Consider the following 144,179-nt stretch of genomic DNA (forward strand, 5'->3'; position numbering starts at 1 on the left):
GGCCTTATGCAGCTGGATGTTTATGGCAGAGCTTGGCTATCAGATCTCCAAGTGTGTTAGTTACTATGGCCTGGTCAATGTCACCTATGGCTACTACAGGAGTGGGGAAGTGGTGGCCCTCCTAAAAGGGTCAGACTCCAGCTCCCACCAGCCCCAGCCAGTTGTCAGAAATAAGGTTCATCCTGCCCAGGTTGGGGTTGGTTCGTCAGCACTGCCTGCTACAGAGGGATGACTAGGCCACCTCTGAAAAATGACCATGTATACTTAGTGCATACATTTCTTGTACACGTCCAAAGTTGGCACTGTGCTAGGTCAAATGTGATAGGCAGTATTCACAGTGGTGTAGTCTATTTATCTATTTTAAATGTATTTTAAAATGCATATAAAATGTATTTTAAGCATTTTAAGTATGTATTTTTAATAGAACTGATGTTCTATTTTATAAAAAAAAACCCTTTTGTAATAGTAAATTTGAGAGCCACTGTGGTGTAGTGGTTGAGTGTTATGACTCTGGAAACCAAGGTTCAAATCATCACTCACCCATGGACAAACACTGGGTGATCTTGGGCAAATCACACTCTCTCGGCCACAGAGGTAGGCACGAACAAACCACCTCTAAACAAATTTTGCCAGGAAAACCCCATGATACAGTCGCCATAAGTTGGAAATTACTTGAAGGCACACCGCAATAGTACTTTTTAGCTACACTTTTATTATAAATGTTGTAAACTGGCTTTGGGTCACTCTGCAGGGGAGTGTCAGGTTAGAAATTGAATGAATTAACAAATAAATAAATAATACAATGGAAACATCACAGGATGTGCCAAGATTATTTTCCCACATGATTGTATTCATGGGATGCCTCCAAAAAGTCATCTCAGGATATGAATAAAATTGCCAAGTCGGGGCTGTCCCAGATGCTGAGATTTCAGGGCCAAAACTGATCCCTAGTGACTGTCTCTTGCAATGTCACAGAGAATGGTCCCTTGTGATGTCATTAAACATAATGCCTTGCATCACCCACCCTTGCCTAGGGTCTTCCATTCATGACAGCACTCTTGGTATGAGATTCCTCCTCTTTGCCCTGAAGACCAGAGAAGAGGAGCTAGCCGTGAGATCTGGGAGCCCTAGGTGTGGAACGTCATAACCAGCCTTGGGCAGGTTATAAACCTCCGCTTTGCGGCGATCTGCCGCCGCCGCTGTTTGCTTCGTGAGGGAGCTGCTGCAGCCAAACCGCGCGGCTCTGTTATGGAGCAAAAAAGAAGCTCCAAAATGGAGCTTCTTTCCGTGGTGCAGCTATGATGCTGAGAGGCACCGCTGGCGCACTCGCGACGTCATAGGCGCCGCGACACGTCTGGACGCTATGCGTCCAAGACGTAAACATGGCGGTGGCCTTCTGGAATGGCCGCCGCCAAAAAATACGTAGTGACTACGTATTAGGGTTAGGGGGGTGCAGAAGCACCGCACCTTTCTAACCCTAATACGTAGTCACTACGTATTTTTTGGCGGTCTGTAACCCGCCTTAGACTGTTTATAGAAGATGTACAAAGGAACTGAAATAGGAGGCTAACAGAAGGCCGAAATTATACATGAACACAGTATGAGCTAAATTAGATCACACAGAGAATCCCTGTGGATCATAGTGGAGACAGCAATAAACTACAATACAGGTGGATAGAAGGCAGCATATGAGCTTATCCCTTGCTCATAGTTCCTCTCAACCCAACCACTTTCCAATGCCATTTTAGCCCTGGGATCTTCCATTATTGCCAAATGGTGGCTGCAAGGACAGGACAAGCTGACACCTCCATGATGATTTACTGATGGGAGAAGAACACAGGGGTGTGAACTCCAATCACACTTTTTTCATGATTTCAGATTATTTCATGGCAACTTACTCATGGTAAGCCTCCCGTGTGATATTCTCCTATGTCAGGTCACAGAATGCCACTGCAATTATTTTTTCCTCTCACAGTTCTGCCCCACACTACTTCCAAGAAACCCAGTTTGCTGTACAAGGAGGCCACTTAGGCATTGCCAAGAAACAGAGCAAAGAATCTGCTGATTTATATTGTATTTGTATGTGCTAATTTACATACATGGGTGCACATTTAGAGCTTTATTGCATGACAAAAAGAAAGCCCAGAGGCAGGAAGAGATAAGAGGCTTTCTCCTTGCCTCTCTGCATGCCATCAAAGTACTTCTGTTCTCTTCCCAAGGCAGACTGTTGTAAAAGATTTTTTTTTGTCATGCTGGAAAAATCTGTTTGGCAAAACCACCTGCCTCTGGAAGGAGAATCGAAGTGCTATGACAATATCCTCACTTGCCTGCTTGGCTTATTGCTCACTGTTGATAGGTAACTTCAAAGTCCTTATTACTATATACTCATGTATAAGTCTAGAAATTTTAGTCAAAAAATTGACCCAAAAAACCTGAGTCGACTTATCCATGGGTAATAGAGGTACTGTGTGTGTGTGTGTGTGTGTGTGTGTATAATTTTGTAAGTTCTTTGGCATTGTTTTCTTTTGCATCGTTTAGATCCTTTGTTACATTCCCCTAGATTTTACCCTCGACTTAGCCACAGATCATATCAAAATCCATAATTTTGACCCCAAAACTTGCCCCCGACATATACATGAAGTCGACTTATAGTCGAGTATATACAGTAGCTCTCCCTTCTTCTGTTGAAACCATACATGTACTGGGCCTAAATTGAATAATTCTTCAAATCTGAAGGATGAAGTCAAGTACCATTGGTACAGTGATAAATTCTGAATTCCAGATATTAATTAAGACAGTTCTTATTCCCAGGCCACAAAGAAAATTCCCACAGGCAGGGCACCCTTACAAACTGTTAATTAGACATTTTTCTGCCCTCAGGTTTACAGTCTAAAAAAGAAAAGGCACAAAATGAGAAGGGAATGGCAGTGGGGAAGGGGATCAAGTTCAGCAGACACTGCTGGTTCTTCTCTCCCTTTGAGGCCAGGGAATTGAGGGAAGGCTCTTCTTCTGTTTCTGGGCAAGGCATGATGGATCTTTGCCTGCTTATCAGTTAGCAAGGTCTGGCAATCAAGTTATTGATTCTTATCAATAAACCAGTTCTCTTCACCAAGAGAAAGGTTTTTATGAAGTGAGATCTTAATTGCTCATTCAAGACTAATTTACCCCAAAACTCTTTGCATTCCAATAGGGCTAGCTCACAACAATGTAAGGCTGCTGGATAAAACTATTTTGCTTCCAGCTACTTTAAGAATTGCAGCTATGCTTAGAAAACACAGGGACTACTAAGCTCAGGGTGTGATGGGGAGACATTATCTCTGCTAGTCAAAAAGGTACAGGGCTTCAAACCTATTTGCTGTGGCTTCACATCAACATTTATGGGTACCCTAGCAGTACCTAATTTGGGCTACCTGCATTATCTTCACAGCAGCATAGCCTCCAACATTTCATAGATGGAAACCAGGACGTGTGTGGCCAAGCAATGTGGCAAATGTTATTAATGAGGAGGAACATGCAAATTAGGAATGACTGCAGCAGTTTGCTTTTGCCTACGCCACCTGGAAAGAGCAAGACTCCTACTCCTCCCCTCCCCCTTGCCTCCAGTTAACTAAGTGCAAACTATACATTTTGACTTTAGTTTGCAGCAATTGTAGTAAGCGGAGAGTGAGGTGGGGGAGTAGAAGGAGAAGAGAGAAACTGAAACATTTGTAATGTAGCAGAAAAATCTGGGCCAACAGGTGATTAATTGGTACTATCCTTGTCCAATCAGGATCGTTGGAAGGATGCAACAGCCCTGTGCAGTAGGTTTGATCACTGTTCTAAGGTCACCCACTGAACTTCAAAGCATGAACATCAAACCTAGGTCCTCCTAGCCTAAGTCCAGCCTGCTGACCATGATACCACTAGCTGGGGCGGAAAAGGGTGATTGTGGAAAGAAGGCAGCAAAGATTGAAGAAGCATTGGGCCTGGTCTGTGTATGGAAAACAACACTACACAGAGAAGTGTTGAACTAATATTGTTTGGTAGACATTCCCGGAACACAGAATGTAAAGACCCTAAAACTTACCAGGCTTCTGATATGATACAACACTGATTATACAGGACTCACCTACATTACTCATCTTTTCTGCCTCCAAACAATGACATTTCTATAGTTTTTTGTGGGTTTTTGGGGCTATGAGAACATGTTCTAGAAGAGTTTATTCCTGACGTTTCATTATCAGCTGTGGCTTGCATCTTCAGAGAAAATGGCATTTCTTTCTCTTCCTCCCACATGGCCTGTGACCTTCATAGAATGGCATATTAAAGAGGCAGTATACAACAGGTTATGCACAGGATTGCCACCACCTTCGTTTGTTGGACTCTGAGCTTTAAAAAACAAAAACAAAACAAAACCTGGGGAGATCATCCTACAGCTGTTTGTTCTTTATCCTCATGCAACCCACAGACAAATTTGGCTTCTTTCCTGAACACTGCCTTTCATCTTCCCATGACTAAGTAGCCACAGTTTAGACCTTGACTATTTCCTTACTTAAAAAACAGTCTATGGACATTAGCAACCTTCCAGTTTCACTCTTCATGCCAGAAACAAATAGTGTAGAAATTGTAGAGTGAAACCCACCCCCTCATAGTAAAGTAAAGTAAAGCATATGTGGTTAGCCGGCATACACTTTTATGCCAAACAACTTCTGAATTCTAGTCCGTAGACCCAGTTTAGTATAGCAAATGACAGACTGATTATGGGGTACCTGATTCAAATTTCACCTCTTCCTTGAACTGCTGACTCTTGTTGAAAGTTGTTACTATTAAGATAGGTTTCATTTGTAGATCTCTTTTCCATCTGAAAACCTTCAAATATAGTAGTTTATAAAGTAAACAGATAAAACCCAAAAGCCACAGTATTAAAACATGAACTAAAACACACAGAGCACAAGGAGGATTAAACAGTCACTAGTGGGGAGCAAAAGCTTTCAAAAGAGATATATAAAAGAATCCAGTAGCATCTATGAGGCTAAATGAAAAAAAGAAATTTCAAGCTTAAGCTTTTTTGGGCTTCAATCCACTTCATCAGATGCATGAGGCTTCACAGCTGGTAGAGACAAGGCTGCCAACCCGCCAAAGCCCCCCCAGCCACTTGCAGGTGAACTTGCGGCGGTGGAGGTGCTATGCAGCTGGGCTCACTTGGTGGCACTGGCCCCCTCCCAGCCTCATGTAAAGACAGGCCTGCAAAGCTGTGGAATACTTCTGGTGGTCCAGGAGCAATGGGTCCGGGGCTCGCATGTGGAGCCCAGGAACAAAGGAGGACTTTGTAGGGGGACTCTGCTTTTCTGTTGTAAGTCTTTTAAAACCTTTTTTTACTTGTTGTGAGCCTATATTGCTTATTATCCCCATCCCAATTTCTTCAAGCCCTCATATTTGATTTGCATCGGCATTTTAAATTATGAGCTGCTTTGAGCCCGTTGCTCCCAATGGCGGTGCAGCTGCCATATTTTACCCTTGATGTATCCATGGGTCATACCCAATCCCCAATTTTGGCCCCAAAATCTACCCTCGACTGATAATGACGTCGACTTATAGTCGAGTATATACGGTACTTTGAAAAGAGACTCACTCAAGGCTAGAAGCTCAGCAAAATAAAACATGGACAAACTGTCAGAAGTACAAAGGTCATAGAAATTCCAAAGGGAGAGAGTTCCACAGTCAGAGAATGTCCTGTCCAGCAGTATCTTCAGTGATAGTAAGACATTAAGCAAGGTCTCCTCTTATAACTGCAAGAGAGAGATGTACATTTGGAAGTGTTATATCATACTCTCCAACTTTCCCAGTTTGTCAAGGACAGTCCCAATTAATCTTCTGCTGTCACTGCAGTTTCTAACCCACACCTCACCCAGCATCAGCTACCTGAGGCAGCTGCCTCATGTCTTAGAGATAAAACAACCTGCATATACTGAATTCCAAAATTCCTTCTTTTACACCACAGCCCTGAGTTATATCTGGTGGTCACCCAAGGGGATCTTAGGCTTGGTTTACAGTGCCCTTGGGTAACATGGATAGTTGCAAAATGAGACAATAGGGAGCAGTTAAGATAGGTAAAGCTCCTCCTGTTTGCATATTCATTCCTGAGATAATGTAACTAGAAGAGGGTTGGTTGAAAATACAATGTAAAAACAAAGCAAAGTCTCTCATACTCAAATTACTGTCTTCAGGAAAAGAAACTCCAGTGTTTGATATGCATTAGCATATGTAGATTGCTTTGTCAAGAGTGGCATTATTAACCTCAGGCATCTTTCTTCATCTTCCCCTTTCTGTACATACACCAGGAATGTTTTGGATGTTAAATAGCTATGAAATCAGGGGCTGAAGCTAAAATAGCAGTGATTGTGGCCTGATTCCATTAGTTTCAAAGGCTAATGGCAGATTTTATCAGTAATCTCTCCACTACTGTTGATATGACAGGCTAGGAAAACAAAATATTAACATACGTTGCAAAATGGAAAACACTGTGCTGGATATTCCTATCCTAGCTAGCTAAAATTAAACTGTAATAATAATAATAATAATAATAATAATAATAATAATAATAATAATATAATGTATGTACAGCATTTTTTAATATGAGCACAATGTGCTGAATAGATAATTGTTCATGAATCTTTATAACAAACTTTAAGGTGCCCTGACAATCATGATGTACTTAAATTCATGGAATATATTTTGTAACTAAGATTTGAGCCACCAACCTATATCTGATGGTGAACGATCAACTGAAATTGAAATAATAACCGACTGCCTTTGGATCAGCATATGCACTTGAACAGAATGCTGCACCCTGCCATGTGTCTTCGGATCCAGTGATATCACATCTAGGATCTTTTAATCTTTTTACACAGCCATCTGTGTCAATGATATGGGTATGTACAAAGCTGTAGAAAATCACCTTGATACTGGGTCTTATGGGGAAATACACTGCAAAATGCTACAATGAAAATATTCAGAATTAATGAACAGATCAAATGATGGAAAACTGTAATTTCTTGCGTAATTTGTTTTGGATCTTTTAAGGCATAAAGTCTAGGTTCTTCCAATCTGGTTGCTACAGATTGGGAAAATGTATTTAGACAGATCCATTGATTTATTAATAATGGATTTCTTAAATGAGCATCCCCTCCCTCACATTAATCAAGCAACAATTGCAAAAGGAGGCCACCCTCATTCTAGATGCAATAAGGAACTGCTTTGGTATTCCAGACCCCACAGTTTCTGCTAGATATTTTATGAGTGGCATCTTCTGCATCTATGAATTACATCAGAACTATGCAGATGATTATGATCAGTGGCAAGAGAGAGATTTTTGTTGAAAAACAGGGCATTGCACAAGAATTGCACCATCAACTCAGCTTGAAGAACTGTTCCTTGCAACGTTCTTTTACAAAATGTACATAGAAACGCGGCTATATATGACCACTGGTTTTTGTTTATCCAGGTACTTTGACACAATCTCCTTGAACTCCTGCAAGGGGATTTAACTGTGTGTGGCACATGGTTCACAAAAGAGGCTTAGCTGTTCTGGAACATTCATGTCGTACCAAGTTCACAGCATGGCAAACATTAGATTTTTTATTCCCCTGTGAAATGTCTTCCTCTTGGTAGAGTCAGTCCTATCATTAAGCAGAGTGAGGAAACTACTTCAGGCAAAAGATGGTGAAGGTGTCAGTAAAGTGTTGGGGGACAGAACTGTGTGTGCCATGTGGCCTGCCTTCTCCCTGCATATGCATTTGGAAATGCTGTTTCCCATTGCCAGGCTTGAAATATGTGTCACTGCCAGACCATTCTGTACATGGAAATGGTAAGAAGGAGAGAAGGAGGGAAGGGAGGGGAGGGACCAACCTGTTGCTTTTTTCCAGTGGGAATTTTGTAAATTTTGGTAAATTCTGCTAAAAACCAAACTGAATTGAAATTTTCACCCTTTCTGAAGGGATGCGAAATTCAGTCTGTTTTGTTTTCTCTCAGTTTACCAGATTTTTGTAAATTCTAATCAGAACTGCACTGACATTAAATTGGCAACCATCCCTAAGAGGATGGGTACCATCTTCTCCTCCACTTAGGCAGCAAAATATTTTAGGACAGTCCTACCCTTTGGAAGAAACACCTTTCTCTCTATTCTTTCTGGTTAAATCTATTATTTCCCAATCAAACCAATCCTTTACAGGTTAAAGCCTGTTTTTAGTCATTAGGCAAAATCCCACTTTGGGAGAAAGATGGGATATAAATAAATAAATAAATAAATAAATAAATAAATAAATAAATAGATTGTAGATTTCAAACCAGTCTAGCCTGCAAAATCATAGAACCGAAGAATGATAGAGCTGGAAGGGCTCTTGTAGGTCATTCAGGCAAAGTCACCCTGCCCAATGCACGACAAAGAGCAATGATTCCCAAACTCTGGCCTTCCAGGTGTTTTGGATATTAGCTCCCAGAATCTCAAACTATTGGCTAAGATAGCTGAGGCTTCTGGGAGCTGAAGTCCAAAACATCTGGAAGGCCAGAGTTTGGGAATCACTAATCTAGAACATAAGACACAATACTAGAACAAGGAGCATTGGTTGCAGTAATCCACTTCTCAAGCCAATGCGACATGGTATCCTGGCATGAATGCTGGCATTGAAGAGTATCATACAGTAAAAAGCATTAAGGAAGTGTATTGTTACCATCATTCTTGCACAATAGGGGAAAGATTTTCACATGACATCCTCCTAACGTTCTTGTAATGTCCTCGAAAAGTTGTGCCACTGGAATAACCCATTAAGGATAAAAAAGTATGATTCAGTTGTGGTATTGTATTTCAAAACATATGAAAAGCAATTACAATTCAATAGCGATATATAGACAGTTTGTCAATCCATTTGGGTATTTCCACAGAGTGCAATTCAGCAGAAATGCTTGCTGTGTCACACAGGAGGGTTAAGTAAGCAGCGAAATATTACCTGGTTTTACAATTCCCTTACAATTCCTATTCTAATGAGATGTCTTCCGAGTCTCATGAATTCCATCAACCAAAAGATTGGTAAACATCTCTCAAGAACAATAAACAAATGCCAAAGGCTGCCGACGTGTGGAAATCAATTGTGCTATTTGCTGTCTTGAATAGTTAATGAAGCGTTATTGTGACCCATGTGTGAAATAAATGTTTTAATATCGCAATTGTATCGTTCTTGCTCAGTTAACAGTGGAATAACTCTACAAAGCTGGAAAAAGCCCCTTGTGATAATCTTCAGTGTGTGTGTGTGTGTGTGCGCCATCTAAAAAGACTTCCAAGAGATGGAACTAAGTGGGAATCTTCACACTCACTTTTTTATAAGACACTTAGAAAAAGAGCTGCAGCAGAGATAAATTAATGGAACTCCCTTCTCCCAAAATGCCACTACCTCTTTGCTGCTATTTCTAAACTTATCTTCAACCTTGAATGGAAAATTGTTGTGTGTGAGGGGAAGAAAACAGTTTTTAAAAAGCAACTTACAGGGTAAACAGGAGGCTAGCAATGTCAGAGCTGATTCACACATGTGTTTAGTCATCACTGAATGAACTAATTACTTGACAACTCACAGTTGGAATGTATGAACTACCTCCATTAGGAAACTCAGACTTTAAGTCCAATCTAGCTTCATTGAACTTGATTTCCATGGCAGTCAATTGAGCAAGAAGTTCAATGAGAATGTAATTCAGCTACATTAGAATTCATCCAGTTCACTGAAAACACTGCCCAATGTCTTTAAATGATAACGACTGTTTCCCAGAGTTTGGAAACTATATGTTTCAGGTCCACATATCACACAATACCTCAACCAGCATGGGGGATTCTGGAAGTTGTAGTTCAAAAAGTAACTTTTTAAAAGGTCTGCCCTTTCCCACATGTAAGTTATCATCACTTGGTCTTTCTTTACTGTGTGATCACCCTTCCCACCCATAACTTTATTGGGGAGGGGGGGGAATCATGTCATTTTCAATTTTAAGATTCCCATAATTTTTTTGGTCTTATGTCCATGTTTTCTCTTAACACAAAAAAGATCCATGAAGGAGATGGAAAAGGTGTGAAGTCTTATATCATTAGCAGTGTTAGGAGATCAATTCCATTGGAAGCACCCAGAATGCAGTGCTCATAAGCCTAAATTGTATAGTGAGTTCTGACTAGAGTAGAGCCATGGAATCAATTGGATTTACCTGCATGTTGACTCACCAGTCAGCTCTTAATTCCATGGGTCTACTGTAGGTGGGACTAACTAACAGGATTTCAACTATCCAATGGCAGACATGCCTATTGAGGATTTTTTGGGGGGTGGGTGAGGCCTGTAGCTCTTACATCCAGAAAGACCCCACTTCACTCAACAGGGAAAGATCCTGAGATGCTGGAGTGCCATTGCCAGAAAATATACACTACTGTAGAGAATGTCACAGCTTGGGGCTGAACCATGCCTTTCTGGGGTCCCAATCCAATTATCTGGGGTATCCCCATTACACCATCACTTTGTGGTTTCCCAGCTTTTGCATAGGTTTTCTCTGTTCTAAAATGCTGAAATGTTGAAATACTAGGCTCACGTAGTAGTAAAAATGTCAGTCTAACACAGGGAGGTCCTACCCTTTTGCCTTTGGCCCTGTACACCAGTGGAAACTCCCTTCCCTGATTTTTTCTGAAATGGAATTCAGCCCTTAGGCTGAAAGAGATTCCCACTTCTTTCATGTGAACAGTACTGAGTGAGGGTGAGCAATGGTCTGATTCAGAATAAGGCAGCATTATATGCTAATATTTATTGCTTACAGCTAGAGATGGACTGATATAATCAAGGACACTATGGGCCTGGGTTTGCCGTTTCTGAGCTGGGCTGTGGATGGCCTGGGCTCTTGGAAGATTTTCATTCACCATAATTGGAAGATGACTTGATGGCGAATAACAACAGCAATGACTGCTTGCACCAAAGCACTTCTTTCCTTTTTCTATTCCAAAGGTGGCCAGTATGTCCCCGCAGCCATCCAAGTATTTGTCAGCAAAATAATTTCCCAGATGCTGTATGGCTGTCAGGTGTACACGCTTAATAAATTACAACTCATTTGAAGTAGCACAAACCAAATTTTTAAGAGCAATTACAAGGATCCCAACATGCATCCCAAATGTAATACTCAGGTTGGAGACAGGACAAATTTCTATGGACGCCCGAATATTGATGCTTACTGTAAATTTCTGGCTAAAGTTGACTTTTCTTCCTGTGGGACTTACGCCATTAATTTTGGCAGATACCTTTCAATCTAAATGGAAAAACTCTCTGACTACAAAACTCCAAAATCTGGGTCTCACAACTAACGCCCTCCTGTCTATGGGATATTCTAAAGCTAAAACAGCCATTATGCAGTGCATAAAGGACACAGAAGTCCAAAACCATAGAACTCAGTCCGCAAACTATTTTTCTTATTGGGACAGTATAGGACCACTTACTGTGCCAAACTACATCACAAACATATCGATCCCCAGATATAGAATAGCTTTTGCACTGGCTAGATTAAACGTTCTTCCATCAGCATTACTGGAGGGTAAATTTACTAAGACTCCTGTTCATGAGCGAGCATGCCCCTGTAACTCAGGAGATGTAGAAAATGTTGGACATGTATTATTTCATTGCCCTTTTTATGACAATGCTCGCAGAGATTTGATCATTCCTATACTCTTGAATGTACCTGGGAGATCTGAAGCTTTTTATTTAAATTACCTGTTGTCAGACTGGAACTTGCATATAACTTATAAAGTGGCACAATTTTCTGCTCTAGCAATCACTTGTAGGAAAAGAACAACTGATCAAAGTTAAACACATAATATTGTGTCATGCCTGATACTGTATGTCTGGTTAAAACCTGATATTGCTAATCTACCTTTACTATTTCTATCTTAAGGGTGGAAACCCATAAAGGTTTATTTCTATTTTACTTATTTTATTTCATTTTAAATGAAGCTATCTTAAATGTAATGGAAATAAATTATTTACATTTCTAGTTGGCAGATTTTTATCCCAAGCAATCTTTTTATGTGTATTATTTTATTTTTTATGTTATATTTTATATTGATGCTGGTCTTTGACCGTAATGAAGAATGTATACAATAAAGAATGTATGCAGTGACTGCTTGCAGCAAATGGAGAAATAATCCAATGCTGTGTTATTACTGCAGTACAGATGCAGCCAGAGAGCTCTGATACCACAACAAACTATAACTCCCAGAATTCCATAGGATGGAGCTGTGACAGTTAAAGCAGTCTCAAACTGTATTAACTTTACAGTGTGGCAGCAGCCACAGTGGTGCAGGGTAATAGCTACCCAAGCAAAATCCTTGTATACATCCATGGGCAAACTGCACACTTGCATTGGGTTCCCTTACTCATAGAAAGGGGAAACAACATGCCCTTCTGAACTCAGGGGAATTGTATCTGTCTAGACAATGACTAAGGGAGGAACATGTTGAGTTGCAGGACTTTGAAGAGTGTAAAGAGCAACAAGGGATAGGAACTTTCAAGAACAATGCAGCTGTACCTTCAGACAGAAAGGCAAAAGCGACTGTTGGAAAATCTGGGGTGAAATTGGAGGCTGATGAAAGAAAACAAAATAATTTTGGATCAAATCTTCAGTTTGTCTCTGAAAGATTCAAAGTGATTTTATCTGCTTGCAGAAGGATTATCTGACCTGGTGATTTCATTTCACATATGCATATTGTCAGTTTTGAATGAAAAGTTTGGAGAAACATGTTGAATTGTTCTTTTTTGTGGTGCAGAAATCTATCCCTATCTTCTCTGTGTTATTTCTGCCTCTGGTACCAAAACATCTGTTAAAGAAGTAATGTCCACAAATACATTTCTTTTTGTTAACTGAGGTATTCCTATGTAGACATGTAAATCTATAGAGCTTTTCAACCTGTTCTGCAGAAAAGTCTGGTTCCTTGTAAACTTCTCAAGGGTTCTTCAGTGTGATGCCACAAATAAGACTTCTCATCCAGTGAACTCTGCCCATGATGATTTTTATTTAGCTTAGTTGGTTTTAATATGTAGTTTTTAATCTTACATTGTTTAATCTTGGTTTAAGGGGGGCATTAGGTATATATGGATGTATTTTAACCTGTTGTATGCCGCTTTGATTGCCTGGCAAAAAGTGGGATAGAAATAAAAAATTATTTATTTATTTATTTATTTATTTATTTATTTATTTATTTTATGTTTAGTAATGAGACATATTTCCCATGAAAGACAAGTTGCTCATCCACTATTGGTCTTCATCTTTGAAGAGCATCCTTGGATTATCCTTCCAGGATCCTCTGCAATACATGTGCATTCCACAGTGGCAGACGCTTGTCATATAAGACACAGTAGTTCTAGATGAATGATGTTCAAATTCTTCCAGAAACTGTGAACGCTAGGCTCCAGCTTCCTCAGCTGTTGTTGATCAATGGGTTTGTTTGTTTGTTTTGGAAGATGCAATGTTAAAACAGCAACAGCCACTAACAGCAATACACTGTGTCAGTGTGCTTTACTGGATGTCATGTTGCATTGCTATCCTATGATCTGGACATAGGTTGATACAAATCGGGGTAATTTATTATGGAATAATACAAATTATATGTTCATATTCCTAATGTTTTTTAGAGTAAATAAGTCGTCCCTCCATAACCATGGGTTCTTTATCCACAGATTCAACCATCCATGGCTTGAAAATATTCCAAAAAGATATATATTCCAAAAAGCAAACTTTGATGTTGCTATTTTATATAAGGGACACTATTTAACTAAGCTATTATATTTAATTGGGCTTCAGCATCCATGGATTTTAGTATCCACAGGAAGTCCTGGAACCAAAACCCAGTGGATACCAAGGACCCATTGGACTCATATGGGGAAGGTCTACTGGCCCTGGGCACTCTAGAGTGATGCCGGGCAGCTCTCCACAAACACATTCCACTGTGTCACCTACCGCCACCATGGCGCACATTTTTCCAAGGTGGAAAATGAAGAGCCCCGCATTGATCACATGGTTGGCCACCTTGTTGTGAGCTCAGAGGGAGTGGCTTGCACTGTTGGTGGTAGCAGTGGGCAGCAAAGCAAGATGCTGCATGAACAGCTGCCTAGCATCATTCTGCAGTGGTCTGGATTTTCCTGGAAAATCTGGAGCAAATAGTGAGTTTAAAAAAAATTAAGGCAGGGATGGCCCCGATTCAATGCAGAACTTGCCTTCACATGTGAAGACACTTCACATTTGAACTAGGCCTTTGGCCCTGCTTCAAGTGTACAGGGCAACACAAGGGCATGGGGAAACTGATGTAAATGGCCTATGCTCATAATCTATAGTGTTTCATGGTCCTTGTGAATGCTACCCACCCACATCCTACAACTTCTGTTTAATGCATGTGGCTCAGACACAGGCCTCCTTCTGAGTCCATACCATGGGCAGAATTATTTGCCTGTCTACTGATAAGTCTGACACACTGACCTCTGGGCTGTACCAGCTGTAATAAAATGCCAGCCACTAAACAGTCTGCCACTAAACAGTCTGCCATTTCACCCACCACACCACACTGATAGAAGGTGAGCCTTGCTTACAAAACTCTTTAGAGCACAAGCAAATAGTGACTCATGCCAGTTATAAGGGGAGTGACTCATCCCGTCTGAGGCAAACATGTCTACATTTGACTGCACTGAATACCTGTTTTTAGTGGTACAATGCTTGGTTTTTTATGATGCATACCAAAAGTTTGTGCTGTGTCTGCTAAAACTGTGCTTTATATGAGATCACTAATCATATCCATGTCTGAGATCACAAACCATATCTGTTTGGTTAATACAATACTGTCTTATTTTGGCTGTCAAAAGCATAACCTAAACCTGTAAAAGTTATTTTTTTGAGCTACAACCCCCCACCCCCCGAATTCCTAAAGGTGAGAATGTGTTTTCTAGATTGTAGATTTTCTAGGTTATAGGGAGCTGAACATAAATGAAACACAAAACCACTGAGTTTTGTTTTTAGGCTTTTAAAAAAACAACTTTAAATACAGTACTGAGTATAAATTAATTTTATATAAAATGGGCAGGGAAGAGAAAGGATTCTTCTTCCTTACAAATGGGGAAAATGCAGGAAAACATTTTTTAAGACAGAGAGTAAAATTGAACAGTAAGAAGTGTTTTTTTTTTAATCTTAGAAAGCAAGATTAGTAAACAGGAAGTGTATGGCTCCAAACTGTTTCTATTGGACTTTTTTTGTCTTGTTATTAGTCTACATTAGAGAATGATATTCTGAGGCCATAGCTGTTGCTGTACGGTTTATTCATTTATTTGCCAGTAAAAAGCCTGACCATGCTGTTAAACACAAATTGTTTGACACTAAGGCCACTAAGCAGAATTTTGCCAAATATCTATAGGAAAATTCGACCAACCCAGTACAATAGGTAGTACAAAAAGCTGCTTGAACTCCAGGAGAACCACAGAAATTCAGCCCAAGAGAGGAAATCAATCCTCCATCCTTTATTGGACTGTATGATTCAAGGTCTAGACCACTATGTACCTTCCTGCCTCCTTATTGTGTACAAGTGAATGAAATATAAGTACAATATATTTGCAAGATGCAAGGGAAAATACCTGCAACTGGAATTTGCTTCAGGCATAGGAGCGCCATTCTTTTCATGCCCCCCCCTCCCCATTGCAACTCTTCCATCAAGAGATGGCAGGCTCCTGACTGCCGGCTCTTCCATTCATTCCATATAAGTAAATGGAGCCAGAAGTATAAGTGTGCCATGCAAAGGGTTGAAAGCCTGGGTTTCATAGCTAAGTTGGTTGCTGTTAGCTGCCTTCAAGTCAACTTCGACATATGATGGCCCTATGAATGAGAGAACTCAAAGTTCCCATTATCAACATCCCTGCTCAGATCTTGCAAGCTCAGGGCTGTGGTTTCCCTAACAGATTCTACCCACCTATATCCATGCTGGACAATGGATAATTTTAAACCTCTGGCTGATTTAGCATGCTTTCTGTATTTTAGATGGTTGAAGGAAGGTTCTTCATTCTCCTCCAGACTTCTTCTAGCAAGTTTGAAGAGCTTCATTTCCTCAGGCAAAATTACACGATACTTCTGTCATTTTCTAACAAATACATCTGTATTGTTACTGGGCCCCAGCCCCACATCCAGTCAGCTGTCCATCTGAGATGCAGCTGAAAGTTTCCAGATAATACAGTCTGTTCAAATTGCAATCTCGATATTTTTATATCCCTTCAAGTCAACTGCAATATATGCATATATGCTTTCAAGTCACCTGCTGACCCAATAAACTGCATAGGGTTTTCTTAAACAAGGAATACTTAAAGGCCATTTTGCCAGTTCCTTCCTCTGTCCTAGGGTTTTCTTGACAAGATTTATTGGGGGATGGGGTGGGTGTTGCATTGCCTTCCTGTAAGGCTGAGAGTGTGTGTCTTGCCCAAGATCATCCAGTGGCTTTCCATAGATGAGGAAGGTTTTGAATGCTGGCTTGTTGGAATCTTAATCCAACACTCAAACCACTACAACATGCTGCTTTTGCTGCTATTATGTGCCTTCAAGTCATTTCCAATTTATGGCAACCTGAAGACAAACATATTGCTTGGTTTTCTTTGCAAGATTTGTTCAGAGGGGGGGTTTGTCACTGTCTCCCTCTATACCCAACATCAACCAGAGGCTGATAGGGGATCTCTACGTTGCTTAAAGTTCCAGAATAGGGATCAGATAAATATCTAAAGCAACCAGCAGAGAGTAAATTACACACAAAGAAGGGCTTCATCTCCAGAAATGTAGCCTTGCCTCCCAATACACAGCAACCCAGCACCCTCCATACAAGTTAACAAGTTCTATAACCTCATTCACCATGGTTGTGGTGTATTTGTGGTCCAATACATTTGGATAGCACCAGACTGGGGAAAGCTACCTTAAGCAAATTCTGTCTGTTCATTCCCACCCAACTTCAATATTCCTACTTACTTTTTCTCCCTTGCAAAAAGAGACTGTAATGACCCACAAGGGATGAAAATGTCTATAATCCCTAAAGAGGTAGATGGGAAGTAAAAGTTATGATGCCTTCTCTACTCCCTGTTCTCTAAGGATATGTAGGCAATCAATTCCCTTTCCTTGTTATTTAATTTTTTCCCAGTAGTTCCTGAAAATAGGCCACTATCCTAGTCTGTCCAGTTACACAAAACCTTCAGTGAATTCCATTTTTTGGTAATTTGGAAACATTTCTGAACCCTTTAAATAGGCCTTCAGTTCAAGGTAAAGGCAAAACCTAGGCATGCAATGGAAACAGAATATTATCATAGCAAACAGTTGATCAGAGGCTGTTCATTCTGTTTGTTCTCTTGGCCCTCAGCAGTTGTGTTAGATACTACCCACTGGATCCTTGTCCAGGAACTGTGGTTAGATAGCAGAATAAGGTTTTGGCATTTGGGGATGCATCTTTATGACCTCTTGTACACAAATGTTTGCAGCTTTGATTAGGCTTTTCATAACTCCAATTACTTTAGATCAGTGGATGTTATCCTGAGGTTACTAATATGAGATAGAAACTGGATATTAATGACTGTACCAGAGAAGGAGTAATTACAGTGTTTGGAAATAAGGTCAAGAGATGAAAGTGGGGAATGCTGATACTGTAGAAGTAAATTCACTAATTGCAACAATCCACTGAATCCACAATTGTTTACAAAAATTAGCCTTGCCTTTCCATAGTTTCAAGCACCAATCTCTCTCCACGCTGCCATTGGAGGTGACATTTGCTAAAGGCCAGAGCCTGGAATGCTTTCGTGTTTCCCAGAATGCCCTGGGTAGGATGGCTAAGCACCATGTTGGCTAGAGGACTGTAGGAGCATTGAAGCCAGACTATTGACTTTTCTAGATCCTAGGAATCCTTCCCAGCCTTACTTTGGAGATCACTGGCATTCCCTGGTCACATCTGTCTCAAGTATTAACCAAACCTGGCCCTACATCCAAAGTCTGACAAATTTGAGTGTGGTCAGAGTGATACTGTGGGTATTGTCATGCAAAGTAGTAACTTTTCCAAGCTCTCTATGGCCCTCATCTTCAATTAACAATAGTGTTATAGCCTGATGTTAGAAGTAATGGAGACAGTGACCATATAGCAGACTAGCAAGCTAGGAGCCCAGTTCACTCAGGGTGGTAATCTTGACTTTACTTTATGTAAATCCATGAACAAAACCTCACAGTGATCCATACCACTAAAAAAAATGGAAAAGAAATTACAAAGTTCAACTGAAAGAGGAGATAGGAAACCAGATAAGCCATGCCTGCCTTATAATCATGTGCCAAGAAGGCCTCTTAGACCTGAGGGTATTCTGGGATAGGTGGGGCAGTGATTCCCCTAGAGGACAGCTGCTCTCTTCCTCTTCATACACCAGCTTGTAAACAGCAAAAATTGTTGGTACATGTACTTTGCTTTCATTGTTTCTGTTCCCCGAGGCATGACATGGTTTAGTGGTTTTACAAATAAAAATATACATACACACAATTAAAAATATTCTATTCAGACATGACAATAGAAGTCCTTAGTGCATTTGATGTCACTGGTTGTCACTCTGACTGCCTTGACTTGTGCCCAGTGTCACTGTAAACAGTCTGAGTCCAACTAACTGCTGGATGGAAAAGGAAAAGGAAGAAGGGGGGGAAACCTTCTTATCCTCCTGATCCACCCCACCCCAAGTGGAGACTGGAATCACAAGTCTTTGCCACATTTCCCCTGCATCTCTTGCAGAAGGAAGCATATTGTCCATCCAAGTGGCTGCATTTTCTTCTGTTCATTCCCCACCTCAGTTTTATTCCTTTGGGAGAATGCAATTAAGAAGGGAGAACTCCAATGGTAAACTTTGGTGGGTGAAAGTCCAGTGAGCGAGGGATCAGGAAGCACCATTTGCCGTCCAAAATAGCATTGAGGCGGATGGACGAAAAGAAACTCTGAGAACCCCATGGGGGTAATACAGCAAATATATTAAATAATAAACCTGGAAAGTAAACAAATAGAAAAAGTATATTGAGATTCCATCTTGCCATGCTAGATCAGTTTCAGTCTAACTATTCTTTCTAATGGCCTTCCCCAACCTGGGGCCTCCCGAATGTTTTGGAATGTGACTCTTATCAGCTCCAGATAACATAGCTGATGGTGAGAGAGCTTTCTACAAAGGTACTCATTAGTTCACAAACTAATCCAGTTTCTATTTTACAAAATCCAGGGGTGGGGAAAATAGTGTGCAGTTGTGGAGTGTTTTGGTAAGGGAATGGGCAAAAGTGGGCATGCTCTTTTTATGTTCTCTTCTAGCAAATCTGTTTGGCTGTATGCAAAGCCATTCCTGTGTTCATCTCAGCCAAGGAATGTTTCCCATCTTAGCCAAGAAATGTTTGCTGTCAGCCGGATGGACTAGTAACTTATTCCTTTCCTTTGATTGGGTCTTGCCAATCAACAGAAATATGTATTCACACCTATTATGTCTTCCTTCCTGGACAGGTGATGGGCTGTTAAGTCTAATCAAAGAGCCATGTAATTCAGTGTTCCTTGACAGACAAATCCCAATGGAGGAAATATTTACTTCTTGTCTCTTCCTCTCATTCTTTGGCTTTCTAATATAAATAGTAAATTAAATTTGATTTCCATGTGATTCACACGGGAAAAGTACTCTTAAATTGAATAATTCTGAATTAAATGGTCTGGAGGAGATGATCTTTTTCAAATCACCAGATGTGATTTTATAAAAGAGGCAGGTGGTAGAGCTACTTGGGCATCTGCAGTCAGGAAGAATTTTACATACAGGACGATCATGTGTATTTTGACTAAGACATTGTGCACCTGACTGAAACCAGTGAAGCAAAGGGGGCCCAAAGCAGAACCAGACTATATGTGTGATGTTCACATGATCCTGGTATAAGCATGTAGGGTCCATCCTAATGTCACCTGGGATGGACTCTACTCTGGTGTTTAGCCCAAACTGCAGAAGAGCTATACAAGGTGCTGAGACTATTGGTGTACAGGTTTCAATACCCTGGAGTGGATTCACTATCCCTCTGACATGGAAGCCACCAGCCTTCCTATGCTACGCCCCATCTTCTATGCTGTCACTTTGGTGGTAAATTTCAAATAATGTTTCCATATAATATTTCTCTTCTCTAAACTGCAATCTATTGTTCACATTTTAGGAAGTACTATAAGGGCATAAAAGTTTAAGATTTGTCCAAATGCCTATCTAGTCCAGTGTCCTGTTTTGTCCTATAAGCAAACTGGTCCTGCTGGAAACCAGAACATGAGCACCACAGCTTTTCCCCACCGTTGTTCCCCAACAACTGGTATTGAAAAACATACTGGCTCCATTACTGGCTGTCATGACTAATGACCACTGAAAGCCTTCATTTGTTGTTGTATGCCTCCAAGTCATTTTTGACTTATGAAGATGGGCATTTCTGAACAATAGAACATTATAATGGAGGCAGCTCTCTACATCCACAGATTTTTATATTCATGGATTCTACCATCCAAAGCTTGAAAATATTAAGAAATAATATAAATTCAAAAAAAGCAAGCCTTAATTTTGCCATTTTATATAAGGGACACCATTTTACTGTTCTGTTGTATTTAATGGAATGTGAGCATACACAGATTTTGGTATCCATGGTGAGCCTTGGAATCAAACCCCAGTGGATTCCAAGGGCTCACTATACTTGCTGTATGAAATTATCATAATTCCATTTCATACTGATTGCAGAAAAACAATGCTTCAGCAGCACTAAAAGATCATGCAGAAACAAATCACATTTTCTCCTGTGCTGTCTATTCACAATGCCACTATATTTGTTGCAGTTACCTGTCATTTGCACTTTTGCCTGCCAGCACCTCTATGCTGGGTAGATTTCTTTCAATGCCTTCTTATCATGTAACTGCTTGAACTTCCGATGCTTCCTCTTTCGTGGCAGCAACCGGTGCACTTGTGCCCTTGTCGGAATAGAAGCTACAGTGCTTGGTGGTGGAACACCTGCCAGAAAAGGAATAAACATAACATATACTGGTATTCAACAGCTGACTTCAGTGGACATTCTTCTGTTCTCAGGAGCCTTTCCATATCTTCCTTTTAACATTTCCAGTTTTCTCTGCATCCACATGCAGAGCTTTTGGATTATAATTCCCAGATTCTCCCAGCCAGCATGGCCACATTTTAATGGAGTAACTTTTCCAAGTTCTGTCCAACAACATTTCTATAATACTCACCTCTGTGCTCATGTGAACTCGGTCGACTGAGAAATCGGGGTGAAACTGCCTCACATCGACATTCCAGGTGGTCCTCCAAGGCCACAATTGCTTTATTGAAGACTGGCTTCTTTCGGACAATTTCAATCTTATTTACCTGTTATAAAAGATGAAAAACAGCACAAATCCATTATGAGTCAACATACCAAATTAGCCTTCCCTCAATTAGCATCACTGGCGTTCTACATTTCTATATAGTTGTAAAGTCCTTTGCAGTTTCAACAGCTCACTCCTGATCATAATTATCACATTCATTCACTTGACCATCTGGATCATTTTACTAAATTAATCCAAGAGTGTAGAAATCAAAAACACTAGAATTTCTGGTTCTAGGCATTGTTCATCATCTTTACTGATCATACCTGCCAACTGTCTAGATTCAGCAGGGACAGTCCCAATTGATCTTTTGCCATTCCACTTATCCAGCTACTGTTAAATGGTTCCATGTATTTTCTCCTCCTCCCACTTTCTCCCTTTATCCTCAATTTACTTCAATTGCTGCAAACTGAGTTCAAAATACAAAAGTAGTTTGCACTTAGTAAGCAGGGGGTAGAGAAAAGGAGGGGGCAGAGTCTTGCCTTTTCCAGCAGGCTCAGGCAAAAGCAGACAGTTCCAGCCCTTCCTGGCTTGTGTGTTCTTCTTCACTAATAACTTTGCCAACTTAATCACATTCTGATGTTGTGTGGCCATGTATGTCCAGGTTGACATCTGTGAAATGTTGGAGTCTATGTGATCCTCTACTAAATGTGTTGTGGTTCCATAGAGTTGAAAAAGACCCAAGAAGCAATTAAGTCCAATCTTTTTGCAAGAGATTAATATCTGTCTATCCATACCCACCCTACTGTCATATCCACCACCCCAAATCAACCTGCCATGACGTGAAAGAATCCAACAGCACATTTGAGACCAACTGACAAGAACACATTTCTAGACAAAGGCCACTTCATCAGATACAATCAGATCAGCTGCAGCTGATGAAATAGACTGACTCCCTGAAAGCTTATGCTAGACATTTCTTCTCTCACTTAGTCTCAAAGGTGCTGTAAGATTCGGTTATGCCTTTGTATGCTAAACCAGATTAACTAAACAGTCTTCTTTTTGAATACAGCCCCATACATTACACTGCAGTAAGCTAACTCCAGATCAGATTGTTCCAGACTGCTGTTGTGTATGTGTCTTCAAGTTGCTTGTTGACTTATGAGAGCCCCATGACTTTTTCAAAGGGTTTTCTTAGACAACAAATACTTAGAGGTGATAAAAAGGTGAAATGTATGTCTTATGACAATGAGCTGGAGAATTACTGTGACTTCCACCTAGGACAGATAGTAACCCTATGGAAGGCAAATGAACACATAACTAGCAATTAGTGTATGGGGTTGTATTCTGCTCAGTAACCAAACAAAAACCAAACATTTTTCTGTTTGTTTATCTTTCTTTGAAAGCATGCTCCCACTCTGCACAGTTCAGGACATATGCTGCCTGCTAGACAAGCGTTTCTAGCCATACAATACACACATCTCTATTTTCAGAAAAAAGCATTTCCAGGTCACATTTTCTGATTAACCTTTGACTCCTTGTTTGCTCTTTTCCCAGAAAAACAATCCACTCTCCTGCCACCGCTAACCCCCAGTCTCTGCTATTCAGTGTGGCTTTCTAATGAAAGGAATTTCCCGCACATGCATGGTGTAATGTCTTCCCCTCCCTTGTGTCTCCTTGCTGTGAACATAGGTCAGGCAAGGGACTTCATTATAGTTTTTAATTATTTGTCTGGGAGGAAGCATAGAGATCACTATTGGCTAGATATTTAGCAGGATCAGAATGAGAGGTCAGATGGCAGGTATCCGCTTACAACACATCCAGACAGGATAATGTGAATGAGCTGTTGGCTTAGGCTAGGTGCATTAGCATGGTAAACAAGTAGCTGTCAAGATATTTGAATGTGCCATTAGGCTGCTGATTTATCTCCATGCACTGTGACATAAAAAAGCAGAATTCTAAAGACTTGTGAATGAACTGGCATGCTGGTGCCTCATTGCTTCTGCGGCAATTCACTGCATTGCAATTCAGTCATTACTTACTTGTTCATTATAATTTCTGAATCTGCCAGGACTCTGCACTCTGCCTTTTGCTTTCCCCTGACAAGCCAGAGTGCTGGCTCTTGTCAGGTTCAGATGTCACAATAAATAAATAAAAAATCTGTGGTCTGTTTAAAGGTAAAGGTAGATGAGCCAGCACTGCCTGAAGACTATTCCAGTGGTCATGTGGCCAGCATGGCTGCACCGAATGCTGTTACCTTCCCAATGAAGTGGAACCTATTTATTTACTTGCATTTGCATGCTTTCGAACTGCTAGGTTGGCAGAAGCTGGGACTAGTGACAGTTCACCCCATCATGCAACACTCGGGCCTTGTACTGCCAACCTTCCAGTCATCAGAATTCGCACCTCAGCCACTAAGCCACCGCATCCCCGTTTAGGTGTTTCTATTTTCACAGGGAGTGACCAATAACCCAGGGGTCCCCTAGACCTCTGTCTTATTGTGACTGCCTAAATGGCTGAAAGACTAATCCTACACACTACTTTTGCATCATGTTCTACAGCACAGAGTGTTCATTCCTTCACAAGATCATCAAAAATAACTAGTAACTGTGGTTACTATCCTATGCACATGTATCTGGCAGTAAGTCTTAGTGAAATCAGTAGAGCTTATTTCTGAGTAGATCTTGTAAGATTCTAAGCAAAATATACTTTGCAGGATTTCATGAAAAGATTAATGCAAGAACCCAGGTCTTCCAAGTTAAGATACCTAAAACAAAGCTAAACAGCTAAAGCTGATTTCCTGACTAAATATCAGCTCTTTAAAACAGTCTTGAAAATCAGATATTCAATCAAAATACATCAAGTGTTTAGATGCAAGCAGCTGATCCAGACAAGAATTTATATAACAACATACAATGCAATCCTACATATGTATAATCAGAAATAATTCTCATTATGTTGAATCACATTTATAGCCTAACATCAACATGGCAGGACTGGGGAGCCTGTAGATCTCCAGATCTGATTGAACTAAAGTTTCTATCATCCTTTGCCAGCCTGACCAAAGGTAATGTATGATGGCAGCAACACTATATAAACATCTGTAAAATCTAAGTTTTCCCATCCTGGTGTATGGACCATTATAAAATATTGTAGGGCAATGGAATTAAGGAATATGATTCTGTATATATCCATGTAATGTTATGCATTTATCCTTTTCCAAGCAATGGAAGGTTTTAGTTTCTTTTAACATTGGTCACATGCCCTGTCTCTGTGGTATTTGTTCTCCTTACAAATACACACAGGACCAAATGGAAGCATAAAGACAATGCTTTCAGCAGACTGCAGATCCCCAAAGAGATTGTACAGATCCTTTCCCAAGACTGCACTCCCAATTCCAACTACCTGAAACTAGACACTTTCTGCTATGTTTTCCTGCTTCTCTGTCATTGTCCCTTGAAAAAAAAATTAAGATTCTTTTCTCAAACCCTTGACTCCTATCATGAGATAATTTGTTCAAAATCACAGCAATAAACCAATTCACAGTAATCAGATCACCAGTGTCAGTGCTATAGCTTTCTGGACTTTACTTCAAACATAGGTCCAGGAATGGTGACAGAGGGTAGAGACTACAATGACCAGTTGGAGGCGCCTAGATTTATCTTGTTTAGATTTCCAGAGACTGTTACATCTATACATTGCACTCTGCTAACTCTTGTAGCCTGATCCTTTAAAAAACTAAAATGAAGGGAATAAGGACTGGTGGAGACAGAAACAGATCTTTGCTTACCTGGATGTGTCGCACACGAACCAGCATGGGGCGACATTGCATGCTTCGGGTATTACAGCAGCCTGTGCACCGCTGCACTTCCACACATGGCGGCCACACAAGGAAGTTGGCATTAGTGGGATCCACCAAGTTCCGGGAGATTTCAAACACCTCAGTCCGTGTCTTGCATTCAGCAAGTACTGCTGCTTCAACTGGTTCTTCTCCACCTATAATGATTCAAGAGAAACACATCTTGGTCAATTCAACCTTGCAACCTATCTCCTCTAGACACAGTCTTGAGAGACGTCCCCTCTGTTCTATTCAAAGGATCCCAGCCAATTTTGCCATCTGTCTCATCCACATTTGAATCTCCATAATGTAAGTTTTTATATTTTGTCATGTGTGAAAAACAGAGACGCTAATGAAGTACAGTGGGCCCTCGCCTTACGCGGGGATCTGTTCCGGATCCCTCCGCGTAAGGCGAATTCCGCCTATGCTCAAGCCCCATTGTAAACAATGGGGCTCGTGCATGGCGGTGCAGCGGCGCATGGGGTGCAATGGGTGCGCGCGCGCCCATGCAATTGAATGGGACGCCACGACTCTTCCGCCCCGCGGCTTGAGCACGTATGCTCAAGCCGTGTAAAACGCGCCCGTGTATGGCGCGGGCGCGCTGTATTTTTTTCTAATCCTCAAGTTTATGGCTAAACATTTGCAAATTCTTCTGCACCAAGAAACTGATAGGGGCCTTCTAGTAATCAAGAGGTAGAAGTATTTCACTTAACACAATTCTGTCATCCTCTGAGCCCTGATATTTGTATCTTTCTGCTGGTGTTTAAATTTTAGTGGTACTAAAATGAAATATAATTAACCCAACGTTTGATCATTCATTCCAGGTGCAAACATTATATTTTATATCTGCAAAAATTGACAATTTCTTTAAAAAATATTACTGAATTCCAGATCTAGAACCATGATGTCTACCTCAGAGATGTGACACTGAAGACCAAAAAGTGAAATCCCTAAGAACAGAGATTGAAAATGTTGCTAAAAAAACCTTTAAACTAAACATTAGTTTTATTAGAAAAGTAGTAGCAGGCTCAGAGTTATCTAATGAGCTTCATGCTTGAGATGGGACTGAAATATGGATGTTCCTGGCTAATATTGAACACAATCAGTACCATGCTGGCTTTGATGTGCTGGCACTTTCTTATTCCTTGAATGAGGAAGGGAGTGACACTCATATTGTTTATTGCTTCTGTAGGACCAGAGCTTGCTAGTAGAGGGATTCTCGAAGTGCACGTATTCCCAAAACCACTTTCAAAATCTACACAGGACTAGTTCTGTGCCTGAAGTTTCACCTATGTGTTAAGTAAGCCATATCTGCAACTCACCCAGACTGCGTCTCCCTCGGGACAAAGGAACAGGATTTTCACCAGGATGTAATCTGGTGGAGTTCAGGTATGAACTAGAGCTATCTTCTTCTGCAAGTGAAAAACAGTGACAGCAAAGGAATTAAATAAGACAATACACATGTGACTCCACTAGATATGGCATACTGAAATTCACAGAAGTGGAAAAGGAGCAGATTCACAAGCTTAGTCCAAACATGGCCATGTCTTCTTGGAACAATTATTAATGCAGTCAATTAGGGTTAATGTAAAGAATTAAGATAGTGCAAGGAACACACAGGATCCTATGCCAAAACCTGATGTGCCCCCTAACCTGATAGTTTTGTACAAAATAATGTATGCAAAGATACAAACCAATGCAAATTGATTTATTTTGCATGTTTTATTTAAAACTATAAGGTTTTGCAGACAACCCACACAGAACAAACATTGATAAAGCTTAGGGGAAATAGAGTTGTATAGGTAAAAGAATCTGAATAGAGGCCATTAGGAAAAGATACATTTTCATGGAAAGACTCTCCACATTTGAAGGACAGACTTCTTTTCCAACATGCCCTATAGATGTATCGCCAAATTGACAACAAGGCAAAAAGCATGTGGTGGATTTGTGGTTTTTTAAAGACAGATATTAAAAGCCAGATTCTGAACATTTGAGACTATGACAAACAGCCACAACCCTAAGATTATACACATAATGTCATGCCCTTGAAAAGCTGAAAAGAAAAATGCTACCCATTTCATGTTAACATGTTAGTGATCAATGACAGAACAGCAGTGACCAAGCCCAATGCTACTTTCATGGAATTTGGTTAACAAATACCATGGCCAAGACATGTAGACATGAACTTTAAAATGTTTTCCTCTACATACCAGAGATTAAATATATTTGCAATGTCACATATATCTTCCCCCAGAATTACACTTCCTATTATTTGTTCTGAAGAGTATTGTCAAACAGTTCACCTAAATTTTCCCAGATTCACCTGAGAAATTTGCATAAAATGGATGGAGAAAGTGCAGGGCTATCAGAACGTAACCACTCTAACTGGAATAGGCAGGCTGCATTTCCAGCCTCTATAGAAAACAACTAGTATTATATCTATCAAAAGATACACAGCACAGAGTATGTGACTTTGGGAGATTCTCAACCAGTCTGACAAACATACTGGACTATAATTCACATCCTCATCACCAAGCATAGCCAATGGCCATGGGAACTGTAGTCCAATACATCTGGAGAGCACCATATTGGAAAAGGCTGCTATGTAGGGTATGGGAAATGTGCAGTTTGACAGACTTGATTGGCATTATCCTTCTCATAGTTCATAGCACAGCATAAAGCAGGTTAAGTTGAAGTCCTTGAGAAAGGCTTGGGGGGGGGGGGGGGAGAGCCTATTAGAGACTACAAAAGCACTGAGAAGAGAGGAGAAAGTTCCATGAAGAAATGTATGTTATGGGTAGTGTTGCCAAGACCAGTCTCACTACTACCATTTCTGAGCAAGGTGATCGAGAGAGCGGTCGCCAATCAACTACAAGCAGTCTTGGATGAAACGGATTTTCTGGATCCATTTCAAACCGGATTCTGGACGGGATACGGAGTGGAGACTGCCATGGTCGCCTTAGTCGATTATCTCCGTCTGGGCATTGACAGGGGAAGTGTGACCCTGCTGGTGCTCTTGGACATCTCAGCGGCCTTCGATACCATTGACCACGGTATCCTTCTGGAATGCCTGACAGAGTTGGGTACTGGAGGCACTGCACTGCAGTGGTTCCGATCCTACCTCTCGGGCAGGTTCCAGATGGTGTCGCTTGGGGACAGTTGTTCGGCCAAGAGGGAGCTCAAATCGGGGGTCCCTCAAAGTGCGATTCTGTCCCCAATGCTATTCAACATTTACATGAAACCGCTGGGAGAGATCATCTGGAGACATGGGGCGGGGTGTTATCAGTACGCTGATGACACCCAAATATACTTCTCTGTGTCTCAGACTGAAGCAGTGACTAAGGATGGCATCTCTCCTCTGAATGCCTGTCTTGGGGCGGTAATGGACTGGATGAGGGAAAACTGACTCAGGCTGAATCCAGGTAAGACAGAGGTACTTGCTATAGGAACCCCGAATCCAGGAATGGAGTTATGTCAGCCAGTTCTGGATGGGGTCACACTTCCCCTGAAGGATTCTGTTCGCAGCTTGGGGGTGCTTCTTGACTCGTCACTCCAACTGACAGCTCAGGTGGATGCGACAGTCAAGAGCGCCTGCTATCACCTTCGTCTGATACACCAACTGTGCTCCTTCCTGGAGTCGAGGGACCTGGAAACAGTAGTACATGCACTGGTAATCTCTTGATTGGACTTCTGTAATGCGCTCTACTTGGGGCTACCCTTGTGCCAAGTTCGGAAACTTCAGCTGGTACAAAATATGGCAGCCAGATTGATCACGGGAACTTCTAGGAATGACCATATAACACCGGTCTTGAAGTCCCTGCACTGGCTGCCTATTAGTTTCCGGGCAAAGTACCAGGTGTTGGTGATTACCTTTAAAGCCCTACATGGCTTGGGCCTAGAGTACTTGAGGGAATGCCTTCTTCCCTATTGTCCGTCCTGCACACTAAGGTCCTCTGGAAGAAATCTACTACAGCGAAAAAAATCTAGGCTAACATCTGTCTCCCAGAGGGCCTTCTCTACTATTGCTCCTAAACTATGGAACGACCTGCCGGAGGAGATCCGTCACATTTCCACTCTGGCAGCTTTCAAGAAAGCACTCAAGACGGATCTCTTCTGACAGGCCTTTCCAACTTAGTTACCCTCCCCAGATATAGAGATATTTGTCCCCTCATCTGTCTATTTCCCCCCGCCAATGTTTCTGCCTATTTTTTGTTTGTTCAATGTTTTTAATGTTTTAATATTATTACTGTTTAATTCTGTTTTAGTACTGGGAATGGGGGGGAGGTGGTAGGTCTAGGGTTTGATTTTTTAACTCTATTGTAATTTGTTGTATTTTATTGTTGTAACCTGCCTGGATTCTTCGTGACTGGGCGGGCTAGAAATAAATCTGTTGTTGTTGTTGTTGTTATTATTATTATTATGTTAGAGCCTCCCAAGGAAGACTTACAAGAGACTGCAGCGTTCTGAAGTCAGGATATTTTTCTATCTGTGTACAGTGTACCTGACTTCAGTGCTATGATTTGGTGTGGTTTTATCCTCACCTATGTTATTTGTTTTGCCCTGTTAACTGAGTAGGGCCAATTTTGTGGGAGCAAGAGAAGTAAGAGGATTTTTTAAATTGGCTATAAAGGAACTAGCCAAAATCCTGAGGTATAAAGATATAGCATTGAATACTAAAGTTAGGATTGCCTGTGCCATCATATTTTTAATTTCTATGTATGGTTGTGAAAGCTGGATAGTGAAGAAAGCTGATAAGAAGAAAGTCAGGACGTTTGAATTGTGGTGCTGGAGAAAAGTTCTACAGATGCCATGGATTGCTAGAAAGACAAATAAATGGATCCTAGAGCAAATCAAGCCTAAACTATCCCTAGAAGCCAAGATGACTAAACTAAGACTAGAGACATAGCCATGTTAGTCTGGAATGTCCGTATGTTAAGGGATCTTGTAGCACCTTTGAGACTAAGTGGAAGACATTGTAGCATAAGCTTTTGTAGTTACAAAAGCTTATGCTATAATGTCTTTAGCTCAGTTTGTCTCAAAGGTGCAACAAGATCCTTTTGCATAATGATTAACTGAGACAGTTGTACTTTGGACATATCATGAGAAGACATGATTCACTAGAAAACACAGTAATGCTTGGGAAGATAGTGAGGAGTTGCTAAGATCTGAACCTGGTGCCTTTTGCATCATGGTGCCTTGTTATACATTGGGGTGTGGTTCCAAGATCCCCCATGTATAACAAAATCCGTGGATGCTCAAGTCCCATTAAATATAATGACATAGCAAACTGGTGTCCCTTATAAAAAATGGAAAATCAAGATTTGATGTTTGAAATTTATACTTTTTTTGAACATTTTCAAACCATGGATGCTTGAATCCGTGTATAAGAAATCCGTGTATAAGAAGGGCCGACTGTAATTCCCTCCCATATAATAGAATGAGATGTTATATTTTCAGCACTGAGGATGGTTTGCAAGAGCTTTCAGTCCAGTTCCTATAAACAAACCCTATGTTTTCCCATAGGAAATGCTGAATAGAGCAATTCCCGCCACACCTCTGGTCCTCCCTGTAGCTAACAGCCCCACTGGAGTCTAAGGACAATGGTAGCATTTGAAAACAGTGTCTGCTCAGTGGCAGGTCTTTCCTTCTGTGAACTTCTTGACTTTTATAATGGGAAGAAGGGCAGACGTCAGTATCAGGGTACTAATTAGGATTGTGAAGCACAGAGAACTGAAAGCCCAAGGAACAGAAAAAATGACGATAAGCTTCGTACAATATACTACAAGGCCAAGTCTTTCAGGGCAAAGAAATGACAGCTACATCAAAATTCAGTAGAGACACTGACATTTTCATCATTTGGGATGTAGTAGGCACATGCCCAGAAGACATATACCATTCTGCACAGTTATAGCACTTTGATAAAACATTTGACAACACTAGCAACTGTTATAGCTTCCTCCTGGAATTTGTAGTTTTATGAGGATCTTAGAATTCTATTCCAGAGATCACTAATGCTCTAATTTGAGGGAGGCATTCGTGAATTCTAGGTACTTTAAAAAAACTACAGAAGCCATGGGACTTAAAAGTGGTATCAAATTCTTATAACAACTCAGATTAATTCCACCAAATTAATTCCCCATGGACACAGGCTCCTTTCACACTGTACAGTATAGCAGTTTGATATCACTTTAACTGTCATGCCTGCATCCTGTAGACTGCTAGGATTTGTAGTTTAGCGAAGCATTAAAGTACTCCTCTCTAAATTGCAAATTTCAGGATTCCACAGGGTGGGATTACAGCAGTTAAACTAGAATCACAGTGCTCTAAGTGTGCAGTATAAAAGGACCCCTGGTTCTAAACATTTCATGAAACTAGAGATTCTAGGATTCCATACAATGTAGTTATGGAAGTTAAAATGATATCAAGATGCTATAACTGTGCAGTGTGTGACAGTGGTCATTTGGGAGATGGAGCTACCATAGACACTCATGTGACTCTCAAAAGGCTCAGATTTAATCCTGAGCATTTGGGCAGAAGCTTTTTTGAAAAGTGGCTGTTCTCAAATGCCTTGCTCTAAAACCATCTGTATCCCAAGGGAGTGGGAAAAGATTAGACACTGGAACAAACTGGTGTCAGTTATTCATGCCACAAAGGTCCTATAACGGTCCTTCCCAAACTATCTTCCACCCCCCCCCCCCAATTCTCTGGAATGTTATCAGGCCAGGGAGAGGGTTGCTTTTGCACAACGGCTAAATAGACGGGGGGGGGGGGGAAATAGCAGTGATGTTGACTTGAAAGAAATCTTCTATTCAAAAACAAGAGTTCTCCAGTGAACCTCACCCCATCTTTTCCCCAAGGGTGTCCTTGATAGGGCAGTACAGCTACAGCGGATGGGGGTGGCGGACCCAGCCTTGGAAAAGCCTGTGCTGCTAATTTTGGAATCCACACCATTGTATGGCCTGAGCAGTCCAAGAGAAGAGGGGTGGTGGTGGGGTGCGGAGAGAGGTCTAGTCACTTTTCTCTGAAGGAAACAATAGCAGAACACAGCTGGTGCCCTCCCTCTCTTTCCCTCCTCCCCTCACAGGCATTTTGAAAGGGAGCGGGAATGCGTTTGAGAATGCGCCAGTGGTCCAACTGGCATAGGAAACAAAAGCAGGAAATTCTGTTCCCCCGTAGATAGTGTCTCGGCAAAGATTACAAAGCTACAAACAGACAAACACAAGAGAGAAGGTAAAGGGGGGTGGCAGTCCGGGGAGAGGATAGGCAGGAGCAGAAGTTGGACTAGAATGGAATTTACAAAGAAAGCATTTATAAATACATTCCAGGGCCAGCCCGGTGGCTGTGACGCGTGCTCACATTCCTGCACGCGCCAAAACCACCTCTATCCAACTGCTGCCGCCGTGTGACCTCAGTCCAGTGGCAGGTATCCCTAGAGCTTCACCACACAGCCAGGGAAAGATCCATTTTCCAGAGACTGTGATAAAGCAGTCAGTCCGCCATCCTCACCCTGCCTGTTGCTCATTTCTTCCTTTTCCACAGCAGCAAAGGATCAGGAGACCAAAGGTTAAGAGAGAAGCAGCTGTGCAATGAATCACATAAGTCTAATTTCTAGAGCAGAACCTAATGATATTCCCAGACTCCTGAAAAGCCTTTCCTGTATCTTTGAAAAATGTTGTAAATACTGTACTAACAATAACTTTTTTGGGGGGGAGGATGATATCTTGTTGTTGTTAACTGCCTTTGTGTCAGCCCCAACTCATGGGGACCCTGCGGATGAGACATCTACTGTTCGCCCTGTCCTCCACTAATCTTAGATCCTGTAAATCCATGCCCATGATCTTTCCAACTGACTTTCCTAGCATTATTGTCTTTTTCTGATGAATCATGCCTCCTCATGAAATGACCAAAGTATGACAGTCTCAATTTGATCATCTCGGCTTCCAAGAAAATTCCGGGGCTTGATCTGTTCAAGGACCAATCTGCTTGTCTTTTTGGCTGGCCATGTAACATATGATGTTATGGTATTTTACACTATGCTAAAACAGATCTAATTGTGAGCTAGCTGGAAGTGACATGTTACTGGCCCCAGAAGGTGTGAATTATTTATGATCCTTTGTGCCTATATTTTTCATTCCTGACCCTGTAGTCAATTTAACTTTTTCCTTTTGAGGAAAGACTTCCTCAAGATTCAAGCTGGAGCATGTAGTTTGGGGGTGAGTCCACTCAGCATGCTCAGTCCATGAACTGCCTTTGTTTTAAAGGCTAATTTAAATTAGTTCTACAAGGGTGAGTTCTTACAAGGGCTGTGCTTAGTTGTATGCCTATTGAAGGTAAAAATAACAATATGTTCAGTGGACTACATACAAATGATAGTGCCAACTAGAGTAAAACTCTTTGAATCAACTGCTGAAAAGTAATTTAACACTAACCCTAAAAGTACCAGATCCCATCTGATCTTGGAAGCTAAGCAGGGTCAGCCCTGGTTAGTACTTGGATGGAAGACCACAAATGAATACCAGGTACTGTAGGCAATATTTCAGAGGAAGAAACTGGCAAAAGTACCTCTGAGTATTCCTTGCCTAAGAAAATTAATGGGGTTACCATAAGTTGACAAGTGACTGGAAGGCATACACACACAATTTAACACATATGAAAGTCCATTGCTTCAATGGGTCTATTCTTGTTAGTGCTAGAAAATGGATTTAGACGAATGCAGTCCTCAACAGGTTTATTCAGAAGTAAATTCTTCTGTCTTCATTGTGGCATCCCTCTAGCAAATGAGTTTGAAACTACCTCAGTAGGCAGCATTTAGTATTTAAACAGTGCTCTTCTGAGTATCTGAAAGCAGTGCATTAACCCTTGTACAGTAGAATAGCTTTATTAGATATACTATAGATAGAGGAATTTTAGCTAAAAACAATAGTTTACCTAAGGGCCTCCTATTTATAGTGAGTTTACAGGTAAGATGACTTTGGTTTAAATTTAAGAGCTCAAGCTGCTGTGCTGCAGCAGCTCTGAAGTAGTGAAGAGAAGAAGTCAAGAGAGGAACAATAAAGAGAAAGAGGTAAAGACAGGCAGGCAAAATTGAGATACAATTGGATGAAGGAATACGTAGTATTTAGGTAGATCAGTCTTCTGCAACTGGGTTATCTTCCAGTTAAATTTGACTACACTCCCCACTGATGATGTGGAATTTTTTTTGCAATATAGTCCTTCAATCATGAAGTTCCTATAGCAACACTTCTAAAGAGAGTATAACAATACAGTAGTGATATACATAACAATTTTGATCTGTACCAAGAGCAGGTCATTATAAAGCTAATTTTCCCCACTCAAGACCAAGCCATGCCCAAATAATACTCTCCTCCTCCTCTGGGGATTTCAGCAAAATTCAAGAGTTTATCACACTGGGGCTAATTTCAGCATTAAAGAGAGATGAAAGTGCATTTAAAGCATCCCGCAAATAAAGCAAAAATGGTGAGTAATTGCACAAATGATTATCACACACGATTGTACAAATAAAGCGATATCGGAAATGCATTGTCACTGAAATCCCGAAAGTAAAAAGATGCGCGTTAATGCTTCTTTGTGACCACTTTAATGGTGGGTTTTATGTGATGTCGTGTGAAATCATTTCATGTAATTACGGGATTTTTCTGGGATAAACTCCCAATCTCCTTTGTGTGATAAATTCCAGAGAGAAAGTAATCTCTTCCTCCAAAGCCACAAGCAATAGAAATAGAGCTGCATTCCAAACAGAAGGAAAAGGAAGTATTGCACCCACCCATGGAAAATCTTGAAATTAGTAAGTGGCTCTCACAAGATTCATTCCACTATAGAATTGCTCTACACCAATTCTAGCTAAATCAGACCAGCTGGGAATGAATTGGGTTGTAGTCCCACACACCTAGCAGGCTTTCATTTAGGGAAAGCTGATGTAGAAAGACCTATCCCAGCAGCTGTATTTACAAGCAAACCACTTCTTCATTTCAATAGGTTACATGTTAATCCCCGTTTCAAAATGTTTATCTCTAACTGTAGTACATTTATTACACTTGCTGCCCAATTAAACATTTCCTTCATCTAGATTCGCCCATGGCAATTCCTAGCAAAACACTGTTCTGCTGTAGTTTCTCAGAAACTGAAAAAGGGCGGGGGAAGATTTCAGCAGTTTAAGAAAGATGGCTTTCTTGCTTCTGTACAACTGCCCTAGAATCTCTGGCTGCTCAACAAAACATTCTCATATACAGAACAGTCTCAATACAAACAAGCAAACCAACCAAGATGCTTTTACGAAAACATCTCGTTTTCTCTTGTTTTCAAAAGGAAGCTTCTTACATTACAGATGTTGCAATGCAAGAACACTATACATAACAGGGCTACTGTCACTTTTGATACCAAAGGTATTCTGTCAATGTAGTGAAGAGTTGGAACCAATCAGAGGGCCTACCTAAGGCCATAGCAAAGAGTCTTAAACACTGCATTGGCTCCCCTTTTGCCCCTCTTCGATTTTCCTTTCTTTGGTCTCAGGAAGAGTGGGTGTTAAGAATCATTTGCTTCTGGTCCCTTAGCTTTACCTCCTAGCACTGGAAGCAAAGGCCTCGGCTGTTGGCTCCTTGGCCTTCCAGCCACATCTATCTTATAATGTACTGCAGACAACACAATCTCATGACCATCACTTACTAATTTCAAGACTTTCCTTAGGTGGGATCTTGTATATCATCTGTGACTGTGTGGAGAAATGTGTGGCTTCTTAAAGAGGGCACACATGTATTTCTGCCGTTCTGTGGGTGTTAATGATTCTCCTATTGCATATGATGAGAGCTGTCAGGATGCAGAAGAGGGTGCCAGATGCCTACTCCACACAGCGTGTGATCTCTTTCACAATGATCATTTCTGTCATCCATGACCAATATGGCTACCTCAAGACATTTTGTCATCTGAGGCCAAGCAGCATTTGGTGTTCCGCAGCCACCTACCAAGTTAAAATAGCCCGTCCATTTTGGCACATGAGGCAAAAAATCCCACAAGCACTTCTCCCTGTCACTGGCAGCAAACACACAATAATAACAAATTTAATAACTAATGATTTGCCAAAATCTGCTTTCTGAAGTGGTTGCTTGACTCTGTCTAATGGTAGGACTGGCATGGATAATCAATAATTTCTTGGGAAATTAGGTGTTTCTGATATAGATAAGATACAGGTATAAACAGTCCACATGACAGTCCATGCTAGGATGGCACAAACATGAGCAACCCACACACAGCTTGTGCTCTTATACTGCTTTCCCTGAATGCAGAGAAGAAAGCATTCACTAAGTGCCAGCAGTGACATTTGTGGATAATATACACATATATTTTTTCTTGTCTTACTGTTGCTTTTCCCTGGGACTTAAGGAAGAGAAACATTCAGTGTTGAGGAGATTTACCTACGGAGTCTATCCGCAGAACCCGCTGGAGGTCTCTGATGGAGCGCACCGAGCTGTCACTCAGCATTTCATATATCTCTTCAGGGATGGGGTCTCCCTGCCAGACAATAAAGAAAGAGATTTCGCATTAAATAGATCACATAATGCTAGCTTTGTAACAGCTGCTTTACATTTATTACAGGGAACAAAACCAGTCAAAAGAGAATCTAGCAAAACAGTGAAACAATGTGCAGAAATGGGTCCCAAAGTGTGGAATTGGAAGCCATCAGCTGAGAAAGTCTCTGCCATATAAAGGAAGGGTAAAAATTAGGGTGCTTTCAGATGGTCAGCTCTTAGCAGTACCAATCAAAGGATATCATGCAGTTCTTCCATCGTTTCAATCTTAGAGGATTTTTAATGGCAAGAAAAAAGACAGAAGTAATGGGAAAACACAAGAGAACTACGGGTTTAAGACTACGACATCTGGACTCTTCTCCTTCTAACTCTATGAATAAGGCAGAGCAACTGCATAATAAAAACCTATTCTGGAATCATGCTTGATGATCTTTAGGATCACACAGCCAAGAATTCCAAACATTCTGCTAATAGGCAGCGTTTGAGACTGCTTCATAATCTCTCCATCTGAAAAATCTTTGGAGTATAACCCTACGCAATTATGTAGAATCATGTATTGTCAATGGCGTTTGCTCTCTTGCATGTATGTTTAGTACCACAGTTTTAATGTGTGGCTCTATAATGTCTTCCAAGAATTCATTTATTTAACATATGACCTTCTCATGTGAAATTAACTGTCTGAAGATGTTCTCCAGGGCTTATTCTCTTTTTGGTGGTTTTATGGTTTTGACTAATAATATGGAGACCACAGTAACTATTAAAAACTAAGTAGGGGAAAGAATGCTGATTTTTTTTTTAAAAAAAAATCAGTTTAACCTCTTTTTTATTTGACAGTGAAAGTTCAAACACATTGTAATTTACTTTAACCATGATTGATTGCTTTGCAAGGTTGTTCCAACTCCAAAAGGTTGAAATGCCTCTTCAAAGGTTTGGTTACAGGCAATAAGGGCTGAAAGCTGAGGTATACTGCCCCTTCAGCATTTTGCCTTGGGATCCCCAAGAATATACTTGAATTTGAATTCAGTCCTCTGGCTAAAAGATATTCCCCACCTTTGGTTTAAAAGAAGGCCAGCTTTAAGACAAAGGAAGAGTAGAAAATGGAGAGAGGAAGTGCTTAATCTCTTTTCCCAACCATTCTTTCCTCCAAATAACAATTACCCCCTTCCCTTAGTTACTTCATAAGCCCCACATTCTCTCTCCAAATATTCAAAACACATGCAAACATATTCTTGAATCATCATGCAGAGTAGAGTTGCTTTGGTGATGAATTGGGTAAGATAGTGGCAGCTGAGGGAAATTTCCTCAATCATCTCTCTTAAAACAGTTCTTCTAAAAACAATTTTAAAATCTCAGGCTCTAATATGTGTGGTACAACATAATGTGTAGTTTGCCTTTAAGCAGCATTTCACACATCTACGCTGTCTATCTATGATTGTGAAAATAGTGACTATTTTGCCATAGCAACACATTTGGATGGCAAAGTGTGGTACAGTGCTTCAACATTTTTGCAATCTTTCCAAAATAAGACACTCATGATTTTCACATGTGACACTGTGTGGGACATAATAAAAATAATAAGCCAGGGTGGCTTACATGTTAAAACATACAGTACAATCCCATATCTTTTTCGGTGGCTGGTAGTCTATTCAGGAAAGACCTGCCAGAAGATATTTGTCTTAACAGCTTTTTAAAAGCTGTTTAAGGTGGTAATGTGATGGATCTCATCCATAATCTAGGAGCAGTAGCCGAGAAGGTCTTCTGGGCAGTTGCAGACAATCTAGTTTTTATGACTGCACGGGATGGATTATATGGAAGGAGGCGGTCCTGAAGACAGGTTGGACCTAAGCCATTTAGGGCTTTAAAGGTGATGACCAACACCTTGTACTGCGCCCAGAAACTGATAGGCAGCCAGTGAAATGAATTTAAGCTCAGTGTTATATGGTCTCTTCTAGTTTTACATGATACCAGCCTGGCTGCCATGTTCTGTACCAATTGAAGCTTCCGAAATAAGCACAAGGGTAAGCACATGTACAATGCATTACAGAAATCGAGATGAAAGGTTACCAGCGCATGCACCACAATTTCAAGGTCCTTAACTTCCAGGAAATGGCGCAGCTGGCATATCAGCCAAAGCTGATAACAGGCGCTCCTGACCATCGCATTTACCTGTTTTATCATCTGGAGTGACAGATCTAGGAGCACCCCCAGACTGTGAACACAATCCTTTGAGGAGTGTGACCTCATCTAGGACTGGAAGTTGTATCCTAATACCTGGGTTCGGGGCCGCTACTGTAAATGCCTCCATTTTGTCTGGATTCAGTTTCAATCTGTTTTTCCTCATCCAGTCCATTACTGCTTTAAGACATTCATTGAGAGGAGAGACTCCATCTGAAGTCAAAGCTGTAGACTGAGACATGGAGAAATATATCTGGGTGTCATCAGTCTATTGATAACACCCTGCCCCATGTCTCTGGATGATCTCTCCCAGTGGCTTCATATTGAATAGCATTGGGGACAGGATGGCGCCTTGAGGGATGCCACAATTAAGCTCCTTTTTTGCTGAGCAACTGTCCCTGAGCATCACCCTCTGGAATCTGCCTGAGAGGAAGGAACGGAACCAGTGCAGTGCAACACCTCCAATTCCTAATTCTCTCAGGCATTCCAAGAGGATGTCATGGTCTATTGTGTCAAAGGCCGCTGAGAAGTCCAATAGCATCAGGGGTCACACTACCCCTGTCGATGCCCAAATGAAGGTCATCAGCTAAGGCAACCATGGCAGTCTCAACTCAACATATACAGAGCTGATCTCCTTACAAAACAAACAGCCTATGTGAGAGAGCCACAGACTTCCATGTTACATCAGCACATTCACATTTGAGTTAGTTTCACGGGACATAAAACAGAAATCCTGATTAACCAACCCCATATGATAAATACTTCATGTATATTCAGTAAACTACACAGTTGGGATTTGGGAGGAACAAGAGTAATCAATGGAAGTACATGGGCAAACAGATCAACAATTCAGTGGAGAGACTGTCTATATGTCATCTGTCCAACTTCTCATTATAAATCTGATACTTGCTTTTCTTGCATGAAACACATAAACTCACAGTTGTTTCCAGAGTAAACTATGATTATTTAGGCTATGTTAACATTCCTGCAGTAAAGGTCTAGGGTTGTCCCCTTGTTTTTGAACTAAAATTCCCATTGTCCATGCTCACTGAGTGTACTGGCCGCTGCTGCTGGGAGGTGGAGTCCAACAGCATCTAGAAGGCCACAGGTTCTCCAGATCTTTACTAGCATGGATTTATACCATTTTGCAGTTTTTAATCCTGTGTCAACACAAACATCCTTTTCAGCATTGCAAGTGTAAGAGAATACACTGTTAGTGAAGGGAGTTTGCTTTGGGGGAAACCCATAAATTGTGATGCAAACAGTAACATTGGACAGTGCTCTAATTTTCTTAAAACAGGTGATATAAACTTTTAAATTGCATTTTATCCTTTTAATGAGTTATGTGGTTTTAATACTCTGTAATAGTTTATTTTAATGCTCTCTATTTAAATGTTTTTAATTGTTTTATCCTCTTAAATTGTAAGCCACTCTGAATCTCAATTTTGGGGGGGAAAGGTGGAAAATCATCATCATCGTCGTCGTCGTTGCTGCTACACTGGTACCAGATATTTGGATATTAAAAAAATAAAGGAAACATGGGGTAAAGTAAGTAGTTTTGTACCTTGGACACTGCTAAACTAGAGCTTGGGGGGAAATTAATCTATAAATCCCAGACTGCATGTCTCAGCTGGACTACAACTCCCAGGTGTTACTTTTTATTGGACTATTATTTCCATGGCTATGGGACTCTAGAAGTTTTAGTCCGCGAAAATAATCTTTATAAGCACTGAGATAAATGAGTAGTATTTAACAACCTTAATGGCTTTAAAGGAGGATTAAACAAATTCATGAAGCATAAGGCTATTAATGGCTACGAATGATGATATCTATATCCAATATCAAAAATGGGATGCATGGAAAACAGATGGAAGGTATTAGTGCATTGTGTCCTGCTTGTGCAATTCTTCCCATATGTGCCTGGCTAGCCACTGTAGGAACATAATGGACTAGATAGGCCTTTGGCTTGATTTACTAAGTCCTTATGATTTTATGAACAGAGAGGTAAAACTGAATCAGTGAGATTAGTTCACTCCCTCATCCTTGCTACTTTAGCTTGAGATATGCTCAAAAACATGACACATAGTACACTGAGATGTTCTTTTATACACTCTCAATGGTAAGACGGTGCTTCTGATCATGGGCCCTTTCACACTACACAGTTATAGCACTATGATTCCACTTTAACCACCATGGCTATGAAATCCTTGGGCTCCGAGTTTGGAGAGGCACAAGAGCTGAGTATTCTCAGTACGCCTCCTACATTTGTATATGGGTTCCACTCCACAGGATGTTGGTATGGCAGTTAAAGTGGAGTCATAGTGCTATAATTGAGCAGTATAAAAGGGCCTCAAGTCACATTCATTTCACACTTATACAGAGCTTGCACAGGAGAATTTCTGGTGGATTTCCTGTAACCATTGTCAGCAAAATAAAATGCTTTGCATCCACAGGAACATGCCTTAGGATGACTCAGACCATTGATCATCTAGGTCAATGATGCCGTCTACACTGGCTGGCAGGGTCTTTCCAGGTACCTGCAGCATGCAATTGTATGTGTGCTGTCGCTGAACTATAGTACCTCTCCTGCCAAGTAACAGTTTTCCACGAAAATATGCAGTAAATTAATCCCAGTTTTCTCTTTAAAAATATATGGATTGTGTTGACCCCCCTGCTTTCAATATACAACATCCTTGAATTAGAAAACCAACCCTGCCAAATGTTGAATCACTCCTAGTTAAAGCCTAACTGCAGTAACAATAAGGAAGAAAACATAGTACTCTATACATGTTTATTCATGACTCGTTGTGCTCTGTATTACTTTTTGTTAAAAAAAGTTAAAAAAATGGTGTAATTGCTGAACTAGGATTTGAAGTATAAGGATTCTGTTATTGCTGTTACATCCCAGTATCATACTCTGGATTAGAGAGACTTTTTACAATGTTTTGTTAGACAAAAGAGAGCTCTACATAATTATGAAATAAGAGGTGTATTAGAACTACTGGAATATACCCACATAACCTTCCCAATTCTGCTTTCCTGGGGCTTGTTTTGTATCAGGAATATATGCACCTTCAGAACTGGAAAGGAACAGAAAATCATCAGCTTCTTTTCCTTTCCATGAGATTACATTTCTGTACAGGTATGTCCCAGCTTCACAGACAGCAGATGTTTTCAGTCCAAATTAGCAAGCTCAGATCAACAATTTTACATATGCATGACATCCCCAGCTCTTTAGAAGAAGATTCCCAGTAGACTCCAGAAACCATCTTTAAAAAATTATTACATTGGTGAAGAACCAGCTCCTTTGGCTATGGTTTTGTTCAAAAATCAGATTAAATTTATCCCAGGTTTCATATGGATGGACCTTCTCTAAGGCCTGTTACAGACTGCCAAAATAAAGCTGCTTCAGGTCTCTTTTAAATGATGACCTAAGAGTCCGGAGGTCGTGCCACACTCCATTCCTAAGCACTGGAGTGCAGCTTTGGTGCAGCTTCTGGATTCTTCGGATGCATGCATCATTTAAACAGCATACCTCCAAAGAGACCCGAAGCAACTTTATTTTGGCAGTCTGTAACAGGCCTAAGATTCTCTAATTGTTGCTGGATTTCAGGTCCCATCATTACAGCCTCAGCCAATCTATCTGAGGTCTGTACGTTTCCTATCCTTGGTTTTGACAACATTCTACTCACTAGGCAATATTTTTGTTCCGATAAATACACAAAAACATAACAATGAAGCAGTATGAAAACTGCCTAATCCTCCCACCATTCCAAGTTGAGTTAGAAGGGATGTACACATACTAAAACATAGCACCTGAACAGACAGGCCAAAATAAAGCTGCTTCGGGGCACTTTGGAGGTATGCTGTTTAAATGACATATTTATCTTAAGAGACCAGAAGTTGCGCCAAAGCTGCACTCCACTCCTTAGGACTGGAGCATGGCTTTGGTGCAGCGTCTGGCCTCTTAGGACGCATGCAGCATTTAAACAGCATACCTCCAAAGTGACCTGAAACAGCTTTATTTTGGCCTGTCTGTTCGGGCCCATAGTCTAGAAAAGTAACTTTTCAAATATAGGTAAGTTTTATAGTAGTATTAAGTAGGTATACTTGTATTATACCTTGCCTCACCTAACCGCAGGGGCCTCAGTAGGTTTCGAAAAAAAGTCGGTTGATGGCATAAATTTGTTTACAAGAAGTTAAGTAGCAGTGAAATGGTCTGGACTCAGATCACAGCAAAATAACTTGGTTGGACTATATTTCCCAAAACTGCTCCACCAGTGTACCTAGTGCTATTGGTGGGCTACGGTATCTGGGGCGTTGTATTAACAGAAACAGCAAAACCAGTTTCAGGCTCTCAGTATCATTATGTGCAAGCACCCCTTCTACTGCATTGTTCTCCTGTGCTCAACTGACAAGCGTATTGTTTGCAAACCCCAAGTTTGTGCAGTGGGAGATCAGATTTGATAAAACAGGTGCATTTTGAAGTATTGCACCTGTCATGAAATCCAGGTGTGAATAAATGGTGCTATCATGCAGATGACAAGACTATCTCTTCCTGATACTTAATACTTGTAGGAAAAGGGACTTTATTTTAGATCTAGACACTTGCTAGAGCTGGGAAGATCCTGTAAGCCAGTATGTCTCTGCAGGAAAGGTGAAGGAGTTTGGTGATAGGCACCTTTGGTAATGAGAGGAAGAGAAACTAGAGAAATCTCTATGGGTTGACAGAGCCTGGGAGGGAGACATGCTGAAGAACTGATTATAGGAATTAGCTCCACTCCCTGTTCAGCAAGGTGGGTTTAGGTGCCAGGTTTTTCTTGTCAGCGATGTTATCAGTTGGACGAAAGCATGTCAACACGCCCAGCTTGTAAAGTTCATTATCCTCTCTCACAAAGAGAGGGGTGTGCAGCCCTGGGCCACAATGCCTCTTTATTCTTCTGTTTTTAGACCAGGTCTGAAGGTTGAACTCCTAGGTTGGTAAAAACCCACTGAGCCCAATTGTACTGATGTTTGGAGTAAACATGCATTGTTTGGATCGGGTTTTAAAAACTAGTGTACCAGATCATGTCTGATATTGGAAGCTAAGCAGGAGCAGCCCTGGTTAGTACTTGGATGAGAGGCTGTCCATGCATACAGGGTGGTGTAGGGAGCCATGGTAGTGCAGTGGTTAAATGCCAGTACTGCAGCCACTCATTCACAGCCATAAGGTTGTGAGTTTGATTCCAGCCAAGGGTTCCAGGGTCAACTCTGCCATCCTTCCAAGGTCGCTAAAATGAGTAACTAGCTTGTTGGAGGCAATTAGTTTACATGTTGTAAACTGCTTAGAGACTGCTTAGTTCAGTATGAAGCGGTAAAGAAATGTAGCTGCTATTGCTATTGCTATATTTTGAAGGAAGGAACTGGCTAAACCACCTCTGGGTATTCTTTCTTTGCCTAAGAAACCTCTAGGAATCAAAGTGGTGTAGTGGGTTTGAACATTGGACTATGGCTCTGAAGACCATGGTCTGAATCCCAGTTCAGCCATGGGAACCCACTGGGCAAGTCACATTTTCTCAGCCTTGGAGGATGGCAATGGCAAACCCCCTTTGAAGAAACTAGCTAAGAAAGCTCTATGATAGGGTTGTCTTAGGGTCGCCATAAGTCAGAAATGACGTGATGTCACACAACACACACACAGAAAAATCTATGAAATTAATAGGTCAACACAAGTTGACAAGCAACATGAAAACATGCACACGCACGCAAACACACGCACGCACACAGAGCTCTATTGAGACTGACTTCTTCCCATGGTTTCACAGTACTCACTGAATAGGAAACTGTTTCACTTCGAACAATCCCAGTGGTCTGGTATGACAATGTCCCATGGAATTGTACACAAACACATGCACACATGTTTCAGACAAGCAGACACTCATAAACCTAATAAATAAAGATACCTTGTGCAAACAAGTCACTTATCCACTTCCGTCAGTGAACTGACTGGGAGAAAGGAGGAATGGCAACAAAAAGGAGAAGCCTGTCCCTTAGCCAGTTGGGGGTGTGGGATTTATTTTCTGCTCAGCATCTCTGAAGGTGAAGTTATATGTCTAGAGAAAGTTAATGATCTCCTTTTAACTGCTAGGTAGATCAAAGACGACTCTTGCTTGGCTGGCTGGCGAACTATCAAGTGCCTCCAGGCTGGTCTTGCATCAGCGCAGGGCTACACATTCCAAGCTCAATGTGGTTTTCATATCTCCTTGTCTGCTCTGTCTTCCCAATCTTATGGCTTTCCCTGTGTACACTATGTACTGGCATGTACAGCCATATGCTTCGCTAGGCATGAGCCAGCACTCCCGTACATTTTACGGAGAGCGAGCGAGCAATGGTTCATGAGTTAGGAACAGAACTTTGAAAATTGGCAGGGGGATTATGGGAATCATAGTCTAGAAAAGTAACTTTTCAAAACTCTGATTTGTCTGAAGGTAATATTGGGAACATGGCATGTTCTAAGATCCCTGCAGTAAGTTCCCTGCGCTATATGGGTATGAACCAAGGTTGAAAGCTTCTTGAGCCAAAGCTAGGAGCCAATATGTTCCACTGACAAAGGACACTTTTGTCCTACTCAGTTATAGATAGCACTATGATTCCACTTTAACTGCCTTGGCATCCTCTTATGTAATCTTGTGGTTTGTAGTGTGGTGAAGCACTAGTGTTTTCTGGCTGAGAACTGTAAATGCTCTTCCCTCCATTGCAAAATCCAGTGTTCCATAGGATTTTTCCAGGGCCATTAAAGTGGAATCATAGCACTATAACTGAGTAGTCTGAAAGTGCCCCAGGCAAGGGCAGCAGCAGTCCAAAGCAGTTTAAAGCCTGAAGCAGATTCCAAATGCCTTTAAAGTGAATGAATAACATTTGTTTGATGATTTAACATTGGCATTTACGCTAATGCTTCCAAGCTGTGCACACATGCAGAGTCATAATGCTCTATCCCTTGAAAGCTGCCAAAGTCACTTGCTGGTCCTCTTCTCTGCCAGTGTCACCTGTCAGTCTAGCCATGTAAAGTAGCCAAAACAGCAATGTGCCCAATGCAACTGCTGCTGCCTCTGCTTCTTCATCTCCTCACCCTCCAGCATAAGACAGCTGCAGTGGAACTTTTAGCAATATATGCCAACATTTTCCCAGTCTTTGTGACTGCTGCTTCTGGTGAAAGAACAGGCAGGATCAGGGCAAAAATACTGCATTGCAACCCTGGGCATTTGTATTGTCTGTATTGCATAGCAAGACCAGCATTGGCAGGAGGATGGATTCCTCATATCCAGAGTTACACCCAGTGGCTATGCTAGGTTTCTCTGACACCTAAACTAGGCAATCCAGAAGTCTAGACTTCAAACTTTACGCACAAATCTATATGCTCCTTCAAAAGACACAGACCCTAAAATACAATATGCTCACGAAAACTAGGTATTTTGCTTCATGAAGCAGGAAAAAAAAATCTCCAAGTTCTCTCCCTGACAGTAAAAAAGGATTAACTAATTCACCTGAATTTGCTCTCCTTGCTTTCATAATATCCCAGATAAGTTTCCAGAGGCAGCCACCCTGTTCTGCCTAATAGTAGGCTGACCTGGGAGAGCCAGAGTGGTGTAATGGTTTTGAGCACTGGACTATAAATGTTGTGACCAGGGTTCCAATTCCCACTCAGCCATAGAAACCCAATGGATGACCTTATACAAGTCATACTCTCTAAACCTCAGAGAAAAGTAAAGGCAAACCCCTTTTGAACAAATTGTGACAAAAAATTCCTTGATAGGTTTACCTTAAGATCCCCATAAATTAGAAATGATTTGAAGGCACACAACAACAACAACAACAACAACAACGGTTGGCCCTGAATTTACTACTTCCTTGACATGAAGTGCTGCAATAGATAATCTAGGACAGAGTTTGCCAAACTGTAGCAAAACCAGGCAGCCAGTTTAATATCCTGCAGGTACAGAATAGATTATGATCTAGAAAAGATTTGAGAGCCACACCTTTTCACTACATCCATATGAAGGTGGGAGTACTATAGAGCCTGAAAGTGTTCCCATGAAAAGGTAATCAAAAGCCTGAGCCATGCAGCTATATACAGTGGTTCCCACAGAAACCATGTATATGCTCAGTGGTTTCTCATGATGATTCTGAGGTTCCAACCAGAAATATACTTTGCAGCATGAGACCAAGGAAACAAGAGTTGTGAAACTGGGAGTGGGAGAATGGGAAGTGGTTCTAAAGGCTCAGAGAGGAACACCAAGCGCTACACTTCTGCATTCTGCTTTATTTGGTCACCAATTCTTTTGAACATTCAATGTGCTAAATTAGGTTTATGGGAGATGAGAAGGAAGATCTCCCACTTTGAACACTTCAGGAAAGACTTCCACCTTATTTTTTGTTCTAAGAAATGTGATAGGCTATGTAATTCTTTAGAGATTTCATTAATGAGGTGAAAAAATGTACAAGCAAAACCCCCATGCCTGGTGGAAGAGCCCCACCCAACCTCAGGATTTTCAGCTGCAACTCCTATCACCCCCAGCCAGCACAGACAAGACCATGCTGGCTAGGGATTAGGGAACTGCAGCGCAACAGTTGTCTTTTCACAGTAATGCCTTTCCTCCACTGAAGGTGGGTTACCAAAAATCATTATACCTTTTGAGCAATTTCCCAGCTCTGAAATCCACCCCATCCCTTTTGCTCCTTTGGCCCTCTGTTAAAACATTTGGAAAAGTGAAGATTTTAATTAAGCCAGAGTGCAAAGTGGCCACAGAAGTATGGGGGTGGATGGTGGAGCGACAATGTAGACAATAATAAATAAATTGCAATCCAAGTCTTATATGCCCACCATGCCTAATTGGCATATGTTATTGTCACCAGCCTGATGGCAGCCCACCCACAAAATCCCAGCCTTTTGGAAATTGATGTGCTCTCTGCCTGTGGCTCTGTGGAGGTGCATACTTGGGTGGAGTGCATACTGCACACGTGGAGAATTAAGAGAACAAAGCTAATTAAATTATTTTAAAAGATGTTCCTTTGCTTGGGGGTTGTGGTGGGGAAAACACCGTGACATTCCTCAGCATGGAATAACAGCAACGAGTCTCAGCACAACCTAGCAAAGGATACCCAGCCTGATGCAAGGGCCATCCCTTCCATGTCTGGAAAAGATGCCTTTAAACCCTTCCGTAAGGACACCCAGCTGTGGGCTGTTACCTCTCAGATTCTTGACAAATCCCTTCCATAAGGTCAATGCAAGCCACTCCTCCTACCTGGAAGCCTATTCTTCATGAACAGAGAAACACTGTAAATTAGGATTCTCCTACTGGTTATTAGTTCAGATTTTATATTCATCCTCACCATCCAGAGAAGTCTATTATAGTCTCTACCCTTCATGCAAGGGCAGACTGTAAAGAAAGGGGGAAAGTGGGGTGATTTTACAGAGGCATGATGCATATGGATAAATCATGGAAATTACATTTTCTCCTAGGCCTACATCAGTTGAGACAAACAGGTGCACAAGGTAGTTTGCTGTTTCAAAGGTGCTACCCTGCCTTAGCATCTCTCAAACACATCCTGATTGTTTTGATCATTAACCAGCACCTATTCATTCACAAAGCAATTGAGTCTGAAAGGACAAACTAATAACTACATGTAAACCCAGTCTTAGCTACTTAGTGCTATCTCTGCACTATTTAAACATTATTTTGTCACTCTGAACACAAGATTCTTGAATATATGTCTGCAAGTTTCCTCCTTTTTATCCATGCAGCACTAAAATGCAGAAGTTTGCTTCCTAGTAGATTTATCCAAAATAATGGATGAATGTAAAACATGTCGGGAAAATTACTTTTTGTCCTACAATGGGCTGTGGGATTCTGAGAGCTTTAGTCCCCAAAATAATATTTTCAAATGCTAACAGAATAGAATAGAAATTACAAACAATCTGGATTAGAGAGGTTGCATTGCTTAGAACTTTGCTTGTCAACAAACACCTGGTATTTCAGACATTTCATAGACATAAAATGTTTCTTAAAAAACCCTACTCAGTGCTTCTAAAAGAAGCCACCAAGTAGCATTCTTGTCCAGGAATATAAAAACTTGATTTCTTGCTTTCCTCTGCATTATGGCATAAGGAAGAGTTTCCCCTCTGCAGCCAATAAAAAGTCATGCATAGTACTTTTGAGAGCACCTGCCATTAAGAAATAATGAGTGGCAGCCAACAGACCAAAAGTTAACAGCAAAAGAGTCAGTGTTGCAGAAGCAGGGAAACCCTGGCAGGCTGCATCGAAGCCAGGATTTCCAGGAAGGCAGGTGCCATATTCAGCCAGGGGATAACTGTCTGATCAGGGGGCTGGCATTTCTGCAGCCTAATCCCAGATCTAAGTGACAATGCAGCATGCGTGGACATGAGCATAGGAAGGTACGTGCTGGGTGATGAGTAGGGAAAGGATGATTAAGCCAAATGGCATGGGGTACATTTCCTTTTAAACTCAGACTACACTGTTCTGTCAAGGAAAGGAAAAATGTTTACTGCCTGGGCAGGAAATACAAATTGGCCACATGTATACAACCATAGTGAAGTCCACATCTTCCCTTTATGGCCAGGGTAACAATGGAACAGCCACAGGAAGGAAGGCTTCACACCCACCCATTCTCTTGTGGTCATACAGTGGTTGACTGAAATGAAGGGGGGGATGTATATTTGGTGCAGGGCTTTAAAGGAAAAAAATCCCCTATATCCCACATCTTAACCACTCATTGAGATGCACTGCACCAGGCTATTGCTGGAGGTGAAAGTCACTGGATTAGTACTAGAGACATTGTTTTCATTGCCTCCCATCTTGGTTGGTTTATTACCTGGTAGTTATACTGTAAATGCAAGCAGGAGGAGTGCCGTCTTAGGATATGTAGATCCTCCCTTCAAGGGAGCAAAAGAAGACTTTCTTCCTGTATTAGCACAGACCTTATTCCCAATACTGCCAGAAGAACAGGAAACGAAGGAGTTTATCACATGTGAGGAATTTCTCTTAATTTTGAATGAAAAGAAAGTGGGGCCAGAACGCATTCACGTGAATTTGCTAGTTTAGCAAAATTACATGAATGCTCATTGCATTCGAACTGGCTCCCCATTGCCCAAAAATAGCATGCCATTGCCCGAATTTGCATGTGGCAGTCTATCACGCAATAACGTGAGACCTTATGATTGCGTTCAGACTGACTTCCCATTGCCTGAATTTGCGTGTAGTAGGTTATCATGCAATAATGTTAAACCCCAAGATTGAGTTCAGATTGCCATTGGATTATACTTCCAATTTCCCTTGTCTAATAAACTCCAAAGATAAGAGCAAAGAACAAGGATGGCCAAGACCCCACCAAATTAGTTGTCTGGATAGTGATCTGGGCAGCTACAGCACAGGGCCAGGTTGGAAAAGGGGAGCTATGGTTGGGACTCTGTGGCCAAAGCTAGGCAGCTGTTGCAAAGAATAAAGCTGTGCTTTGCAAGATGCATGCAACTGAAGTACTGTATGCTTTCTTTCCAGCATGGGAAGCTTTTGTACTGGGGCTTACTTTGCAATATTGCTACCCAGTCCCATATTGTAAAATTTATGGATGGCTTGCTGTGACATCTGGCCCCAACCCCATTATTTTGGCCCTACCCCATACCCTTAAAGCTGTCCATGGCTGGAATGAATTTTTCCCGAATTGGAATTTAGACCTGGGTCCCCATTCTCACATTCTCACACCCCTGACATAGTGGCTCCCACTGTGAACAAGGCAGTTTGCAACAGAAGTCTAGATCAAGAGAAGCAATTTAGATCAAGGGACGTAATAGTGCCACTTTATTCTGCTTTGGTCAGGCCTCACCTGGAATACTGCATGCAGTTCTGGGTACCACAATTCAAAAAGGAGGTTGACAAGCTGGAGCGTCCAAAGGAGGTGACTAAAATGATGAAGGGTCTGGAAGCCATGCCTTATGAGGAGTATGTTTAGCCTAAAGAAGAGATGGGTAAGAGCTGATATGATAGCCCTGTTTAAACATTTGAAGGGCCATTATACTGAAGATGGAAAAAGCTTGTTTTCTGCTGCTCTAGAGAATAAGACATGGAACAATGGATGCAAGCTACAGGAACAGATTCCACCTAAACATTAGGAGGAACTTCCTGACTGTAAGAGCTGTCTGACAGTGGAACACACTCCCTCAGAGAGTGATGGAGTCTCCTTCTTTGGAGGTCTTTAAACAGAAGTGGGATGGCCATCTGTCGGGGGTGCCTTGATTGTGAGTTCCTGCATGGCACAGGGTTGGACTGGATGGCCATTGTGGTCTCTTCTAAGTGCAATTACAGACTGTAGTGTATGCATAGAAGCAAAAGCTCTACAGAGTTTCTTTATGATGGTAAGCTGAAGAACACAAGAATAAAATAACTGATAGGAGGGAGTGGGGCCTGCAGCAGGTAGCTGGTGCAGTACAATTCTATTTGATGGACTTCCTTAACAAACTCTGTCCTTGAAGAAGAGACTGGGGAAAAAAGCACACAAATATCATTGTCACTGTGTTGATAGAAAAGATGTTTTGAGCTTATCTTTATATTTCATGGGAGCAGTTACAAGCCCTTGATCACTTTTCTACAGGTTTGCATCCCAGCTGAAGACAAACTGGATGGCTCCTTCTCAGCTGCACAAGTACTGAGTCCAATACTGACATGATGGAGGCCACACTAGCCCCTTTGTTGTTGCTGCTGTGTGCCTTGGAATCATTTCTGACTTATGGCAACCCTACCATGTTTGTTTGTTTGTTTTTTGCAAGATTTGTTCAGGAGGAGGTTTGCCATTGCCTTCCCCTGAGGCTGAGAGTATGTTACACAGATATATAGAGGAAATAGGATGAAATACATCCCAACTTTTTAAGTCCTTAGTACATGATGTTTCCTTGGGGAAACTTTATTGTGTGCACTATTCTCCTTGCCTGGGGAAGCTTTGTTGTGTGTACTATTTATGCTATTCATTCATATGCAAATAAATGCTTTTCCCTGAAGAGAGCACCATCCCTGTCTATTAGGTGCTAAGAGAGCCACGCCTCCTGTTAATTTTGGTGAACCATCAAAATGGGTGTGTGTCTTATTATGCAAGCTCACAGGATCACTGATAATGGTGATTCTGGTGCTCCACAACACAACCTGCTTTCTTAACCTCTCAGTACTGTACATGAAAACCTGTTGTATCATGTTTTAGCAACAACTGTATGTTCCTCAGGGCAGAGACTCTGCATTTACTTGTCTCCATTAACTGTCTTACATTATGGTGCTTAAAAACAAGATACATATGGGGCCTGCTTGCAAGTTTTTATTGAGTTTATATAAGCTTGCTGAAGCAGCTCCTGCATGACTAAGACCAAATGGGTGTATTTTTATATTCACAAGCACTTCATGATATATATCTCAATAGTAAGAAATTGGCAGTATTGGAGGATTTATTCTTCCTGTGAATTACACAATAGTCACAGTGGGAGAAATTCTTTCTTGGAGCTAACTAGGACCTTTCTATAAGTAAATATAAAGGATAATATTTAACAATCTTGTAAACAAATATAGAGCATATCTAATTAATGGTACTTATTAGAATGTTTACATTCCGGTAGAGCTATCCAAATGTGAAACACATGCAGCTTTCGCTTTGAATACACGCAATAGCGTCAAGCAACAGCACCCACTATTAAGGGGAGGAAATCCATGTTTTAAATAAATATATCATATAGATACCGTATCTCTGTTATGTGTTGTTTGCCTTCAAGTCATTTTAACTTACAGCGATCCCAAGGCAAACCTATCCCAGGGTGTTCTTAGCATGTTTCTTCAGAGGGGCTTTGCCATTGCCATCCCCTGAGAAAGTGTGACTTGCCCAGGGTCACCCAGTGGCTTTTCATGGCTGAGTGAGGGTTCAAACCCTACTCTCCAGAGTCATAGTCCAGCACTCAAACCACTCCCACCACACTGGCTCTCAGATACCATATCTATTAGGTAACATAGGTACATATTTTGAATTTGGGTAGCTATATCTTTTTTAAAAAGTATGTCAAAAAAAGTGGGCCTTGTGTTGCAGCTGGGAAGTGTTGAGGTCTTGTGTTATTGTTCATGATATCAGCTTCAACTGACAGTATAACTAAACACTGCGGTTGCAAAGGGAACTTGTAGCACATTTGAGACTAATTGAAAGAAAAGTTTTTAACACCTTGCCTGATGAAGAAGGAAGTGGAGCTTCAAAAGATTGCAACATGTATATTGTGCATTTTGGCTGGCAAAATAAAGGAGTATGCATCTGAGGAAGTAGGCTCAAGTCTACAAAAGCTCATGCTACCAACTTCTTTCAGTTAGTCTCAAAGATGCTACAAGATTCCTGTGCATACTTATTTTCCAGACTAAAATGGCTAAGTCTCTGAATTCCAAATATTACTGAACTACACAACCCTCTTGGTCAGGTAACAAGGAAGCAGAAGCTTGTTTCTGATAAAAAGAAAAGCAGCATTATTTCAGAGTAAATCTTGCCGTATTCATTGCAGCTTACTTCCTAATAAATGTGACTGCAATTTTAGTACATATATTATTATAGCATTAAACACGTCATAGGCCAGATTTTTTGTTTGTTTGTTTTAATCCTTCATAGCCAACAGAAGCTTGTGACAGAAGGACAGATAAGTGCTGGACACTGCATTGCAAACTCATTCACATTCATTTTTGCAGGAATGCCACCATGGAGTGTCAAGTAAATATGCTTATGCAACAACAGGCAGAGTGAGACAGCTGCCTCAGGCAGCAGAATCTGAGGAGCATGAAAGAGCCGCAAAGTGTTGTCTAATTTCTTACTATTCTGCTTTACTGCCTCACTGGGGAGAGGTGCATGTGTGATTTTCTGCCTCCAGTGCCAAAATAGCTTACCACATCTTATTATTATTCGCTTTATTTATAAAGCGCCGTAAATCTACACGGCGCTGTACAAAACCAAGTAAAATCAAGAATATAAAAGCCTGTCTATGGCATACAATCTACTTGGGGGGTGGTTTTGTTGCTCTGCCTCATACAGCAATATGTAGTGGGTGTGTAGTGGTTTGAATGTTGGATTACGACTCTGAGACCAGGGTTCGATTCCTCCTCAGCCATGAAACCCACTGGATGACCTTGGCCAAGTCACATGCTCTCATTAAGACAAAGGCACAACCTCCTCTGAACAATTTGTACCAAGAAAACCTCATGATTGGTTCACCTTAGAGTGGCCATGTTGAAAACAACTTGAAGGCACAGAGAAACAACAACAAGCCCTCTTCGCAGGTAAGCAAGGTTACCCTGCTTGCCAGGAAATCCAGCAGTTGTCCCCATTTAAATCATTGCTGGTTTGTGAAGTGAGCAACCTGGATTAGTGACTCCATCAAGTGCACCTTTGGCAAAACAGGAATTATTTTATTGTTATTTTTATTTGAACCTGGGCCTCCTGCTGCTGTTGTGCACTTTCAAGTCATTTCTGTCTTATAGAGGCCCTAAGGCAAATCTATCATGAGGTTTTTGTGGCAAGTTTCTTCAGAAGGTGTTTGCCATTGCCATCCTCTGAGGCTGAGAGAGTATGATTTGCCCAAGATCATTGCAGTTTTGTGAGACATTTAGCCTTCTCTATCAGAGAGCTCTGGTGCCACAATGAACTACAGTTCCCAGGATTCCCTAGCACTGAGGCAGGGCGGTTAAAGCAGTCTCAAACTGGATTATTTCTGCAGTGTGTTTTGGACCATAGTCCAACACTCAAACCAATACACCATGCTGGCTCCTGTTGGCTTTTCCTGTGACCATCCCAGGTGGTAGGCCCGAGACTTTGTAGTCCCACTCCCTCATCACAGCGTGCACATAACACACAACACAAAACAAAAGACGAATTCTTCGCTCAGGTTTATGGACACAAGAACCTAAACCTTGGCTGCCACCCAAACCTTGACTCTCAGGCGCTCCTCCTCCTCCTCCTCCTCAAAGAGGAGTGCTTTATTTATTTATTTTAAGGCTCTTCTACAAGCCAAGCTCTCAGATAATGCCTCATTGCCTCCTTAAATACCGAGTCTGAGACCACCTTGTGTAGGAGAGTAACAGTAGTACAGTATATTATTATTAATTTTATTATTTCTTACCCACCTCTCCCCATGGATCAAGGTGGGGAAAAACAAGAGGCAAACAAATATGCATCAGTTAAGAACACAACACCAATGAAAACATACATCAGTTTAAAAGAACAAACAAGACACATACATATTAAAACAATATACGTTTAAAGAAGGCACTCTGTACATGCTCGGCGATGCTTGTTTCCCTATTATCAACAGCTTCAGGGTTCTCCACCCCTGACGAACAAAGGCCTGATATTGTGAACACCTTTTTGTGACTCCTCTCCCTCCCACTAAATAAAAGCACCAGGTCCTATGTCATTTTTGGAAGCTAAGCATGGTCAGCCCTGGTTAGCACTTGGATGGGTTACCAATGAAGACCAGGTGCTGTAGGCTATATTTCAGAGGAAGGAACTGTCTAAACCACCTCTTGTGTACTCCTTGAGTAAGAAAACCCTCTGAAATCCATGGGGTCGCCATAAATAGGTAACATGACAGTACACAGACACACACCCTCCTGCCTTTTTATTTGAAAAGGGCGGTGTGGCACTGCATGTCATTTGTTGATGAGTGTGGGTCCGTACCATGTCCCAAGTGCTCAGTAAATAGTTCTTGCAGAATGGCAGAGCCCTCCTTCTCTTCCTAGCTTTCTGTCTCTTCTCTCTGCTGCTGCCACGACCAGCTCACGGCAAAGAGGAGCCAAAGCACACACACATATGCACACATGGGTGGATTAATTTCACCAGTCCCTCCCTGACAGCTGTCCATTTCCAGACAACCTGCTGTTCCTTTGTTGCGGGTGTTTCCCTGCCTTCATCAGATTTGCTTTTCTTGCTCTGCACATGCTTGCATGTTACATGACTTTCCCTCAATAGGGTGGCATGAATCAGAGATCACTGTTTGGAATTTGGCATTATTTGTTTTTGTGCCTTCAAGTCATTTCTGACTTGCGGAGCCCTTAAAGCAGTAGTTCCCAAACTTTGGTCCTCCAGATGTTTTTTGGACTTCAGCTCCCAGAATCCTTGACTATTGGCTAAGCTGACTGGGGCTTCTGGGAGTTGAAGTCCAAAACACCTGGAAGAAGAAAGTTTGGGGATCACTGCCCTAACATGACCCTATCATGGGGATTTCTTAGCAATTTTCTTCCAAAGAGATTTGCAATGGTCATCCTCTCAGACTGAGACTGTGACTCACCTAGGGTCATCCAGTAGGTTTCTGTGGCTGAGCTGGGATTCGAACCCTGGCCTCCAGAGTCCTCCTAGTCCAATGCTCAAACCATTGCACTGCCTGGAATATTTACAACATCTAGGGTTTTGATATTTTTTTAAAACTCACAGATAAGGTTTGGAATCGACACCTTCCCTATTAGCATGCCTTGGCCAAAGGGTTGAGAAAGAGCTCAGCCTTTTATCCCTGTACAATCTCTCAAATTGTGGGCTGTCTCTGTGGGTTAAAGGGCCAGTCATCCACCCATAAGTGAACAGAAGTGTCCCTTTTGAGCTGCATGTGGCTCAGGGTTCAAGTCAGTTGGCTGTAGCTCTTTGCTCCAAGAGTAAAGAGCCAGTGTGGGGTAGTGGTTTGAGTGTTGCACTAGGGCGGCATCCACACTGCATATCTAATCCAGTTTGACACGACTTTAACTGCCATGGCTCAATGCTAAGGAATTCTGGAATTTGTTGTTTGTTGTGGCGGTGCCTAGTTATGTGACTAGTTATGCAGTGTGGATGCAGTCTAGGATTTAGGAGACCAAAGTTTGAATCACAGTTTGTCCAGGAACACCTACTGAGTGACCTTGGGCAAAACATACACACTCAGCTTCAGAGGATTGCAATGACAACCCCCCTCTGAAGAAACTTGCCAAGAAAACCCTGTGATAGGGTCTCCATAAGTCAGAACTTGAAGGCACACAATACACATACAGATCAGTACAGAGCTGAATGCAAAAGCACTGCGGCTGGTGCAAATCAAAAGGAGCCCTGCTGTGTCAAATGCAATGATTTGTAGGAAATGTTAGGCACACCTTCTAAAAAAAGAAAAACCAGGGGAAAACCAGAGGGCAGCAGTGGCTCTTTAAGAGAGCCTCAGCCTCTTGCATTCCCTCCTTTTCCCCTTGGGCATTTGGCTGGAACTGATACAGGATCCCTCCTGCAGTAATTCCAACTTAGAACAGCTGGGAAACTCCATCTGCAAAAGGTAACCTCTGGCTGGTCTTCAGCTGCCAGCCAAAACTTTGCAATCTCACATTCCCTTCGTCTGACCTCTCATTGTGGGAGGGAGAGAGAAAGTAGTAGCTGAGCTTTCCCATTCAGACAGACTCCCCTGAGAATTACAAAATAGATTGCAGATGCTCCTCCAGAAACTCTCTCTTTGCAGCAGGTTTGATGTTGTGTGCCTTCAAGTTATTTCTGACTCAGGGAGACCCAAAGGCAAACCTATCCTGGGGATTTCTTGGCAAGTTTCTGCAAAGGGGGGGTTGCCATGGCCATCTCCTGAGACTGAGAGAATGTGATTTGACCAAGGCCACCCCAGCAAGTTTACATGGCCAAGCAGGGATTTGAACCCTGGTCTCCAAAGTCATAGTCCAACACTCAAAACACTACACCACACTGGCTCTGCCTGGGCTGAACTGCCAGGAAAAAAAAGAGTGCCCTGTTTCCTTCAAAGCTCCTTCTCCTTTGGAGGACAATCTGATATGGGATCATTTGGGGAAGAAGTTCCTTGCCTTTTGGCCATCCTTAAAATGCCCCTTCCTTAGCCATTCCTGTAAAAAGGGTTGCCACAGTGCATTGCCAATGAGAACTCCAGTGAAAGCCTCATTTGCTTCAATGCTGGGGTGAAACAAGGTGCCATTCACACAGAATCAGGTTTATGTATCAATGGATGGATATAAGGTAAAATGGATAATCAGAAGATTTGGTTTGCATATTAAAGGGTCTAAGTGAAAGAGCCAAACCTATATTAGTTGCCAGAGGAATTTAAAAACCACTTGGCCAGCCTAGAGCCCCCCCCAATCAAAATGTCCTTTTATTATTATTATTATTATTATTATTATTATTAGGTCACTATTTAGATTAAGAGTTCAGTCTTAGAAATTGCACTGAATGCAATGGGACTTCTCCAGAAAGAAGGGGCTGGAAGTCTGTGATCCTAATGACTAGGTTTCACAATTTATTCAGATTAAGAGATCCATTTATTTCCCAGGGAATACTATTTCTTCCAGTGAGAGTTTTTACAAGCGAAGAGGCTGCTGGGTGCCTTCAAGGGATTTCTGCCAACTGTTATCGGGTTTGTTTTCTCTTGGCCAGTTCCTTCACAGGCGGTGTGCCACTGCCATCCTCTGAGGCTGAGAGAGTGTGACTGACAGTATATTGAAGAAAAAGTCATTCAGGAGACTCAACTCACTGCTGATGAGTGGCAGGCACCCAATGGGTCAGGATGTAAATCTTATTTCCCCCAATTCCTAGGTATGTTAGCAATTTTTGCCTTTGCCATAGATGTGGGACTCTTTCAATACATTGCTGGAATTCAGTGCACTGAATCTGCACACTCATTTGCCCTATTTATTTATTTTTAAATCACAGGTTTGATGCAGACTGGATGGGTTTTCCTTGCTCAGGTATGGCTGCATCTGCACTTTAGAAATAATCCAGTTTGACACCACTTTAACTGCCATGGCTCCAGGCTATGGAATTCTGGGCATGGTAGTTTGTTGTGGCGCCACAACAAACTACCATGCCTGGCGCCACAACAAACTACCATGCCCAGAATTCCATAGCCTGGAGCCATGGCAGTTAAAGTGGTGTCAAATCGGATTATTTATACAGTGTGGACGCAGCATCTGAAGAAAAAGCAACACAGGACTCACCTCACTGCTGATGAGTGGCAGGTACCAGAGAGACATGAAGATCACTCCGAAATGCATGCCGACTCCAATCCCCAGCAGTTCCAGACACATTGAAGGAGGCAGCCTTTCTTTATTTAAAAATAGAAATAGGGGTGCCTACAGTCCTGCAGAAGGGGGTCTGGACTCCTTCATTTCTTTCCTCCAAACTTGTGTCTTCTTTTCCAGGAAACAAACAAACAGATAGACAGACACACACAACAAAAGTCCTTTGGTACAAAAAATAAGTCTTCTAACAACCCCAAAGGGAAAAAAAGATCACTTGTTTGCCTTCTCCATTGAGAAGAGACGACATAAGTAACAAGGTGGGAGAAACAAACAGGGAAACTCTTCCCATCCAATATATATATACATAAATATTTGGATGCTGAAATCAGGACTTCTTCCTTTAAGGGCAGAGAAAAAAGCCTTAGCTTGGCAGGAACCAAAAAGGACTTGCAGTATTCCTTCCAAAGTTGGGCATCAAAGTATTAAAAAGTGTAGGGGAAGAACAGAGAGGTCTTCCTGGGTCCCTTGTTTGACTTCTTCAAATGCTTCCTTTCCCCAATTCCTCCTCCTTCTTTGGTTTTGAATGTCCTCCTAAGATTAGATGGCTGCTTGGAGGCTTCTTTCCTGACTTTGGTTGGGCTAGAAAGTCTTGAGGCTCCAGTTAGATTTGCAGACAGGTGAGCAAATGGCTCTGGGGGGGGGGGAGCTTGGGGGCGTCTTGCAAAGTCTGAAAAGGTCTTGCAAAGTCTGAAAAGGTCTTGCAAAGTCTCAAGACTGAACCTCTGCTGCTCCTCTTGGACTCTGAAAGAGCAAGAAAAAGTGTAGGCTCCGGTGGGGAAAAAGGCAGCACCAGGGAGAGAGCTAGCTTGGGGCTTTGAGTTGTAGTCTGTCTTGCAGAAAAATAAGGTGCTCGCCTTTCAGTGCTTCCTTCTTTTAAAGGAGAAGAGAGAGAAAAGGGGTGGAGAAAAGGCGTGTAGGAACTCCTCTCTTGGCTAGGAATCAGAGAGAGAAAGGGGGAGAAATGAGGCACATTTCAGTACTCACCAGATCCTATATATATAGTAAAAAAAGGAAAACCCACCTTCCATCACAAACACAGCATGAGCGCAGCAACACCCCTCCTTGCCTTCAAAGTGGGAGAAACGGGGGAATTTTGTTCCTCCAGGACAAAGCGAGAAAGGGAGGGAAGGGAGCTCTCCCAGCAGAGAGCAGAAGTTGTGTGGGTGCCTCTGTTGGCTCCTCTCATCCTCTCTCAGACGTTTTCTGAGACAAGATTAATCTGTGTGCTTTCCATTCTGCCACCTCAGTGGTTCTGAAGGATATCTTTGATCTACCTATCTATCTTATAATGGCTTTGATCTCTCTCTCTCTCTCTCTCTTTCTCCCTCTCTATCTGGGGAGAGGAGAGCCAAAGAAATCTTTCAAAGTTGTTAGAACAAGATCTGCACTGAGGTTGGCACTTGGCATGACTTTCAGGGCTGGAAGGCATTTTGTTGCATAGTAATTTCCACAATGTAATAAACATTCAAGCTTTGGAAAGTTGATCCAGCAGATATTTTCTGGGGGAAGCAGGGGCAATTAGTTAATAGGTGAGAGTAAGACATAGTCATCATTTTTATTATTAAAATAACAGCACAGTCACACCATTCCCTCACCTATATGGGCCACATTTCTTTGCCAACAGGTACAGAGAAGTGCTGGAACAGGGTTGGGCAACTTGTGGCCTCCTAGATGTTATTGGGCTGCAAGTCCCAGGATCCTTCACCATTGGCTGTGCTGGATAGAGACAGTGGGAACTGCAGTCTAACAGCAGCTGGAGGGCTACAAGATGCCCACCCCTGTGACTGAAGATGGTTCCAAGTTTATGGAATTTATCACACGAGAGGGATCCCATGCAAAAATGGGATTTAAAGTGAAAAAACCCGCAAAAGCAGATTTATTATCAGACGACGTCTGGGTTAACCCGACATTAATCCAGACAGAAAGTAGAAAAGCCATGCAAAAGCACAATTGATTTTCAGACAACAATGTTGTTAAGGTGCATTAATGTGACATTAACCCAGCTAGAAAGTAGACAAAACACGATTCTTTTTACTTCCAGAAAATCCTGAAAGTTAAAAGAATTGCATTTTGTCAACTTTCTAGCCAGTTTAATGTTGCATTAACCCCGATGTGTCTGAAAATCCCGAAAGTAAAAAAGAATTGTGTATTGTCAACTTTCTAGCTGGTTTAATGTTGCATTAACCGCGATGTGTCTGAAAATCAATCACACTTTTGTGTGTCTTCTTAGGCTTTTTTCAGGTTTTAAATCCCATTTTAAATCCTGTTTCTGCATGGGATGTCTCCCGTGTGATAAACTCTGATGCTGCCCATAGCACACCTGCTGCACCTGGCTCTGGTTAGATTATTCTGGGGTTTTCTTGACATTACTTTGCCAAGAGCTAGATCCTGGAAATATGGCATGTGCTCCCTTGCAGTTGGTGGTAGAGGAGAGATCAGATCAAGAGAGACAGTTTGGTGTTGTGGTTTGAGCATTGAATTATGACTCTGGAGATCAGGATTCAAATTCCGGCTTGGCCATGAAATTCACTGGGTGACCTTGAACAAATCACCCTCTCTCAGCCTCGGAGGATGGCAACGGCAAACATGATAGGTTCACCTTATGGTCACCATAAGCTGAAACCACTGGAAGACACACAACAAGAGGAAAGATCAGAGACTGATAATAAACATTAAAGACAATTGGCAGTAATAAGCATCAACGACAATTAAGAAAGAGAGAAGAGGAAAAGGGAGAATACTAAAGTGAAGACAGAAGTCTTAGATTGGGGTGGGAATAATTGCAGCCTTGCAGATAATCTATGCTATGTGTCTTTCAATCACCAGTTGGCCTATGCTGACTGCATGAATTTAATGGGCTTTTCTTAGCCAAAGAATAGTCACAGATCATCCGCCATTACCTTCTTCCAAAATATAGTATACAGTATCTTGTCTTCTCTGGTAGTCCCCCATCCAAGTACTAACCAAGCCTGACTTTGCTTAGTTAGCAAGATCAGATAGGATCTTGTGCCTTCAGGTTATTTAGAGCCAGGTATTATTAGACTGCAAATATTAAACCCAATAGCCCTAGCCAGTTTAGCTAGAGGCAATAAATGCTGGACATTGCAATCCAATGTTATCTGAAGGGCTGCAAGATTTCTGGCCTTGACCAGGATTGTCCCTCTGGATGCATTCTGTGAACACTTTACTGCATGTTCAGAGACCACACAGACACACACACACATTTGTGCATTTATTAAGACTCATTATTTAGCCTGCAATTACTCTTGGTATTTTCCTGCTGTTTTAGAGGTGGTCCAGTACACTTCCCATTTGTGGAATTTGTGCAGTATTGTGCATGCACAGACCTGTGCTTGTAAAGCATCTCTCTGCATTGCAGTTGGGTCTGGGCATGGTGTCATTGCTATAAAGGATAATTTGGAAGCGGTACCCATATTGGGTTGCTGCCAGTTACTTTATTTGGAAGATGAACCACTTTATTTAGAAGATGAAGCCAATCCCCTGTGATGGCAAATGGAAAGTATGCCCAGGTGAGTGAGTTCCCCAGAGCTCTGCCCAGTGGTCCATGACTTCTAGTGCCTTTGGTCCTGACCAGAGCTTGGAAACTACTTTTTTGGATACTAGCTCTGAGCATCCATAAGCCAGCGTGACCACTGTAGTTCAGAAAAAAAAGTAATTTCTCCACGCTCTGAGTCTGCCCTGTTGAGATTCCATAGGATGTATACCATGGATGGGAATCATGAGGCTCTTCAGATATTGCTGGATTGCAACTTCCAGCAGCTCTAGCCAGCATAGTCAAGAGTGAGGGGTGCTAGGAATTTCAGTTCAGCAGTATCCGAAGGGCTACATGATTCCCACCCCTGATGTATGCAAATAGCCTTGAGCAATGAAGAGATATGTTGCAAAACTGGCTCTTTACAATCATTTGTTGTTGTTGTGTGCCTTTAAGTAACACTAAGATAAACCTAACATGGGGTTTTCTGTGCAAAATTTGTTCAGCGGAGGTTTTGTGTTTGCCTTCCTCTGAGGCCTGAGAGTGTGACTCGACTGAGGTCATCCAGTAGGTTTCCATGACTAAGCAGGGATTTGAACCCTGGTCTCCTGAATCCTGTCCAATGCTCAAACCATGCTGGCTTTCTTTCTTTTTTTTTTTTTTTAAATCACATTAAGCCTTCTTGTGGATGAGTCCATCCCCTAGCTTTAAGGAAACCTCATCTCACCATTAGGAAAGGAGATTGCTGCTCAGTTTCCCTTACTATTTTGGGCCCTTCCTCTTTTCATCTCATCATTCCTTTTGCAGTTGATGTAACTGAAGGTTAAACAGCACTTGAGCTGTCGATTCCCAATCGCTAAAGGCAGTTGATGGGCCAATGGGGGAAGAGAACAGTGGGACTAAATACACTTTGGGTCTGACCCAACATGTCTCTCCCTGTGCTTTAATGTTCTGTTCTGAAATCACCCTAATCAAGGATGGAACAAGGTGTTTTTCTTAGAGACTCCTTTCTCTTAAAGTACTTTTTTAGTACAAAAATATCTTCATTCTGTAAAATAAGAAAGCATCATAAAAGAAATTTTGTTCTGTGCCTTCAACTCATTCCTACGATAGAGCAAGAGCCATCACATCTTTAACCAGCTTCAAAACGGAGTTGAAGACCATCCTGTTCAGGGCAGCATTCTCAGGCATTGCATAATAGTCACTTGCTATTTGATGTTCTTTTGTTGTCTGTTTTATTGAATCATTTCCTGTATTGCTATGTATTTTATATGTATTATCCTACTAGAGAGGCGCCTTCCCCACCACCACTCCCTTTGTGTCATGTCTTTTTAGATTGTAAGCCTGAGGGCAGGGAACTGTCCAATTAAAAAGATTGTATGTACAGCGCTGTGTAAATTTACAGCGCTTTATAAATAAAGGTTAATAATAATAATAATAATAATAATAATAATAATAATAATAATAATAATAGGGGACCCTATCATAGGGCTTTCTTGGCAAAAAAATGTTCAGAGGGAGTTGTTACCCTTCTCTGAGGCTGAGAATTGAGTAACTTGACAGCTGCTAAAGGTCACCCAGTGGGTTTGTATGGCTGACAAAGGATTCGAGCCCTGGCCTCCCAGAGTCCTAATCCACCAGTCAAACTATTTCAGCACACCTGCTCTTCACAAACTTGTATAGATGCATAGATAGATTGACCAAATAAGCCCATTCGTACACATATTTTTGTGGGTTTTTCGGGCTATGCGCCCATGTTCTAGAAGAGTTTCTTCCTGACGTTTCGCCAGCATCTTTGATGCCAGCCACAGAAGCTGGCAAAACATCAGGAAGAAACTCTTCTAGAACATGGCCACATAGCCTGAAAAACCCACAAAAAACTATGGATGCCGGCCATGAAAGCCTTCGACTTCACATTCGTACACATTTACCCAATAAGACAGCTCCCAGAATAATGACTGGCACACCCTCCTTGTTTTTCTTTTCTGTCACACTGCTCTAGCCAGACATATGTTGGATTATAGAGTGCACTCTGTTTCAGCTTTCTGTACCCTTGGGATTTAGAAGTACTTTACACTGCAAAAGTAAGGACCTTGGCAGGGCACCGACATTAGACTGAACAGACAGCTTGCCTCTGCTCAGCTGGCAGGCATTCAGTCATCAACTGTCTGGATTTCCTTCTGGTTAGGACACTGGAGCAGAACTTGGAAAGGTTATTTTGAGGACTAAAATTCCCAGAATCCTTTAGCCAACATGTTGAGTCCATTTTCTGAGTGTGTGCCCCAGAACCTCTGCCTTGTGCATCATGGAATCACAAAGGTTGCAGCATTATCTGGCTTAGTACTTCATTTCCTCCAAGTGATTTTATGTATTCTAATGCAGCTCCCACTCTGCCATGAAACCCACTGGGTGCCCTTGGGCAAGTCACATGCTCTCAGCCTCAGGGGAAGTCAATGGCAAACCTCCTCTGAACAAATCTTGCCAAGAAAAACCCATGATAGGTATGCCATGTCGGAAATGACTTGAAGGCACACTAGAACAACAATGCAGCTCACAATTACATGACTGTGTAGCAGAAGTGGACGCATAAACTCATAGTCCCTCTGTTTTGGAGGAATAGATGGTGGTAATGATGGGAATTTCACAAGCAAATGCATTGCTGACTCAGGCTGCTGCCACACTGCAGAATTAATAAATTTTGACACTGCTTTAACTGTCATGACTTCATCTTATGGAATCCTGGGATTTGCAGTTTGTTGTGGCACCAAAGCTCGCTATAGAGATGTCTAAATATCTCACAAAACTGCAAATCCTAGAATTCCATATCACTGAGCCATGGCAGTTAAAGCTGTGTCAAACTGCATTAATTGTGCAGTGCAGATGGAACCTTAGAGATTCTTGAACATATAAAGTACCTTATGTCAATCTCCAACTCAGGTTTGCTTTGACACTGGGAGTGTCTGTCCAAGGTCTCATTTAACTGGCAACACAAATCTTGGAAATGTTACTTTTTGGGGTGACAGCTCTTGGAATCCCTTGACCACATTGGCTGGGAGTCTCTTGGAAATGTAATTCGAAAAGGCAACTTTTCCAAGTTCTGTGTAGCTAGTGAAGCTTTTTTCTTGGTCTTGCAATAACTGGAGTCTAGAACATCCTGCTAAAGGGAAAGCAGTCTCCCTCCATTTTCTTCCCAACAGCAAGTAAAGACTTTTTTTTTTTATTCAGACAGGCCCTTGGACATGTGAGCTGGTCTGCTTTGGAAGGGGATGGTTCTAGCTGGGTGCTGGCCATGTGTCATTGCTCCATTTGTTCTTAAAAAGCAAGGAATTGCCATGGCCAAAATGGGACAAAGCCATTTTCCTGCTCACTATCACCTGTTGACAAGTTTACTTGACTTGGCAGAGGAGGATCTGTTATGGGAAACGTCAGTATGTAGTCCTAAACATACTTGTTAGGAAATAAGTCTCCCTGGTGCTCCCTCGGCTATATTTCTGAGGGCTAAACTACACAGGATGCCAAACATGTCACTTGGAGTGTCTCTTCTTGTATTTTAAATACCATCAATTGCCCACATACCCTGGCCCATGATCAGGATCCCAGTGTGTAGCGAATAGGAGTGACAGGGTTACCCCTTTCCTCTAGCATAGAGAGAGGAATCATACAGCTCACCAGATGTTGATTGCTTGCAGCTCCCAGAAGCCCTGGCCAGCATCATTAGTGATGGGGAATGTTAGGAGTTATAGTCCAACAACATCTGGAGGTCTAATTCCCACCACTGTTGAAGCACCATGTTCTGAACAAGTCTTATCCTATAAGCTGCTCTTTAGGTTAAGACAAAGGCTTCCCACTGAGGCTGATTTTAAAGTAAATGAAACATACACAAAATTTACAGTGACATATTTTAATGCTGTGTAGCTTGGCCCTAAATAAACCTACTTAGCATCTGGCTGACCACAGTTGGAAGAGACTCTATGGATCGTACAGTTTTTCCTCAGCTGGCCACAGTTGTTAAATTTAACGATAGAGGGACAAAAAAAAATCCTTTTATTTTAAAGGGAGAAAAACATCCTTTGAAACCAGTATAGTAAGCCTTACACTAGGAACACTGTTATCTTTTTGAAGATTTTAGGGACTCTTATTATATTACTTTATTGTCTGCAAATTGATTATCTGTAAGGATCCTTTATTATATATTCAATAGAAAGGCAAAATATATGCACTGTAAATAAGTAATCATTTTGACACAAGGAATGTAAATGTATGTTATATCCCATTTTAAAATATTTGGTGGCATTTTTATATTCGTGGATTTTAGTGGCTAATATTTATAGAGCTCTGAAAAATAAAAACAAGAATAAAATATAAAATTGTAAACATATGCTGAGGTAGAGTTGAGACCATATTTTCAGCTGAATTGTCAGGGGAGTAGGGAGGGTCTCTGTGTACAGACTGTGTATAGATGGTGAGTGAGACCAAAGCAAATAGTAAGTGGGGCTAGAGCCAAAATCTAGCATGGGGTTTCTCCTTTCTTCTCTAGTATTCCCTTTTCCCCCCTCGCTCCACTGGTGAAACTGCACCAGCAGAAGAGCTGAACCGGGGCAAATTCAGGGGCAAAATAGGAGAAAAACACAATTACACCATATCCTATGAATACCTGTGTTCTTAACATGGGAAGGAAAGATATTTGTAACTCTTCCACTTTACACAAAAGGTGCGAATTGATGCCAGTGATTCCTAACCTCTGGTGCGCCAGGTGTTTTGGACTCCAGCTCCCAGAAGCCTCAACTGTTATGGCTCATGTTTTGGGATTCTGGGAGGCCAGAGTTTGGGAAACACTGGTATAAATGCTTCTTTAGGCTGCAGTCCTATGTGTGCATGTCAAGAAGTATGCCCCTCTAAAATCAGAGAGCATTACTCCTGAGTAAACTCTATTGTGGTCCATTGTTAATCATGTAGAGATGTTTCTCCAAGCATCACACAATTGGCCCTCTCCCTTACAGAACCATTGTGTTTTGCAGTGGGGCATACTCCATAGTCACTTTTATGTAATGAAATGGAATACAGGATATGTACAGAGTCCAAAGCTAACTTACCAGTAAGAGTGGCATTTGAAGAAATCTCAGGTTGTGTTTTTTGAGCCCCTGCTGTGCTGTCTTTTCCATATCCGGCTAAATTACGTGGATGTCAAAATGGGAAGAAGGTTATTTATTTACACGTGGATGATGCTGTGTGGAATTTTTAGAAGCATGGCTTTAGATAGAAGCTGATACTTACGGATTCTTCAGACAATGAGGAAAAGGATGTTTGGAAACAGACCGTCTACCTATAGCTGTGAACGGAGCCAGGGAGAAATAATAACCAAAGTCTCTATAAAGATTTCTTTGACTATTTATTTAGTATGGGAAGGGAAAAGATGGTATTTTCTTGTCATCTTTAAAAGGGTTCTAGGCCAGATTTGGACCCAGTGGAGGCTTGTAGGCAACTACACCCCAAAACAGACTAAAGTGTAGCCCTTCAGATTATATGGAGCTGCAGTTCCCATCATCCTTCACCACTATTAAGGTGAATAGTTGATGCAGTCCAATAACATCTGGAGGTCTAGGCCCTGTGTTCCCCACAACAAAGCAGGGGTTCTTGAAGGGTCTCTTGTAGTTATCCACAATGCAAAACATACACGAGAGCCAGCCTGACATTGAAAGGGACAGTGTTCTGTACATGGAGAAACCTTTAACTTCACTGGGTCGCTATAGGCAGAGCTCAGCTTTTCAGCATAAGAAACCTGAGTTTCTCCTGAGGGGTTGGAGAGGGGCTGGGCAAACTGCAGCTTCCAGCTGTTCTTCCTCCCTCCTCCAGTGTGTTTGGACTGGGCCAGAAGAAAGAATGTCAACTAAAGGGAACTGATCCCCTCACTGTCCCCCAACAATCCCTTCCAAATGTGTTTTCACTCACACCTTAAAATAGGGTTTCAGAGGGATACTTTTGGTTTGTGCTAAATCCTGGTGGGGGCACATTGCACTGGCTGATGGATTCTGGAAGTTTTAACATTTTAAAGCTCTGTCTTGAACATTTTGAAAAATTATATAAATGCATATATATATATATATATATATATATATATATATATCTCAAACAAGCCACAGCAGCCAATAACAAAATTCCTGCAATTTAAACAAAAAAATATTTAAAACTCTTTTTAACCTACCATTTTAATGCAATGAATTTAGATAGATTCTATTTTTCAACCCTCTTCCCTCCTGCCTGGAGCAATGCTGCTCCTGGAAGCCTCCAAGAAGAACAATTCTATCTTAAGAAAAGTGCAGCCCTTCTTGTCCAAGTGCAGGTGGATATCTGGCCTCCCCTGGGATCCTTTTGCACTATATAGTTAAAGTGCTGTCATTACACTTCAGCTGCCATGGTTCAATTCTATGAAATCCTGGGGTTTGTATTTTAGTGAGACACTGGAGCTGTCTGAGAGCTCTAAATATGGAGAATTCTAAATTTGTCATTGTTGTTATGTGCCTTCAAGTTGTTTCCAACTTATGGGGACCCCCCCCCCCCCCCGCGAACAATCTCACAGCTTCAGAGGATGGAAATGGCAAACTCCCTCTGAAGAAACGTGCCAAGAAAACTTCATGATAAATACATCTTAGGGTTGCCATAAGTCAGAAATGACTTGAAGGCACACAACAACAACAATAAACAGAATTGTAATATTTGTAATGTTTTAATTTTATAAATTGTTTAATTGCTTTTTCAATCTTATACTTTTGTTAAATGCTTTTATATTGTTTTTAATTTGTATTGTATTGTTTTAAATATGTTGTTAGTGGCCTTGAGTCCCATTATTGGTAGAAAAACAGATATACATGATGATGATGATGATGATGATGATGATGATGATGATGATGATGATGATGATGATTTTTACTGGAGGTGTTTACTCTTTATCCAAGAAACCAGAGTGACATGGCAGATTTGTAATTCAGATGTTCTGAACCTCCTTACTCACTTTATCCATGACATTGCTAGGAACATTGTACCCAAAGTCATCATTTGGGGAGAGGGGGGTGGGGGGCTGTTGGCATTGTATTAACTGGATTAGAGAATTAAAGAACGATTAGCATTTGAATAGATGGTCATCATGATGAATTTCAGGAGCTGGAAGGATAACAGAGCACTTTGGGGATCCAAAGTCTTCCTAGGTATTAAGGGGGCATTGCCATTGCATACAGGAGCAAAAGATGCTACTGAGGTAGGAAATTGCTGCATGACAAAATTTATTAGGCCCTCATAGTGATTCTCTGCCTTTTTCTTATTCACCTGAATTGGATGGATTTCTTTTCCTAGTGTGCTCTGACCCCCAACTTGTAGTACCCCTAGTCTCAACAACACTTCCTAAAGAGGATCTGATAATAGAATCAGTGAAGCAAAGGGCAAAGTGAAAGTAATTCTTCTGGAGCAGCAAACATGCCTTTCCCACTGGGAGTTATCTTCCATATGTGAACATGGGAACACTGATAATACTTCTTGGTTTATAATCTTGAAAAGTACCTTGTCTTGGCATTTCAGACACAAAGACCCAACATCAGACTCCTTTATTCTCCCAACAAATGTGCGTCTCTCTAAGTTAAGCAAAATGGAGGCAGGAACAGGGCTGCTGTAGACGCATCTCATGTTCTCTGAAGATGCCAGCCACAGATGCTGGGGAAACATCAGCACTAAACTCTTCTAGAACATGGCCAGATAGCCCAAAAATCCCACAACAAACCATGGATGCTGGCCATGAAAGCCTTCAGCTTCACATCTCATGTTTCCTTTTCAAAACTTGATTTTTTTTACCTTTTTGGAACTCTCAGAATCCTGCAGTCGGCAGTGAAAAATTCTAGGAGCCAGAGATTTTTTTTTAAAAAGTTAATGTCCCCAAAATCTGTTCCCCTTATCCCATTTATCTTATATAGTAGTTTTGTCACCCTCCAGTATTGTTGAACTGCTACTCTGGCAGTTCGGCCTCAGCTATTCTGGCTAAAGCTGTTGGGTATTTTAGTTCAGCCAGGTTTGGAAAGCCACACAGTTCCTATACCAGGTGTAAATCCAATTTCTAGGGCCAGCTAGAGTAGACCCATGGAAGCAGTGGGCTTTCTGAGTTCCCATTGATTGATTATGCCAATTGGAAGTAACTATTAGATTCAGGCCAGTGCTTAAACTGTGTATACCCTCTTCCTGCCGCCACACCACCAAGAGTGAGTCCTCCATGCGTAAAAGAGGCACTCCTTATTGGACACAAGTCACCTTTCTTTGCAAAGTTCAAGTGCTCTTTCTTAATCATTATGGTTGGTGGTTGTGTGCCTTCAAGTCATTTCCAACTTATGGCGACCCTAAGAGGGGCTTTCCTGGCAAGTTTCTTCAGAGGGGGGTTGCCAATGCCCTCTGCTGGCGCTGAGAGAGTGTGACTTGCCCAAGATCACCCAGTGTGTTTATATGGATGAGCTGGGATTCAAATCTTGGTCTCCAGAGTCATAGCCCAACACTCAAACCATTACATCATGCTAGCTCTCCTGTAATCAATATAGCAATATTCAAAGACAAAGCTGTTTTATTCGGTATCAGCATAAAAAGATACAAAAGTATCCTGGAGCATGTTTTGGGACTAACTGAGAAAAATAAATTTCTAGCATAAGATTTTGTGGACTAGCATATGACTGCTTGCATCTGATGGACTGTGCATAAGTCCCTGAAAGTTTATGCTAATTTCCCCTCTCAGTCTCAAAGGTGCTCCAAGATTTCTATATATATACATATATATATTCTAGTCATTGTCACTGTTGACTAAACCCATATGTGCACTTTTGCTTGCAGGATTACAACCTGGATGCATGTAGGAGACAAAAGATCAAACCTACAGAGACTTCATCTGCAGTCCTCAAGGTAGAAGGAGTATATGCAGTCAATAGTTATTACTATTTTTCTCTCCCACTCCACCATGGGAGAGCCGGCTAGGACAGGAGGATTGGCTGTGAATGTAGGGGACACCACTCTTCCTTCCCTCTTTCCCTTTCATGCTATTAATCCAGGTCCAATGTCCAGTTTTATACTGCACCCATGGCCCACAGGGTCAGCATGCCAGGTCATTCTGAGTGGCATGGTCTATGAAGTCCCTCTCAATTTAGCAGTAATTCTGAAACTTCTTCCTGGTGGTGATGAGGGAATTGAATAGATACTTCCCAGCAACAATGTATTCTTGTGAGCTTCCTTTGTAATGCAAAATATTTTGGAGTGACTTGTTGAACATACCCTCCAACTGTCCTGATTTAGCAGGGACAGTCCTGATTAACCTTCTGTTATACCATTTCTTCAGCTGCTTTTAAAATGTCTTAAGTGTATCTCTCTCCTCCTCCTCTCTCTCCCCTCCTCTCACTCCCCTCCCCTTTGTCTTTAGCTTAATTTGGTTTCTGAAAATTAAGTTTAAAATGGAAAAGTCACATGCTCATTCATTCAACTGATTCATTGTGTGTGGGGGGGGGAACAGGAGGGGGACAGAAAATTGTCCTTCCCTGTAAACCCAGGCAAAAGCAAACTGCTGCAGCCTCTCCTAGCTTGTGTGTGCTTCCTCATTAAGAACATGCATATGTCCCAGTTTTCAGCTGTGCAATGTTGGAGGGCATGTGACAAGCAAAAAGCCATCATGGTTTAGTGGAATGAGTATTGGAATATGACTCTGGGAGACTAGGATTTGAATCTCTGCTCTGCCATGGTAACCCATGGATGACCCTGGGCAAGTTACCTCTCTCTACCTAAGAGGAAGGCAATGGCAAACACCCTCTGAACAGATCCTACCATGGAAAAACTGAGACAGGTTTTCCTTAGGCTAGTATAAGTTGGAAATTACATGAAGGTAACAAAAAGCTTTACAACTTACCAGCTACAGGTAGAAATAAAAACTCCAGTTGTTGTTTTTTTTAAAAGAATACTGATCAACCAAAGCTGTCCCTATTTTTAAAATTCTTCTTGAGTGTGTGGCTATCATGGTTGTGCGTCAAAGTTTACCATTGCACCCTTGCTATAGACTGTGTGCTCCACCTATTTGTGGTGGTGATGTGGTGTGCCTTCAAGTCATTTCTGACTTATGGCGACCTTAAGGCAACTTATCATAGGGTTTTCTTGGCAAGATTTGTTCACAGGAGGTTTGCCATTGCCTCCCTCTGAGGCTGAGAACATGCGACTTGCCTAAGGTCATCCAGTAGGTTTCATGGCCAAGCTGGGAATCAAACCCTGCTCTCTAGAGTTGTAGCCCAACACTCAAACCACTATGCCATGCTGGCTCCTGTTCCATCTATTTACAGCATGGAAATCTGTTTGTGTCTCCATGCTCTCAGGCCACAAAATAGCCTTACTCTCCTTAGGGGGGTCTTGAAGCCTTCTCCCAGGAGGGCTGTGTGTCTTTTCTGAAGGCCACTTCCCCAGGGGAATGCTCAGGTGGCATGTCCTGTAACGCTAGCTCTCCTTCCTTCCTCTTGTATATGTCATCCACTAAAACAGTATTTGTGAGCACCTAAGTGGAATTAAAATGCTTCCAGATCTAGGAAATTTACTTTTAAACAATACCTTAGTATTGTAATATTCATTGTTGTTGAAAATATATGTTGTATTGTCCATTGCTTTGCTCATTGCTTCAATTATCAGTGATAAGAGAATGAAAATTTCTGTTAAGATACCTCTAAAATTATCCTTAAAAGCTAACACTTACAATTAAGAAAAAGTTACTCATTATACCAATAAATTAACTTCATCCTCACTTGTTCTATTGCTTTTCAGATGTGACTTTGTTCATTAATCATCCATCACTAACTTAACCAATTACTGTTAACTGGGTTGCCTGTAACTTTCTATTTCCAAGCTCTGAAGGCCCCCATACCATCCAACTGTCCTGATTTGGCAGGGACAGTCCCGTTTAATCCTCTCTGGCCCCTTTCAACTGCCTTTAAAAATGGCCCAGTTTCTCTCTGCAGTGCTAAACACTTAAGACATGGAAGGAAAATTTAATTTGATGAGGCATATTTCTTAGTTATAATGGGAGGAATGCCTTCATCCCTCCCCCCATAGTCATACCATACCCTCCAACTATCCTGATTTGACAGAGACAATCCTAGTTAATCCTCTGTCACCCCATTTTTTGGCTGCTTTCAAAATGTTCCAGTTTTTCTCTCTTCCTCCTCTCTTCCTCCTTTGTCCTCAGCTTATTTCAGTGCTTGCAAACTGAGTTCGAAGCACAAAAGTAGTTTGAAGTTTATCTCAACAGGGGAAGGAAAAGGGAAAAGGTGGAGATTCTTATTTATTTATTTATTTATCTGGCTCTTCCTAGTAGTCTCTGACAAAAGTACACTGCTGCAGCCTCTCATGGCTTGTGTGTTCTTTCTCATTAATAACCTTTGCCATCTTAACTGTACACTTATGTTACTGAGTCACATGTGTAATAGGTTTTACCTGTAAAATTTTGGAGGCTATGCCCTCTTTGTAGGAGTATCTTTGCAATAGCAGTACAAGGGTACTTTGCCACCTGAACCACTGGGGTTGAGCAACTGAAGAACACAGTGGCATCATCTTGCATGGTGACTGTCTGCTTGGGGACATCTCCCTGTTCCAAGTGCATTTTCTCCCTCCATGTATGGGTGGCCTGTGGACATAATTGCCAATACAGTTTCTAATGGTGGGCCCTGATGATGTTTCCAGAGGTGAGGGGGGCATGTCTGCCATCTTCAAATGTTATGAGGGATGCCTTTTTCCTTTCTCCTCCCAGGCGGAGGACACAGAGGATGTAGTGGTTGTTCCACTGGCATAGTAGCAATGCATTTCTATTTCCTCCTGCCATGCCATGGCATAATGGTAGTATAGGATTGTTCTGTAGATCTCCTTATAGATGTAAATGTGTCTTTCTGTGTGTCAGTGAGAGAGGCATATGCATAGGAAAGATATAAAGCTTTCACTTGGAGGTTGGGGAAGACCAATTTTCCTTGTGCCAGTGCACAAGGATACATGCATATTTTTATGAAGAAGGTATTAAAAAATCTCCTGCACAAAGGTATTTACAGTTTTATTCAAAACCACCAACACCCTTTCTTCAGGAAGCAATGCAACTCTGCCCCCACCCACTCCCACCCATTGTTGAGAAGCATTTGATGATATCTATCCCCCCTCCTTTCCCCACCATCTCTTTCCTGTTTTGATGGAAGAAAAAATGTCCTGCTTTCTTTCTTTATTTTTCCAAAGTACCCAAATAGCACTGGAAAAGAATATCTCCCCCCTTGCCCTTCCCACATCACCCCAAATATAACTCTTCTCTTTCTCTCTCTGTGGATATATACATATATCAGATATACGTCACATCCTATTCTGTTCCTTTGGATATTATCATATTATTTTTTCCTAACTAAGCAAGGCTACCCCCTCCATTCTAGTAACCATCACCACCCGGTCCCATCTCTCATAATAACCCATCCATTCTCCCCAACTCACCATCCTTGTGCCCTTCAGCTCTTCAGCTGTAGCAGCCGCCGAGGAAAGGAAGCCTGCTGAACTAGTGTAAAAATAGACCCGGCAGTTACTCAGCTCTTGAGAACATGATGATATGACTCATGAGGTAAAATAAAGAGATGTGAAAATCAAAAGCTGTTGCAATATATCTTCCCTCCCCAATCCCTATGCTTTAGCATACCCCACTCTCATCTCCATAGGAGATCCTATTGTACTCATATCTGAGGAAGAAGGCATAGAAATGACTCAGAAGCTGCTGGGCACCTAAGTCCACACTCCCAGGTACAGGGGAGTGTCTACCTCCAAAATATATTCACATATTTCATAAGGCATCCACTTCATTTCATTTTCCATATTGTCCCTGAGGTAACTTTTTTAGACAGGGGTGTCTTATGGAGACCCTTTATGGCCTGCACCAGTCACTGATGGGTCTGGGCATGAGGCCAGGTCCATTCAGGGGCCCATTTAGTCAGCACTGCAAATCTCTGCAAGGGAACAAGGAGAGGTAGGAAGCACTTTGCTGCCTTTGTGTGGTCTCCATCTGCGTTTCAGAAGGCTGAAGCACTGTTATTCACTTTGCACATCCCACTTCTCACTTCATCAACCAAACTTCTGCCACCCGCACCCCCCATTTATGAGTTCCTTTACTTAAATACTCATGTTGAAGATCTGACTCGCTGCTGTTTCATGCAATACCTTCCTATATAAAAATGGTGTTTCAAAGACACTGCAAGTTGGCTTTACAACCTCAGAACAAATCTTTGTGTGATGCAATGTTGCCAGGTTTTCAAATCAGCAATAAGGAGCAGTCAACGTGCATGACATACAGGGCTCACAAGGATTTATTAACAAGTTTGAGTTCTACCTAAATTCTAAATAAAAGTATTGATTTCAGTTAACCTAGACACATATTTCTCTGTAAAATTAATATCCTTCCAAAATTCAATAGTGGACTGGATGGCCCTTGTGGTCTTTACCAATTCTATGACTTTCTGATTCATAAACTGCACGATGCATACATTTCTGTATTTATGATGGGCCTACACCCAAATATATGGGGTTTCCTTTTCGGTTATGATCAGCAGGTTGGCAGTGGTTAAGATCAGCAGGTTGGGTGCTGCATGATGGGTTGAGCCCCTGTTACTAGTCCCAGCTTCTGCCAACCTAGCAGTTCAAAAGCATGCAAATGCAAATAGATAAATAGGTTCCATTTCTCAGTGGGAAGGTAACAGCATTTGGTGCAGTCGTGCTGTGGCCACATGACCACCAGAACAGTCCTCGGACAACGCTGGCCCTTCTGCTTAGAAACAGAGATGAGCACCACTCCCTAAAGTTGGTTATGACTAGACATTCATGTCATGGGACTATCTTTACCTTTTTATATAAGAGGGAAAAGATTTACATCTCTCCAGTATTGGACATTCTTTATAACAAGAGGCACTTGCCAATGCTATAAATGACAAGCTTTCCAGGCCTCAAACAAAGAACATTCCTTATAATGAGTTTCACCTGACAACACCAGTGTGATGGCTGGCTTGTGGCCTGGCTGGATCATAGGAGCAACTGTGGATAATATGGTATTTAAGCAGGTATAGATCACATTATAGTTCATGGTTTCTTGCAAAATAACAGGCCACAGCAAGCTAATTGTTGTTTAATTGGGAATGGAGAGCTCTAGGCTTGACATGGTCCACTGGGTGCCTCATCTGGCCCACAAGCTGCTTCTGTTGTCTCCAATCAGTAACCATAGGTCAGAGGGCATGTAAAGCTCAGACAATCACTGCATAGAACTGAGCTTTGGCGTACAGCCTAGGAAGCCTGGAGGGAATTACATTTTACCTCATCCACTCTGCTTTGGTCATCCTCTGAGCTAGACCTACTGCTGGAATGTGGACCCAAAGACCCTTCCTGAATTGGCTGGACTAGAAAATTATCCCAGGCCCCCCAAAAAAAGTTTTTAAAAGAGGCATCACTGTAATTGGTCATAATAATAATAAATGTAATTATAGCCCACCTAATCACAAGGAATCTGGGCAGGTTACAAGGAATCCATATGATATTTCCATAGCTTTCTGTATTTGCTCATGCCATTGCTGAATATTTGAGGACAAACACATAGACATCATCAGCAAAACAAAGAGATCACTTTAAATAGTTGACTGTGAATGTGTCATTGTTGGGCACTACCTCAACATCAAGAAAATCTTCTGAGCGCTGCTCCACTGTGGAACAGTCTGCTTTTAGAGGTGGTGGACTCTCCTTTGCTGGAAGCATTTAAGATGAAACAGACAAGGTAATTTGTCAGGAGTGTTATACTTCCAAGATTTCTACATTCAGTAAGGGCTGGATTGATGATCTCCCAGGCCTCCTCCAACACTAATATTTAGTTATTCATTATGATCAAATCACTGGGGCAAGGTTAAAACTACCAAATTCATGTAGGCAGCCATTTTGGATCCCCTGCTTGTCTTGTGAGGACATTTCCTGTGGTATCCATATAGTGGCCATACAGTTTGAACCTCTTCTTAGACTAAAGCTTGGAAAAGTTGGTTTTTCTGGGGACTCTAGTTCCCAGCCAGTGTGGCCACTGTCCATCCTGGCTGAGGGATTCAAGGAATGGAAGCTAAAAAAACCTTCTTTGAGTTCTGTGTAACACTATATAGATGTGTGCGTGTGTGTATAAAACAAAAGAATCCAGTGTGTCAATTTTTAGCAAAATCAAACAATCAGCAGAATTGTGTGGTGTAGCTTATCAATGCAGGCTGTAAGCTGGGGAGTAATAATTTGAATGCTTCCCAAGACTTAAGAGAGAAGGAAGAATAATGCATACACAATTAGTATGCCAGGGAAGGGATTCTACCTTATATGTATATGAAAGTTTGTTGTTTGGAGTACATGGAGTAACCATTCAAAAACCAGGATTCTCACACCTGTCAATAGAGCTGCAAATCTGCAGCATGATTTTGTTAACTAGGTAGCTCAGGAAGTCTAGTTCATGAGTTGCATGTGTCCATGGCAATTTGTATCTCCCTTTTCTGTCATTACAGCAACTTTTCCCCTTGGTTAGCAGCATGCATCTTTAAAAAACAAAAACAAACAAGAAGCAGGAATTGAATAGCATTCAACTTTCCTTTCAGGATTCTTCATTTCTGCCCATACAATGATATATAAAATGCTGAACTATTGTATTCCATATGTCAGTCATTCTCTGTAGATAGCTTGGAGTACAACTTGTATCATTACCAGCCATGCTGACTTGGGATAATTTTATTCTTTGCTATAAAATCAGCTTCAGATCCTAGCAGTTTGAAAGCATGTAAAAGTGCAAGTAGATAAAGAGATACCACTTCGGTGGCAAGGTAACAGCAGTCATGCTGGCCACATGACCACAGAGTTGTCTTTGACAACACTGGCTCTTTGGCTTAGTAACAGAGATGAGCACTATCTCTTATAATCTGACATGACTAGACATCCATATCAAGGGCAAACATTTACCTTTACCTTTTTTTTTATCAGTGAGAAACCTCCAAGCCCAAGAGGAGGATCAACAGCCTTGCCCAGGTCTTGCAAACTCAGGGCTGTGCCTTCCTTGATTTAATCAATCCATCTGCAGCAGAGACTTCCTTTTTTCCTACTTCCTCCCATTTTGCCAAGTATTATAATCTTTTTTAGTGAGTCATGTCATCTCATGATATGTCCAGAATACGACAGCCTTCGTTTAGTAATTTTGGCTTCCAGCGAAAGGTCAGATCTGATTTGTTCTATGACACATTTATTTGTCATTTTGGCAGTCCATAGTATCCATAGAACTCTCTTGCAGCACCACATTTCAGATCAGTTGATTCTCTTCCTGTCAGCCTTTTTCACTGTTCAACTTTTACAACCATACATAGAAAATGGAAATACTATTATATGAATGATTCTAATTTTGGTATTTAATTATACAGTTTATGTTTCCACTTGAGGATCTTAATTAGTTCCTTCCTAGCTCCCTTTACAAGTCTTAGCCTTTTTCTAATGTCTTGACAAAGCCTCCATTTTGATTAATGGGATGATAGGAGTTGTAATCCAGCACATCTGGTGGCTGCCAAGCTGGAGAAAATTTTGACATTGCTTAGTCATGCATTTTCATCACTCTGACATAAAGTCCACATACAGTATTTTAAGAAGTCCCTTTGGCTCTTAGAGTGGCTTGGCGTTTGTATTTAGGCAATATCATTTATCAGATATCCTAGGATGAGGAGGATATCACAGTGGAAAGCTGTCTTCTACAATAATTCCTGCCAACACTTTCTGAGAGTGGAATGAGAAATCCCTTTGCTGGGAGTGCTGCACAGATGCCAGTGTCACTCATACAATATGCCCCCTTCACCTACCATCCCTACACCCAACTGTGTGCCTGAAATTTATATGGCCAGAGAACAAGAGAGCAAAAGAGAAAGGGTGCAGCCATGCTGACTCTCATAATGACTTGCTCAGTTTGTAACTGTGTATTTCCCAGCTATGAAGTGGGCCTCTCTCTGGAAAGCTAAGGACTTGCTTAGAGATGGTGTGGTTTTCCCACTCAGTTCCCCTTTTCTGTGTATTATGAATGGCTTTTTGCTCCTGCTTCTCAAGTGAGTTGACCATTCTGGAGCCTTGTTGTCCGGCTCCCAATTTCTCATAGAGCTTCAATTGTTTGGCTTACTTTCTACACCTTTGGGCTGCCAAGGACATGGTCCCTGCTTCTATTTAGACTTTCTTTTATTTTCTCTACTTTTAAAGAAGGGGTGGGGAATGACTGCCCCTCCAGATGTTTTGTGCTACAACTCCCCTGGGTTCTGATGGATGTCTGAAGCTTCTGGGAGCTGAAGTCCAAAACAAGTTCCCTGCCCTTATTTTGAAGGCCTTTTGTTTCAGAACTTCTTGATCCCACAGGAGGCAGCAGTTGTGTGAACTAACAGCCATTGCAAGTTAACAAGGGCAGAGATCTCTATCTCCAGAAGTCGATTCTCATATTATTAAATAAACTTAATTCTTTCGTCTGAGCATGATCTAATTATCTTGATAATTATCTAATGATGATGGGCACATGTGAATCAGTCCATATGGTAATTACTTTCTGTGACTAATTCTACCATAAACAAATTACTGATATCGTGGGGTGGGGGAGAGAGAGAAATTTCTGATGGAGTTTTTCTTGCATGAAAGAAAACATTTATTTATTTATATCTTTTAACTTATAGTAATGCACGTTTATTACTTCTCTATTCAATAAATGTTCAAAGTAAGTTATAATGCCATCATAAAAAGAAGATACAACCATGTAAAAGAAAAAGTCTGAAAAAACAATGCATAACATGCATGTTGCTCTTGTAAACTGCCTTTGAGTTGGCCCTGATTCATGGTGACCCTGTGGATGAGACATCTCCAAGCTTCACTATCCTCCACTACTTTGCTTAGGTCTTGTAGATCAATGACTGTGGTCTCCCTAATTGGGTTTATCCATCTGGTGTGCAGTCTCCCTCTCTTTCTACTGCCCTCCACCTTTCCTAATGTTATTGTCATGTTATTGTCTTTTCCAGTGAGTCATGCCATCCCATGATCTGGCCAAAGTACAACAGTCTTAATTTGATCATATTGGCTTTCAGGGAAATTTCTGGCTTTATCTGCTCAAGAACTCACTTGCTTGTCTTTTTGTCTGTCCACGGTGACCTCAGCACTCATCTCCAGCACCACGTCCCAAACCAAACCAACAGGACATCCTTCTTGAAAGCTCAGCAGAACAGCACAGTTTAACCAGCTGTCAAATACCCAGTAACAAGGGTGCAGCTCCTAGCCACCCTCTTAGCCCCCATTTCCCCCACACTAGTGTATTCCAGGTGTGCCAGACTACAATTCTCATAGGCCATGATGGCCACTGCCCATCTTGGCTGGTGGAGGCTGAAATCTAACACCTTTGGAAAGTGCTAGATTGAAGTAGGCTGTGTTATTTCCTAGACATCCTTGCATCATTATGTTGCTTCAGCAGCATTTTTATCCTGCTCTTGATGCATAAATGAACCCCCTCTCCTTCTGCATTCTTCCCATCTGTCAAAAACCTGACAACCATAACTGGGAAGCAAGAGAAATGTTTTCTCATTGATTCTGTATTTGAGATTAGAGAAGAGCAGCAGTGTGTAAGTCTCCAGGGGCTGACCACACTGTTAACACAATGACACTCTCCTGTCCAGAGCTGGTCATCTTTTTTTTTAACAAAGATTACCCATATGTCAAAGCATATCTCCTTGCCACCCCCATGGTCCCAGACAAAGTGGCATCTCTAAAGACAAAGGGTTTCAATAGCTCTCCTGCCCTCTGCCCTCTCCAAAACAATGCAAAATCAAGGAATATTGTCCTCAACTCAATAAAAAGCTCTAAATATAGTGCGTCTGATGTGTTCTTGGTTTCCTGCCCGCTGTTGTTCCCCTCCTGCCGTCCTCCCTGCCACCAGCCCACTTTGTCACTGATCTTGCAATCTTAACACAAAGAGAGTGAGATCACCATCAAGACCACCTCCTCTTGTGATGAAGCAGAGGGGATTTCCAGGGTTTTATCCCTTGTTCTTGCAAGTCAGAGGTGGGATGTTGGAGTGGGGGGTGTGGGTAAATGTCAGGAGACATGCGTGATGCACGGGGGGCAGTTAGCTTGCAAACAGAAAGCCTTTCACTCCTGGCTTCCTCTTGCGCCCACTGCTAATTCTGGACCACCCACAGGGCCCTATCTATGCACACTGGACATTAACACTCTACTCCAGGATCCCTGTTGCATCCTGCCAAACCATGTTTATCCTTTGTGTGTTTTCTACAGATTAGCTCTAGCATAGATCTTGAGAAAGTTCCTTTCTTTTGGGCAACAGCTCTCAGAGGCAGGATAGTTTCTGGGGATTCTTGGAGTTGTCATGCCCCTAAAATAATTTTTCCCGAGCTCTGTTCTAGCATGATCGATGCTGTGCGTGCAGCCTACATACTTGTTGTGCTGAGCTGTGTTCAATACCAGATCTGGATCTATAGGGTGTAATAGCTAGGGATGGGTTGCTCAAGCAAACATAGGTGTTTGGGGCTCATACTCTGCATGGGACAGTAATTATGTATTATTACATTTACTTTTATATATAAAAAGAAGGTGGCGTTCATCCTACTCACTGACTTCTGAAACAACAACCCAAGAAGATAGGTCTGAGAGTGACTGGCCCATGGTGACCTAGTTAATTTCATGATTTGGGACTTGTGCTGAGGGGTTTGAATAAATAAGATAATCAAATAGCTCAATGACAATTTGAACTTGGATCCAAGAGCAACATTCTGGCCACTATGCCACACCTATTCTCAGAAATGATGGGAGGAATTAAAGCCCCCAAGTGTCTTGGCAACTAGGCAGCAAGCTGCTACAGATTATGTAATAAAAATGTACTTAGCCCATCTCCAGTTACCCCTTTTCTCACCCATGGAGGCTTACTGTGGCATTCATAGAAAAATTCCCATAATTTTGCTGCTTTTCTTGGGTCAGGGGTATGAGGAATCTTTAGCCTTCCAGATAGGCTGGCCTGTGGCTTCTTGTCACTGACCACACAAGATGGGCAGAGAGGAGCTGTAGGCAAAACCAAAGATTCCCCACTCCTGAGCATGTGTAAATCTGATAGTGAAGGGCTGCCACCAGCAGTTGCAGTAATAGAGAGGAAAAACACAAGGTCTGCAGAGGTTCAGGTAGAGCTTCTATATGTAATTTCATCATGTCCATGCAAGCAGTGGAAGACAAGGTTGTGTATATATATTAGTTCCTCACACAGGAAACTGAAGCGCTGTGTATGTGAAAGGTCCACATGATCCACACTGGTACCCGGATTTCCTTCCACCTCTATCAAGAAAGTAGAAAGCGAGTATTTTCTACAAGGACACATACATAGTTCTGATTCACAATGCATTTTACAGGTAAAGACTGTACTTAACTGGCCTTAGAAGGTGCTGGGATTTATCAATGTGTACATTTAGAAGCTTTAGTGGGGATTGCAGATAAGAATGTTTGTTATTGCCCAGGGCTCATTGAAACTGAGGATTTGGATACAGTTACACTACCCAAATAGGGTCTGGTACCCAACCACAGGTTTCTAAAAGAGTGTATTGAAAATTGAACTTGGATGTAGCATGCAGGCACGAATAAACTCTGCCACATTGGGAGAAGTCACCATGACTGGATCTAACTTAGGACAGGGATGGGCAACTTGTGACCTTACAGAAGTTGGACTGCAATACCTACCACTCCTCACCATTGACAATGGCTAGCAAAGATATGTCAACAACATATTGATGCTGGCAAGCAGCTTGCCTTGTCTTTGAAGGGACAATACAAAACTTTTTTTCCCTTGCAAAACAAAAGAGGATGGAGAAGTTGTCTGCCTGGAATTGATTCACCAGGACAATAGCCTGGGCATTTTGAGACAATTTAGAGCAACCTAAACGGTTGGATTTTTTGGTGCCTGATACATGATAGAAATGTTTCACTACTTAGCAAATGGATCGAATTGAGCTGATCCCTGAATAAAGAAATACTAATTGATTAGTTGGACTATTAATTGAAGATTTATATTTGCACATACTGGAATATACATAAAACAACACTTCTAAAGGCTTCCACTGCCTGCTTTTGAACAGCGTGTAAATGTGCTGCAGTAGACTGCATCTTAGAACAGGCATTTTCTCTTGTGTGCTATTTGCTACATCATTCATCAAGAACACTCATTTTAAAAAAGGCTTTAATTGATCAATCCAGCTGATTAAGAGCTGCCAATAACACTACATACATCTATTCAGAAGAAGGTTCTACTGAGTTCAAGATGGCATACTTTCATTGAGATAACACAGTATAGGATTGCAGCATAAACATTTTAACCTTATTTTTCAGCAATGTGATCACCAACAGCTTTATAAGATGGATATCTTTGTGTGGAAATGCAAGATATAGATTCAATAAATAAATGATGGATATATTCTCTGGGGGAAGTGCAGGTTGCAGTAATTTCTACACTGGGACCAAGCAGAGCTTGGAAAGCTTTCTTTCTTAGGGGTTATTCAGATGGTGAAAATAATCCAGGTAGAATCTGGGTTGAAAATTTGTTGTTCACCTGCATTTGAATGCATCCAATAAAGGTTTTCTTGGGGGGGGGGGGGGCTGCCAAAAATAACTGATCCCAGGTATTTTTCCAGGATAATTGATCTTGGGTATTTTTCTGAGTTTTTATCGAGGCAGGATTACAACAAAAAAATCAACAAAACAAAATACAAAATACAATATTATGTAAAAATACAAGCAATAAAACAGACAGCAGTACTGCTACCAATCATTAAAATGATCAAATTGTCATCTGTTTTCCATACTATCAAATCAGAAGTGGAAGTGTTCTTTGGAATCAGCTATAGAAGGTCAGATGGATAGAACTGCGGAAGAGATCTGTCTGAAGTGTCTTCTAAAAGGCTTCTAAGGTGGTAATGAGACGAATCTCTTCCGGTAAATTGTTCTATAATCTAGGGCTGTGAAGGCTTTGTGGGAAGTTGTAACTAGTCTAGTTTTCTTATGTTCTAATAATTTCTTCCCTGAAGTTCTGAGAGTACAGGGCAGATTGTGTAGGGAAAGGCGTTTCCTTACGTAATTTGGGCCCAAGCCATGTAGGGCTTTCAAGGTAATGACCAACACTTTGTATTGCACCTGGAAGCTAATCGGCAGCCAATGTAAAGATTTTAATATTGGAGTAATATGGTCTGATCTTGATGTTCCTGTGACCAGTCTGGCTGCTGCATTTTGGATCAATTGAAGCTTCCAAACTTGATACAAAGGTAGCCCCATGTAGAGTGCATTACAGAAATCTAAATGAGAAATTACTAGTGCATGTACCACTGCTTCAAGGTACCTCTGGGCCAGGAAGGGGTGCAGTTGGCGTATCAATCGAAGTTGGTACCAAGCACTCCTGGTCACTGCCTCCACCTGAGATGACAACTGTAGAGATGAGTCCAGGAGCACCCCCAATGCAAACTTCATCCTTTAGGGGAAGTGTGACCCCATTCAGGTCTGGTTGGCAACTCTCCATCCCTGGACAAGAGGTACCTATTGCAAGCACCTCCATTTTCTCTGGATTCAACTTGAGTTTGTTTTTCCTCATCCATGGTTCAAATACATTTGCATCATCAACTCCATCTTTATTCGAGTGCTAGCATGTGTGAGCAACAGAACTCACAGAGATGCACATAGACGTGGTTCCATAGTGAGAACAACAAAACCAGACTGCATGACTGAGATTATTTGCATCATTGCACTAAAAATGACATCTTAATATCCCCTTAGTTGTTGAATCCTGGAAGTTGAAGTCCAAAAAAGTAATCTTTCCAAGTCCAGGCACAGACAATTTTGTAGCTGTATTTATGTGTACAGGTGTATGTTCCTGAAGTTGCTGTTAAGTTGCTGTTCCTGAAGATACAGTGGATATCATATTATGATTGCATTTTTATATCATATGGCTTTTGTCGGGTGGAAACTCCTGAGAAGGTAGATATGGCCTCTAGCCCTGGTGCTGTCTGTTGCTGATGTTTAAACCTAAATTGGTCACACTACATGAGGAAGACATAGCCTCATTTCCAAGATCCTCCTAAGTTTGTTTGCAAGAATTGATATGCAGCTTCTTTACACCAGAGCTTGGGAAGGTTAGATCTTCAGCCCCATGGATTCAGGGAAATTCTGATGACATTATATAACTTGTAAAAAAAATTCCTGCAAAGCCAAGATAACAACACTTAGGCTGTTGCACTTTGGACACATGATGAGAAGGTGAATCATTAGAAAAAACAATAATGCTAAGAATGGTGGAAGGAAGTAGAAAGAGGGGAAGGCTGCATGCTAGATAGATGGATTCTATTAAAGAGATGACAAGTATGAGTTTGTAGGAGCTGGGCAAAGCCGTGGAGGACAGGGGGGCATTGAGATGTCTCATCAGCAGGGTTGCCATGGGCAAGACCAATGCAAAGGCGGTTAACAACAACAAATTTAGTAAAAATATATTATTTGTTCAACATAGCCACACCCACCTGGTCACTATACCCTTTTTTTAAAATAGGAAGGTTAGAACCTAATATTTAAAATAACAGTCACCATAGAAGCAACAGCTTTATATAGAACATACAGGAACATACATTGGTTTCAGTGTGAATCCTGGTGGTGGCTTTGAAAGAATGTAGGGATTTTGAAGTAAGACCAGTGCTGGTGCTGGTGATCATTGGTGATCATCACAGTGGATTTGTCACAGTAGTCCACAATTTTCAAATATTTATTTAAGCTGACAGACTGGCATCCAATTATTAGCAGCTAACTCATGGATAAAAGGTTTCAAGGCCATAATTTACTAATGGATATCACTTCAGGATTATGCTGTTTTTGGTGTGAATGGTGAAATCTACTCTAGTCTTCCTCTCAGTGTGGTGAACGTTAACATCTCTAATTAGGGATGCTTTTCTAGGCTCGTCTTGGCTCCTTTGTTATGAAAATCAATCACAGGTTGAAACAAATTAAAGGAGAGGTACCTTGATAAACAAACCCACAAAACGTAAACTGATATCTTCTGCAAATCCAGGCATCAGCTGGAATTTTTAAAGATGTTTTCATCACTGGAGTGAACCAAATCCGTTAAATAAACTAATCAGCTCACGAAAGAGATCACTCATATATACACCACCAATCATTTTACTTTTGTGAAATGTAGCTGGAATCATTGTGATCTCCTGTTTCTCCTGACCCCATTTCCCTTCCAACTCTATGCTTCTATGTTAATGTAGTATACAGGTGAACCCTGCTATGCATTTCTCCTTTTTGCTAAGAAGTCGAGGATCAAGACGGGGAAAGGAATTTCAGAATGCTACTTTTATTTTTGGAGACTGTTGGTGTGTCGAATACAGCCGGGGTGTGGAGGTGGAGGAAACACCATATCCCCACAAAGAGTGGAGGCGTAAGCAGAAGAACAGGAGTTACACACTCTGAATCACAGACAGAAAAGAAGTAACAAGAGTGAGGTGGAGAAAAGTGGAGGGAATTATTTTCTGTCAATGCTACAAAAAGGCTTTGTGAAAATGTAAGAGATGAAGAAATGGCTATGGAACCCTTTCTCCGTGAGTCAGCTATTACTAATCCCTTCCCAGACAGGGAAAGTTGAGGATGATCAGGTGCACAGTGATGGAGACTGAGTGATAGAACAGTGACAGAGCAATGATGGAGAATGGTGGAGCACTGCTAGAAAATGGAAGTATTATTCTCTGAAGCATTGCTTCTCAATCTGATGTAATGGACTGACAATATTTTTCACCATTATGCCAAGAACTAGTTCCATATTTTTACCATATTATACCAAATGAATCCTCTTCCTGCATAAGCAGGACATGTGGCATGAAACCCACACTGATCCAAATTAGATTTATGGGTTGACTGCAGTCTTCCTTGCCGTATCATCCCAATGGGTTTGGGAAGAAAGAAGTTCCCAAAGTAAAGTGTTTCCTTATACAGGTAAGTACAGAGCCAATATGAGGTAGTGGTTTGAGTACTGGACTCCGGAGATGAGGGTTTGCATCCCTATTCATCCACTGAAACCCACTGGGTGACCCTGGGCATGCCCTAGTCTCTCAGCCTCAGAGGAAGGCAAAGGCAACCTCCCCCCGAACAAATATTGCCCCGGAATGTCGCCATAAGTCAGAAACGAGTTGGAGACACACAACAACAAAATGACAAGGAAAACCTCTTCAGTTCCCTGTCATTCATACCTGTCCAGCCACACACTCCAAAACATAGAAACTCCCCAGCCTTGCTTTTTGCCTCAAATATTTCTAACTGCAAACTTCAAAGTCAGCACCAGAATAAAAACAAATGTATTGGATGAAGTTTATTTCAGAAACAAGTATCCCAATCAGCTGCAGAATTAGCAAATGTACCTACTTGGATCTATTTGATTTTCAGAAAGTATTTTGACTGCAGAGTTTGTGGGAAGTTCAATTGTATTTCTGTGCATGTGGAGTATTCTTATTACCGGCCACCTTTCTTCTTTTCCCAACTCCCATGTGTGGCTTCTGAATCTTGGGCATCATCTGAGATGCATGCATGATGGTTACAGATTTGGAGGAAAAAATACTTTTTTTTGAACTACAAGTCTCAGAATCCTTGGCAAAATTTTGTTAGGTGTAATCAAGCAGTGGAGGAGGAGGAACAGAAACAAGAAGAGGGGGGGGGGGAGAAATAAAACATTTTCTAGGTTCTATCCAGTTGTTTGACTGCTGTAAGGGAAAGACACATCTAGCAACAGGCTTTCTTGCCATTTTTTTCATATGTCTTTGCAGGATGCTAGGTTCCTTCCCCACTCCCAGACCTCAAGCCTTTATTTTTGAAATTCCAAACAATGAACTAACAGCTGTTATGATCCTGGAGGGAAATTATATATACATTTTAATTAGCTCCTTTGAGTCAATTTCCCTTCCCATCATTCATTAGCAGGGGCAGGTGCCAAAATGACCTGCTAACCCTTTATCTTTAAGGGGAGAAACCTCTTTGTTCCCTGGCACACCTGGCACTTATTTTTGGTACTTGGGGTGTGAAGACAGCCAGTGTGGTATAGTGGTTTGAGCACTGGACTATGACTCTGGAGGCCAAGGTGCAAATCCCTGCTCAGCCATGGAAACCCATTGGGCATCCTTGGGCTGACATAATTTGGGATGCCAGAACAAGACTATCCTAGGCCCTGAAAGACTGAGGTCCAGGAATGGCTCCCTATGATTTCACAGCAGTGATCCCTGCTGACATTGCAAGGGTAATGCGACCACAGGCTGTTGCTGGTGATGACAGTAAAACATGATTAGGCATCAGCCATAGTCGTACAGTGTATGATTTTTGACAGACAGACAGTTTTGAAGGCACTGCTCTTGCCCTGAGATTCTTTTCTCTCACCCTGAGCACCAGGAAAGAGGCACCAGGCCTTGAGATCTGTCAAATGTAGATATTATTTACGTGTGTGTGTGTGTGTGTGTGAGAGAGAGAGAGAGAGTCACAAACTATACATGTACTTTAGAGCTTGGAAAGTTATTTTTAACACTAGAAATCCCAGCCAGTAGCCATGCTAAGTAGGCACTTCTGGGAGTTGAAGCCCATAAAAATACCTTTTATATGCTCTGCCATCTTTTGCAAATTATGGGCTATTTCTTGGACAAGTATACACTACATGTTTGAATTGGATTTCTGGTAATTCTCTCTCCCATTGAAAATCTCAGGAACTACACAGGTGTAGTTATTGCTTTCTAAGGGAGAATGTTCATCTCTTTATCATACAAGAATCTAGAGAAAGTCATGAAAGTTAAGGTGTTATAAAACCAAAGCTTGTAGTGAAAGCATGCCCCTAAGTGATGGCACATCATATAAACAATCATTAGCTATCAGGGCTTGGCTCCTCTTCTGCAATTCTCATGGGAAAGGAAGGAATCTTAGGATGAAAGAGTTGTCATGAAAAATGTATAGATATGTATGCTCATATGTTAAAGCTGGCATTTTCTTTTATTTGAATGGCATATTCTGTGCAATTGTGGTTGATGCACGATGCTTAAAGGTATAACTTGGGGCTGCCAACATAATCCTTATAACATCACCGGGCCCTGCCTCCCCTGCCAACACAAGGGGCTGTTGCTGGATTTCAGATTTGAGTCTGACATGTCAGGGCCTGTGATCATTCTGACCTGGAAAATCTGCAATGGGATCGTTATACTTTACTACTTAATTCCTAACAGTAGTCTGTCCACCTCCAGGTAGTTGACCACAAACAGGATGGAACTGAGCAGTGCCTCCACAGTGACACTATCTGCTTAATATCTGCTCAATAGATCATATATGCTTAAATCAGCATGGACCACCTTGTGACACCCAATCACAAATGCACCTTTTCAAGTACTGTGGCTGCATATGAAAAGCTGACCCATGCTCATGCCAATGCATGGGTTAGATCACTCTTCCTCAACCTGGCACCATCCAGGTGTGTTGAGATTCAGCTGTCATCAGCTCCAACTAGCAGGCTGTCTGAAGACGATGGGACGTATAATAACAAGTTACAAGGTAACAGATTGGGGAAGGTAACCGTTTGGGGAAGGGTGGTGTAGGTCTTGGGTTGTGATGCTCATGTTGTGAACTGCCTTGTGTGATAGTCTGGGAGGAAGTTGGATCAAAACCAAATAAAGTTGGTCCTCCGTATCCATGGATTCAACCATCCATAGCTTGAAATTATTATTTATACACACACACACACACACACACACACACACACACACACACAAAAAAACCCAAAAGCACCTCAGCTATCTTATGTCCCTTATATAAGGGACATGATTTTACTATCTCATTGTATTTAATGGGATTTAAGCATCCCGAGATTTTGCTATCTATGGGAGGGGATACCAAATCCCAGTGGATACCAAGGGCCCAGTGAAGGTTAAACAAATAGGCATACATGCAATCAGCTTAGCCTATAGCAGCATGCAAATATTCACTGTACTGGCTATGAATTGCATTTGCCTCTATCTGAAAGTGATTTGCTTTATTCAGAACCAAGTCTAGTTCACATCATTTGGCAGACATGTAAGGAAGAAGGCCCAACCTTGCTGAGCCCTGCTGTTCCTTCTGGTTCCTATTTTGTATTTCTCAATTACCTGTCTTCTTTGTGCATGCAAGCAGATGCAAGGCTTAACCACCTCCTGTGTTCATCTTTGTTAGGGCCCAAGGATAGAGGGCAAACAAATAGGCCGTGTTTACACACAGGGCAAGTAAAACTGCAGAAGAGAGGTGATCAATGTTGTTCAATGGGCTGGCTCTAATTGGGACTAGTACTGTAATTGGATTTAGGCCAGGGATTTGATTTGTGTGGCCTTCCAGATAGTGCTTGACTTTAAATCCTATCCATTCATCCTAGCCAACATAGTCAATGGTGAGAAATGCCAGGAGTTACAGATCAACAAGTCTACAGGGCCACATTTTTTTAACCCACACCCTAGCCTTCACTGTAGTGTGCCTTCGAATCATTCCTGACTTATGACAATTCTAAGGAAAATCTATCATGGGGTTTTCTTGGCAGAATTTATTCAGAAGAGGTTTGCCCTTGTCTGAGGCTGAGAGTGTGACTTGCCCAAGGTTACCCAATGGGTTTTCATGTGGGGATTCAAACCCTGGTGTCCCAGTGTCCAGGTCCAACACTCAAACCACTACACTACACTATCCCACCTCAGCTATCTTATTATGAGGGATCTCCAAATACAAAACATCTACTTAATTATTGATACTGTACAATTTTGAGGCTGATACTATAGGACCCATTAAACTTGACATTATTTAAGGCTCACTGTGTCTTCAACTAGCTCTGGTAGCAGGGACAGTGGTGAGGAGTAGGTGGCCATCCTCAAAGGGAAAGAGCAGGGAGATTATCTTGTCTAAGGCCCTCCACAAATCCTGGAGTCAGCACCAATGGTGCCTGGAGTCTTACAGAAAATTCCCAAGGAGCAACTGTGGGAAAGGTTTGATGACAACTGTTTACTGTCTGCTAATACTGGCATACCACAATTGAAGGTCAAGTTAGACGCAAAGTATAGGCTCCTGCTCTGACTCTAGAGCGAGTGTGAATAGGTCACACTTATCTCGAGAAAACAGTGGTAGCCAAGGCATGACGCCTGGACCCCCGTGCCCTCCCCTTGGCTTGTCAGCTCTTCCAGCCTTCCTCTCTGCTATGTTCTTGCAGGTTTCCCTCCCCTGCAGCTCTTGGCCATGAGGAAGCACTTTGCCCTGTTACTGCCAAGCATGTTGGAATGTGAGCAATGCCACCCAGACAATTAGCTCCTCAGGTGGCAATAAACCCAGTGCTCCATCTCACTCAGAGTCTGGCACCTGCCATTCAGAGAGGCCACAGTGAACACCCACTCCGAAAAGGCCCCTGAGCAAAAATTCCTCTGCCACCCCCCAGATTGTCATTTGGAACAAAGGTGGAAGGCAAGCTGATGTGGTAATGCAAAAGGAATGAGCCTTTGCACCCTGTGAACAAACATGTGTATGCATCAGGCATACTCAGGCCTTCCTGTGATTGTTTGGCTGTGCGTTCCTGGCAGTACCCTTGTATGGATGTTCTAACTCCAAATGGGTCTGTATCTGTTGTTGTTGTGATTGTCCCTCTTATTTTCAGCTACCTCTTCTTCCAGAAGAAGAAGTATCCAACAACACTGCATATTAATTTGGTTGAAACTATGCAGGCATTCTAACTGGCACCTGCAAGCAAATAAATACAAATTTGGCTAGGACAAACCAGTGACACAAGGAAACAGGTCATATTAAAACCCTCAAAATTCCTTGAATAAAACAGTTGAGAGTGCATGGATAAAATATTTTAGACTGCCAAGTTTTTTGTGGCAGGGATCTATGCTTTTTTGCTGGTGTTGTGAAGTTTTAGTCATGCACTTTGTTGATATTGTACTACTACTGCTACTGACCTTGAATCCTTTGAAGACCTGTGATATAATCTGTGGGCGGCGATTTTCTACTGATACAGATCACATCTGTTTCACACCATCATTATGTTACTATCTGCTGTAGCCAGTTCATAACCTGGTGCCAGCCTTTTGGCTTTGTGCTTCTCCATACTTAGGCTGATCTTCAGACAGTAGCCATGCATACTGCTACTGGAGCAGTATGCAAACCTTTGCCAGCTTCCTGGAATGTGCCAGAATTTGTGCTCCGGTGGCACAGCTTGGGAGAGTTCAGGATCTCCTCCAAAGTCATAATGTGGTGACAAAAGGGGCTGAGTGGCACACAATTTCTTCCTCCCATAATCTGCTGCTAACCTCCAGCACTTGCTGCCTAAATCAATCATCTTACTTCAGTTTATTGTAGAGCCAGTTCAAAAGGAGAGGATTAGCTCTGCTACATTTCTCTTTTTGCTCCTAGACTTTGACTTCTGGGTCATTTCCTGTTGGAAAAAAAGAGGCTATTCCTGGATGTAAAATGGTTATGGGGAAAAACAAAAACATGGTAAAATTGTCTCTAGGATGGATTTGGGGCATTTTGGTGCAATCCCCCCCCCCCATTTTTCCTGTATCTTGAGGGGCCACGAGGAGCCACAAAAATAGCCTTGGAGTCCTTTCACACTGCACAGTTATAGCACTGTGATTCCACTTTAAATGCTATGGCTGCAACCTATGGAGTCCCAGAGTTTGTAGTTTGGTGAGGCACTAGTGCTCTCTGGCTGAGAATTTTGAAAAAAATCCCAGAATGGATGCAACTATGGCAGTTAAAGTCATGGTGACCAAAGTCCTAACTACAAAGGAGGACAAGGAACTATAAAATGTAGGACATGCAAAAAATGTAGGGCATTACCAAATAAAAGCTAAAAACACTCATATAAATATAAATGCATGCTTCTCAATCATGCTCCAAATGGGAGGACATTTTGAAATTCCTCCTAGACAAAGGCCACAATGTAGGACATGTCCAGGAAAAGGAGGATGTCTGGTCATGCTGGTTAAAGTATAGTCATAGTGCTATAATTGTGTAGTGTGAAAGGGCCTCATTCCTCTTCCTCACTCTTGTTTTTAATGCATCCTAGCTTCCAGACACCCTCTTACCTTGTATAGGAGTGTCTATAATTCTATGGAAGGGCACATATTTTGTATGCAAGAGTTTCCAGGTTTCATCTCTCACTTTTCGAGACAGTGCTAGATGACAATCTTGCCCCAGACTTTGGCAATTTGCTACCAGATGGTATCACCAAGTAGTATACAGTACTACACAATCAGAATCAGAATTTATAGCACTGTATAGTCGGACTCAGTATAAGGCAGATTTCCAACAGAGCTTGGAAAGATTGCTTGTTTGTACCAGTAGGCCACACTGACTGGGAGATTCTGGAAGCTACAGTCCAACAAATTAATTTGTTCAAGGTCCTAGGAGAAATACTGCAACAAGCTGGAGCATTACTCAAGAACTGTAGAGATCCTTGCTGATATGTTATCAACACCTCTGTGGAGTTTGAATAATAACCCAAAGTTTACAAGGACTTTCTGGACTTCACCATCCAGGAACTGTAGCCTCTATATGAAAATTATAACAGCAGCAACAGTATTCATAAATAACAAGAGTTATTTGAACACTCCCACAGGTAATATATGAGAGGCAACAAAAGGGGGGCCCTGGTAAAGAAAAGGCTAAGAACCATTGCTCTCTAAGCTAACACAGAGCAGCACAGGCCCTTCCCAAGGATAAAGAGACAGGTCATGGACTTGGTAATGGGTGACAGGTTTCACACATTACATGCGGAAGGCATTCTCTGCATTCCAGGACTTGTAACCCCCAAACCAGCCAAGCTTCCTACTTGCCTGGTGTGCTGCAGGGTGGTCTCCCTGTCGGCCTTGGAAGAAGTTATTGAAACTTAGGTGAGAAAAAAGATATATCTGTCTGCTGGGAAGAGCCTCTTGTTCCTAATTGCTCCTCAAGCTGGAGTTGCTGGGCCACCTGCTGCCAGCAAAGCCTTTTGATGTGGTTACCAGCCCCTTTGACTAATACTGAATCAGGGCTTAAAGGAGACCAGTGGTGGATGAAGGCGCTGTCATCTGCTTCCCTTCAGCCTGGTCTGGAATGGACAGCTGTCCCTCCTGCCCCTAAAATGAGCAATGCCTTGGAATGAGTAAACTGCAGTGCTTTGCACACTTGGTTTGCTATCATATGCTTTCTAACATAGAGCTTGGAAACACTAAATCTTTAGGACTAAAACTCGTGGAATCACTCAAGCAGTATGAAGGGATTCTAGGAGCTGAAATAGTGTGATTTACCCAAAGTCACCCAATGGGTTTACGTGGCCGTGCCAGGATGCTCAGATATATTTTTCTTTTTCTTAACCACATGCCATGCTTTTTAATGTGGATGGAATACAGCAGCAAAATGCTACCTCCAAAAAATTCTAAATTATAATTCTTTGTGTAGTTTACATGACAACAGCCATGACTGAATAACAGAAGGAGTCATCAACCTTTAATTGCCACCTACTCTGTAAGCAAACTCCATTAAACATAGTGAGATTTACTTCCAAGTAAGCAAGCCTAGGTGAGGAAACACAGCTTAAAAGACTGACCTACATAACAGGACTGTTGTAACAATTCTAAAATGGTTGTGCAGTATTTTTTAAAATATTGCCTGTGAAGCATGTTTTAAATTGAATATTTAAAACAGACTTTGTAAATGCCAAGTACACACAGGTTAGTAGACCTATATTCATCTTTCTTGGATCTGCATCTATTTTTCTCTTTATGGGGCAGGAATCTTGATTTATTCAGGATTATAGCAAATTTAGAGGGTGAGGCTGGCTTCAGAAATTTGTTTGACAGCTGCTTTATAGTGCAATCCACTGTGAACAGTTTCTCCTGCCATGTGAAACTGTCTATGTCAAATTGCCAAGTCATGCAATTTTGCTTGCAGTAGCCAAATGGAAACTGCTAAATATTTGCTGGGTCCATTATGTACATTAAGCAGGCCATCTGGCAGTCCAAATGCTTCTGTAAGCTCTTATTCCTGAAAAACAATAAAGATAGTGCCCAGAATTATGTGTAAATTAAGGGGCTCAATAGACCGGTGTTATACACCGGCCTCGGAGCAGAGTGGGGGAATAGTGTCTGCACAACGCACGCCCCGATGCTGCCCTGACACGGGCATCACACCATGTGCCCAAGTGGGCATCACGGCACTCCTTTGGCACTGTGTCCAGATGACACATGCCAAAAGGAGTGGCAGAAAGTGCCGCTGTGGCAGCAAATGTGCCTTTCCCCAGTGCGTTCCTTTTAGCGCCTGGGAAAGGCCGGATCAGGGCCATGCCATCTAGTTGCCACAGCCCCAATCTAGTGCTGAAAGTGGTGGCGGCAGGCTGCTCCAAAGGGAAGTTCTGTTTAGCCCCTAAGTTAACTATCCACAAAAGAGCATTATTGGCTAACAGAAATGCCCTAAGCACTTCATGGAAGTTTTCAGACCTTCACTGGCTTTTTCATTAGCCCGAACCCCAGCCTGCATTGAGATCTCTCCAGACCAACTGAACTGGTTTTTAACCAGTTGTTAAAAATGTGTAAGGAACAATTCTGAGAACAATTCTGGATGCTGCTGCTATCATGATGACTATAGTGCTTTAGTATTCTGATTGCTCTGAAATCACTAGATCTCATACCTTCCAACATTTCACAGATGAAAACTAGGACATGTGTGGCTAGTCAAGCGACATCAGAGAGTAGTCAAGATGGCAAAACTTATTAATGGAAAGAATACACAAGCTAGGAGAAGCTGCAGCAGTTTGCTTTTTCCTGAGCCTACTGGGAAGGGCAAGATTCTGCCCTTCCTCCACCCAAACTGAATTAATTAAGTAAAAACTATTTTTGTATTCTAAACTCAGTTTGCAGCAACTGAAGTAACTGAGAACAAAGAGGGAAAAGTGGGAGGAGAAGACAGACACTGGGACATTTTTAAAGCAGTTGAAAAAATGGGGGGTGACAGAGGATTGATGTCGAATCAGGTCAGTTGGAGGGTATGCTGTAGCTATGGCAGGAAGGATGAAGGCACTCCCCTCCATCTCAAATAAGAAATCTGTCCCACCAAATGAATTTTTTTCTCCTATGCCCCAATTTTTTTAGCACTGCAGAGAGAGACACTGAAAATAATTCACAACTGGAGCTCTTACATTTGCTGTGTTTGCATTCCTTTTGTTACTTTATTTTGATGCCCAAACTGTATTTCTAAATGCCCAACTGTAATTTTAATTTACTGCAATGTTAGAAAAGGACAGGAAACTTAATTGAGAGCCATAATTTTTATGTGGATGACAATGCCCTCATTCCCTATCTCCCTGACCATAGCTATGCTCCTGGGTGCCTTTCATCTACAGTTTTTAAATAAGTCAGAACATAAAGGGTTTTAAAAAATCAATTAGAGTACATCCTTTAGATTGTACTTCTAGGAGCTGAAAGGTTAGATAGGACAAATAATAATCAGAGACAGTAATAATCAGGTAGGGAAAATTGCATTTGTTGAAATTGCCTCTTTTAAATGTAGGCAAGATCTGTCCTCCTTTACATACCCCCAAGTATTTAATCTAAGAGCAGGTGACTGCTTTCATTGTTGCCTCCATCTTGCATTCAAGGAAAACCAACTTGTCTAGTTATGTGATGTGGCCATTCTTAAGGTAGACTAATGGTGTCAGAACATAGATTCCATGACTGTGATTCTACCTTTTGTGGCTTCTAATTGCTTAGTTTATCCTGCCTCTTACAACCCATTTAAGGAAAAAAAATGCTGCCTTCATAGTTGTTGCCTGTTGACAGTCATCATAGCAGGAAACTAAAGACTCACTGGACCACGGAAGGTGAACTCTCTTCTGACCTCTGGAGGTGGTCTCGCTCTAGCAAACCAGTTCTGATGTCACACGGCCTATGAAGGAAGACTGTTGTATGTGCATGCATGTGCACGCACACACATGTTGCTGCTCATGCTCTATACCATTTCTTGCCCTGATAATAATTTTGCTGAGCAGTGGCAGTAAAACATAAAGTGTAACTCAGCAGAGAGACCTCTGTCTGACCCTCCAAAGCCTTTGGCATACCTAAGGGAAAGACGCATGAGAAATTGGGTGCAAATGAAAAGCAATGCATCATCTTTTTTTTCCATAGCGCTATCCCTCATTCCCATCTGTGCTGAGACTAAGTGGAACTTCTTAGTCTTGATACATCTATGAGAGCAATGGCTTTGCCTTGATAGTCACATTTGGCATTCCTGACCAATTTCAATAGCAGCCATTGTCCTTAGGAAAGGTCAGCAGCAGACACTGCCAGCCAGACACTTTTCTGGGCTGTAGAAGAAGCTTGCTTGTGGAAGAAATTGGACTGGAGGAAGACAAATGGGAAATAAATCTCCCAGTTCCACTTATATCATTTGAAGGCCTTTGGTCCAGTTCAATCCAAGTTCTTGCCTGGAATCTGCAAGGAATGTCGATTTGCTTCTGGGATATTGCAGCCGTTTAAGCCATTCTCAAAAGACAACAAATCATATTTCCTTCAAATTTCATCTTCAACAGCCAGTATATTATCTGAGAAACTGCCTTTGTAACAAGAAGCCATAAGAAATGTCATACCTTGGAACATTTCAAAGATGAAGACCAGGGTACATGTAGTAAAACAACATCAGAGTGTGCTCAAGATAGCAAAAGTTATAAAGGATGGGGATCATGCAAGCTAGGAAAGGCTCCAGAAGTTTGTTTTGCCTGGGTCTCCTGGAAAGGGCAGGATTCTGCTCCACCTCCTCTTTTTCCCATCTGTTGAACTAAGTGTAAGCTGCTTTTATGCTCTGAATTCAGTTTGCAGCAATGGAAGTAATCTGAGGACAAAGGGGGAAATGGGAGGAGGAGAGAGAAACTGGGAAATTTTAAAAGCATCTGGAAAAGAAGGATGACAGAGGATTAACCTGTCAAACCTGGACAGTTTGAAGATATGGAATGTTGCTTCTCACATGCTGAGGCTTTAAGCTATCTCAGATTTAAGGGTCCTCATAGCATTATAAGAACTTTTTAATTAGAGATACTGAGGCCAGTGATGTCACTTAGATTGGTGTCACCCCAATGTGGCAACTCATGGTGTCATCCCCATGCATACAGCCGCTCCACAGCTTTGGTCAGTGGGAGCTGATGGAGGAGAGAGAGATCCAATCATGGTTGCCTCCCCTTGCCCCCCCCCCCGAGCAAAAACCTGGGTCCCCAGGGATGTCCCCCTGGCTTTGCACAAGTGGGAGGGAGGGGTGCAGAAGAGGAGAAGGAAGAGGATGCCATTGCCACTCTTGGAGCAGCTTCAACTGGACTCAAGCCTTGACACACACACCCAGCAGGCAGTTTCAGATGCTTAATCCTCCCTTCTCCCCACAGTCAGAATGTGCAACCCCAGGGAGAGAGTGGGACGGAGAGGAGGGGCAGAAGTAGGAGAAGTTGCAGCTAGTAGGTGGGGGTGCTTACCATCTGCCCTCCCTCTCCTGTCCACCTTGCAACCCCCCAGACCAGCTGCCTGGCACACTGACACCCATTTTGCCTTCTTTCCCTCCTGCTGCTCTGTGCTTCCTTCTGGGGAATGGGAGGAACCCATGGGCACCACTGCCACCACCATCAGCACTTCCCTTCCCTGGCCTGGCCAGCAGTCTTGTCAGGCCCAGAAGCGGTTGCTGACATTAACAGCACCCACTGCCAATAGTGACTGCAGTGAAAGGATGGCAGAGGAACCCTGGCCAGTGGAGGGGCTGGCCAGGGGATCTTGAGATAGATGGCGAGCAACCACCTCACCAAGGTGTCATCCCTGTCTGACAGTGTCACCTGGTGTGGTCCACACACACCCCTAGTGACGCTACTGTCTGAGGCTGTAAACTGTAGTTTACTTAGCTTCTGAATAAACCCAGCAGTGCCTGAGAAGAAAGACAAGATGTAAATTTGTAAATTTGTAAATTTTAAACAATGAGTGTCTTAATACATCTGTGTCTTGTTTGTTCTTTTAAATTAATGCATGTTATAACTATTGTTGTGTTCTTAACTGATTTTGATTTGTTGCTCTGTTGTTCTTCCCCACGTCAATCCATGGAGAGAGGTGGGTAAAAAATATTATTGATGTAGATATTGTTACTACTACCACTACTGTTACTACAGTGACTCCTTCTATTGCACACACAGAAGCTAATCAAAGAAGCAGCTGCATCTTATTTTGATAATGATGATGGGCAGGTGACTTCTGTTAATCTCAAGGGCAGCAGCCTGGCTTAAAGAACACAAGGCTAAGTGGCATATATTGCTCAGGTCTCCAGCATTTCCTTTCTTTCTATATCTCCCTGAGGATGTGGCTACCTCATTCTGCCCTGATGGACCATAACATGGCTGGTGTCATCACTTGGACAACTAGTATAGGACTAAGGCTGAAGCAGGGCCTACTCTAATGTTTCCTGTAGGCCTCTTATTAAAAGAAGATTTGTTAGCAGTGGTAGTTGTTCGCCATGTTGATTTTTCTCAGAAATACCTTGACACAGCATCACTGTGTGGTTATGTGTGAAATGTAACTACAGTGCGCCCATGGATGTACCATATGGCTGAAAGTCACTAGGAAGCCTGCAGGAGCATGCGGGGCACAAGGGGCAGTGCGTCTCATTAAGAATAAGGGGGTGCGCACGTGCCACCGTACCATGCACGAACCCCATTATTTTCAATGGGGCTCGAGCATACACAGTTTTTTTTACATGGGGGGTCCGGAATGGCGCACTGTAGTAGCTAAACTCACATCAATCTGTCATTTGATATGCTGGTCAGAACTGTTACTATTTCTAAATCTAAGAGGGGCATCTGTGCCATTGTAATGCATTATATATTACAAGGCAATGTAGAAAAATTAACGCAATTTAAAAAGAAATGAAATGTCTTGTCCCATGAGGAAGACTGTGTGACAAGATACCTATTTACCTGCTGTCCAGGTATTCATCATGGAAAGGCAACTTTGAAACTTCTGCTCTTTCTTGGTGCTCTTTGATGTTACTTTGGATTTGAATCAAGCTTCTCTTCAAACAGAAGACACCGTCAAAAGTAAAACTGATCTCTGCAAAGTAGACCATTCACCTATTCAACTTCCCAACCTGTTGAGTAGCACAAACCTACTAGAAGGCAGGGGTTTGCATTATCTTTTGAAGGAGGGAAAGGAACATATTTACTTGTATTATATATATACACACACACACGTAAGCTATACAAGAGAAAGTGTGGTGTAGCAGCTACAATGTTGAACTAGGACTTGGGAAATACATTTTGAAGTTTCAAACAGTCACTCTCAGATCTACCTCATAAGGGATAAAGTGAAGAAAGGTGGAGGGTGGGGAGCCATTTACACCATCTTAAGTTCACTGGAGAAATGTCAGTCTACAAATCAAAGCAGCAAACAAAGTAGAAACTGTTTCCACTGCATGAGGCTGAGCCTCCATTCTCATGACCAACTCTCAGCCTGTATGAGGCAGCTGTCTGAAGCCTCTGGTATTTACAAAATTCAGCCTGGATAGGCTTCTGGGAGGCTAATCCCTAGACTGATATGGCTGGAAGGATGAGCTTTTCCCATGACCACCAACCAGCACAAGCTGAGATAATTGCAAGAATCAGCCTCTTACACTGTACCAAAATCACCAACAAGAAACCAAGCGAAACAAAGAAAAGGCAAATTGAGGCATTCAAAAAGCTGACATGGGAATAGCTAGACCTTGTGAGGAACAAAGAGAATGCAAGAGACTATTGATGTCGGCTCAGATGCTGATGGGCAGCTCATAGTAAGATGATCACTTCATGGCATGCACTGATGGGGGGCTGGTGCAAGAGAAGTATGATAAGATGGAAAATATGTTGGCAACAGCTGCAAATTGACTCTTATGAATACAGTCTGGGGGGAGGAGGTGGAGGGCAATTGCAGAAACAGGACGTTGGAAATTGGGAGAGAAAAAGCTTCGAGAATATACAAGGCATTTGAAAGTGATTTGTAGCCTGCAAAAATAGTTTTTAGGTATTGATTAAAAATATTTATACCCTGCCCTTTACAAGCAGTGTATTAAAACAACCAAAACAAACAAAAATCTCAGATATATATATATATATATATATATATATATTAAAAGCAAAGACACTGCAGCTAAAAGGTCTATAACCCAAGAAGGCCTATGTTTTGTTGCTAGTCCTGACTAGAGTAGACCCACTGAATCAGTGGGATTTACTTATGGGTTGACTCACAATTCAACAATTGACCAATGGATAAACCAGTCTTGACATCTGAATTGCACAGCATTTAAAAGCCCAACCCTCTTCAGTCTGAAAAAGCATGACGGCACAAAAAATTTTTTATCTGCTGATGAAAAGAGAGCAGGGAGGGCCTCATCCTGGCCCCTTTAGGCAGACGTTTCCCAAACCTGGGAGCAGCCACCAAGAAGGCCCTCTCCCTTGTTCCCACCAGATTAGCCTGAGAAGGTGGTGGGACAGAAAGAAGGGCCTCACCATGTGATCTTAATGCTTGAATGGGCTTATAAAGGGAGATACGGTCCCTCAAATAATTTTGATCAAAGCTGTATAGGGACTAACAAAAGGATGCCAGCTGAGATTGGTTCACCTGAGCAAGTAAAATAAATCCTTGCTGAAAAATGAAACACCCTGGCCAGGCAGCAAAAAATCAAAAGAGAGGAGGCTAGAGAGACCTCCCTATGTGAAAAGATTCATAAGGGATGAGCACAGCCATCAAAAAGGCCCTGTTTCATATTCTGGATAATCATACCTCTGCCATTGGTGAGACACTCAACAAAAGCTTTACTCATCAGGTACAACTTGCTTCCGAGGCAGGTGGGCTCTTGTCTGGAATTTCTGTGAACAGGGACAGACCTCAGTTTCAAGGCAGCCTCTATTTCAGGGATGGGAAAAGTCTGGCCTATGGACCATAAGTGCCCAAGTCCCTGTCTCCCTCCAATCCGCTCTCACAAATGGGTAGTCCAAATTGGGAGGAAAATAAATGTCAGGGCTCAGACAGGCAAGAAAAGGGTAGTACTGTACATATTAGTTTGTGGAGACATTATTTCTCTGCTTCCTAGTAAACTGTAGATGGGAAGCAGCATTTGCCACCAAAAGCCAACTGCCTTCATGTCCTTTTGTGGGCTCTCAGAACCATCACACAACCCCCAAACAGTGGCAAACCTTCGCATAACCCTAAAACACGAGCCGTGTCCATGGAGCAATGCATCTGCTCTGGGCCAATGTCTGAACTAAGAAGCTGACCAAGATGCTGAAACCCATCCCCAAATATGTTCCTTGCCTTAGAAAGTTCCTTTAAATTTCAGAGTAAATCTTACAGCAAATTCATCTCTGATATGGCAGCTATCAGCTACCTAAAAATCCACAAATTACTTGCACACAGCACAGGGACAGTGCTCCATGGAGTCATCATGCGGCAGGGAGAGTTGGCAGGGAAGAATAGAACTGCTGTGGGCCAGAATACATGGTGTCAGATGACTGCATACACAGTTGCTGCAGGTGAGAAGAGAGGGAGGAGGTAGAGCTCTTTGAGGAACAACAGTGCATTGAGGCCACCATATCTCTTTGGGGCAAAGGAAACGGAAAAGAGATAAGGAACCCTTTTGGATCAGGAATTCCTTCTCACTTTCCCCTTTCTGTTTGTCTTTCACCAGCGATAACAACAGCTCTTGTTCAATTTACCTGTATCCAAGGCTGCTAAGAGACAACTCTGGGACACTTTCCATTTCCACAATGGCTTACTGACCAAGCTTGGAAAAGTTACTTTTGGGGAATAAAGCTTCCAGAATCCCACCCTGCAGCCAGTACAGCCATGGCACTATTGCTTTCTAATCCTTTTGCTTTCCAAACCAAAGACCAGCAAAATGCTCAGCCTCTATCAACCGAAACCTATCCAGTTCTTTCTGTGTGTACCTGCCCACACCAATGTGTTCTCTCTTGTTCTCTGCACAAGGCCCAGCCAACTTATCTTGAGTGACTGTAACTCAAGGCGTAATTCAGAAAAACAGAAACAAGATTGCAGACAATGAAATGGGGAGACCTGTGAAAGCCCAGGGGGCTGATAAAAAAAGGGAGAATGTTTGTTTCATTCATCATCTCTTTTTGCTTGCAAGGAAAAGGATACTGTACAGCAGATACAACTACAGATGTGTGTGCGAGAGTTTGTGTTGTACTGGAGACCAGGGATCCATTATGATTCCATTTAAACTGTTGTAGTTCCATCCTATGGAATCCCTAAATTTGCAATTGAGAGAGATGTATAGCCAAAGTGCTGTAGTACTTCACCAGTCTATGAAACCCAGAATTCTGCAAGACGTAGCCATGGCAATTAAAGTGGTATCATGGGTCTCTAATTGTGGAGTGTGGAAGAGGACCAGGACATGGATATGGATTTCTCATGCCCGCCTCCCCCCCCCCCCCCCCATTTGTTCTAAAATGGGTTATTCAGTGGCAAGGACCCCAAACAGACTTCTTGAGTCCAATGCAGCCTGCAAGTTACAATTGTCTCTGGAGCATTTGTCAACAGCCCTCCTTGGTTGACATTTGCCACACAGACTTCAGGGCATAACTTTTAAAATAAATTTTATTTTTCACTACAGGCTGACTGAAGATCAGAGCTTGACAAAGATGTGATTTTGGACTACAAAAGAAATCAGAGACCATTCAAGAAGAGGGGCACTGGGAGCTGTTGTCCGCCCTCCCCTAAAAGATGCCCATCCTCAACCTGTGCTGGTCCTCTCTTGCCTTCACTCCAGATAAACTGCTGCTTTCACAACTGGTGAGAACAAACTTTCTAGTCAGGAGTGAAAAACCTTTTTCAGCCCAGGGGCCACATTCCCATTTCTGGCCCAGGGGGATGAATTCCAGTAGCAGGTGAATTCCAATGTATGAATTCCATCCGGGAGGCAAATTCCAACTGTGGGAGATAAGGATACAGGTTAGGGCCAAATGAAAGTGGCCAGATCCTGTTATAATTCTGCTCAATGTGGACTTTTCCCCCACTAAGCATTAAAAGTACACCTCAGTTCTATTGCTATCTACCCAGGAGAAAGCTGCCATGCACAGTTTTTTATGTCTGCACAGCACAGCACAGATTAACTTCTCATTCTGCAAAGTAGAGTTTAGTTCTATGCATTGCCTTTCTGGAATGCAAATCAGCATGCAACAGTTTCCCAGGCTGCAAACCAGAGCTCACTTCTATGCAACAGCTTGTTAAACTTTAAATATCATTTCACCCCTGACCACTGATGATAGATCTAGTCTGCAAACCATGGTAATTCCACAGGTCCTACCTGTTAAGTGTGCACCTCTATGGTTAAATGTGCACACTACAAATGTTTTCTTAATCCATGCCCCATCTGTTTTTGAGGAAGGAAGAACTTCCTATTGCATTTCTCACTTGGAAAAAATGCAGACCCTGCATTGGATCATCAGAAGCTTTCATTCAGGAGCTGTGGATTGAAGGTCAAGTGTGTGTTTTGCATGCAGAATGTTCAGGTTTGGTTTCCAGCATCCCCAGGTAGGATTAAGAAAAAAATGTCTAAACTCCTGGAGACAGAGCCAACTGCAACTGTGGAACAGACCTAGGGAAAGCTACTTTCTTTAATGACAATTCCCAGAATCCCCCAGTAAATTTCCCAAGCTCTGTTCCACTGTTGCAGCTGGCTCTGTCATCAGAGTTTCAGACCACCATCTTTCTCAAAGTAACTTGTCCAGTCTGTACCACTGATTCAAGATAAGGTAGGTTCCCATATTTCTCTGTATGATAACAGCATACCTTTTATGTTTCTGCTGTTCATAAACATATAGGAGACAGACAGTATGAGGTAGTTGGAATAGGACTCTGGGAGACTATATAACATATAAACTCATTGGGCAACTCGCATTCTCTCAGTGTTAGAGGAAGGCATTGTCAAATCTCTGCTGAATGATTCCCCCCCCCCCAAGATAACCCCACAAAGGTCTCCATATGTTGAAAATGACTTGAAGGCACACAACAATAAAGATATGAGAGAGTAAGAGACCTGTGGTATAGTTAATCCAAGCTAGCTTCATCCTTCCTAGTTCCTACACTGGTCTGCTAGATACTTTGCTCAAGTGACCATCTATTAAGATGAGATCCATTATTATTATTATTATTATTATTATTATTATTATTAAGCTTTATTTATATAGCGCTGTAAATTTACACAGCACTGTACATACAATCTTTTAATTAGACGGTTCCCTGCCTTCAGGCTTACAATCTAAAAAGACATGACACAAAAGGAGAAGGGAAAGGTGGTGGGGAAGGGGATCAAGTCCAGCATTTCTTCTCTCCCTCTGAGGCCTGGACCAAGGCAGATGGACTGGAGGGAGGGCTCTGTTTCTTAAGGATAGGTCCCATGGCATTGAGGAGGCCTGATGGGATTGGCCTACCTTCTCTTCCCTCAGAGGCCAGGATGGAGCGAGATGCCTTGTACCCTGTACCCTGTATTGGTTCTCAAGTCCAACACGCACCAAAATTAGAACTTTGGCTGAGATTCACAAACAGGTGCAAAACAGACGCACCTAAAATTAAAGAATTCTGCTTTGAGGTATTTGTCCCAAGTATCAGTATTCCACAAAACTCCTAATCCTTCCACATAAACACCTTTTACTGATTACTCCAAACTTCTTTCCCTTCAGCCATGTAATACAAAGTGTGAGAGGCACTATTTTGTTACTGCATTTCTGACATGACTGGGAATCAGGAACCCTTGCCAATTTATTGTAAATCAGTCCAAAGCAGGGACTCATGCATAGGCACAACGGGCAGCCTCCTATTTCAACCACTGTTTTTTGCCACATCTCAGCATCAGAGAGTGATTGGATAATCTGATCTCATAGAATCCCACGATGTTAAGGAATTATTCCTGTCACCCAGATGGAGACTGAGTGAGAAAGGCAAACTTAGAGCACAGACTCACACAGAGATGCAGGAGGCATCCCTTCTAAAGAAAAATGCATTGAGCCCAATGTTACCATCATCTATTAGTTTTGTAGAGCACATTGCTGGTTCTCTTATGGCACATGTTGTTAGGGAATTACTGACCTACTGTATTTGCTGTATCCCTTTACGTTATTAGAGAAAATGAACCTGAGCCTATTTGTCGGATGTAAGAAGGCATGTTCATAATATCCATGTTATTGACTTGCTTCTGAAACTCAGCTCAGTTTGCAGTTTAACACCTTTTGGCAGAGGTTCCTTCATTTTTTATTTTTGGGTTGTTTACTACAGCTCTGGTTGACGTAGAGGATCTAGAAGGTAGGGGACACAGGAAGACAGATGAGTCAGATTCAGAGGCCAGATGGTGGTTCTAGCTGAGGAACACCTGAAGAGCTCTGGAGTGACAGGAAAAAGATTGGAAGGGTGAAGACCCCCAAGGGATGGATTCTGGAACTCCAAAATAAGAAGGGTTTCCCTGCATTATTGTTTGGCTGTACATCTGGGAATCTCATCAAGTCTGTGCCTCCGAGTGAGCTCATAGGCAAGCAGGCAGGGAAAGAGGCCTCCTTGTGCTAAACCAAGTGGACCATTTCTAAAAGGATGCAATGGCACAGGTCAGGCTGATAGCATTTTCACCTACTTGTGATCTGCAAAGATTAAGCAGAGGACCGGAAGGAGGATCCGGAAACATTCCTTTCAGGAGGCTGCAAAGACCATGGATGGGTTTAAATACCATAAAAGCACTAGATCCCATCTGATCTTGGAAGCTAAGCAAGATGAACCCTAGTCAGAACTTGGATGGGAGACTGCCAACAAATACCAGATGCTCTAGGCTATATTTCAGAGGAAGAAACTGACAAAACCACCTCTAGTATTCCTTGCCTAAGAAAATCCTATGAGATTAATGGGACTGTGATAAATCGATAGGTGACTAGAAGGTGCATACACACACACACACACACACACACACACACACTCATACATGTAACCCAGAGTCAGAAATTGGCTTGGCATACACATGATTCATGATATAGCATCCATCACTAGTTTCCCCAACCTGCTGCCTCTCTCTAATGTGTTGGTTTATAACCCTTATGATTCCTAATCCTAATAAGTGTAGTTGTAATGCTTGACGATGATGTGAGCTGCATCTAGCAAGGGGGCACACTTGATTAGAAAAGGATTATTAAATCAGATGGTACCACTCCACATTTGATTGTTGGAGTAGGACTATGGGAGACTAGGGCCATAGAAACCCATTGGGTGGCCATGGGCAAGTCACACACTCTCTCAGCCAGAGAGGAAAGCAATGCCAAAGACCCTTTAAACAGCTGTTGCCAAGAAAATCCCATGATAGATTTGCCTTAGGATCACCATAAGTCAAAAGAGATTTGAAGGTACACAACAACAATAAACCACACACCACCCTTTTCCTACCTTCCTAGATTGATCTGATTGGAGCCCTAAACACTGTCTTTTCAAAAATGCTAATGATTTGAATGTTGGACTACAATTCTGGAACCCCTGGGCCATGAAACCCCCTGGGTAATCTTGGGCAAGTCACATTCTCTTGGCCTTGTGGGAAGACAATGGCAAACCTTCTCTGAACAAATCTTGCCAAGAAAACTCCATGATAGCTTTGCCTTGGGATCACCATCAGTCGGAAACGACTTGAAGGCACACAACGACAACCTGAGCAAGTGAAATCCACCAAGGAAAGGGGATGCAGAAATAGTAAGAACTAGCACAATGTGTGAGAGAATAGGTTAGGGAAGGCTGCAAGGGGTCTTATGGCTCCACATCCCTCAGGAGCACCTGTTGTGACCTTGATTGCGAGAAGCCCTCTGGCAGGATGAAGGCAAAGCTCTCATCACATCTTGGCTCAATGAAGCAAGGGGATATCCTCCTTAGCATCTCATCTTTAAGCATTGCGTCCGGTCTCATCCTGTTCCTTGCTGAGTTCCTGTCCCATGGAATGAGTGAGGATCTCATCTTTCACAATATGACACTGATACCAGAGTCTGTCCCACCTCCATCATTGCCACTGATCTCATCGTTTCCTAGGCTCAAATAAACCTGTTATGTCAGAGGATCCTTCCCTTTCTTTGACTTATCCTCTCTGAGGATTTCAGCTTCCCTTTTTTAAATGATATGACCTAGTTCTATTTTTATACACAGCCTGATATTATGTTTCAAAACAGCATCCCAATCTCAACTGGAATAGCTCAGTGTCATGTCAAAGGATACTGTAAATTAGAACTAGCCAGTTGGTTTCTACAGAATACGCTTGTGCCCATGCCAGCATCAAGTTTACTGATTTATTGGGTGTTTGTGAGTTGAGTTTTTTTATTTAAGTATTTTAAAAGGGTTTTTTTGGCCACTCTTTTTTATATTATACATAAGTTTTATATTATAAATAATGTTTACCTGCATTCCCTAGATGTATATGTTGCAACCTGTTATATTTTTCTTTAGTATATTATAATGTTGTGTTTGTTTCATTAATTCTACAGTATGTGTCTGATGTTCTGCCCTTTGCTGAAAAGGGTACAATAAATAAATTTTATTTATTTATTTATATTGTTGGATTTATATCCTGCCTTTCTCCCCGAATGGGATTCAAGGGGGCTATATAGGGTCCTTTCCCCACATTTCTAATAAATGTCATTGACATGTTCTTTATAATCATAGTCTCATATTGTTATTGTATGTCTGACTATACTTATGTTTGCTCTTTGAATGCAGGATCTACTTTTGATATTTATACATGTGTGCATGTGTGTGTGTCCTTTCTGTTGTTGTTGTTGTTGTTGTATGCATTCAAGTTGTTTCTGACTTACGGTAAGGTGAATCTATCATGGGGTTTTCTTTGCAAGTTTCTTCAGAGGAGGTTTATCATTGCCATCCTCTGAGGCTAAGAGAGTGACTTGCCCAAAGTCACTCAGTCGGTTCACATGGCCATGTCAGGATTTGAACTCTGGTTTCCAGAGTCATAGTCTAACGTTCAAACCAGCATGCCATGCCATTTCTGTTATTGGTAGGCCATCTTATGCCATTGCTTCTAGCACTTGACACCTTTCCCTTTGTTTTAAAGGGACAGCCCAAGAGTCTGTCTAACTGAGGCAAAGCCACAAATAGCACCCGTTGCATCCTGTGTCATGCTACTCCTACCCCAACCCTTGTGCAAGTCAAGCCATAGACCATTTAAATCCAGCCAAATTACTTTGACACATGAAGCAGAAAATCCCACAAGCACAAAATATAATGACAACAAATTCAATAACTAACAAGTTGCTGCTTTTTCATTGCAACACCCAGTCTTCCTGTGATCCTAGTGTTGGTAACAACCTGGGACACAGCAACAGGGCCTTCATGTTTCTAAGGGCATGTGTGGAGTTTGCCATAAGTTCTCATAATATGGCCTGAGCGAACCTAAGGGTCAGAAAAATATGAGGAGTCAGAAGTAACTCAGAAAAATATGAGGAGTCAGAAGTAACTCTTTGGCACAAAGAAAGCCAGCTGCAGCTGATATTAGCTCTGAGCAGAAGGATGAGTAATGAAGAGGCTTCTCTTTAAGGAAGTGATACAGCCAACCAAGTAAGGAAGATACATTTCAGTAAGGCATCACTGCCAAGTTAAGGTCAAGGTAGAAACGTTCATGAGACCAAGAGTCCTTGAAAGTTATCAGAAAAGGTTTCTTGGACCATTTTAATTCTTTCTCCTTTTATCTCTCTTTCCTAGGAATGCAAGTGGAGAAATCAAAGGGTGTATAGTGGAAGGGAATCTTTTTCCTATGTAATCCATAATGTCTGAGAAGTTTGGAAAAGTCTCCAGTAATATACCTCTCCAAAGAACCCCAAATCAAACTGGATGAGACACAAAAAGAGATGGATAGCTTCAGTTTTGGGACTAGGAGCAAGGAAGGAGCCTGTAAAGGATGAGATGGAAGAGCTGCTAAAGATGATAAGCAGAGTGTTTCTTGGCCAGAGTTTTGTAGAGCCCAAAGAAACCTCCCCACCAAATAAGAGAGAAGGCTCCTGCCCCTTTAAAAGAGGCCATTTCAGCAGGTGTTGCCTGCATAACAAATGGCACCTGTTGATACTGACTCTTCTACAGACTAATTAAAAGGATAGGAGCTTTGTCCCTCATTTCATCTGCAACCCTAGGTATAAGCCTCCCAACTATGGCACAAACATCTTTCCCTAGCAGAGCTGGTGTTCTGCATGCAGAAACTGCCAGGTAAGGCTGGGAAACACCTCTGTCTGAAAACTGCTTATAGTGAGTATGTAGACAATACTTAACTAGATGGGCCTCTAGTTTAACGTGCACTAAAGCCTCTTCCTAGGTTCAGTTGTATGTTCAGCTAACACAACTAATATTGTTGCTGCATAGGAGTGAAATACATAGGCCAGATGGAAAGCACTTTTGGCTCCAGAGAGTAGGTTTTACCCTACAATCTGATCAGTGGCATAGATGAAGTCAACTGTCAAGGTACCTGCTCTACGTCTGTCCCTCATCACTACACTTTAACCCATTGACTCCTCAATCCATGGCCTAAATACTTTGAAGGCACCAGGATCCTATTGGATCTTGCAATCTAAGCAGTGTCAGGGATGGTTAGTAGTTGGATGGAGGACTGCCGAAGAATACCAGGTGCTGTAGGCTATATTTCGGAGGAAGTAAATGGCAAAGCACCTCTGAGTAGTCCCTGCATAAGAAAATCCTATGAAATTAATGGGGTCACCATAGGTTGACAGACAAACTGAAGGATCATACACACATATGTACTCTCCAGTCCCGTACCTTCCAACTATCCACATTTAGCATGGACAGTACTGATTAATTTTCTCTCACTGTACCTTTTTGGCTGCTGTTAAAACATCTGTTTATGTCTCTTCTTCCCACTTTTTCCTTTGGTACTCAACTTACTTCAGTTGCTGCAAACTGAATTCAAAATACAAAATTAGTTTGTTTCCACTTACTCAGCAAGGACGGGAATAGAGAACAAGGGCAGAATCTTGCCCTTCCCAGGAGGCTCAGACAAAATGAAACTGCTGCAGGCTGTCCCTAGTTTGTTTCTTTCTGTATTACATCTTCCATACTGACCTCATGCTGATGTTGCTTGCTCCCCCCCCCCCATGTTGTAGTTTTCATCTGTAAAATATTGCAAGGTATGCAATCCATTTTTGCTTTTCCCATGCAGATTTCTGTGCCCCTCTGTATAACAATATGGGCAGAGCTTCAATCATAACATTTTGTTTTAAACTGAAGGCTTGCATTTTCTCTTTGGAGAATTTAAATGTGTTTGTTTTAAGAATTTGTTAGGGATGTGGCATGTGACAAACAAATGCTCAATACTATAAGGGGCATGTTATTTATAAAATGGGCACACACATCTATGGATGTTGGTGTGCTGTTCACAATTTCTCCCCAGAAAATAAATTCAAAGATCAGAAGTGTTACACCAAAAGGAAGTCCTACCTGGTGTGTAGGAAGAGTCAAATATCACAATTTTCTACTCATAAATGCCATTCTACATTTTCCACATGGGTGAACGGTGCAAACAGAAAGCTTTCAGAAGGTGGCTGGACTTAAAAGTAGAAATGTAGCACCAATAAGTAGGATCAGTAAATAAAAGGGTGATCCAAAACAAAACCCAACCCCACTCCACAACAGCATTGTTTTTTCCTTTATGGAAGGTAACATGGAAATCTGGCCTCAGCTATAAGTGTCCATATCTACGATATGAAAGAGCCTACTGTTGACAGAGTAATCATTTCAAAGGGGATGTAATAACCTTTTAACTGTTTTTGCCTCTTGAAACTGGTCTTGCAAAGGGGTGGTTGAGCATGTGCATCAGTAAGATGGCAACGTGAGAGAGACATATGGATGTGTTTTCCCTTTACTCCCTTCTTTTTCTCTTGTGAGAAAGTTAGTTGGACCTTCTCTCTGGCCTTTCTCCTCATAGTTTCCTTTTGTATGTGCTGGACAGGGAGCTCCTTGTATGCCAGAGACTTGTACACAAAACAGCTGTCTTGGCACTGTGGAGTGGAAAGCAGAGCCCTTTGAAATGGCAGAAAGACCCACACCCACACCCTGAAGTAATATAAGGGGATGCTCTTCCCATCCAACCTTGAGTGTGACAAGCCAGCCAAGACTTTTTTAGAATAACTGTGTCCACATTAGAATCCCCTGGGATTTCCCATTCTCATTTCTTCTGGTGGCAACTTCTGGAAATGGCATAATTATGCCCCTTCTGTAGAGCTGTAGAAATGCAGGGAATTTAGATATTATTCAGCCCCATAGTTGCCCAAGCTATCCTGTTTTGCTCTTTTTTAAAAAAAGGCCCAACCACTGTCACATCCTTGGGTCTTCTGCTATAATTCAGATTTACAGAAAGTGTCGCGGCAATGAGACGCAGAGACAGGAATGGGGGTGCAAAACTTAGCTGGCCAGGTCTTGGCCAGCCCTTTTTATTCACATCAGGGTTACATTAGGTTTACATTATCTCATAGTACATCAGAAGGCAATTTGCGGAATCAGGGACCAATGTGTACTCAGGAAAATCCTAATTAGCAAAGGGAGCAGGATGTGTACACTGTCTCAGCCGAATCAACATGGGCTTATCCAATTATGGATAAAGCATTGTCAACCAGAAGGCGAGTCATAATCCTATGGTCTGCCAGTAGGGTTATCACACCTCAATCTTGGTAAACATTGCTATCCTGGGAGGGGGCGCATCCCCTGGGTCTCCCAGGGAATGCCACAAGAAAGCTCAGGAACATGGGAAAGAAAATGAGCTACAAAGAAATAAAGAATTCAAAGATACAGCCATGTTAGTCTAGAACAGGGGTAGGCAACCTGCGGCCCGCGGGCCGGATGCGGCCCGGTGAGGCCTTGGGACTGGCCCCAGCCCGGTCCTGCCGCCGATTGCCGCCGGGGCCTTTGGCCTCTCGCGCGCAGGGGCAATTGTCTATAGAAGCCTCAGAAACATGCATTTATATTAACATTTTTTTAAAAATCAGCAATTATTTTTGCGTGTCCTCCACTTTTTTTAAAAAAGTGTCCACCATTTGAAAATGTTGTCCTACATTTGTCCCGGTTTATTTATTTATTTAAATTTTTAAAAAAATATTTACTTATTTATTTTTTGGCTTCGCCCCCCCCCCCCCCAATTGTCTGAGGGACAGCAACCTGGCCCCCGGCTCAAAAAGGTTGCCTACCCCTGGTCTAGAAAATCAGTATGCAACGGGATCATGTGGCACCTTTGAGGTGAACTGAAAGAAGGAAGTTGGTAGCATGAGCTTTCGTAGACTACAAAATAGTCTATGAAAGCTCATGCTACCATCTTCTTTCAGTTAGTCTCAGAGATGGAAGGAGAACAGAGTAGTGTCAATGAAGGTTATCACATGGGGGCAAAACCGTCCCCCGATGTGTTCTAATGAGCACGAGCGCGGGCGCGCACGGAGCGTGATGGGAACCCGATGGGGCCCAGAACGCTAGTTTACCGCACGGTGGAATGCCGCTGCTGCCGCCGGCGTTCCTATCGGGTTCCCGATGTGTTCCAGGAGGCGCCATTTCTGGGAACAGTTTCAAAAGCGCTCGTGCTCGTTAGAACACATCAGGGGACGGTTTTGCCCCCATGTGATAACCTTCCTTGTTTCTCTCTCCTCCTCCCACCTTCATCCTCAGCTTGATTTATCTGCTGCAAGTTGAGTTCAAAATGCAAGGGTAGTTTACACTCAGCTAATTCAATAGCAGCATGAGGAGCGGACGGAGTCTTTCTCTTCTCAGCATTCTCAAGCAAAAGCAAACTGCTACAGCTATTCTCCGCTGTGGAAAAGAACATCCTGTACTGCATGATTCCAAATTGCTTACTGAGTTAACTTACAAATATGGAGGAACAACCGTACTGTACTAATCTTTTCTATTTAACTGTCCACTCTCCCCCCCCGCCAGCAACATTCCATTTATATGAACAATGAAATCATGCACATATCTACTCAGAAGTAAGTCTCAGTGAGTCAGTGGGACTTCTCCTAGGATTGTCCAGGAGTGTAGCCTGAGACATTCTAAAAGGCCATTGAAATCCATGCATGTTTATTTCAAACATGAAAATGTATCTGCTGGCAACAACAGCATCCAACGAGAAACAGGAGTGGGAGGGGCAGATGGCTGCCCCTCATGAGTGAGTGCCCTAACAAAGAAAGGGAGCCCTTGATGCATTAGCCAAATGCATGATTCAAACTCTTACACTGTCTGAAACTGTTTCTCCAAAAACATCTTTGAGTAACAATTCCGCTTCTGTCCCTGCAGCTTCCTGTGTTTCCTCGTCTCCGTCATCTCCTCTAGTGCACAAAAACAGGATCTGAGTTTCTTGCAAAGTCTCCTGCAACTAATCCAATGCCTCAAGGTCACTAAGAACTAGGATATTACAGAGATCAAGACAGGGGCCAGTCAGATAGACTCATGAGAGGGCAAGCTTGTCCACATGGGGAGAATTTTATGTACGAGGAAATAAATGTGTTTCAAATGTTGATATACTGTTTTGCTCCACAACATACATACTGGATTATAAATCAACCTCATGTATAAGTCAAGGGCAGGTTTTGGGACCAAAATGACAGATTTTGATATGACCTGTGAATAAGTCTAGGGTAAAAAGCCTAGGGGCATGTAACAAAGGATCTAAAAGATGAAGCAAAGGAAAACAATGCCAAAGAACTTTTAAAAGTTCAGCAGGCTGGCATAACTCTGATTACGCTAAAAACTGATTGGATGAGAGAATTTTGGGGGGGTGGGGGGGAGGGGGTCAGTGCTTCCAGGACAGATTATACTCTTGCTTTTCAACAGGGAATGGTTCTTTTTTTTAGTAAGAGTCAAAGTACAGTACTTATATCGACCTACAGATAAGGTGACTCACGTTTTTCAGGTTAATACTTTGATTAAAATTTCTGGACTTACACATGAGTATATATAGTAATCCTGCAACCACCCTATCTTCACTATGGGCAGTGTCTTGCATGGAGAGCATCATTCTGTAATCCAGTTTCCCTTTCCTGTGAGAGACGAACCCAGAAACCACTGCATCAGCAACTGTGGAAAAGAGGATCACGTTCTTCAGATATGCTTCAGCCTTATAATGTGATGACATAGGCATCAGAATCCTGTTGCTTCTGCTAATGCAATGGTCTGTGATACTGGGAGAAGGTACTTTTTGGAGTGCTGGCAGAAGGACAACAGCAAAATCACTTCTGTTCCTAGAGAAAGCTGCCATCTCCTGAAAGAGTGCCCTTTCACACTGGAAAATTACACCACCATGATTTCACTTTTACTAAGATGGTTCCTTCTATGGAACCCAGAGATTGGCAGTTTAGGGAAGGGCATTTAGAATTTTCTAGTAAGCTGTAGTATCTCATCAACCTGCAAATCCCAGGATTTCCTGGGCATTTAAAGTGGAATCATAGTGTTGAAATTGTGTAGTGTGAAAGGATATAAATACTACTGAGCAGGAAGGCCTCTTACCTAAGCTAACTAGCCTTAACAGAAAAAGGAATAACAGAAGGAGTGCCAACTACATAATGTACAGTGAGTACATAGTATCAGAAATATATATTATATAACTGTAGGGTAGCTGTAGTACAGGTTGAGTCTCCTTTATCCAGAATTCCAAAATATTCCAAAACCCATGGGTGGCTGAGAAAGTGACACCTTTACTTTTCTGATGGTTCAGTGTACACAGACTGTTTCTTACACAAAATAATTAAAACTATTGTATAGAACTACCTTCAGGCTATGCATATAAAGTGTATATGAAACATAAATAATTTTGTGCTTAGACTTGGTTCCCATATCCAGAATTATCTACACACAGTGGCCTCTCCACTTTCACTGGGGTTAGGGATGCAGGACCCCTGTGAAAGTGGAAAAAAACACAAATAAAAAGCATTTCCCCCCTGAAAGAACACCTTTCTAGGAATATCTAGGTCTTCCAGCACAACTCTGGCCAATATCTGTTGGAAGCTTACAGAATTGTGCTGGAGGACCTACGAATGCCTAGAGAAGTGTTCTCTGTAGGAATCTCTAGGTCATCCAGCACAACATTGGCCACAGAGTTGCACTGGAGGACCTAGACTAGAGATTCCTAGAGAGAATATATTAATCAAATCTGTGAATAATCAAAGCTGCAAAAGCCAAAGTTGCAAATGTGGAGGGCCAACTGTATATGCAAATAGAGATATTTCAAAATCTGGTCCCAAGCATCTTGGGTAAGGGAAAGTTAATTTGTATACAATAAGTAAACAACTGGATGATTTGAAGTCGAAGGCTTTCATGGCCAGCATCCATACTTTTTTGTGGGTTTTTTGGATAATACTAAACACAGTATCTGTCATATCAACAATATGCTAAATATTAAATCAATTAAATACAATTGCTATATTAATGATAATATGAAGTCCAGTATCAAACTGATACTGATGTGATCACTCCAGAAAATACATAAACCTTTCAACAGAATCTTCTTCAGTCATTTCCACAAATATTTCTTCAATTAACTTGAAATGTGTAATTAATATAGAGATCTCAATGAAAATATATAGAATTGATCCAGAATTTTAACTCTTGTTTTTAAAAAGTAATCAGTAATACAGAGTTTAAATACCAACTATTAGTATAAAGGGGGTTAGGGAGAATAAAAAAAATACCATGAACAGTTTTAGTCAGGTGTATGACACAAAGAGCTCTTTTCATCCAACAAACTAATTAACAGGTGAAAAAGACCATCATTTGGTAAGCTCAATGAATCTGCAGCTCTATTGCCCTGATTGCCAAACAAGTTAAACTTGGCAGTCCTACTTAGACGTTCCTCTCAAGAGACCTAGGCTAAAAGACAGAGCAATAAAAAAACATGAAAAATCTAAGTGGCCACTTAAACCAGCAGGGCCAATAGTATAGAACTTAAATATCCCCAAAGGCTTCTCTCTTTCTCTCTCTTTTTATAGCTTTGCCATTTGGCCTAGGCATCTTGAGGCGATTAGGTCAATGGAGTTGTAGACTTATTGTGATTGGAGTGGCCCATTACCAACTGATTGTTTTCTCCTGTCAATGAGTTGCATTGTATTGTTCCATATATTACATTGGGGGTGAAACCTTTCATTATGCTTCTTTTCATTGTGAGAAATGCTTGCTTGGATGAAAACAGCTCTTTGTATCATACACCTGATCAAGACTCTTCATAGTTTGTGTTTTTTATTTATTTTTTCTTTACATTAATGTTGTTGTTGTGTGCCTTCAAGTCTTTTCTGATTTATGGTGATCCTATGACAATAAAAATAACATAATTCAAGACTGGGAAGGAATAAATAGATGTTGGAGGAAATACACAAAAGAGTTATATAAAAGGGATGGCAAAATAAAGAACACATAGTACGAAGAACCATATGAAGATGAACCCCAAATTCTGAAAAGCGAAGTAGAGGTTGCAATAAAAGAAATGGTGAGAAACAAATCAGGAACAGATGATGTAATTGAACTAGTACAATCCACATTGACAGAGTCAGCTATAGTGCCAACATAGCTCAGCAGATACAGAAAACAAAACAATTGCAAACAGATTGGAAACAATCAATATACATCTCCATCCACAAAAAGGAGACACAAAAGACTGCAGCATCTATAGAACCATAGCACTAATCTCACACGCAAGCAAAATTCTGCTCAAAATTCTGCAACACACACTCCAAACATATATGGAGAGAGAAATCCCAGAGGTCCAAATGGGGTTCTGGAAAGGGAGAGGCACTAAGGGACCACACTTATTTTATTATTATTATTAAACTTTATTTCTAGAGCACTGTAATTATACACAGCGCTGTACAAAGTCGGTAAAATTAAGGAGTATATAAAAGCCTGCCCAAGGCGTACACTCTAAGATAATAACAATTAAATAGAGAAATAGATAAAATTACCATGTAGAAAAGAAAAGACAAATTAAAACATCACATATAAAAACAGATCAATGAAAACATATGATGGATAATGGAGTTCACCAGGGAATTCCAGAAGAAAATCAGCATGTGATTTATAGGATATAGCAAAGCCTTTGACTGCATAGATCATGAAAGGCTATGGATCACCCTTAAAGACATGGGAGTGCCAACACATCTGAAAGTCCTGATGAGGAATGTTATTTGATTCCCAATCTGCAAAGGGATCAGACAAGGCTACATCTTATCACCTATATTGTTCAACCTATATTGAGAGCATATTGTAAGAAAAGCAAGTATGGACACAGAAGAAGGAGAAGTGAAAATAGGAGGAAAGAATATCAACAATCCTAAGATACGCAGATGACACCATTGTACTAACAGAAAACCTCACAGCCTTGGAAGAAGACTTGGATCAACTACTAAGAACGATCAAGGAAGAAACTGCAAAGGCAGGCTTACTGCTGAACATAAAGAAAACAAAAACAATGACCATGGAGAATTTACACATATTCAGCCTAGACAATAATAATAATAATAATAATAATAATAATAATAATAATAATACTGTTTAGTTAAGAGATCAATGAAGAAATAGTAAAAGAATTCAGCTTTGTGCAGTGGCACTATCGTAGCCAATGAGTTTTATGCGGTAAAAGAATTCTCTTATCTGGGATCAAACAGTGATAGGAAGAGAGACTACAAACATCTCTACTAATTACACATTTTAATTTGATTGCTAAAGTAATATGCAGCAGGGACGTAGCCAAGGGGGGGGATCTTGGGGTCCGGACCCCCCCTTCCATTAGAAAAATGAATGGTGTGTGCTGCTGCGCCGCTGCACCCAAGCCCCATTATAATGGTGGCACTTAGTCTGGACCCCCCCTTCCTAAAATCCTGGCTACTTCTCTGTATGCAGGGCACACTAGCTTATTATGCCAAATGAAATTTGTTAGTCCTTGAAATGTTTTTGGTGAAACAAGGTTCTCCCTTCTTGCACTGAACAGATGGGGTTGGCTGTCAATCCTTGACAGTGCAGGCCACCTGTTTGGGAAGAAGAAATGAATCTAAGAACTTTATCGCACACCTTTTTTTGCCTGTTACGGGAACTGGAAGGGGAAGCTCGTGTGTGTGCATGACCAGCCAAAAACGGATTTTATCACATGCCAAAACGTCCTCCAAAAGGTCCCATTCCATCCCCCGGTGCCAAGCCGTCCCCGTTCAGTGCTGAGGAGCACTAAATGTTCTGGTCGGAAGTTTTCCGACTGAGGAGAATGGCGCCTGTCAGCAGTGAACGGGGACGGCTTGGCACCGGGGGATGGAACGGGGCCTTTTGGAGAATGCTTTGGTGTGCAATAAATCCGTTTTTGGCTGGTCATGCGCACACATGAGCATCCCCTTCCGGTTCACGTAACTGGCAAAAAAAGGTGTGCGATAAAGTTCTAAAACTAGATCTTCTGCTATATTCAGAAACTGCTGCATGTGTGCATCTACCCTACTGCTGGCTGCTGTTTTCTTTTCCTGACTATCATGTTCACAAGTGGAAGTCCTTCCACTTCCCTCCTTTACTGCTCTGCCTATGGGCTCTTTCATACTATACAATTGAAATGCTAAGATTTGACCTTTCATTTGCCATCGTACTATCCTATGGAATCCTGCAATTTGCTGTTCAGGGATGTATACTTCAATTTTTTTTACTTAGGCCTGTACACACTAGCCATTAAGGTTGGCCTGGGGGTGGAGTCAGGGCATAGAGTCCTCACAATGCATGCCTGACTGCACCCCCAGGGTGCCCTAATGCTACACACCACTCCACATGGGGTGCAGCATCATGGTACTCCTCCAGCGCTGTGTCCATACTACACAGTGCTGAAGGAGCACCACATAGCCATGGCAACGCGGCTATGGCACCCTTCCGAGGGTGCAAAAAAGAGCCGCTTGTTGAGCTCCTTTTTGCGCCCTCGAAAGGCTGGATTGGGGCTGCAGCATGTGGTTGCTATCGCCCCAATCTGGCGCAAAAAGGGGCGGTCTATAAAGCCCCTTAGAATCCTTGGAGGAATTATGTACAGGGTGACCAGACATCCTCCTTTTCCAGAACATTCTTAAATTTCAACCTTCTGTTCATGAGGAATTTTAAAATGTCCTCCATTTTGAGTATGACTAAGAAGCATGGATTTATATTGATAATAGTGTATTTAGCTTTTTTTTTTAATGTCCTACAAAAGTTTTCTTGAATATCCTACATTTTGGGCTCCTTTGCAGTTATGACATCTGGTCACCCTGATTCTATAGGATGCAACCATGGCAGTTAAAATAGATTCATCGTTCTAGAACTGTATATTGTAGACTGAAAGAGCCATTTTTGAGCAAGCTGATGTCTGCTGCTTCATCTCCCCTCTTGAGGAGATGGGATAATGTTGATTGTTCCCCACTGAAAAGAAAGCATTGCCAAATGGAATTTTCTTTTTAAATAACTGTCAATATACTTACATGAATTTAGCAGAGCTTGAATAGGTTTCTTTTCTAGACTTCATTTCTCAGAATCTTTCCAGACGTTATGGCCAGCTGGCTGGAGGATTTCAAGAGTTGTAGTCCCAAAATGTAACATCTCCATGCTCTGGACTTTTGATAACTTGGTTTTGGTCAAGGTTATGTGTGCCTATTGGCCTATTCTTTCCTTTTCTGGGGATAAGGGTGAAATAAACCATAGGTGTCATTGCAGGCTTGTGTGTAAGAGGTTTTCTTTGTACAGTTTCATCTTGTATATGCAGAGGTTGAAATTTTGAAATCTTATTTCCATGCATTAATGATCCCCCAGTATAGTGGGGTAACTGACATCAATGGCATCAACTACTAGTAGCAATAAGTAATTTTTAAGTCCTTCAGTGAGGTGAGGAAATGGGGCTTGGCCTCTATTGCAAAGGACAATCCTCCACTTGGTTTGTCTGTACCAAGTCCAATATAAAGATGAGGTACCAAGAAAAGGGAGAATAGCAGAGGGCTCTTAAATTACTAACAATAATTCGGGGGCCAATGGGGGAAGTGTCTCCTTTTCCTCCGCAGCTGGTCTATGAGTTGCCCCTGGAAATGGCTCATCAAGCATTTATTTATTCACTTATTTCCAACCTTTTCTCCAGTGAGGTCAAGGCAGCATAGATGAATCTCTTTCTCCCTACTTTAGCCTTTTGACAGTTCTGAGATGTAGGTTAGCATGAGAAAGAATGACTAACCTAAGGTTGAATTTCATGGGTCAGTGGGATTTGAACCTGAATCCTAGTCCAACATTTTAACTGCTACATCACACACACACTCCAACAGTTAGTACTAGAATAGTAGACAGAGCAGTCAGTCTTAAATTTAGTTTCTAGATTAGCATATACAGATGCCATGCAAATCTGTGTCCTCTTTTGTATTTTCTTCTTACGATGATGCATCTTTTTCTTTTTTGAGAATGCAGAAGAGGTCACCAAGTGGAGTCACTTGGGGGGGGTCTGCTAGTGCAGCCCGCATCCGATGATTCTCAAGAAGAGTGGCATAGATCTTTTTTAAAGTTAGGCTGCAAATGTAAACAGAATTACTAAGCTCCATTGAACTCAATGGCACTTAGTTCTGAGTAAGCACACTTAGAATTACACTTTAATTTATTCATTTAAACATTGTAAAATCTCTCCATAACCCCAAGGCTTGTGGCATGGTGCAAGTTTTAAATATAACATAAAATCAAATGAAAAATATAATGATAACATTTTTATATTTAAAAAATCAAAGGAATTGAGGAACAACACTTTCAGTGGCTGTGTATCATGTCTGGAACAGCCTCCTGAGTGTTATATGCCTGGAGCTGTCTCTGATTACTTTTCTGGCATCATGTAAAAACGATTCGTTAATTTTCCCAGACATTAAAATGCAATATATTACTTCACACTGCTGTTTCTGAACATGCAGGTGGTAGGAGGAAATGTGTTGATTAAAAATTAAATTTAATTAGGAGCTCATACTTTCCAACATTTCACAGATAAAAAATGAGAGATATGTGGCCAGGCAACAGCAGAATGTGGCTGAGACGGCAAAAGTAATTAATGAGGAAGAACACAAAAATTAGGAGATGTTGGTGTCGTTGGCTTTTGCCTGAGTCTGCTGAGAAGGGCAAGATCCCACCACCACCTCCTCTCTCCTACCTGCTTAGTAAACCTTTGTAGTTTGAACTCAGTTTGTAGCAACTGAAGTAAGCAGAGAGCAAAGGGGGAAAGTGGGAGGAGAGAGAAACTGGGAAAAACAGCTGAAACAGTGGGGTGACAGAAGAGTAATTGGGGAAGTCTCTGCCAAATTAGGACAGATGAAGGATATGGAATCTTACCTAGATTATTTTTCTGTAGCTCTTTTGCCACTACTTTTATAACGCTATTCTTAGCTTGCGCACGGTTTAAATTTAAATTTTGTGTCATTTTGGAGGTCTTTGCAAGACATCTTAGAAGAACAGTGTTGTAGTGAAGCCAGGGCTTGCACAGTCTAAACACAGTCACTTTTTGATTAACAGGGATACCAATTACATTGTTTGCTGCCCTCCACATGCTTCCATTTCCCCTCTGAACTCAGTTGCAAACCTCACAGTAGCTAGAAGGAAAATGTATTTTCCAAGCAACAGTATAGCATGAGCTATCCCTTTTGGAATATGGATCAACACAGCTGTTTGCATTTTTGGACTCTCCTTCAGGGTGTGGCTGCAAGAACTGTCATACTGAGTACACACACTAGAAAATTTACTACCACGCCATTGTAAATGAATGAATAAATGAAGCTACTTATTCCCTAACTGGGGGGATAACCCAACCATCCAGGGAATGTCCCATGCATAGATACACACCTACCAAGACCACAATTGTGTCAGAGAACAGTTATGAATTCAAAGGTAACAAAGGATCTACTAGGATCAATAATATATTCATCCCCTATAAATCACTACATTTAAGATTTTTTTTTAAAAAAACAAACAAACACAACACCCACAGAGGACCCCCCCCTCCCAAAAAAAATACCAATTTAGGTAGCTTTTCCACATATCTATTACTTACAAAACATCCCACATATTCATGATAAAATAACTTGTCATATATAAACATAAACTCATTTCAGCCACACATAGAAACAGGCACATACACAAAAACCTTGCAAATTTATAGTAGGCCCTCCACATTTGCGGCTTTGACTTTTACAGATTTGATTAATAGATTTTCTCCAGGAATCTGTAGGCCCTCCATACTGAATCCTTAGCAATGCTTTTTTGCACTAAAGTTACTTGTAAATCGTAATTGTCATATACCACTGAGTGTAATGGTAATAGTTGTGACATAAACAACTAGAAAAATTAAAATTATACCTTCAAATTACAATATCATGTGCACAAACTAAATGTATTTACATATGCATAGTGAAAATGTGATTTTAAGGGGAAAATTAAAAAGAATATTTTTTTTAAAAAAATCAATTTTTTATTTTTTTTAAAAAAACATTTTTTTAATTTTTTTAAAAAGTTAAAATTTTGAAATTTGAATTTTAAAAAATTCTGGGGCCTCTCCTTTCTCCTCCCACTGAGATTCACCCCACTTCCACCATCTTTTAAAGCATTTTAAAGGGAAGCAGATGAATGCCAAAGCCCATTTCTGCCAAAGAGTAGGTTTTTGGGGAGCAGTGGAGTCACACACACACCCCTTAGGGTGTCACCTGGTGCGATACACACCTCCATAGTGATGCCACTGGTCCGCACACCTAAAGCTGGAGATTGCCTTGAAAGCTATTCCTTTAAAAAAATGCCCCAAATTAGGGGGGGAAAACGAGTCTATGCAACTCTTGGTATATGAATGCTGAGACCTGATGTTATGAGGAGCAGCAACATCGATAGAATTCAAAGGATTTCACTTCCTGGGCCTGTAGAGTCATGTTTCTCAATTCAAAACTACACAGTACACCTGCATGTTTTAAGAGTTGGATGTGAGAGTGAATTTCAGTAAGTGGAGTTTCTTCCACCATTACCATAATATAGTGGAGAAAGCTGTCCCTGCTGAATGGTTAAAGGCACTCAGGAACCCTATCCTGTTTTTAATCTGACAAAAGTTGCATCAGTGACAAATGCAATTACAATCTTTCCCTTGACAAGGTGATATGTTTTAAGTCTGACCAATGATTAAACAATAGGGTATGGGTCACTGAAAATGGAGATTGCATGAAAGCTTTTGCCAAGACTACTGTTTGCTGTTGTGTTTCTCCTCTTCCTGCACTGGCACAGCTGTTTTCAGCACTGAGCCTATGCTGACATGGCCAATTTAGTTTTTCACTGAAAGTAAATATGTAATGTACATACCTGGGGCTCAGATTGTCCCTCTCTCAAGCTCTGCCAATGCACCTGTAAGACGAAGCTTGCCCAGATTCAGGACAGGGCTGGCTAGGGTGCTTTAATAAAATGAAAAGGGGGAGAATTGCCATGGATGTCACTACTTCTACTGTTGAGAGAAACTGCACATCCTATAGCTCTCCTTTCCAACAGACAACGGGCCTGCTCTCTACTGCAGCCTTTTCCAACTGGTACTTTTCACATGTGTTGGATTACAACCCCCATCATCCCATTTGACTGTACTGGAGGGATTATGGAAGCTGCGATCCAATGCAGCCAGAGGAAGCCAGATAGGGGAAGATTGCTTTACCGCATTAGACAACTGTATACTGTTCTGGTTTGAACAATTACAACTCTGTTTAACAAGTTGAGATATAGACAGGCATTTGTCTGCTCGGGCAGCTGTTTCTGCTTTCATGTGAGCTGTGATTAACCCTAGATTAATTATCTAAACATTCCCATTTTCTTTGACCAGGACAATGATAGTTACCAAAATATTTTAAAAATTGAAAAATATGAGGCACAGCCATGAAAAAACATTCTTCCTGTCCCATAGTATGTATTATTCCTCCCTCTGTATGTGTGTATGTGTATATATGCCTTCAACTCATCTGTCAATTTATGGTGACCCTATGAATTTCATAGGGTTTTCTTAGACAACGAATATTCAGAGGTGGCTTTGCCAGTTTTTTCCTCTGAAATATAGCCTACTGCACCTGTTACACTGGCAGTTTCCCATCTAAGTACTAACCAGGGCTGACTCTGCGTAGCTTCCAAGATCAAATGGGATCTGGTACCTTTAGAATATTTAGGCCTGCATAGTTCCTATTAGAAGGAAATCCAACTGGCACCAGTCACTGGCTTTCTTCCCTTACAGTGTCTCCTGCAAAGGAAATCTGTGGTTGAAGTCATTACAGGCTGCAACCTTATTAGTTACCTAATCATATGGCCATAGATTTACATTCAGCCTGTGTGTGCCCCCCCCCCCCCCCCCCCCCGCTGCCATTGAAGTTCCCCAGACTAATCCATATGTAGCCAAGAGAGAAAGTAACAGTGCTGACACATGCATGCATCAGGTGTGTAAGTGTGATAACAAGACCTGCCTGAGGTCATCAGTATATTTAATTAGCAATGGGGCCTCGTTTAAATACTAACCCTGGGGATCTCTAAAGGATGCTGAAAGCAATGAGAGATTTAACCCTGTACAGTATTGAATAAGATGAAAGAGGCATTTTAAAAGGGTTTCCCAGATTCCACTCACCAACAGAATTGAATCATGCTGACTAGTAGAGCCCCTGGAATTGTCTTTAAAGTGAAGGGTGATCAATATTGGCAGGCAGGTTGTTATTAATTTTGTCTACTTGCAGGTACTTGCAGGGGAGAAAGCAAATTACTTTCCCCATCCATTATCATTGAAACAACCTTAAATAAGAAAACTCTTACAAGCACAATGTGTAAGTGATCTCCATTTGTTCACTGTGCATTGGAGGCAGCCTTAATTATTTCTGGGAGGTTCAAAGATAATCACTGACTTAATATTTCTTTGTGCTTGTGTGTCTTTGCTGGCTTCTATGGAGCCAACAATAATTGAATATTGTCAACAATCACAATTTAAGTTCCTATCAGGGAAGTTTCAAGAAGGGTGCAGACCACACTGGGTGACACTTCAGAGTTACTCAAGGCAAAAAGCGCCTGTACTTTAGCCCTGACAACTTCAGCTCCTCTCCACTTCAGCAATCCCCCTCTTCCTGAATTAAACTAGCAAGTACAGCCCCTTCCTTAGGGTTTCTAATCCACTGGTCCAAACCAATAATTCATAGGGGTTACATTTGATCATTTAATACACTTCTGATTGATAATGCTTCAGGAGACACAACTACATAGGAGCCTTGGTAACATAGGGCCAGTACATACCGGCATTAAGCATCGTGGCGGCAGCGATATAAGGGCTTGGCATGGCTCAGCATCCACATTAGCTGAGCCCTTATATAGGCACTGTTACATCATAAGGCTGTGGCCCCATCCACACGGGGTGCAGCCTGGTGATGTAAGGGCACCAGAGCACCCGAATGGCTCTAGCTGGAAGCGGCATCATAAGGGCTGCATCCCTTTCTTCTCGTCTGTCTCGCACCTATGTCTTGCCAGATCATGAATGGTGGGCTCACCTCCCTCCATTCTCATCTTGCTCTGGGACCCATGCTGCCCTAAGCTGTTCTGTGAATCCTTAAAATGACTGTTGGTGGATGGGGGGGGGGGGATTGTGGTAATTGTGAAGTTCAGCCTGGTGTAGTGGTAAGAGTGTTGGATTAGGACACTGAGAGACCAAGGTTTGAATCCCCGCTCAGCCATGGAAACCTGCTGGCTGACCTTGGCCAAATCACACTCTTTTGGCTCAGAGGAAGGCATAGGCAAGCCCTCTCTAAACAAATATTGCCAAGAAAACCCTGTGATAGGGTCACTTTAGGGTTGCCATACATCAGAACTGACTTGAAGTCAAACTACCACCACCACAACAACAAATTGTGTACACTCCTCCAATCTTGAGCTTATTGTGCAAACCAAGAAACTACAAATGAAATCATTGTTTGATTCTTTCCTAAGCATTTTACTTCTGCTTTTACATTTGGTGGTTCAGTGATTTGGGCTGGTGAACCATGGCAACAGCCAAAGTAGATGTTATATACAGGAAACACGTGAACAGTCTTCCAGTGTTTTTGGTGTTTAGTTTTGTCTTGAATGAAAAACAGTCCAAAAGGTTGTGATTCAGAGTGGTGGAGCAGTGATGCAAGGGTCTGTGCTGATATTTTTCACTTGAAGGGAGAAACACAGTTTGAGGGAGTGCCATTTTTGACAGACAAATAGCAGAAAGGGGGAAAGAAGTAACAAGCAGCTTTGCTTGCTGTTCTTTCAGCTCAGGCTGTCAACCTCCTGTGCCTGCTTTTTTAAAAAAAGTATTTACACATCTTCCAATAAATGTCTAAATTGACCTTGGAAATCCCTGAGGTAGAAATGGATATTGGGGGTCTAATAGATCAGTAACCTTCAACCTTTGTAATGTAGGACTCAGCTTTAGCTTAAACGTACACATTGGAGAATCCCATTTTTTTTGCAGTGGTGATACTGCTGTTGAGATCTACCTTGAGATAGGCTGCAACCTAGTTATGGTTTCTGACCCAACAGTTGCGGTGGCAGGGCAGTTGGTGGCTTCCATGTAAATGGGGCTGGGAATCTGCCCAAGGTTTTAATAATACAGGATATCCAAAGTGTTGAATCACTTTTGGGGATAGAATTCAACACCTTGGATAGCTCCTTCGTAGTTTAGAATAAAGCTATGTGCAGATTCGACACCCTTCTTCCATGGAAGCCTCTAGCTGCCATTGACCAGTTGAAGACCAATGTGGTAGATCTTCCTGTGCCCATTTCAGCTGTAGGCTGTTGTTTACAGAAGCTTATGCCACCCACAGATAATAGTTGGTCCATAAGTATCAAAGGGACTTATTTGGTTTGGGTAGAAGAGGTGTTGGAGAAAATTGACAGCTTAAAGTGGTGTCAAACTGTATTATCTCTGCAGTACAGATGCAGCCTTAGATGGAAGCAGAAGTGGTGCTGTGGCCTCCTGCATTGCAACTGCCTACTGTTTGAGATAGAGGGCAAGCAGCCTCTTTGGAAATCAGCACCAGATATACAAAGCAATTCTTTTGCTTCCAGATGCAAAGGCCTTGCTCTCTGAAGGGCCTTCCTTAGAGCCAGAGTTCTGTGAGAGATTCTCTGTGCTGCAGTGTCACAAGCAAATTCCTAAGGCACATGGCCAGTAATGCCTGAGAGCCATTCATAACCAGGCATTTGGAGTCTGGCTAGCTCATGATAGTGCGGATCTTCAGAGCAGAGCAGCGTGGTGCTCTTGGTGAAAGGGGAGATATACCCCTTCAGCATGCTACCATCTGAGACAGAAACTTCACTCTGTCTAATGAAAGCACTAGTCCTCCCAAATGTGCATCAGTTATCATGTATTATTCAGCATTATAACTTAATGGCCAGGACTGGGAAAGTGGTGGCAGACCCTCTTTGTCCCACAGTTCTCTCTAAGAGCTGAAGTAAGAAGGCAGCTGGCTTGCCAAAACATCCTGAAGCACTCACCTTCTCCTGCTGTTACTGGAATAAAGGAGCTGGTATGAGGGAGGTGGTGCTGAAAGAGACCACTGACAAGGAAGAAGTGTATCTGGAATAGTGACAGAGGCACTAGGAGTGTGCAGGGTGATATAACTGGGCAGAGTCTGAGATGTGATAAGAAGTGCCAGTGGCTCTGGCATTACTTTGTCTATCCCAAACAGGTGGTGGTGGTGGTGGTGTGCCTTCAAGTTGTTTCTGACTAATGGCAACCCTAAGGTGACCTTATCATGGGGTTTTCTTTACAAGTTTCTTCAGAGGGTATTTGCCATTGCCATGCTCTGAAGCTGAGAGAGTGTGACTTGCCCAAGGTCACCCAGTGGGTTTCATGCAACTGTGTTTGTTTATAAATTCTCCCAATCCAGGCAGTGATGCCCCTACATTTATCAGTACTGCATAGTACAGTGGGCCCTTGTTCATTCCTGGACCCTCCATGGATACCAAAATCTGCAGATGTTCAAATCTCATTAAATAAAATGGCACAGTAAAATGATGTCCCTTATATAAAATGGTGAAATCAAGCTTTTCTCTTTGTAATTTATATATTTTTGAATATTTTCAAGCAATGGACTCTTGAATTGATGAATAAAGAATCCATGAATACAGAGGGCCAACTGTCTTTGCATATCCTGTGACATGTTTATTGTTTATGAAAACAGTATTTTCCAGTAATCATAGCCCAATGAGTGAAGTATAAAGCATCAAGAGGAGAGTAACTAAGCCCTATGAGAAATAGCTTAATGAGCTGGATATGTGTAGCTCTGTGATAGCCATCTGAAGGATGTCGTGTAGAAATATAAGATGAGCTTGTTTACTGCTTCCCCAGAGAGTAGAATGGATTAAAATGGCAAGAAAAATGATTCTTCCTTATAAACATAAGGAAGAATTTTCTGATGGTAAGAGCTGTTCAGCAGGGGAACAGGCTGCTTTGGGAGTGTGATAGGCTCTCATTCTTTGGAAGGCTTTAAAAAGTTATCTTTTGACAGTGCTTTAGTTGTATATTCCTGTATGGTAGAGGGCTGAAATACATGGATGGCCCTTGCATTTTCTTCCAGTTCTGTGACTGTAAGCCACCAACTGATGAGCATGGAATGATACATTGCTATACATCAGCATTAAGGATTCACAAATGTGAATCTCTTGGCTGGTTCAATATTTGAGCACGCAAATGGTACTGGCAGCTTCATACATTGTTTAATGCTTGTGCACTGAATTAGAAACATGAGAAAGTGGCTAACTTAATAGTGAAGATGTTTTCTCCATATCCAATAGACAGTATGATTCCTGTTGACCAGCTTGCATGGCCTTTATCAATTCCTGGTTATGCGCACCAAGAGCATCACAAGCAATCAACTGTTGTGCTGTCAAAGCCAACCATACACTTGACAGTTTGAAGGAGAAGCTGCAATGAATATTCAACCAGCATCTGCACTGTGATGGAGCTCCTGCTAGGTGGCTGAGCCTCCAGGCTGTGCTGTCTAATGGCATGAGTCAGGTCTCCCTTACCTCCTTGAGTAACATCTGGGGAGCAGTGAGCGAGAGAGAATCATGCAGACATCTCTTCACCTTAGGCTACGAAATTGTCTCCCATGCTTCCTTTCATTACTTGGCCAAACTTGTTTCACTCAGTCTATCTTGCCACTATCTACCTTTCTGAATTTTAGAGTGACCATAACAGGAGTCAGCTATCAAAGGGTAAAATGGCTTGCTGGGTAATGCTTGAAAAAGGACTTGGTTTATTCAGTGTTTCTCTAACTTTTGAAACCATAGTAATGTTAGAATAACTCTATTGGACCAAACCAAATCCCTGTTTAATCCAGCATTCAGTTTCCTCAATGGCCAATCAGTTGAACTTGAGAGGCCCGTAGGAAAGACTCAGTTGCATTACTATGCCCCTGCTTGAGCTACTGGTAATTGGTATACGGAGACATCCATCTTGCATTTTTAATCTACTGGGACTGACACATATGAGCATGGAGAGATTTCATCCTCAGCTGCCTGTGAACATTTAAATCAGAGTGTGAGGATATAAGCCATAACACAGGCCTGTATTGGAAAAGCTTTTTTCAGTATTGTAGCTCCTTTTAATATATTTTGGGGCGCTGAATTTGAAAAACACATTAAAAATGTTGTACCCCAATGGCAAAACCTCACTGAAGAAATGTGCTAAGAAAAACCTATGATAGGTTTGCCTAAGGGTCACCATAAGTCAAAAAAGATTTGGAAGCACACAACAATAACAACAACCTCACAGTTCTTTCACATATTCAATATTTTTATCAATTCAGTTGTTACTCAACTTTGATTAAGTGAAGATGCTAATGTTTTAGTACAATTGCTTTTAGTGCTTTTGAACAGGGGTGTCTCTCAGAAGTGCAGGGTGTGTGGACCTCACTGAGTGACACATTGGGGAGGTTATATCCAGTCAGACCTTCCGCCTACTACCGGGTGTGTGTTGCAATGCTGCTGCCACCTGGCAGCTTCTTCCAGGCTTGGTGGGGCTGCTGGCTGGGTGACAAAGGAAGATGCTGGCGCCACTGACTCCTCTTCTTCCGGGCATCATTGCCTCCCTTTCCCACCTAGCCATCTCCTGGGCAGCAGCAGCAAATCATTGCAGCCACCAGCACCTTCCACTTCTCCACTGACATGGCTGTCTTGGCTGAGGGAGCCAAGACACCATTAAAGAAAAGGTGGCTACGTGTCCATTCCAGCTTCTTCACTGCATTGGCTCCTTTGACTGAGGGACCAAAGGCAGCAAAGAAGCCCGAATAAGAAGCCCCCTCACTTCTAAGCCTTCCCATTACCTAGCTTACCTGGCCACCCTCTGACAGCCCTTCCTGAGTCTAGATGGGCAGCAGGCAAGCAAGCGAGGCAGAGGAAGGGGAGGGAGGGCAGGGCAGTCAGCTGCCACCATCCTCCAGCAGCCCTTTCTGTGTACCCGCACCAGGTGACACCAACTCTAATGACAGTGCTGCTTTTGAACAGATTTGTGTGTTTTATATCAGTGAATTAAGGAGTTTTTGGTCCCTGCACCCAAAGATTTTAACTCCTTTCTTCCTCTTTGCAGGATCATTTTATTCAGTCACATATTACAACATAGAAATGTCAAAGCAAGTTGTGAAAAGCTTGTATATGATGGAGCAAATCTGAGGTCATTTTTGGATTAAGAATGCCAAATTCCAACAAAATAAGGACGCATGTTTTTTTAAAAAACCTTTTTTTAATGATTTTCAGTTTTGCAGGCTTATGATATTTTCGTGCTGAGTGCTGCTATCTTTTTCGCTTCCATATATCATAGTCAAATAACATGGCTGACAAGTTTCAAAGTTTGGCAAGTTTCTTTTTTATTCTAAATTTAATCATTAGATGTAACTAGACCAGAATCATTGCATCAAATGCTGAATGATCAAATCAACACTTTTGTAAATTACACTGATTTAATGGGTCTACTCCAATTAGAATTAACAATTGGATTTAAGACTTGGACCACAGCTCTCAGAATCCCCCAGCTTGTCTGAGCTCTGGACATATAGTCCAAAAAATTTAAATAACTACATTCTAAGTTTTGATTGTTCTCCAACGGCCATCCCAATGCTGATAATGTCCAAAAAACATTGCTATCTTTGTTCTTTTTATGTGCCTTCTAGATGGCTCCAATTCATGGTCATCTCATAATAGGGTTTCTTGGCAAAACTGAGTCGGAGGAACTTTGCCATTACCTTCATCTAAGGCTGAAAGAGTGTGACTTGCCCACGGGCAAGGTTGAGTTTCCATGACTGAGCCAGGATTTGAACCCTTCTCTCCCAGAGTCCTAGATTAACATTCAAGCCAGTACAAAATGGCTTTTCCATCTTACGTATGAAATTGCAAAACTTAACTGATGTTTGGATTGGATCCCTGCACCCAAAGGAAACTTAGGCATTATTTCGAAAGATGGAGACTAAATAATTCTTGCACCAGAATTAGATATGAATTCACCTTCTCCTAACAGAGGCCTCCTTTGCTATTGTTCACTTGAAACTTGAGCCCCAACAATCTAGAGCACTTTCCAGCAGAAGATGGGGGGTCATCTCATCACGCCACAAAACCTGGCCAGATTCCAGGACGGTTTGACTGTTTGAGGGATGCCGGACTGAGTCTTGCTGCTTTTGTGTGTAATAATCTTAGCAGTCCAGGGCCCATTGCCAGGTTGCTCTTTTCCTGGAGGAAAGGTTGGGGAGGGATGTAAATGTGAAGTCGGATTGGGCCCAGGCTTGCCTCTTCAGTGTGCAAATGAGGAACAGCTGCAGGCAGTAGGAAAGGATGGACCATAGCAATGATGTCACCTAGGCAAGTTCTATGCTGTCATTTCAGAGAGAGAGCAAAAGTCAAAATACAGCATGAACAGGGAGGATTCTGGAGTGACAACAGAACATTCTTAAGATTTCTCATATTCAGCACATCTCTGTGGGAAGCATACACAAGTCACAATTCTTTTCATGCCACAGTGGTAGTGTTGAGTTGTCCTGTAACTGTATTAAGCCTTTGGCTTAAGCCCTGTTCCTATAACTCACTGCTAATCATCCTGTTGCTAATCCTAAAACAAACCAATCGCATGCAGTCCTGCTTCCTTCAGTGCCTGAATACCCTGAAGGCACCAAATCCTGTCCAATCTTGGAAGCTCTGCAGGGCACCCCTGGTTAGTACTTAGTTGGGAGACTGCCAAGGAATCCCAGGTTATATTTCATAGGAAGACAATAGCAAACCACGTCTGGGTATTCCTTGCCCAAGAACATCGTATGAAATTCATGGGGTCACTATAAGTCTATAGGCAACTTTAAGGCACACACACACACATACATACACACATACTGCTTCTTTATTTACTCCTGCATTCCCTTGCCTCCAAGGGCAGAGAGTGACTCTGTTGTTGTAGGGCCATGATCTCACTTTTAATTTTACCTCCAGCTGCTCCACGTTGCATGCAATGTCTGGCAGGACCAAATCTGTAGTCCAGGACTAGGAGAGTTCCCACTCAACTACAACTACAGTCATGAGGGCAGTGGTGATATCAATAATAGATTCACCACTTTTATCAGCCCATTCATCCATAGTAGTGAATCCAAACACTGCATTTGCTTGTTTCACCTTCCTCTGTTATTTCCACAATGCCTGATTTTCAGTTATATTTACCTTGGGATACAGGCTGGATCTGGTACTCTTTGGTAAGCACTGTACAAGAAGAGGAGGAGGAGCAGGAAAAAATGGTGGCATCCCCACCTCAGTATCACCTGGGTGCACCAGGAACATAATGCACAAACATTTATACATCCCATTTGCAGTCTTTTCATGTTCTTCCCTCCCTTCCCGCAGTTCCCTACTGGTAGGGATCTTAAGGTGAGAAAGTGGGTTGGTTCTGGGAGTGTCAGTTTTGACTCCAGGCCCAGTGAGGAAACTGGATGTTGTCACAGGGAAGCATCCATACCCATCTGATGTAATCCAGACTCATCCCTTTGTCAGACCTTCTCTAGGCAGAGAGACATAGAGTCCTGTTCCTTTTTCTGAAGAAGAAATGCTTCTGCTATCTCCAATCTCAGACAGGAGAGAACATGGAGTCCCATTCCTTACCCTCATGTGCACAAAATGGGGGGAAATCCTGCAGTTAACACTGCTCTGAGACTGAGAATAACACATTTGCCTCAGCCCAGTTTGCATTTTAGGGGGAATGTTAGTGGGGTGGGAAATCTAGCTATGTCCAATTTGAGATTGAACATAACAGTGGAATTCTACCCAGTGGCATCACTATGGGGGATGCAGTGGTGTGGCCCACATCAGGTGACACCCCAGAAGAGGCAGGGGAGCAGGGCTGGGCACCCTCAGCTCTGCTTCCCCTGGCAGCAGTGGTTCCTCACGAGGAGCCACCACCAATGCAGAGAATGACAAAGTTGAGGGCACCCAACCATGATTCCCTGCCATGGCAGTTCCTCACAAGAAGCCACTGTCACAGTTGGGGGAAAAGACCAAGAACCCCCAGGCCTGCTTCACCATGGTGGCAGCAGTTCCTTATGAGGAGCCACCATCACCATGGGGAATGAGTAGATCAAGTATCACCAACCCTGCTTCCCCATGGCAGTGGCAGTTTCCTCATGAGGAGGCTACTGCCACTGCTCCAATGGAGAAGGGGTGAGCTTTGGCTTTTGGCCATGCCCCCCAGCTGTCTTGCCCCCTGGCACCAGGTAACACCAGTGGTAGCAACCCCACTGGTTCTACCTCTGCAGCTCACGGTCCCACTTGGCCGGTGAGAAGTACATAGGGAGGAGGAGGTGTGCATTGAAACCCCACATGAGCTGAATTAGTATCTTTAGTGCACCAAATTAGGCTATTGGGCTAGAAATCCCTCTTTCTTGTTTTACATGGTCCATTTGAGAAGAATATTTTGATGTTTTATAGCGTGTGCTTCATAGCACACCTCCCGCAGAGAAGCCCCTTTTGGGCACTGCCACCAGATGGCACCAACTCTAGTGGTGCCACTGAAACTGCTGCATCCTCTCCTAACATGCACATTCTTCTTTATTAATAACTTTTGCCATCCTGAACACAATCTGATGTTGCTTGGCCAGATGTGTCCCAGGTTTCATTTATTAAATGTTGGATGGTATGATAGTCAATGGGTTTGAGGAGCTGTAGTGGCTTTCCTTGCTGAAAGACAAGGAGAATGAGGATTAGCATCTTGGAATCAGAACCATGGAGAACCATATTAGGAGATTTTCTGGAGCTCCATGGTTTTGCCCAACAGTTGTTTACCAAGGAAGTTCAGCTGTTCTGACTTCACTTCCTCCCTTCAGGAGATGCTACAGAGGACAAAAGCTATGATAGAAGCAGACATTAATAAATGTTGAGTCATGACAGCCGGAGCTGGCCATTGTTTGCATGGGGGGGGGGGGGGTCCTAGTATTCTGAAAATCATGAATCAACATCCACCTGCATGATGAAAAAGCATGGTGCAGATTTTAATCCAGGCTATAAAGAGAGTTCTTTGAAAATTGGTAAATGGGCCGACTGACTAGCCAGCCAGCCCCTGGGAAAAGGGTATTTCCTTTCTATTGCATATTATACCTCATGTCAGTCATCTGGAAAAATGTACAGAGACGTCTGGGAATGTGAATTCTCTCCTTCTGGGCATATCTCTTCTTTCCTTCCTTCCTCTTGGACAGTTGCTTCATTCTCATTCCCCAGGGAGATTCTAAGGTGAGCTAAAGGTTGCTGCCTTTCAGGATCTGAAAGGTGCTCCTTCAATGCTGCTGCTCCATTTTCCCCTAAATAAAATGAATCTCAGTTCAAGTTAACATTCTTTGGGGCTTGCCTTCTTGTACCCAAAGAGATCTTTAAGCTGAACATAAAACTTCCTAGCTCTTGAAATGTTGACATTAATGCTAATGTCAAAGAGGGATGTAACTACAGGTGGGGCAAAATGAGGGCTTTCCGGCCACCCTCCAAAATACTGCCCACCTAATGAAATGTTCCATTAGTACCTACATTTCTAGTCTCACAGTAAGTTAAAACTACAGTTGAGCTTTTAGAAAGAGTGCATAGCCTGCTGAGAAAAGGAGCAGGCAAAGTTATCAAGAGAATGCAAACACAGCAAACAGAAATCTTTTAGATGTGAACAATTTTGTCTCACTCTCTGTAAATGTTAGAAATGTGGAGACAGAAAGAAAATTTCATTTCAGGGGCAGAATTCGTATTGGGAGGAAAATACTCTCCTTTTTTTGTTCCCAAAGCTACTCTTATGTCTGAATGGATATACAGTGGCAATGAAGGGAAATATATAATTTAATCTATGATCCAAATATATATATTTAATATATATTCACATATATATTTAAGATATACAGATGACACCATACTACTAGCAGAAAATAGCAAAGGCCTCAAACAATTACTGAAGAAAATCAAGGAGGAAAGTGGTAAGGGAGATTTAATGTTGAACATAAAGAAAACAAAAATAATGACCATGAATGATTTACATATGTTTAATGCAGATGTAGAAGAAACTGAAATAGTTAAACATTTAAAGTTAAAATTAAAGCTGGAGATTATTGCATATGTCTTATCCCGACTTTTCTCCAGTGAAATACACATACATTTAACTGTCAAAGATGGGTCTTACGCATTCTCCTATGGAGGGGAGTATGCAACCTGTATGCAACCTGGGCTTATCCCATGACTTTTTGTCCTTGAAAAGCTGCAGGATAAGCCTGGGCTGCATACGGGTTGCATACACTTGGCCACAGGAGAATGCGGTAAGATCTGTCTTTGACAATTAAATACATGTGTATCTCATTGGGAAAATGGAATAATAGGCATGCGATAATCTCTGCTGAGTCATTAATCAGAATGGTAACTGCAGTCAAGAAATCAGAAGAAGACTAGGATGAGGAAGGGCAGCTATGAAAGAATAAGACAAGTTCTTCAAGTGTAAAGCTCTATTATTGAAAATTAAAGTTAGGGATATCGATGCTATTGTATGGAGCCCTGGAGGCACAGTGGTTAAATGCCTGTACTGCAGCCATTCGCAGCCACAAGGTTGTGAGTTTGATCCCAGGGCTCCAGGGTTGACTCAGCTTGGCATCCTTCCATAGGTTGCTAAAAGAAGTACCCAGCTTGTTGGAGGCAATTAGCTTACACATTGTAAACCGCTTAGGGAGTGCTTAAGTGCACTGATAAGCAGTATAGAAATGTACTTGCTATCGATATTGATATTTCCCATTTTTATGTACGGTTGTGAAAGCTGAGCAGAGAAAAAAGCTGATAGGAAGAAAATCAACTCATTTGAAATCTGGTGCTGGAAAACAGTTCTATGGATACTGTGGATTACTAAAAAGATAAATCTGTAGGTCCTAGAGCAAATGAAGCAAGAACTCTCCCTAGAAGCCAAAATGACTAAACTGAGGCTGGATACTTTTGTCATATCATGAGAAGGCATGACTTACTAGAAAAGACATTAATGCTAGGTATGGTAGAAGGCAGCAGAAAAAGAGGAAGATTGTATTCTGGGTGGACTGACTCAATCATGGAAGCCACAACAACCCCGAGTGCAAGAACTGAACATGATTACTGAGGATAGGGTGACTTGGAGACGTCTTGTACACAGGGTCACCATAAGTCAAGACCACCTTGAAGGCAGTTAACACAGAGAAACATAAACACACAACCCCTGCCCTATTCAGATTGGAAGTAACACTGACTCATACTAGGATATAATGGCATATATCTTGTTTTAAATCATGATTAGAACAGACCCATTCGGTCCATGGGCTTTACCTATGTGTAGACTCGCCATTCAATACTTGATTGAATAGCTTTACCCTAACTGGAACTTACCAACAGGATGCCAGCCTGTGTGTGTAAATGTATTTGCAATTCTGTGTTTACTCCCTGTTTCTTTTTTTTACCTCAGTCCAAATGATAAGGATTGTATGTTGCGGAAAGCCTTCTACTTGTGAATCATTTTAATGAGAAAATAGACACTCAGTCTTTAAAAAAAAAAAAATACCCTGCCAGGGGATGTTCTTGACTACACTGCAGTTTTTATCCCTTTCAACAATAATTTCTCCCCCATTTGGTTTGGTGGGGAAAAACGCAGCCTATTTCAGAGGCATCAGGGAGGTTGTGGAAAGACTGTTTATCTGGTCAATTTTTATGTGATTTTTGTATTGTAATCTGTGGTACTTCAGTTGTTTTCATGATTTTATTATGTAAGCTGCTTTGAATGCATAGGGTAGTAAGGTATGAATTTATGAACAAATACAGTTGCTTAGCATCAGGATCACACTACACATTTGGTCAGGGCCATCCCTGCTATTAGGCAAAGAGAAGTGGGTGTTTCAGGTAGCATATTTTGATCATCAACAAAGGACAACACACTTGTTATTTAATGTACTATTATATTAGTTCTACTGCTAGTGTGGATCCCTGTGAGGTTTTAGCTGGTCTTGGGCTCTATGTATCTTGAAGAATGGAAGCGATGTGCTGCTCCCTCTTGGGCAGCAAAATATCTTTCTCTGGACCTGCAGTGGAATAAGCATGCTTTTTGAAAAGTATCCTTGAGCAGGTCACTTGTATTTTTAAGCAAAAGCAGCCAGGTGAGCCCTCAGCCTACATCAAGTCCTTGCATTAGTTTTGCATCAAACTCTCCTCATACTCAGTGGCATTTCTTCCCAAAGATGCTGCAGGCAGTAAACAAGCTGTCAATGCTGTAATGGTAGGTTGATTGCAGATATTGTGCTTGATCAATCAGAAAGAACATATTTCAGTTCCAATATGCTCATATAAATTGATCCCAAGCTCATTGGGTTGTGTGAAATAGGCATTCCCACATTACAGCATTCCCTCATAGTCATTCCCACACTACAGCATACCCTCCTACTGTCCACTTTAGCAGAGACAGTCCCAATTAATGCTCTATCATTCCATCCCACTATTTCATCTGCTTTTATAATGTCTAGTGTCAATTGCTGCAAACTAAGTTCAAAGTCCAAAAGCAGTTTGCACTCAAATAATTCAGCAGAGAAAGGGGAGAGGAGAGGAGGCAGGTAGAGTCTTGCTCTTCCCAGGAGGCCCAGGCAAAAGCAAACTGTTGCAGCCTCTCCGAGCTTGTCTATTCTTCCTCATTAATAACTTTTGCAGTCTAATGTCACTCTGATGTTGCTCAACCACACATGTTCCAGTTTTCATCTGTGAAATGTTGGAGGGTATGCTTTAGTCATCCTGCTAGTATCATATGTAGATGTAAGCCTACCTTATGCTTGCATATGTCCTTTTTTTGGTCATTTTGAAGGTCTGTATTCCCTTCTTCCCTCCACAATGACCAAAACCTGCCCCAAGGTAGCATTGAACCACTGCTGCCCAGCAAAGCCATTCTGTGCTTGGCAGAGAGCTGGCAGGGGAGCTCTCTGCCAAAATAGAAATGATGATGAAGAAACAGAATGAAAGTCAACTATCTTCAAATCCTGATTTGAATCATGCACACTTCCCATATGCTGATTCCCTACACCAGACAAAGAAGATGAGCTGAAGAGTCAAAAACTCTTTCATCCACCAAAGCCTTACTGCTTTATTGGGGATGCAAAGGAATCTTCTAACACCTTTGAGACTAACTGAAAGAATCTGGTAGCATGAAGCTCATAGGCTTGAGCTCACTTCCACAGATACAGATGCATAGGCTTAAAACTACAAAAGCCTATACTGCCAGATTCTTTCATTTAGTCTCAAAAGTGCTACAAGATCACTTTGTATACTGATTTTCCAGACTAACACAACTGTGTCTTTGAATTCTACCTTTAATGGGGAGGATATACAAAATGTTTTCTATATAATTGAACTAAAAAGTTTTAGGTTGGCAAGTTCATACAAACATATCTTTCTTTCCTTTATCTGATAGTTGATTAGATAGTGGATGTTGATATTTTAATTGTTGCCTGTTTTTTAACTAATTCTATTTTATATTACTATCTACTGTTTATATGTATATTGTAGATTGTACGCCATTGGCAGGTTTTATATATGTTTATTGATATGTTTATTGATTAATTATCTGTATGTACAGCGCTGTGTACATTTACAGTGCTATAGAAATAAACTATAATAAGGGGAGGGATTGGACTTGGAGAAGCACCTGCCTATCTCCTGTAATGGTTATAGCATGGGCAGACATGAAATTATTATATCATCCACTGAGGCTTCCAAAGGTCCCCAGGGAACCTCAGTAGATGAGGTAACCATCTGATTACAGGGACATAACCAGACTCTTTGTAGAATCATAGGTTGGAAATGACCATAAGTACCTTCCAGTCCAATCCCTGCCATGCAGCATCCACCATCAAAGTACTTCTCTGCTTAAAGATCTCAAGTTCACCACCCTCTGAGGAATCTATTCCTCTGTGGAACAGCTCTTATTGTCAGGAAGTTCTTCCTAATGTTTAGGTGGCATCTCCTTTCTTCTAATTTGAATCAATTGGTTCATGTTCCAGTCTTCAGAGTGGAAAATAACCTTGTTCCATTTTCAACATGGCACTTCACTGATTCCCTTCACCCCTGCTCTTCACCAGCTATGGAACAGCTATGGGGAGGGGGCGGCCTTCAATAACTCAACAGTAAATCTTGGGGGGTGTTGAGGGCCAGTTGTAGCGTAGTTCTGCCCAATGAGTCCTTCCTGTTTTACGTGGACCCCTTTGTCAAAGGATAAGGCTTTCCCTGGGCAGAACTCACACTGAGAAAAATTTTTTCTCCCTCATGTCCTATTCCAGACAAACCCTTCCTTTGCCAAGATCTCAAGTCCCTTCTCTAACCCTTTGTTAATTGCCTTTAATTGTTGAATACCTTTCATTGTTCCATGACAAAATGGGAATCTGGTGAGAGAGAGTGTGTAGGAATGAAGAAAGTATGAAAAGAAACAGCCACGTCTTCAAAAGTCTCTCTTCTCCAAGAACTTCATTGCCTGCAAGAAACTTCCATGGTAACAAGGACACCTGGGAAAGGCATCCATCAGCACCCTGTACATACCTCTGATGTGTGGAACAAGACAGCTTGCAGGAGCTGAGCCAAGTGCATTTAAGTCACAACTTGTTCAGGCCAAAAGGGTCCCAGCCCCACTCTGTTCCTAATCTTTAATCTTTTCGTTAAGGGGCTGTAATACCCAGTTAGAATATCCAATCTTGTTTTCTGACGTGGTATCTGTGTGTGTATCTGTATGTATTCATCTGTGTGTGTGTGTGTCACTCTTATTTGTTAGTCTTCTTTAGATGAAACTTTGTTTGTCTGCTTCAGTTATGTCCTGTGTATATACATACACATAAACACACATTTATTTAGCATTGTTACATTTTAACACCAATTCTAGAAATGTAGATTCTGGAATGTGTATGATTACGCAAACATATGTAAGTGCAGACACATAGAATCTCATAACTCTAAGTAATTCTGGAAACTGTACTCCTCCATAAGGAAAGTAGGGATCTCATACAAAAGTCTCGGCAAAAGCTCTGCCATCATACTATGATTCCAGGATCAGACTGCAGAAATAATGTGTTGCAGCTAACAATGTTATTTGACTGGCAATTATAGTACATGCACTTTTCTTTGTTGATCATTTTAATGCTAATACAATATAAGAAAAGGAGCACATATAAACATTGCTCATTTTTTAAACATGATTTTAAAAAGATCTCTAACTCTGTGTGTGTGTTGTCATTTCTGGCCATTTTTTTCTATTTTTAAAAAAAAGTAATTAAAAATACCATTTTAGGAACACATTAGTAATGCATTGCCCCAAGCCCAGTGCTAATGTTAACATGTTATAAAATCTTCAGAGTAATTACTAATGTTAACATGGTTGCCACTTTACATAATGTTTCTAAGTTTTGCCTAAGTTTTTTTTTAGCTTGAGGAAATCATGAGAGTTAAATTAGAATAAAGCCAGCATAATGTTGTAGTGATCAACTAGGTCTGTGCAAAAGTATATATTTATAATGTACTTAAGTTTTTCAAGTTTCTGAATCTAACATAAATATTTGACCCTAAGCCTTATGTATATGCCCAAGAAAGGTGGATCACTGTAATAATTGTACATTACTCCTTGCCCAGTCCCTGAAGTGACATCAAATTTAGTCATTCATGATAATGAGAAAACAGTTCTCACAAAGTAGAGACCAAGATCCTGCATTGGGAGATGTATTGGAGGTACTGCTAGATGATATATATCATCATTCTGTGCAGCCTATGGGATGTATTAAGACCTCTAAGCCATTTATGGCTCTCTGTTGTTGTTGTTGTTGTTGTTGTTGTGTAATTTCAAGTCATTTCTGACTTATGACAACCCCAAGGCAAACCTATCATAGGGTTTTCTTGGCAAGATTTGTTCAGAGGAGGTTGGCCATTGCCTTCCCTTGAGGCTGAGAGTATGTGACCTGCCCAAGGTCACCTACTGGAGCAGTGGAGGAGCAGTAGTGGAGGACATTTTTGCCATTTTTGGACACTCTGGGACATTTTAGGCTCAGGAGATTTTTGTTTAGTTTAGTTTTGTTTTAGAGAAATGAATATGAAGTGAGTTTCCAGTCATTTCCTGTTGTAAAAGAAGGGTTGTTTTTTTCAAGTCAGGGGACAAAAACATGGCAAAAATACTCCCACTCCCTAGACAGTGTTGGTTTGTTTTTAATTTTTAAAGGGGGTGTGGCAGGGGGTACACCCCAGAATCTTCTGGAAGGCTAATGTGGTCCTAACCTCCAACATTTGCCCACTCCTGGGCTGTACAAACAGAGACAAATGCTTTTCCAGTGCCCTCTCTCCAGCAACCACTGAATGGTCTTGGAGTGAGGGCTATTGTAGCTAAATGGTAAAACTGGGGGGGGGGGGGGGATTTTGAGTATTACATGAGTTTGGTAGAGAATAATGTCATCTACAATGACTAAATAAAAAAGAAAAAGAAAGAGTTAGGATAGGATCAGGCCAATTTTTGTCACTTTTAAGTCCCTAACAGGAGGCCATCTAGGGTATTGGTTCTGCTAAGTAGCAAGGTGCACGGTGGGTGACCATCTCCACATCCCACCATTTTGTTTTTTGCAGTCCGTTGCTCTGTGATGGAGATGCTTTTTGCCCCTTCAGATGTTGGGTTGCATTTTCATTGACAGATAATTCTGTCTTTTGAAGCAGGCAGTTAAACAGCTGTGCTGTGATATTGTGGGATGCGTAGTTCCACAAAGTTAACTTTTCCAAACTTTGGAAGCACTCTTTTCTGCTCTGTCATTCTATTCACTTCTTGCTTCACTTTGGGATTGAGGACAGGAGGAAGTACTGAATGGATGTGGTGTGGGGGCTAAACCAGCTAAATGGTGAAGCTGGGAGGGGGTTTTTGATTATTGCATGATCAATCCCCCACAGACTCCTATTGACACCCCTGGATGACAACATCTGTTGTGGCATCCAATACATCTCCT

At 41.8% G+C, this 144,179-nt stretch overlaps 1 protein-coding gene and 1 pseudogene across 3 annotated transcripts; one reads left to right on the forward strand and one right to left on the reverse strand.

The window, feature by feature from the left end:
• The first annotated feature begins 10,954 nt into the window (after nt 1-10,954).
• Nucleotides 10,955-11,852, forward strand: LOC149311944 (uncharacterized; annotated as a pseudogene).
• Nucleotides 11,853-15,053: 3,201 nt separating this feature from the next.
• PDGFB (platelet derived growth factor subunit B) lies at nt 15,054-75,098 on the reverse strand. Of its 3 annotated transcripts, none has more exons than XM_089528221.1 (9): nt 75,032-75,058; nt 67,615-67,689; nt 58,945-59,960; nt 36,647-36,743; nt 26,540-26,629; nt 25,170-25,375; nt 21,305-21,440; nt 20,904-21,071; nt 15,054-19,055 (listed from the first exon to the last, which is right to left on the reverse strand). In XM_089528221.1, exons 3-8 carry the CDS (start codon nt 59,032-59,034, stop codon nt 20,935-20,937), a joined length of 756 nt encoding a protein of 251 aa, XP_089384347.1. In that variant the 5' UTR covers nt 59,035-59,960; nt 67,615-67,689; nt 75,032-75,058; the 3' UTR covers nt 15,054-19,055; nt 20,904-20,934. The 3 variants fall into 3 exon arrangements, with proteins under 3 accessions (XP_089384347.1, XP_089384344.1, XP_089384345.1); XM_089528218.1 differs by lacking the exon at nt 75,032-75,058 and adding an exon at nt 67,796-67,820; XM_089528219.1 differs by lacking the exon at nt 67,615-67,689 and having other exon boundaries at nt 75,032-75,098.
• Nucleotides 75,099-144,179: the final 69,081 nt, after the last annotated feature.

This window comes from Sceloporus occidentalis, unplaced genomic scaffold, assembly GCF_023333645.1.
Source record: "Sceloporus occidentalis isolate IW3139 unplaced genomic scaffold, rSceOcc1.0.p SCAF_5, whole genome shotgun sequence".
NCBI classification, from domain to species: Eukaryota; Metazoa; Chordata; class Lepidosauria; order Squamata; family Phrynosomatidae; genus Sceloporus; species Sceloporus occidentalis.

Excerpts from the sequence above, each read along its gene's own strand:
- PDGFB (XM_089528219.1), bottom strand. The coding sequence starts at position 59,034 with ATGTGTCTGGAACTGCTGGGGATTGGAGTCGGCATGCATTTCGGAGTG. Across the intron at positions 25,376-26,539 it reads CCGAGGGAGACGCAGTCTGG|GTGGAGAAGAACCAGTTGAA; the intron begins GTGAGTTGCAGA and ends GAATCATTATAG. Across the intron at positions 21,441-25,169 it reads TTCGTGTGCGACACATCCAG|GTAAATAAGATTGAAATTGT; the intron begins GTAAGCAAAGAT and ends CTTTTATAACAG.